Source organism: Schistocerca gregaria, chromosome 5, assembly GCF_023897955.1.
Source record: "Schistocerca gregaria isolate iqSchGreg1 chromosome 5, iqSchGreg1.2, whole genome shotgun sequence".
Classification (NCBI taxonomy): Eukaryota; Metazoa; Arthropoda; class Insecta; order Orthoptera; family Acrididae; genus Schistocerca; species Schistocerca gregaria.
The window spans coordinates 618,426,662-618,570,840 of NC_064924.1; the positions used below are offsets into that span (position 1 = coordinate 618,426,662).

Genomic DNA, 144,179 nt, shown 5'->3' on the forward strand with positions numbered 1-144,179 from the left:
CCTGCGGTCGTCGCACGGTGGCGCTAGCAGTAGTCCACATACGCAGAGGTGTGTTGGTACATGTCAGAGTACGGTGTAGCGAGTAAGTGTTCAGTCGTTTTCAGATGTGCTAAGGGCAACTGTGTGTTGAAAATGGCTCAAAGAACACATACTGATGATGTTAGGAGGGGTAGAGTACTAGGGCGACTGGAGGCTGGTCAAACAGCAGGTCGTAGCACGGACCCTCCGTGTGCCACGAAGTGTGATCTCAAGATTATGGCAACGATTCCAGCAGACAGGAAACGTGTCCAGGCGCTACAGAATGGGACGTCCACAGTGCACAACACCACAAGAAGGCCGATATCTCACCACCAGTGCCCGCAGACGGCCACAGAATACTGCAGGTAGCCTTGCTCGGGACCTTACCGCAGCCACTAAAACAGTTGTGTCCAAACACGACGACTGAACAGACATGGTTTATTCGCCCGAGACCTGCAATGTGTATTCCACTGGCCCCTGGTCCAGGAGAGCCCGTAAAGCCTGGTGTCAAGAGCACAGTGCATGGTCATTGGAACAGTGATCTCAGGTTATGTTCACGGGCGGGTCCAGGTGTAGTCTGAACAGTGATTCTTGCCGGGTTTTCATCTGGCGTGAACCAGGAACCAGATACCAACCCCTTAGTGTCCTTGAAAGGGACCTGTATGGAGGTCGTGGTTTGACGGTGTGGGGTGGGGTTCTTATTGTGCACATACACCCCTGCATGTTTTTGACAGAGGAACTGTAACAGGTCAAGTGTATCGGGACGTCATTTTGCACCAGTATGTCCGCCTTTTCAGGGGTGCGGTGGGTCCCACATTCCTCCTGATGGATGATAACGCACGGCCCCACCGAGGTGCCATCATGGAGGACTACCTTGAAACAGAAGATATCAGGCGAATTGAGTGGCCTGCCTGTTCTCCAGAACTAGACCCCATCGAGCACGTCTGGAATGCTCTCGGTCGACGTATCGCTGCACGTCTTCAACCCGTAGGACACTTCAGGAGCTGCGACATGCACTCGTGCAAAGGTGGGAGGCTATACCCCGGCAGCTGCTCAACCACCTGATGCAGAGCATGCCAAGCCGTTGTGCGGCCTGTGTACGTGTGCATAGTGATCATAACCCATACTGATGTCGGAGTAGATCCGCAGGACACGGTGGCGTTTTGTAGCACGTGTGTTTCGGGACCGTTTTCTCAACTTATCACCAATACCGTGGACTTACAGGCCTGTGTCGTGTGTGTTCCCTATGTGGCTATGCTATTAGCTCCACTTTTGCGTAGTGCCACGTTGTGTGGCACCACATTCTGCAATTATCCTTCATTTATGAGCATGAGTGTAGTCCGCGTTGTAAGTTAGTGAACTTTTCCAACCGGGTCATTCTGCTCTTACTGCTTGTCTACTGATAACACATGAGTTCCCGCCTCCGTATATACCGGCGGGACGACTTCTCGCGACGTCTTTTAGTGGTCAGTTCCGAATTAGATACGAGTAGCAGAGACCGTGTGTAAAGAAAAATTAAACAGAAGCTTTCTCATTTACAAACAGCGTTTGGTGCGGTGTAACACGATATTCTCACAAACAACCAACATTCAAACGCTGTAAATGAGAAACTTCCGTTTAATCTTTCTTTATACACAGCCTAAAACTCTACCATCTGGTGGGCAAGATGTATGAGACAGGCGAAATACGCTCAGACTTCAAGAAGAATATAATAACTCCAATCCCAAAGAAAGCAGGTGTTGACAGATGTGAAAATTACCGAACTATCAGTTTAATAAGTCACAGCTGCAAAATACTAAAGCGAATTTTTAGAGACGAATGGAAAAACTGATAGAAGTCGACCTCGGAGAAGATCAGTTTGGATTCCGTAGAAATGTTGGAACGCGTGAGGCAATACTGTTCCTACGACTTATCTCAGAAAATAGATTAAGGAAAGGAAAACTTACGTTTCTAGTATTTGTAGACTTAGAGAAAGCTTTTGACAATGTTGACTGGAATACTCTCTTTCAAATTCTAAAGGCGGCAGGGGTAAAATAGAGGGAGCGAAAGGCTATTTACAATTTGTACAGAACGCAGATAGCAGTTATAACAGTCGAGGGACACGAAAGGGTAGCAGTGGTTGGGAAGGGAGTGAGACAGGGTTGTAGCCTCTCCCCGATGTTAACAATCTGTATATTGAGCAAGCAGTAAAGAAAACAAAACAAAAGTTCGGAGTAGGTATTAAAATCCAAGGAGAAGAAATAAAAACTTTGAGGTTCGCCGATGACATTGTAATTCTGTCAGAGACAGCAAAGGACTTGGAAGAGCAGTTGAACGGAATGGATAGTGTCTTGAAAGGAGGATATAAGATGAACATCAACAAAAGTAAAACGAGGATAATGGAATGTAGTCGAATTAAGTCGGGTGATGCTGAGGGAATTAGATTAGGAAATGAGACTTAAAGTAGATTATGAGTTTTGCTATTTGGGGAGCGAAATAACTGGTGATAGTCGAAGTAGAGAGGATATAAAATGTATACTGTGTTTCTGAAGACGAGAAATTTGTTAACATCGAGTATAGATTTAAGTGCCAGGAAGTCGTTTCTGAAAGTATTTGTATGGAGTGTAGCCATGTATGGAAGTGAAACATGGACGATAAATAGTTTGCAGAAGAAGAGAATAGAAGCTTTCGAAATGTGGTGCTACAGAAGAATGCTGAAGATTAGGTGGGTAGATCACGTAACTAATGAGGAGGTATTGAGTAGAATAGGGGAGAAGAGGAGTTTGTGGCACAACTTGACAAGAAGAAAGGACCGGCTGGTAGGGCATGTTCTGAGCTATCAAGGGATCACAAATTTAGCATTGGAGAGCAGAGTGAAGGGTAAAAATCGTAGAGGGAGACCATGAGATGAATACCTAAGCAGAGTCAGAAGGATGTAGGTGGCAGTTAGTACTGGGAGACGAAGAAGCTTGCACAGGATAGAGTAGCATGGAAAGCTGCATCAAACCAGTGTCAGGACTGAAGACCACAACAACAACAACAAAAACAATAACATACACAGCCTCTGAGAGTCCTATCTAATTTGAATTTAAAATCGATCTGTTCAGTTGGACCATATGTAATGCCAAGTAGGATCTAAACGGCGCCATAGGACTAGCGCCTCAGAGGACAGACGTGTTATTCACATGGTCGTGCAGAATCTTACAGCCACGCCCACGTGCGTTTATTCAGGAAATGGATTTGCCTGCAGCAGAGACACTATCCGTACGCACAACGCTACGCAGTCTGGAGCTCGCTGGATAGTCATTACGGTGACCACTGTGTGACTTCTCCTGATGCTGCTGGAGGGAGAGTTGCGTCAACAGCGGTAGTGAAGATGACAAAGCTGGATGCAAGATTTGCGCCACGTCATCCTTTCAGACGAGCTGCGGTTCTGCGTTCAGCGTCGCGGCAAACGAATCCGCGTGTAGAGGCTCCGGCGAGAATGAACGCTGCCAGACTGATTTCATAATCGTCATACACGCGCAGCAACAGGTCTGATAGTGTGGAGTGGCGCTGGGTATACTACAGAAACAGCGCTAGTTCCCATAACCGGTAATTTGGACCGCAGCCTTTTAATTTCTCACGTGGTAACACTGTGGACCGTTCAGTTAGTTAATTATTTTGTTAGTTACATGTTCCACAGATAATTTGAATCATTCTTTTACAGGAATGATGTAGAGCGAGTCAATTTACGGGATCAGTGTTAACATTAATGAGCAAGAATGAAATTTTCACTCTACAGCGGAGTGTGCGCTGATATGAAACTTCCTGGCAGATTAAAACTGCCGCCAGACCGAGACTCGAACTCACGACCTTTGCCTTTCACAGGCAAGTGCTCTACCATCTGAGCTACCCAAGCACGACTCATGCGCCGTCCTCACAGCTTTTCTTCTGCCAGCACCTCGTCTCCTGCCTTCCAAACTTTACAGAAGCTCTCCTGCTGTGGCTGTGGCTAAGCCATGTCTCCGCAGTGTCCTTTCTTTCAGGAGTGCTAGTTCTGCAAGGTTCGCAGGAGAACTTCTGCAAAGTGTGGAAGGTAGGAGACGAGGTACTGGCAGAAGTGAAGCTCTGAGGACGGGGCGTGAGTCGTGCTTGGGTAGCTCAGATGTCAGAGCACTTGCCCGCGAAAGGCAAAGGTCCCCATTTCGAGTCTCGGTCCGGAACACACTTTTAATCTGCCAGGAAGTTTCATTATTGACCAAATTAGTTTTTGTCTTACTCATGGAAATACAGTTACAAATAAATCCTTTCTACTTGTTACCAATCTTTAAATAGAAAGTCGTCTATGAAGTAGGAGGAGTTGTCTAGGAGACATGATTCTGGGTTAGATTTAAAACTAGCTTTGCTAACTGTGAGACATTTTATGTTATGGCGTAAATGATCAAACATTTTTGTAGCTACATAATGAACTCCTTTCTTAGCCACTGACATTTGTAATAATTACTCTTCCCAAATTGTGATGGAATTGCTTATGACGAATTTCTTTAGCCAATATGAGTATTGTGAAGGCACAATTACAATACCAAACTCCTTGAAGAGGTACGTACATGTCGACCGCGTTTGGAAATCGCATGTTATTCTTACGGCTCGCTCTTCTACAGCTGATGAGTTACCCAATAAAATCATTCCGTAGCACTTCCTGAATTCGAATATGCAACATATGTCAGGAGGTTGATTCGTTTCTTTCCAAGACTAGCAATTATACGAAGAGTTGAAGTAACTGAACTTGTTTCAGAAGTTTAGTAATATGCTTCTTCCAGTTCAAGATTTCATCAGCATGCGCACCCATAAAATTTGAGCATTCTACCGTATTTACTGACTCTTGTTCATGCATTATATTAGTTGTTGGTATGACTGTATTTGTTGCGCAGAAGTGAATGTAGTGTGTTTTTTCAAAATTTAGGGAGACTCCATTTTCAGAGAACCGCTTGATAATTCCTTGAAAAACGTCATTAAATATCTGTATTCTTGCTTTGCCGCTAGTGGAATTTATTACAATACTAGTCTGGTCTGCAAAAAGTGCCCTTCTCCTTGTTGAATGTTAAGTGGTAGATCATTCACGTATATAAGTAATAGGAGTGACACCGAAATTGAATCATGTGGAACTCCCTTTGTGATGTTTCCCCTGTCACTAAACTTTTGTACCTTTTCGATATTTTCTGAGTTATTGATGACAACCTTTTGCGTTCTGTTTGTTAACTATGATTGAAGTCAGATGTTCCATTGAGTATAGCTTTTTCTAAGAGAGTAATGTGATCTACAGAATCAGACGGCTTGCAAGGATCATAAAAAATACGAATTGTTGAGATGTTATTTAAGGTTTGTAATATTTGGTCAGTGAATGTATAAATAGCATTCGCAATCGAGCAATCCTTCTGGAATCCCAACTACTATATGCTAAGTAAATTGTTTCTACTTAAATGTGAGACTAATCTTCAGTACACTACTTTTTCGAATACTTTGGAAAAATATGTCAGTAAGAATACTGAACAATAATTAATTAAGTCGTTCTCGTCACTTTTCCTGTGAAGTGGTTTCACACTTGTAAATTTTAACCTGTCTGGAAAAGTTCCATGTGCCGATGATGCATTACACACATGTGCATCATTGAGGGCATTACCTGTTGCATTAGAGCCTCTTTCTAGATATCTGTTTGACATTCCATCAACACAATACGAGCTTTCGGTTTTTAGAATTTTTGTAACTGTCTTAATTTCAGTGAAGGATACTGGTTCTACTTATGGTTGCTTAAAGTTCTGTGGAATGACATTTTTAGTATACTGTACTCTCTCGCTTCTTCAACTGAAACATTTAGTCTTATTTTTGCTGGTACATTTAAAAAGTGCTCCCAACTTGCGAATTATTAGTGACAAGAAAGTCATTTAGTTTACATATTATGGTATATCGTACACTGACTGGCTGTCCTGCCCCCCACTTGAGAGTATCCCTTATAGCTTTGATCTCATAATCTACATTATTTATTTGTATCGCGACAGGCTGGCTTCTGGAAATTTTAATGACTTTCCTTACAATACTTCAGTATTTTTTTGTAGTGTACAACTACCGTTGGATGTTGACTTATTCTGGACCTTATATTTATATTCCCTTTTCCTCTTACAAGAGATTTGAATTCCCTCAGTTACTTATTTTTTTTAATGGATTTTCTGGATAACGTTTTTAGAAAGCTAGTTTAGAATATTCGTATCCCCTGTGGCGCTAAATTTCACCAAGATAACGTAAGACCACTCGTTGCCTGTGCTGTCCTGACCTTCATCCATGCAGAGGCTTTTGGCGTGGCCACGACGTTCTCTAGATCACTTACTCAATGAGAACATCTGGCCACGCGTTGCCATCTCACTGGGAGACCGCTATTCGCCAGCCAGTACAGTTAGTGAAGTCTGTCTACCATGGAGTTGGGGCACCTTGGAGTAATGTATCAGTATCTGCCATCTCATATCAGTTCTACTCAATTCACAACCGAGCTAGAGACTTTGTTCCTCCAGAGGTGGCAGGTGTCCGTACCAAATTTCGCAACCCAAATCACATAGGAATTTAATTCTGTATTGTCCTTTCTGCAGTGTAGACGGCCAATAAATAAACTTTTCTTATTTACCGTTCTTCCTTGTGTTAAAGTTTTAGTGGCAGCAGTATATTTAGATTCCTTCCGTTTCACTCACGAATATAGCATTTGAAGAACTATCTACGAGCTGTTATTTAGCTGATGTCATGTACACGATTCTCGTAGTATACGTACGTAATGAGTTGAAGAATATTCGTCAAGTGGCGGTTGTTGAAGTTTTCTGATCGGGTGACGAAAAGATGAACGTCGTTTTTGTTCGAGTGCGTATTAATTAACATACATGTGTCAGTTTTCTCCTAGACTCTTCCACCAGCCAAATATATCTGGAGCTTCAAATGGTTCAAATGGCTCTGAGCACTATGGGACTCAACTGCTGTGGTCATCAGTCCCCTAGAACTTAGAACTACTTAAACCTAACTAACCTAAGGACATCACACACATCCATGCCCGAGGCAGGATTCGAACCTGCGACCGTAGCAGTCGCACGGTTCCTGACTGGGCGCCTAGAACCGCGAGACCACCGCGGCCGGCTCTGGAGCTTCTCCTCATCCTTCTTTATATGTGCTCGCTGAATCCTGCTAGTCGGGCGTACTACGGATCCCACACAGGAGAGAAGTAAACAGCTTTGAGGTGCATAATTGTTTTGCATGCAATCTCTTCCGTAAACAACCGGTATTTCAGTACCCCGCCAACGAATCGTTCCATTCCATTTGTTTTACCTGCGGCTACGGCTGTAGGGTCGTTGCACTTCGCACGTCTCCATATTGTCGTCCCGAAATGTATGTAAGAGGTGACTAGTTATGAGTGATTACTCTGGCATATTTTATGTTTCGGAAATTTCCTCATAGATAACTTCTTCTTCTACTTCTCCTTAGCCTTTTCGTTAGCTTTCATCCAGTCTAGTAAGGGTTCCGCTGTAGTTTATTTGAATTTTTGGACAACATGGTTGTGGAGAGAAGTAGCGATTAGTAAGATTAATCAATAATTAAAAAACAGTCTTAATCGAATTTATTATTATTATTATACCACCAACCGGTTTCAACCGGACATAGGGGTCATCTTCTGGGCGTTTACACCATTGGACGACTGCTGGTGGTGTAAACGCCCAGAAGATGACCCCTACATCGGGTTGAAACCGGTTGGCGGTATAATAATAATAATAAATTTGATTAAGACTGTTTGTGAATTATTTATTGAACGTTTATTTGAAGTTGGTGTGTGGGTGACCGCCGGGCCCTGTGGCCGAGCGGTTCTAGGCGCTACAGTCTGGAACCGCAGGTTCGAATCCTTGCTCGGGCATGGATGTGTGTGATGTCCTTAGGTTAGTTAGGTTTAAGTAGTTCTAAGTCCTACGGGACTGATGACCTCAGATGTTTAGTATCATAGTGCTCAGAGCCATTTGAACCATATTGTGGATGTCCTTTCTGTCGCTGCAGCCATGAGTAACGTGACATAGGGAAGGCTTGAGCGCCACGTGTCTGTGAACAGTGTGACCTTTGTTCTGTGTGAGCACATACAGGGATAGGCCAAAAATATGCAAAAACCGCGAGAAATGCAAGCTTGAACACAAATGCACGTGCAAGTAGCGCTGATGTATCTGATGGCGAACGGCACCTGCTCAGAGTCCTCAGTAAGATGCGTCAGTTGCGGTAGGAATAGTTTTGTGCAGTTGTGAGTGCGTTATATTGGAGCTACGAGAGTTCGAACGTGGGCGTCCTGTTGGTGCTCCTATGGTGGATATTTCCGTAAACAAGGTCGCCGAAGTGTTTGACGTTTCAAGAAGTACCGTATCGAAGTTTTATACCGCGTACAGTGAAAGCGGGAGAACACCATCGTTTAACTCAAAACGTAGACGAAAGTGCGAGTTGAATGACGTGATAGACGGTCTTGGAAGAGGATTGTGATGAAAAGTAAGACGAAGACACTCGCAAAACTCACTGTAGAACTAAATGTTGCACTCTCGAAATCTGTCAGCACTGTGCAGCAATAAGAGGAAGTCATTGTGTCGAATGAGTCTTGCTTCACACGATTTCCAATTTCAGGCCTAGTTTACGCACCGAGAGTGAGACATTGAGGGGGCTCGGTAATGATTTGGTCAGCCACATCGTGATGCTCCATGAGCCCCATGATTACTCTGCGAGGTCGCATTGCGGACAAGGATTTTGTGACGGTTTTCACTGGGCGCGTACATCCCATGGCAGAATGTTTGTTCCGGAATGGTGATGCTGTGTTCCAAGATAACGGGACTCCTGTTCCCATAGCTCGCATTTCGCAGGACTGGTTGTGAGAGCACTACGATGGACAGTCGCGTTTTCCTGGCCTTCACAGTCACCAGGTCTGCACATTTTTGCGCCTTTATCATCTACTTTGGAGGGAAGGGTGAGTGACTGGGGTCAACCTCCATTATCGTTATCTGACCGTGTCACTATTTTGCAGGAAGAGTGGTTCAAAATTCCCTTGAAAATGAAACAGGACGTGTATTTCTCCATTTAGACACGAATAGCAGCTGTTTTGAATACCGACAGTTTGCTACATCGCATGAGGCATGGTAACATGTGTGTTTGTTTTCGTGTTTCCATATTTTTGTCCATCACCTGAATTTTAACTGTGTGTGTGTGTATCGTATGTTCCGAGGCGAAAGTGGGAACCACCCCAGGATTTGCCTAAATGATGGTGGGAGCCCGCCTTAAAAGTGCACTCAATCTGGTCGGCCCATCAGCCACTATTGTTAATCCACGGCACGGGGTCGATCGCGATTCGGCTCACTCTCCTGCTGCACAAACTAAACGCTGCGTCTTACGATGTAAGAACAGGTATAACTGCATCTAAAGAAACGCTGAATTGAGGTATAACGCTACCCTATAAGAGATTAATGTTCATCATGAAGAGGAACGAACCTGTTTCGCTCCCCTGGGGCACATATTACTTCAGCATCTGTACATGGCTCTCTGTCTAGGACAACGTATTGTATCCTGCCCGTCAGAAAATGTCCCGATCCCGTCAGAAACCTGGTCATATATCCCATACCAACTCATCTCCTCTATGAGAAGACGATATGGGTTCTAAAACGTTTTTCAGTAGTCTAGAAATATCGAACTAACCCGCCACGTTAGCCGAGAGCGCTAATGCGCTGGTTCCTGGACTCATGTAGGCGCGCCGGGTCGGATCCATCCGCTCGGCGGATTAACGACGGTCGGTGTGCCGGCCAGCCTGGATGTGGTTTTTAGGCGGTTTTCACATCCCCCTAGGTGAATACCGGGGTGGTGCCCCTGTCCCGCCTCAGTTACATGGCTTGCAGATATCTGAACACTTTCGCATTATTCCATGGATTACACTAGTCGCAGACAGTTGGAGTACATTAATTCCATCCCGGAGGGTACGGGGTGGCGGCAGGAAGGGCATCCGGCCACCATTTAGTCTAACACTGCCAAATCCGATTAACCATGACGACCCTGCGCAGCTGCGGGAAAAAGGCACAAGCGAAAGAAAGAAAGAGACAAAGAAAGAAATCCCGAACTAACCTCGTTTCCTCCGTAGATCGCACTGAAGATAACGTGTCAGCAGCTCTAACTGAATTTCGAGTGATCTGTGTGTTCGCAACGTAAATTGATTTCAATCAGAAACGTTACTCTGTTGCAGGTAGGTAATAATAGTTGCACTGAGGTTACGTTCTAGTGTTCTTCTGGTAATGGATACGACTGATGTAGTGCGGTACTTTCAGCAGATCACCTCTACTTCGTGCTGTAAGCTATGTTGGTGCATAAGATTGTAGCGTTTTTGTTATGCATGTTGGTATTCTGGTTGCTATGTGTTTATTTATCGATTGTCATTTTTAAATTGTAGTTCACTGTTGCTGTATTCTCAGTAGAAGTTCTCACCATCATTGACGACTGGAAAAGGAAAGTGGGGAAGTACAGTTCGGCAGATAGCATAAGATGGCTTACGGAGTATCTTCAAAGGACACAGCTAGTCAAAACCCTTCTTCCGTCGGTACTTCACTATTGCTCGGCAGTCTGGGATACCTACCAGATAGGATTCACGGAGCAAACAGAAAATATTCACGAAAGAACAATGCGTTTCGTGATAGGTTCGTTTAGTAAACAGGATAGCGTTACAGAGATGCTCATCGAACTCCACTGGCAGACGCTACATGACAGGCATTGGTGTCGCTTATTGTTAAAATTGCGAGAGCGTACTTTCCTTGTACAGGAAACCACTATATCTCGCGGAAAGACTCTGAAGGTAAAATTGGGGGATTCATACCAACAACAGATGTTCGTATACATCTACATGGATACTCTGCAAATCACATTTAAGTTCCTGGCAGAGGGTTCATCGACCCACCCTCACAGTTCTCTATTATTCCAATCTGGTACAGCGAGCGGAAAGAATGAACGCCTATATCTTTCTGTACGAGCTCTGATTTCCCTTATTTTATCGTGGTGATCGTTAATCCCTATGTAGGTCGGTGTCAACAAAATATTTTCGCATTCGGAGGAAAAGTTGGTAATTGGAGTTTCGTGAGAAGATTCCGTCGCAACGATAAACACCTTTCCTTTAATGATTTCCAGCCCAAATCCTGTATCATCTCTGAGACACTCTCTCCCATATATCGCGATAATACAAAACGTGCTGCCTTTCTTTGAACTTTTTCGATGTACTCCGTCAGTCCTATCTGGTAAGGATCCCACACCGCGCAGCAGTTTTCTAAAAGAGGACGGACAAACGTAGTGTAGGCAGTTTCCTTAGTAGGCTTGTTAGATTTTCTAAGTGTCCCGCCAATAAAACGCAGTCTTTGGTTAGATTTCCTCACAACATTTTCTATGTGTTCCTTCCCATTTATGTTGTTCGTAATTGTAATACCTTGGTATTTAGTTGAATTTACGGCTTTTGGATTTGACTGATTTATCGTGAAACCGAAGTTTAACGAGTTCCTTTTAGCATGACATCAAAATTATCGTTATTTAGGGTCAACTGCCACTTTTCGCACCATTAAGATATTTTTTTCTAAATAGTTTTGCAGTTTGTATTGATCTTCTGATGACTTTATTAGTCGATAAACGACAGCGTCATCTGCAAACAACAGAAGATGGCTGCTCAGATTGTCTCCCAAATCGTTTATATAGATACGGAACAGCAAAGGGCCTATAACACTAACTTGGGGAACGCCAGAAATCACTTCTGTTTTACTCGATGACTTTCCATCAGTTACTACGAACTGTGACCTCTCTGACAGGAAATCACTAATCCAGTCACATAACTGAGACGATACTCCATAACCACACAATTTTACTACGAGCTGCTTGTGTGGTACAGTGACTAAAGCCTTCCGGCAATCCAGGAATACGGAGTCGATCTGAAATCCCTTGTCAATAGCACTCAGCACTTCATGTGAATTAAGAGCTAGTTGTGTTTCACAGGAACGACGTTTTCTAAACCCATGTTGACTGTGCGTCAATAGATCGGTTTCTTCGAGGTAATTCATAATGTTCGAACACAATATATGTTCTAAAATGCTGCTGCATATCGACGTTAACGATATGGGCATGTAATTTAGAGGATTACTCCTGCTACCTTTCTTGAATATTGGTGTGACCTGTGCAACTTGCCAGTATTTGGGTGCGGATCTTTCGTCGTGCGAAAAGGAAAATGTGGAAATACTCACCGACAGATACAATGAGGTGGCGTGCGCAGTACTCACTGTCTTATCAAAAGTATCGGGACAGCTATTAGTAGACAGTAACAGGGCGCGTGACCTGACTTCGCCTTTATGACGGCTTGAATTTGAATTCTGCTGAGCACGTTTTCAGTGATATTACTGAATGTCTGTGGAGGAATGGCAGAAACCAGGGAGGTAACGATACTGGACGCTGAGATCTGTAGCGATGTCGGCGTTGTAATTCATCCGAAGGTATTCCGTAGGGTTCAGGTCGGCACTCTGGGCAGGTCAGTCCATTTTAGGAATTTTATTGTCCGCAAACCATGGCGTCTCAGATCCTGTTTTATGAGGTGGAGCATTTTCAGGCTGATACAACCACAGTCTCCGCACAGTTTCTCTACTGCACACAGTACACATACGAGGGGCGTTTCAAAAGTCCGTGAGAAGTCTGACAGATGGCACCACCGGCGCGTATCGAGGTCAAGTTTAGTTAGTACCGTCTTTGTAAAGAACGTACACCAAGTTTCAGCCATATTGGTCAATTTCTTTTGTTTGGCATTCGTGTGAATCAAGGAAGTCGAGTGATTGTCAAAAAATGGACAAAAAAGAATTTATATAACGATTAAACATTAATTTTTTAGACAATTTAGTTGTATGGAGATAAAAGAGTGAGTAATAATGTATAATCAAGTCTTCAAAATGCCGCCAACCGGTTTCAACCCGCGAAGGGGTCATCTTCAGGGCAATTTACACCATTTGGTCGCTCGCTGGAGTCGTTATTCTGCCTGTGTACGGCTGGTGACTATAAAAAAATTAAAAAATGCGATTGTGGCTGTCATTTTGAATAATTGATTAAATATTACTTTATGAAAGGCAAAACGCCTCAGAAGACTAAAGAGAAGCCTGATAAATATTACGATGTCTCTGCACCTTCGATTAGAATTGTTTATAAGTGGTTTCAAAATTTTCGGAGAGGCCATATGGGCACAAGTGACGCTGAATGTTCTGGACGCCCTGTGGCGGTTATATCTCCAGAAATCATTGAGTTGTGTTTCATAAGAATGAAATTTTCTGAAACCGTGCTGACTATGTGTCAATAAATTGTTTTCTTCGAGGTACCTCATAATGTTCGAAGACAGTTTAGGTTCCTAAACCCTACTGCAAATCGTCGTTAGGAAATAGGCCTGTAATTCAGCAAATTACTCCTACTTCCCTTTTTGGGTATTGGTGTGACTTGAGCAATTTTACAGTCTTTAAAAAATGGCTCAAATGGCTCTGAGCACTATGGGACTTAACATCTGAGGTCATCAGTCCCTTAGAACTTAGAACTACTTAAGCCTAACTAACTTAAGGACATCACACACATCCATGCCCGAGGCAGGATTCGAACCTGCGACCGTAGCGGTCGCGCGGTTCCAGACTGAAGCGCCTCCAGTCTTTAGGTACGGATCTTTCTGTGGCCGAGTGGTTATATATAATTGCTAAATATGGAGCTATTGCATCCACATACTCTGATAGGAAGCTGACTGGTATACAATCTGGACCGGAGGCCTTGTCTTTATTAAGTGAATTAAGATGTTTCGTTACTCCGAGGATATCCACTTCTATGTTTCTCATCTTGGCAGTTATTCTTGTATGCAATTCAGGAGTATTTACTTCATCTCCTTTGGTGAAGGAGTTTCGGAAAACCGTATTTAATAACTCTGCTTTAGTGGCACTGCAATCAGTGACTTCACCGTTGTTATCGCGCAATGAAGATACTGATTGCGTCTTGCCATTGGTTGGTTTATGTATGACAATAATACCTCCTAGTAGCATATTGGACAGACGTACTGCAGCATCTGGACATGGCATGGACTCAATAAGTCGTTGGAAGTCCCCTACAGAAATAGCCGTCCATAATTACGAAAGTTTGCCGGTGCACGATTTCATGCGCGAACTGACCTCTCGATGACGTCTCGTAAATGTTTGATGGGATTCATGGCGGGAGATATGGGTGACCAAATCAGTTGCTCGAATTGTCCAGAAAGTTCTTCAAACCAGTCGGGAACGATTGTGGCCCGGTGACATGGTGCGTAGTTGTTTGGATACACGAAGTCCGTGAATGGCTGCAAACGGTCTCCCAACAGTCGAACATAACCATTTCCAGTCAACGAACCAGTCAGTTGGGCCAGAGGACCCAATCGATTCCGTGTAAACACAGCCGACACTGTTATGGAGCCACTACCACCTTCTAAGCAGCTTCTCGGCCCAGTACAGGTGCTGCAAGCGACGTCGTGCTGTTTGCACAGATACTCGCGTCGGTCGTCTGCTCTTATAGCCCATTAACGCTAAATTTCCCCGCTCTGGCCTAACGGTTTCTTTCGTCGTTCGTTTTTGTGCCACTTTCACACAGTGTTGCTTTTTTGATAGCACTGACAACTAAACGCGAATTCCGCTGCTCTCGGTCGGCTACTACGTTCTCCTTGGTGGGAAGTAGTGCCCAGAATTTGGAAATCCCGGCACACTGTTGACTCTGTAGATCTCTGAATACCGAACTCCCTAACGATTCACGAGATGGAATGTCCCATCCGTCTAACTCCATCTACCATTCCGTGTTCAAAGTCTGTTGATTCCCGATGTGCGGCCATAATCACGTCGAAATCCTTTTCACACGAATGGCCTGAGTACAAATGACAGCTCCGCCAACGCACTGTATGCGTTATTACCCCATCTATACAGGGTGGTCCACTGATCGTGACCAGGCCAAATATCTCGCGAAATAAGCGTCAAACGAAAAAACTACAAAGAACGAAACTTGTCTAGCTTAAAGGGGGAAACCAGATGACGCTATGGTTGGCCCGCTAGGTGGTGCTGCCGTAGGTCAAACGGACATTAATTGCGTTTTTTTTAAATAGGTACTCCCATTTTTATTACATATTCGTGTAGTACGTAAAGAAATATGAATGTTTTAGTTGGACCACTTTCTTCGCTTTGTGATAGATGGCGCTGTAATAGTAACAAACATATGGCTCACAAAATTAGACGAGCAGTTGGTAACAGGTAGGTTTTTTAAATTAAAATACAGAATGTAGGTACGTTTGAACGTTTTATTTCGGTTGTTCCAATGTGATATATGTACCTTTGTGAAATTATCATTTCTGAGAATGTATGCTGTTACAGCGTGATTACCTGTAAATACCACATTAATGCAATAAATGCTCAAAATGATGTCCGTCAACCTCAATGCATTTGGCTATATTTGTAACGACATTCCTCTCAACAGCGAGCAGTTCGCACATGCACTGACAACGCGCTGACGGATGTTGTCAGGCGTTGTCGGTGGATCACGACAGCTAATATCCTTCAACTTTCCCCACAGAAAGAAATCCGGGGACGTCAGATTCGGTGAACTTGCGGGCCATGGTATCGTGCTTTCACGACCAATTCACCTGTCATAAAATATGCTGTTCAATACCGCTTCAACAGCACGCGAGCTATCAGCCGGACATCCATCATGTTGCAAGCACATCGCCATTCTGTCATGCAGTGAAACATCTTGTAGTAACATCGGTAGAACATTACGTGGGAAATCAGCACACATTGCACCATTTAGATTGCCATCGATAAAATGGGGGCCAGTTATCCCTCTATTCATTAATCAGCCAATGTAGCTGATGTTCCATATGTCGCAGCCATCCTCGATTTTCGGTTGCCCGATAGTGCATATTATTCCGGTTTACTTTACAGCTGTTGGTGAATGACGCTTCGTCGCTAAATACAACGCGTGCAAAAAATCTGTCATCGTACCGTAATTTTTCTTGTGTCCAGTGGCAGAACTGTATACGACGTTCAAAGTCGTCGCCACGCACTTCCTGGTGCATAGAAATGTGGTACGGGTGCACTCGATGTTGACGTAGCATTCTCAACACCGACGTTTTTGAGATTCCCGATTCTCGAGCAATTTGTCTGTCACTGATGTGCTGATTAGCCGCGACAGCAGCTAAAACACCTACTTGGGCATTATCATTTGTTGCAGGTCATGTTTGACGTTTCACATGTGGCTTAACACTTCCTGTTTCCTTAAATAACGTAACTATCCGGCGAATGGCCCGGACACTTGGATGATGTCGTCCAGGATACCGAGCAGCATACATAGCACACGCCCGTTGGGCATTTTGATCACAATAGCCATACATCAACACGATATCGACCTTTTCCGCAATTGGTAAACGGTCCATTTTAACACGGGTAATGTAATACGAAGCAAATACCGTTCGCACTGGCGGACATGAGACCCAGAAAATATTAGATACAGGCTCCCAGGTAGATGCTATTTTCCTTGACTTCCGGAAGGCGTTCGATACAGTTCCTCACTGTCGCCTGATAAAGTAAGAGCCTACGGAAAATCAGACCAGCTGGGTGACTGGATTGAAGAGTTTTTAGCAAACAGAACACAGCATGCTGTTCTCAATGGAGAGACATATACAGACGTTAAAGTAACCTCTGGCGTGCCACAGAGGAGTGTTATGGGACCATTGCTTTTGACAATATATGTAAATGGCCTAGTAGATAGTGTCGGAAGTTCCATGCGGCTTTTCGCGGATGATGCTGTAGTATACAGAGAAGTTGCAGCATTAGAAAATTGTAGTGAAATGCAGGAAGATGTGCAGCGGATAGGCATTTGGTGTAGGGAGTGGCCAGTGACCCTTAACATAGACAAATGTAATGTATTGCGAATACATAGAAAGAAGGATCCTTTATTGTATGATTATATGATAGCGGAACGAACACTGGTAGCAGTTACTTCTGTAAAATATCTGGGAGTATGAGTACGGAACGATTTGAAGTGGAATGATCATGTAAAATTAATTGTTGGTAAGGCGGGTACCAGGTTGAGATTCATTGGGAGAGTCCTTAGAAAATGTAGTCTATCAACAAAGGAGGTGGCTTACAAAACACTCGTTCGACCTATACTTGAGTATTGCTCATCAGTGTGGGATCCGTACCAGATCGGGTTGACGGAGGAGATAGAGAAGATCCAAAGAAGAGTAGCGCGTTTCGTCACAGGTTTAGTTGGTAAGCGTGAGAGCGTTATGGAGTTGTTTAGCAAACTCTAGTGGCAGACTCTGCAAGAGAGGCGCTCTGCATCGCGGTGTAGCTTGCTGTCCAGGTTTCGAGAGGGTGCGTTTCTGGATGAGGTATCGAATATATTGCTTTCCCCTGCTTATACCTCCCGACGAGATCACGAATGTAAAATTAGAGAGATTTGAGCGCGCACGGAGGCTTTCCGACTGTCGTTCTTCCCGCGAGCCATATGCGACTGGAACAGAAAAGGGAGGTAGTGACAGTGGCACGTAAAGTGCCCTCCGCCACACACCGTTGGGGGGCTTGCGGAGTATAAATGTAGATGTAGAATGTTACGTGATACCACGTACTTACACGTTTGTGACTATTACAGCGCCATCTATCACAAAGTGAAAGAAGTGGTCCAGCTAAAACATTCATATTTCTTTACGTACTACACGAATATGTAATAAAAATGGTGGTTCCTAAACGCAATTAATATCCTTTTGACCTGTGGCAGCGCCATCTAGCGGGACAACCATAGCGACATCTGGTTTCCCCCTTCAAGCTAGACAAGTTTCGTTCTTTGTAGTTTTTTCGTTTGACGCTTATTTCGTGAGATATTTGGTCCGGTCACGATCTATGGACCATCCTATATACAGGGTGTTACAAAAAGGTACGGCCAAGCTTTCAGGAAACATTCCTCACAGACATAGAAAGAAAAAATATTATGTGGATATGTGTCCCGAAACGCTTACTTTCTATGTTAGAGCTCATTTTATTACTTCTCTTCAAATCACATTAATCATGGAATGGAAACACCCAGCAACAGAACGTACCAGCGTGACTTTGTTACACAAAATGTTCAAAATGCCCTCCGTTAGCGAGAATGCATCCACCCTCCGTCGCATGGAATCCCTGATGCGCTAATGCAGCCCTGGAGAAAGGCGTATTGTATCACAGCCGTCCACAATACGAGCAAGAAGAGTCTCTACATTTGGTACCGGGGTGGCGTAGACAAGAGCTTTCAAATGCCCTCATAAATGGAAGTCAAGAGGGTTGAGGTCGGGAGAGCGTGGAGGCCATGGAATTGGTTCACCTCTACCAACCCATCGGTAACCGAATCTGTTGTTGAGAAGCGTACGAACACTTCGACTGAAATGTGCAGGAGCTCCATCGTGCATGAACCACATGTTGTGTCGTACTTGTAAGGGCACATGTTATAGCAGCACAGGTAGATTATACCGTATGAAATCATGATAACGTGCTCCATTGAGCGTAGGTGGAAGAACGAAACTAAAATGAGCTCTAACATGGAAATTAAGCGTTTCCGGACACATGTCCACATAATATCATTTTTTTATTTGTGTGTAAGGAATGTTTCCTGAAAGTTTGGCAATACCTTTTTGAAACACCCTGTATACGTGAATTTTGCTATCGTAAGACTTTTGTTCACCTCAGTGATACTAACGGTGGTGATAAAATTAGTTGGGGGATTCAGGTGAGTGTTTAGGTGACTAGTGGAGAGGATCGTTTGTCGGGTGACATGTCGCCGGCTCGAGCGGCGAAAACAGAGCGCCATCAGCGGGAGAAATATTCCAGGCGGCAGATAGCGCGCGCCCTGCCGCCGGGTCGTCGGCCGTGTCGTCACCGCGGCGCCTAATGGCCCGGCAGGGCTCGCGGCCGTTTATATAGGGTGGCCGCGCGGCAGCGGCGCCACTAGCAGACATGGCTGCGACTCCCCGGGCGGCGCCGCTGCCCCAGCTGCTGCTGCTGGCGCTAGTGCTGCTGGCGCCAGCGGTCCGCGCCGCCGCCGCCGCCGCGCCCCTCAGGACGCCGCTGGACAGGGTGGACGTGGACAAGCTGCTGGCGAGCGCCCGCCTCGTCGAGGCGCACCTGCGCTGCGTGCTGGAGAACAGGGACTGCAACGCCGACGGCCGCGCCCTTCGCGGTGAGTTCCCCGTTCTGGTCCGCGGCTGCTGTCTCTCTGTCCACTCACAAGGGAACCTCCCCGTCGCACCCCCCCTCAGATTTAGTTATAAGTTGCGCAGTAGATAGGCCTTGAAAAACTGATCACAGATCAATCGAGAAAACAGGAAGAAGTTGTGTGGAACTAAGAAAAAAAATGAGCAAAATATACAAACTGAGTAATCCATGCGCAAGATAGGCAAGATTAAGTACAGAATGAGCTCAGGACCGCCGTGGTCCCGTGGTTAGCGTGAGCAGCTGCGAATTTTATTATTTTCTGACAATTATTATCTCCCTGACAGCTATAGAGGACATAAGGATCAGGCATTGTACAATTTTAGTGTGGGAGTAGACGTGATTACCATTCCCCCAGGTTGTACACCTCTTGTGCAACCGTTGGATGTGTTTGGTTTTCCGCAAGTGAAATACTTCGTGAAAACATTCTATGCTTTTGCGAAGCTGCACAGGCCGGCCGCGGTGGTCTAGCGGTTCTAGGCGCGCAGTCAGGAACCGCGCGAGTGCTACGGTCGCAGGTTCGAATCCTGCCTCGGGCATGGATGTGTGTGATGTCCTTGGGTTAGTTAGGTTTAAGTAGTTCTAAGTTCTAGGGGACTGATGACCAGAGTAGTTAAGTCCCATAGTGCTCAGAGCCATTTGAACCATTTTTGAAGCTGCACAGGTACACAGAGCAGTATTGTTTACGTGATCGTGTGTCAATTAGCAAAGTTCAGGCACTTACACATAATCAAATTCGCTCTCCAATGTTCCAGGACATGTTCAGATTTGCGTGGAAATATGCAGGATTTGACGGAAAAATTTAAAACGTTAAAAACGTATGTTTTGACAGAGCACAGGGAAAACTGTGGGACTGTGAAACTGGTGCATTCATTTGTTGCAGTTTATGTGACAAACTCTTATGTTTTCATCGCTTTTTTGGGAGTGATTATCACATCCACAAGAAAACCTAAATCGGGCAGGGTAGAAGAATCCTTTTGCGCATTCGCCAAGTGTACAAGTTAGGTGGGTCGACAACATATTCCTGTCATGTGACGCACATGCCGTCAATAGTCTCGTACAGAATATATCAGACGTGTTTTCCCGTGGAAAAATCGGTTGACCTATGAACTTGCGATTAAATGTTTTCGATTCCCATTGGAGAGGCACGTTTTTTCGTCTACTAATCGCAAGGTTTTGCGGTGCTGTCGCAAAACACAGACACTAAACTTATTACAGTGAACAGAGACGTCAATGAACGAACTGAAATAAAGAAAGTAAACAGTTCACTCGAGGGAAGATTTGAACCAAGGACCTGTCGTGCCGCAGATGCTCCCGCTAACCACAGGACCACGGAGCTTCTGAGCTAACACTCTCCCTGATGTTGCTTATGTTGCGCATGGACTACTCAGTTTGTATATTTTGCTTATTTTTTCATAGTTCCACACAACTTTTTCCTGTTTTCTCGATTGATCTGTGTTCAGTTTTTAAGGCCTATCCACTATGCCAACTTATAACTAAATCTGAGGGAGGTGCGATGGGGAGGTTCCCTTGTCAAGTTCTTGTGGTATCCACACTATACTGCGTACATCATAACACTAAACCCGATGTAAACATTACACCATGTATTCTTCCGCGTTAGCTTGAATCTCATTCGATTTCGTTTCACGCGGAGTGGAAGCCAAGCTGTGTCAAGTACAATCAAGTACGATCTACATCTACATCTACATCTACATCCATACTCCGCAAGCTACCTGACGGTATGTGGCGTAGGGTACCTTGAGTACCTCTATCGGTCCTTCCTTCTATTCCAGTCTCGCATTGTTCGTCGAAAGGAAGATTGTCAGTATGCCTCTGTGTGGGCTCTAATCTCTGATTTTATCCTCATGGCCTCTTCGCGAGATATACGCAGGAGGGAGCAATATACTGCTTGAATCCTCGGTGAAGGTATGTTCTCGAAACTTCAACAAAAGCCCGTACCGAGCTACTGAGCGTGTCTCCTGCAGAGTCTTCCACTGGCGTTTATCTATCATCTCCGTAACGCTTTCGCGATTACTAAATGATCATGTAACGAAGCGGGCTGCTCTCCGTTGGATCTTCTCTATCTCTTCTATCAACCCTATCTGGTACGGATCCCATACCGGTGAGCAGTATTGAAGCAGTGAGCGAACAAGTGTACTGTAACCTCCTTCCTTTGTTTTCGGACTGCATTTCCTTAGGATTCTTCCAATGAATCTCAGTCTGGCATCTGCTTTACCGACGATTAATTTTAAATGATCATTCCATTTTAAATCACTCCTAATGCTTACACCCAGATAATTTATCGAATTAGCTGCTTCCAGTTGCTGACCTGCTATACTGTAGCTAAATTATAAAGGATCTTTCTTTCAGTGTATTCGCAGCACATTTCACTTGTCTTCATTGAGATTCAATTGCCATTCCCAGCACAATGCGTCAATTCGCTGCAGATCCTCCTGCATTTCAGTACATTTTCCATTGTTACAACCTCACGATATGCCACAGTATCATCCGCAAAAAGCCTCAGTGAACTTCCGATGTTATCCACAAGGTCATTTATATATATTGTGAATAGCAACGGTCCTACGACACTCCTCTTCGGCACACCTTAAATCACTCTTACTTTGGAAGAATTCTCTCCATTGAGAATGACATGCTGCGTTTTGTTATCTAGGAACTCTTCAATCCAATCACACAATTGGTCCGATAGTCCATATGCTCTTACTTTGTTCATTAAACTACTGTGGGGAACTGCATCAAACGCCTTGCGGAAGTCAAGAAACACGGCATCTACCTGGGAACCCGTGTCTATGGCCCTCTGAGTCACGTGGTCGAATAGCGCGAGCTAGGTTTCACACGATTGTCTTTTTCGAAACCCATGCTGATTCCTACAGAGTAGATGTCTAGTCTCCAGAAAAGTCATTATACTCGAATACGTGTTCCAAAACTCTAAAACTGATCGACGTTAGAAATATAGGTCTATAGTTCTGCACATCTGTTCGACGTCCCTTCTTGAAAACGGGTATGACCTGTGGCCTTCTCCAAACTTTTGGAACGCTACACTCTTCTAGAGACCTACGGTACACCGCTGCAAGAAGGGGGGGGGGGGGGCAAGTTCCTTCGCGTACTCTGTGCAAGGATACGTTTTATACTGTGTTACACACACATGGACTGAGCAATAATGCTTTATCGGCACATTTAGCTTGGACAGCGCTGGCTAGCCAGCTAACCTGCAATGAAGAGACCAGTTGCAATTCAGACGTAAAAAGAGACGAGCTAACAAACGATATAGCTTCTAATGTCATTTAATTTTAAAAGAGATTGAATTAATATTCGGCAAAGCACTACCGCATGGTTCTTAGGTGACGAGACGGAAAGCATAAAATACTCTTATTCTCACCTAACATAATATTCTAATTACAAACAAGAGTGATGAAAGTTATTAAATGAAATAACAAGTTTATTGTTACCATCACTGTTTATTTATCTCAACGACGCGTTTCAAATGTTTAAACCTTTAAACACACACACATATGCCATACTAACAAATGTAAATACAGCTGATGATGGAGGTTTAAACGTTTTATACGCTTCATGGAGATAAATAAACAGTGACCGGTAACAGTAAACTTGTTGTTTCATTTAATGTCATTAACAGTCACGTTGAAGACTAACGTAAAATGTTCGCATTTGAAGTGATGTAAGTAATATACAGGGTAATTTTTCTGAGCGAGGTACGTATGATGCAAAAGCCTACTGCATGGATTTCACCGTATTGTTCGATACTGAAGCCACTGAAGGTATTAATTACAGCCAGTCGTGTGATAATCTCTTAGGTCCTTCCTTATCCGAATCCGAAAAATACATTTCAGTTCTGAGACGTTGATAACGAGTCGATTAACAATAGTATCCACGAGACCACCCAGGCGCAACATTCTCTCTTCTTCTCTTACGACGTGCCGTTATGTATCCCGTCAGCGTTCGGCAGTGACATGCGAAAAAGCTGCGTATTTTAATTCCAGTACGTCAGGCAGCTTAAAAGTCTTCTTATTTCTCGCGACAGATCCCTTAACTTGGCCGCAGACGAGTGCTGTTGGGCTCATATTGTAATGATACAGTGGAAAATGCAAAAAATGGAGCATTCGTATGGCGTGCTCGATGCTGTGAAAATGTTGTTTCTCATATTTCTACGATGCTCATCACTCTGGTTCGTGAGAGACTACATTTGTGGTATAAAACAATGGACATTTGGTTTTTCATTTTTGTCCTAAAAAATTAAATTGTTGTGTTTCCTTAATTTAAGAAACCTTTATTAACAATCGTTGATAAAGTATCGAAATTAAGAATTTATATTTGAAATGTAAACAGGAATTTCGCGTGTAATTTGTCACTAGAAACAAGAAGACATGCATCATTCATAAAAAATTATGATGAATTTTACAAATATGAGATGTAGGTATATCAAATTCAACGGAAAAAAGGATGACTAAGGCGAGACTTGATCTATAAACTACACCAGAGTTTTCAGTTTACTATGCTACCTACTGCGCTGCACCTTCAGTGTGGACGTGTAGCAAGTACAGTCACTCGAAAAACTCCAGAGCCAATTTTTTCTGTAAATTTACCAAAATCATTAAGAATAACCTATTTTCGGCAGATTTTAACCGTGTTCCACACGCATATTTCACTACTAAGCAGGAAGCAGCCTCAGACATTTTCATATTGCGTATTATCAGGGAGACAATCATAGGATAACAGTACGGAGACTGTGACTCCACACGATTTTTTAAATAAAAACTACATAGTTAAAGCGTGTTTAGGAAAAATATTTATGACTGTTAATTCATTAGAATATCTTGAAGTTTCATTTAACGTAACTTGGTAATAAGATATCTAATACATAAGTAGGACGTACTTCCAAGAGCGTAACAACACCAATCTATGTGTGCTACGTCTTCTGACCAATCATCGCGTTCGTGTTTGTTTACATTAGGTTTCTTCTTATGATGAACAGAGTATAGAGGTATACTCGGCTAGCCACTTCATCTCTGCGTAACTACTGCAGCCTACAACTTGAAACGTCCCCTTCGAACAATTATACAAGACTGTGCTTAAACTGACACACAATATTTTAACCGCAACGCAATCTGACTTTCACAAATCCCTACAAAAGAATGGCCCTGACTAACATTAACCTATACCTTTCACAAATCACTTACCTCGCCAAAAATCTTCGTTACTCGAACTACTGCAATACAGCGAGCGCCACTACTGCCAGATAAATAAAAGATTCAAACTACGGAAGGCACTAACTACTGATAGGCATAGTAGCGAATGAAAGATTTTAATAGAAAACAAACAATGTATTTACCTTAATAGTCATTATATATATATATATATCACAGACTGCACTCAGCACAGCCAGTGATTTTCATCCAGAGCGCTACGTGGCGTTACCAATATAAAAACCAAAACAGCCTACTTACAAACTACATAAACTTGCTTACTCTAGCCTGACCCTCGTCTCCTCCTACAATTCCCTCCCCCCACGACCCTCCCCTTTACTGTGCCCCAATACGGAACTAAAAATTAGTGTATTTCTCGGGATATTTGCTAATATACAGGGTATTTCAGAAAGAATATATGTATATCTCAAATAGAGCTGGAGGTTGTCGCTACAACAACCTGTTTTCGGTTATACAGGTTTTTCCTGCGCCACTTTAATCTCATTTTTGAAACCGTTGAAAATAACTTGTTTCAGAAATGCCCGATTTCTATTTTTTTATTCCTGTTATTTCCTCTAATAAACTTAGAAATCGAATAAAGACAGAATAAAATCTAGTCTGTCAGTTTCAAGATGCGCAGAATCAAAATTTACCAGGCAAATAATCCCCCTCTACTGCTTTTTCAGAAAACTAATAAGTTCTTGAATACTAGCAAAAAAAATCACCATCATTCGCCTACAGATTCTAATTTGTTGAAACTATGCTCAAAAATCATGTTGTAATCGGGGATCGTACACCTATTTTGACTTTACCAATTTTCAGTGATAAAGGGTGAAAAATGACTTGGAAGAAGTCTGTTATTCATGTTAATCTGTCCGTTTTGAAGAGCTGCAAGCAAATAAAGACTCGTTATATAGGCAAAAGGTGCAGATCAGCTACTTTCAATTTTTACTGAATATTTTGAATGGGTTGTTGTTAATCTTTTAAACTATTGCTCATATCATAATTTTTTCCTCTTTTATTACTTCATAGGAGTGGCAGACAAATCTTTAATCTTTTAAAGAAATGAAGCATTGTACGTCATTGCGACATCACTTATTAAAACATCTCTAAACTAGGGTCGGTGCCATTCTATGATACAACGGACGTGCGGCGACGACAAACTACGGGGGACAAGTTTTGCACACTACAGATACACAAGTACCGTAATCCATGATACACAGCGAGAGAGGCACTGTCTCAACAATGCTGTACCAGTTTTATGCCATTTGTTTGTTGCTAGATTCTGTTGGCATTTTTATTAGAATACCACTGATCGCTTTTTCCGTTTTCTATGACAACGCAAAATTTCAAAGAAAGATTTATTTAAAAATATAAAATTTCAGGACTACTTCTGTGCCTAATTGATATGCCGGTTTTTTACTTGGTTATTAGTAATAAATAAAAAAACACCTGTTATCACCGAGACTAAGCAAATACCGAAAAATACCGGTTATTAAGAACGTAATTACTGGTATCGGTTTTAGCTGGTTGGTTTTCCCCACCCCTAATTTCGAACACATATACTTATCTAACTGTAAGACGTACGACTATGAAACCTGGAACACATACGTGTTTACAAGTTTCTCAACTTTAGATTGCAGACGTTCATTGTGGCCTCCACCATCGACACGAAGAACATCACATCGATACTCGAATTCCTCCCATAAGCAAGTCCCTCGTCACTGATGTTGTGGCTGTACAAACCCGGTTCTTCTTCAGCTCTTATAGGTTCTGTGGTAGTGTTTCTGCATAATCAATGTCCTTATGAAAGCTCAGCAGAAGAAGTAAAATGGTGTCAATTGCGGTGACCGTGGAGGCCAGCTGAGAAGTGCTAACTTGCCGGCTTTTTGACTACTAATGCAACGGCTCGGTAGAAATGCAGTATATACGCACTTGGCAACTCCAGTGAAGGGGTGCCCCGTCTTGTCCAAAAATAAACTTTTTCTCGTTCAGCCTCGAAAACAACCAGTTTCGTAACGTAGTAAGATGCTACTGACCGGTAACCATGTTTCTATCAAAGAAGAATCGACCGTAAACTTATGGGTAGGGTACCGCACAAAACTGATTGACTTTGGATGAATCTCGTACGTGTTCAGTGCGTGAATGTGGGTGCTGTAGGTTCCAAATATTGCATTTCTTTACTTTCCTACTAAGGCAGGAAGTCGCTTCACCATAGAACTCGATTTGTTGAGCGAAAATGTTATCGTCAGAAATATTCTAAAACAGGTCAAATAATGCCACACGTTTGCGTTTGTCGTCGTGACGTAGAGCCTGTAAAGCTTCATAGCCAGCCGACGTCTCAAAACACACCAAATTGTAGCTGTAGGTAGCTGTGAATCTGGACTGGCACGACGAATTAATTTTCTAAGTCTACCTTGGAAAGCGGTTTTAATTCGTGTGACATTTTCGTTGGAAACACGAGGGTGGCCAGGACTCTTCCCTAAACATACACAACCTATTCCTACAGACTGTCGTTTCCACCTGAAAATGTTCCGACCTTTCAGAGGATGAATTTGGTACCTCAACTTGAAAATTCTTTGGAATGACGCTTCACAAACTGGGGAACATAAAATTTCTGCTGCGAGTAGCCGTTAAGAACAGCTGACGTTAACCAAGCAAACAGAAGACAACAGACATCTAGCGGAAATGGATATAACCTAGATGATGTATTCATTCCTCCAATAACCGGGCTGTGGCCCAGCGATCGATAGTTTTGGGAACGTAATACTTTGTAATGCGTACATTATTTTTGAAACACCGTATACTTCGCAAATCTCTGTGCAGCTCGTGGAGAAAGGGGAGAGGGATGTACCAATGTAGACAATTTTCCGTCCTATTCCATTATCGTACGGAGCGAGAGAAAACAGACTATCTGTGATCTTCTGTATACGCTCCAGTCTCTCTTACCTTACTCTCTCAAACCCTTGCGATAAATTTATGACTGTGGCAGCAGGACTGTCGAACCGGATGTGATGCTGTTGTACGCTCACAGTGGTATGAACCATTCACATGCAGAACTATTAGTCTTACCAAGAGAGACAGTTGAGTGATCATCAAATGTTCAAATCTGTGTGAATTCCTAAGGGACCAAAGTGCTGAGGTCACTAGACTTACAAACTACTTTAACTAACTTGTACTAAGAACAACACACACACCCATGCCCGAGGGAGGATCCGAATCTCGGGCGGGATGGCCGCGCAATGCGCGACATGGTGCCTCTAATCGCGCTAACTCCTCGCGGCAATGATCATCTGTTATATTACTAAATGGCTAACCCATGGCGCAATCCCAGTTACAGATTGCCTATCGAAAGCCTACCATGGGCAACAGAAGCTTGAATTTCAGTATTTTGGTTAGTTATCCGCCTAAATTAAAATTTTAAAATAGTGCCGTAACGCACTCATATAGACAAATGGTTCAAATGTCTCTGAGCACAATGGGACTTAACTTCTGAGATCATCAGTCCCCTAGAACTTAGAACTACTTAAACCTAATTAACCTAAGGACATCACACACAGCCATGCCGAGGCAGGATTCGAACCTGCGACCGTAGCGGTCATATAGACACATCAAAAAAAGTTTTGTATCACCCCGGTTTCCAGAACTGTAGATAGACGTTGACTGCGGATATTGTACCACAGACATAGTCCGTTTGATTGGTCAGGGATGTCACCAAACCCGCCCAAATATGTAAATAACCATGCATAAGCAGCGTTTATTAGACGGAGGGGTCCGACAGCCGATCAGTTCCAGTCATTCCACCAGGAAGGAGGTACACGGCTCGTGTTGTCTGTAGTTCAGCCATGCCTAGACGGTCTACACCGCGGGTGGATCGCGTCCTCATTGTTGGCAGGAAGGGCTCTCAAAGAAGGGAAGTGTCCAGGCGTCTCGGAGTGAACCGAAGCGAAGTTTTTTGGACATAGACGAGATACAGAGAGACAGGAACAGTCGATGAAGTGCCTCGCCTAGGCCGCCAGGGCTACTAATGAAGTGGATGACCGCTATCTACAGATTATGGCTCGGAGGAACCGTTACAGCAGTGACACCATGTTGAATAATGCTTTTCGTGCAGCCATAGGACGTCGTGTTGTGGCTCAAACTGTGCGCAATAGGCGGCATTATGGGCAACTTCATTCCCGACGTCCATGGCGAGGTCCATTTTTGCGATCAGGACACCATGTAGTGCGGTACGGATGGGCCCAACGACAAGCCGAATGGACCGCTCAGGATTGGCATCACGTTCTCTTCACCGACTAGTGTCGCATATGCCTTCAACCAGACAATCCTCGTAAACGTGTTTGGAGGCAACCCGGTCGGGCTGGATGTCTTAGACACAAGGTCCAGCGAGTGCAGCAAGGTGGAGGTTCACTGCTGTTCTGGGGTGGCATAAGTGGGGCCGACATATGCCGCTAGTGGTCATGGAAAGCGCTGTAACGGCTGTACGATACGTGAACACTATCCTCCGACCGATAGTCCAACCATATCGGCAGCATATTGGCTAGGCATTCGTCTTCATGGACGCCAATTCGCGCCCCCATCGTGCACATCTTGTAAATGACTTCCTCCATGAAATGACATCGCTCAAATAGAGTGGCCAGCATGTTCTCCAGACATGAACCCTATTGAACATGCCTGGTATGGGTTGAAAAGGGCTTCATGGACGACGTGACCCACCAACCACTCTGAGGAATCCGTGCCGAATCGCCGTTGAGGAGCTACAATCTGGACCAACAGTGCCTTGATGAACATGTGGACAGTATGCCACGACGAATACAGGCATGCATCAATGCAAGAGGACGTGGTACTGGGTTTCAGAGGTACTGGTGTGCAGAGCAATCTGGACCACCACCACTGAAGGCCTGATGATGATACAACGTGCAATGTGTTGTTTTCATGAGCAATAAAAAGGGCGGAAGTGTTGTTCATGTTGGTCTCTATTCCAATTTTCTGTACAGGTTCCGGAACTTTTGGAACGGAGGTGCAGTGCGGATAGAAATGGGTTCCTAGCGCCCCACTTCCAAATCGGCAGCGTTCTGGCTCGCAGCACACCGCCGGTCCCCTCACATTACTCTACGAAGGTGATGTGACGTCGGTCGTCAAATACGAGGCTTACGAAGAAGACAGGCTGTGGTGCGTACGTCACGGCACGTGACACTGCATGTCTTACGAGTGCCAGCGTCCGTCTCTGACAGGGGGCGAGTAACTATTTCAGACGAATTTCGTAATTCTTGACAGTGTGTTTAAATGCGTGCAAGTTCTAGATAGCACACAATAAAATTAAGGCCTTAAGTGGGTACCTTTTCAATGAAATATTGATTTGCCGTGGGCCCTGCAGGGAGCTGAGCGTTCGCTGAATGTGGCGGACAAGCCGACTAGTGTGACGTCACTCGTCCATTGCAGAGCCTGTACATCTTGTTGGCCATGGTCAAATACTTGTTGTCTCATGTTGCGGCTTGAACGTGTGGAAACATGGTATCTGCCGCGTGTAAGATTCACTCTTATCTCGGAAATCACAAATCAGTCTAATCTCCAAAATGCTTCTTGCACCGGGTTACTATTGCAAATTCAAAGTCGCTTAACTCATACCGTACTGCCACATTTGCTACACGCCACTGTGTAATAGAATACTCGAATATCGTGTCAACACTCGCGCCATACATCACGCGTAGCCTCAAAATTCGCTGGGTATTCACGACATATCTTCAGGCTGCACAATCCTTCCCGCCGGCCGGTGTAACCGAGCGGTTCTATGCGCTTCAGCCCGGAACGGCGCGACTGCTACGTTCTTAGGTTCGAATCCTGCCACGGGCATAGATGCGTGTGATACCCTTAGGTTAAAGCACTCCGGCTTCAGGCCACGAGTGGCCTACCGGGTCATCCGACCGCCGTGTCATCCTCCAGGAGGATGGGGGTAGGAGGGGTGTGAGGTCCGCGCGACTGCTACGTTCGAAGGTTCGAATCCTGCCACGAGCATAGATGCGTGTGATATCCTTAGGTTAAAGCACTCCGGTTTCAGGCCACGAGCGGCCTACCGGGTCATCCGACCGCCGTGTCATCCTCCAGGAGGATGCGGGTAAGAGGGGTGTGAGGTCCGCACACCGCTCTCTCGGTCGTTATGATGGTATTCTTGACCGAAGCCGCTACTATTCGGTCGAGTAGCTCCTCAATTGGCATCACGAGGGTGAGTGCACCCCGAAAAATGGTAACAGCGCATGGCGGCTGGATGGTCACCCATTCAGGTGCCGGCCACGCCCAACAGCGCTTAACTTCGGTGATCTCACGGGAACCGGTGTATCCAATGCGGCAAGGCCGTTGCCCTGAGGTCCTTAGGTTAGTTAGGTTTAAGTAGTTCTAAGTTCTAGGGGACTGATGACCTCAGAAGTTGAGTCCCATAGTGCTCAGAGCCATTTGAACAATCCTTCCCATGATTTTTGGCCATTCAGTTTAGTGCTGGTAATGTCCAGGTCTTACGTTCGTATTTTCATTAAATTTCGTTTATTGATTACCCTGGGGACAGGAGAGCCATAAATACGCGATCACTGAACGAGAAAATATACAGTCCTCCCAAAGATGGTTTAAAACCAAACAGGAAAACAGTAAAAAGTAATAAAAGTACAAGCGAGATTTAACCTAGTACATACAATAAAAATGTATTATTGAGCAACGCTTGAAAGTACTTTGCGTAGTGCCTGCATAGAATAAAATCAATGTTCTACGAGTATGCCATTCAACTTTGATTTGGAAATCCGGAGTTCGTCAATCAGATTTTTGAGTTCTATGTAAACAGATGGTCGAGTTACAGGGGTTGGAGATAAAACATGGAGGAACAGATGAGTTCTTGAACATAAATGCAGATTCTAGCTCAGCTTGCTAGTTGCTCTGTTGTATTTGACTACCAGCGGCAGCCGTGCAATGTCCTCCACAGAGTGAAAGTGTCTGTCGAGGTTAGAGCAATGTTCTGTGTAGTTGTGAATGCATTATATTGGAGATAAGGGAATTCGAGAGTTGTTGGTGCCCGTACAATGGTTGTTTCCGTAAACAACACAGCCGAAGTGTTTGGTGTTTCAGGACGCACCGTGTCGAACATTTATACTACAGACAGTTAAATCGGAAAACATCATCCGCTAAGTCACAACCCGCACTAAAGTTTGTGTTGGGTGAAGGTAACGGGCAGTCATTGAATAGGGCTGTGAACAAAAATAAGAGAACAACTGCAAAAATCGCTGCGAGACTGAAGGTACTACTCGCGAAACGTGTCAGCACCAAAACAACGCGAAGAGAGCTCCAGAAGCGGGGAGTAGTAGGGTAAGTTGGGATTTCAAAACCACTCATCGGTGGTGCGAACGCACGTAACAGGAAAACGTGGTGTGGAAGCCATAAAACCTGGGCTGTGGAGCACTGGAAGAATGTCATTTGGTTGGATGACTCTTGTTTCACGCTGTTTGCAATTTGCGGCCGAGTTTACAAGAGTGGAACATTGCCGAGGTTCGGTGATTATTTGGCCAGCCATAACCTGGTATTCCATAGGCCTCATGGTTACTCTGCAAGGTAACATTACTGACAAGTATTATGTGACCATTCCGGCTGATCTCATGATACAACGTTTGTTCCCCAGTGGTGATGCTGTGTTCTAAGACGGCAGCGCCATTTTCACACAACTTGCACCGTCGAGGACTGGTTTTGACCTTAGGAGGATGATCGCCGTATGTCCCCTGGCCACCATAGTCACCATATCTTAATATTATTCAGCCTTTTTGGTGTAGTTTTGAGGGAAGGGTGTGCGATAGGTATTCACCTCTATCATCATTACCTGAATTTTCCCCCCTCCCTTTCTTTTTAACTTAAACACTTGTATTATGAGTATTATTATTATTGTCGTGTGACTAGGGCCTCCCGTCGTGCAGATCGTTCGCCGAATGCAAGTCTTTCTATTTGACGCCACTTCGGTGACTTGCGCTTCGATGGGGATGAAATGATGATGATTAGGACAACACAACACCCAGTCCCTCAGCGGAGAATATTTCCGACCCAGCAGGAAATCGAACCCTGTCCCTTACGATTATCATTCTGTCATACTGACCACTCCACCAGCAGGGACGGACATGACTAATTCAGCTACAGTGATCATTAGAATAACTTTATTCCCATACACGTTCTCGAATTTACTGAAACGATGACGCATTCGTGGTCCTAGAGCTGTTTCCTAGTGTCAGTTGCAATTCAAAACTATTTTTCCAACTAGATAGAACTAAAAATAAGAGTTTAAACAATATTACAGGAGAACTCTCAGTATTTGGTATTGTATAAAATTGTTCGATTTTCTCCACAAGACGGAAACTACGCTTCGCATCACCCGTAAATATTTCAACACTTATTAAAGAAAACCGAAATGAAATTATTTAAATTAATCACGTCGACTCACTAATCATCAGGAATAACTCTACAAACTAAATCTGCTTCAGTCATGAACGACCCAAGTCAATCTGAGTTGCATAAGCTTTCGAAAAGCTTTCGTCCCATTGTACGTTCTTTTATCAGCAGCCCAGAAAGTGCATGATACTGGGAAACTAATTTTCAGCTCTCACCGGTATAACAGAGGATTCAACGTGGACGAATATTTTCCTGTTCTTCTTGCTGCTTAAATTAATTTTCCATTATTTTACACAATAAAGTTACGCACTCGCTTTTTTTACTATAAATTTATGTTATCGTTCCGGATGGCTGGGTCATATGTATGCTCTTTAAAGCGATAAACGACCATGTTATCTGTATCACATATTTAATCGTCGTGTTAGTGATTTTTGTATTCAGAGTGTGTCACAGATGTTTCTGATATCTATTCGAAATGTTTGCCGGTCTAACGTGTGTGCTAAGAAATTACACTTCGAGAATATGATCTCTTTCATGTAGAGAAATATTTAATTCGGCGTGGCCTAAAATATGTGAGAACTTTGCCCCTCCAAAGATATTAATGTAACTAAACAGATAATCCTAAAGTGATAACACGAAGGATATGTTATCTGATAGGTATGACTGTTGCCTAGGCCACGATTTTTCCGTTTGACTTTTGTTTGCGGTCGAGGCCCAGCAGCACAATGTCATTCATGTTTAAATTTCTGTACGTCTGGAATTCGACTGCTGATTTGAACTGTATCAATAAAACTCTTCTTCGTATCTTTTATTAATAACTACCACTCGAAAACTAACACAACTGCATCAAAATGGTTCAAATGGCTCTGAGCACTATGGGACTTAACTTCTAGCGTCATCAGTCCCCTAGAACTTGGAACTACTTAAACCTAACTAACCTAAGGACATCACACACATCCATGCCCGAGGCAGGATTCGAACCTGCGACCGTAGCGCACAACTGCATCGATGAATATGATTACAATAATATAGAAAATGTGTCCTCTTAAATACAGACACCGCCCGAGCTTTCAAATAGTCCTTTGTTTCCGTGAACTCAAGAACGTCCTGCAAAGACAGCGTTCAAAGGACTTGAGATACTAACTGTTGTTTTCCAATATCTATACTTATCCCTTAATAAAAGTTCTCGAAAATAATGTATCTAATTTTCCAACCACCAGCTCAATTGATGGAATAATGTACATAAAGATTAAAAGATTCCAACTTTGGTTCAGAGTGACACCTATTATTCAACAATACATATTTTAAATAGCTTTCCAGCAGCCGTAAAAGTTTAGTTACTAGTAGTTTTTTCACTTTAGGAGGAGCATAAAACAATTACTGGTAGTCAGATGGTCCTATTCCATCAAAGTATACAGTGTGTATACTATTAACGTCAGTGTTAGGTGAAATCTGATTTCCGACCATCTTTAGCGTAGCGATGCGAACAGTAACTACAACAGCCTAAGAATTACCTTATACTCCTCGGTAGAATATGCTTTGTGTCACTCAAGACATAACCCAGTTTTTATATCGCGAACTATTTTTGACATCGAAACCTAATTTTCTGCAAATGGTAGCACGCAAACGGGCACGAAATGTTTTTGAGTGATGAATATTCTTAACTTTTGTATTAAGTGAGAAATTTAGTATTATTTTTTAAAATTTAACGATATGTTACTCTTAGCGGCATTTGAAAAGACAAGTATAGTGATGAAACCCTTGTTAATGTTGGCTTTGAAGTTTTTCGTAAAACTATATGAGATATGTGCTGAAATTGGAAAGCGAGGCAGCCGGAGTAGGCTACTGAGATGCAGACACCGACAATTAGGGTATTCATGGCAGACTACACCATAATGTGCAGAAAGAATATAAGCCTACGCTACTAAGGTGAAACATATCATTCCTCTTGGCCGCAGTTTATGCGACATAGGTGCAGGGTCAGCTACAGCTATGTAAATGCTAACTTCTAGAGTATCACAGAAGGCTTAGGAAAACTATTTAAAGTGTGTGTACTTTCTGACGTCTAAAGTAAACAGTTTTTGTGGAGACCAGCAAACAGTCGAAAGGATTGATACAGAGATGAGGCCCCCGAAGGCGTCGTTTCACGTTTTTTTGCACCGTAATATTCCGTATACCGTTGAGAAATGTTTCAGTCACAAAATTTACAAATACTGTACGACTCTACTCGTCTCCTCAAGAGCTTTCGCATGCCGTTTACAAAAGCATTCTTGCGTCACTATGAGAGTTAAAAGGATTAAACACGAAAAAACTCTGTGTGTCCCTCTGAATGCTGTAATTTTCCGAAGGCTCGCTTCGACATCTCGACTCGCTCACAAAATAGAAGGGATGTATGTTACATCTTACATGGCTCAGCCTGCAAGTGTCGCGTTGAAAAGTTTTGGTATTACCTCTTAAATGCAAAAAAGGATCAGATTATATGACTTGACCCACAGCAGCGCGGAATCATTTCACTGAGGATCACCAGGAGCAACATGATTTTACTCCTTTTCTTATATAAAAACGTATTATGAATACTTATTTCACAATATCTTTCACATCCTTGAGGATCTCCTCAGCATGGAGGAACAAATAGCACATCTAATCTAATCTAAAATCCCGGCGGCAACATAGACACTGCGTTAGTAGTCACGTGTACTAACGACATCTCCTGCCGTTTATCTTCCTCCGGTAACTCAGGCGGACGACAGCGTCGTACAGTGTGTGTGGCAACGTGTTTGTGTCGCGGTACCGTCATTCGACCTCTGCGCTGCTCCGCTATTAATAGTCATTGGAACTCTGAAACACTCTGAGCGAGTCGTAGTGCTTACGCACAACGGACGCAGAGAAACTATGCGACCTCACGGTATTCAAACCTGGTTCGCTTCATTCCCACTCTAAAAAATGTCGCAGAGCATGAACCACTGTGTCGGAAGATTCAAAGAAACGCTGGCCATGTTTAAAGTAGGCTAGCGGCAAGAAACCATCAATACATTCAATGCGTGATAGCAGTGGTAATGGTACTGACAACAGAGCAACTAAAGCGGAGCTATTAAGCACAGTGATTCGATATTTTTCCACCAAAGAAGATGCAGAATTCTAATCAACAACAGCTGTTATCATGAGTAAATTGCAAGTAGATACTCTCGGTGAAGCGAAGAAACTTGCGTCACTTAAAAAAGAAAAGTTTTCCTGTCCAGCCATATATGCCAGTTGGCTTCCTTTCAGCGAATGTTGATGGAACAGTTCCATTATTAGCAGTCATATACAGCTGCTCGCTCGATGAAAAATCCGTACCTATAAACTGGGAAATCGCACAATAATACACAAGAAAGGAAACGGATGTAATAGTCTAAATTATAAACATGTACTATTCACAACGATTTATAGTAGGATTTTGGAACATGTAATATGTTCAAAAATTATGAAATGTTTCGAAGAAAATGTTCTGTTGGTAGATAACGAGCATGGATTCAAAATACATCGTTCGCTTGTGAAACACAACCGGTTCTTTATTTTCACGAAGTAGTGCGTGCTATCGATAGGGCATCTCGATTTGATTCCATAGCCGGCTGGAGAGGCCGAGCTGTTCTAGGCACTTCAGTCTGGAGCCGCGCGACCGCTACGGTCGCAGGTTCGAATCCTGCCTCGGGCATGGATGTGTGTGATGTCCTTACGTTAGTTAGGTTTAAGTAGTTCTAAGTTCTAGGGGACTGATGACCTCAGATGTTAAGTCCCATAGTGCTCAGAGCCATTTGAACCACTTTTGATTCCATATCTCTAGGGTTTAAGAAGGATCTTGACACAGTTCCTCAGAAGCGGCTTGTGATCGGATTGCATGCCTATGGAATATCGTCTCAGATATGCGTGTGGATTTGTGTGTGGATTTACTGTAAAAAAAAGGTCACAGTTCGTTGTAACTGATGGTAAATGAAACCAAAGTTTTATCTGAAGTTCCCCAAGGAAGCGTTATAGACCCTCTTTTGTTCTACACATATCAACAATAGTTTGTACATCACCCGGTATGTTGTGGAGGCATGTTGCTATTGTGACTTGTTTCGCCACCGATCTGAAGGTCACCCCCTGTCATGGATATAAGGTTGTGGTTCACGAAACTCTTCTGTTCCTAGCATTTCGTCCAGAGCTGCGCTGGACATCTTCAGAGGCGCTGCTCCTCCGTTAAGTCTTGTCGACTGACTGGTCCGACACCTAAGAGCGACGTACATGCTGTAGAAAAAGGGGCGTGGCCGGAGGTTTACATGATATGCAGAGCTGATCCTTGTGAAAGATAAAATGTAACTCGATTGTCGTCTCCTCTGTCAGCATGCGGCGTATATAAAATTTCCTGTACGTGTGCAAGACTTTTATTGGAACAGAAAGAGAAGCGTAAACACACAGCTAAAGGAACGGAAAAGTCTTTGGCGACTAGGGAAAATAGACAAATAGGCTCTTCAGCCAGAAAGTCACGAAAATTTTATCTATGACGACAAACTATTATCCACGACTACGTACAGAAGCCACTTAAATATATAAACATAGGGATAATTGTAATAGGAAAAATGAGACCATGAAACTCAGCGACATCTGGACAGCAGCTCTGCAGAATCGCTAGACAGTTTTTTTATCTTTGAGAAGAAGACAATCTATAGTCAAATTTTATCTTTGACAAGGATCATCTCTGCTCAAGACTCAACGGAAGAACAACGTCTCCTCTTAAAATGTCAGCACAGTTCTGAACGAAACGTTAGGAACAAAAGAATTTCGTGTTCCACGACCTTATATCCCGAAAGGTTCACCAGCAGCGATGTCATCCAGTCATGACAGCCTTAATTCCACCCCCTGAGACTGTTTGTAAACTTACACAGTTACCATGAGCGCTACCTACGAGTACAATGTCGCACTTGAATGGATTGCAGCACTTCAGTTGAAAGTAAAACACCAGCAGGAATGCATTAGAATCGTCTATGGAACAGTACAGCGAGCATCCATCATTCCACGAAGGACAATCGCGAACAGTGATTGGATCCTGGCCATCGAGTTTCGCGCAGTAGGCTTGTCAACCAGGGGAGCTGAAATGTCCCCTTCGAAAAATTATACACGACTGTGCTTAAACTGACACACAATATTATTAGCGCAACGCAATCTGACTTCCAAAAATCCCTACGAAAGAATGGCCCTGACTAACATTAACCTATACGTTTCACAAATCACTTACCTCACAAAAATCTTCGTTACTCAAGCTACTGCAATACAGCGAGCGCCACTACTGCCAGCTAAATAAAAGATTCAAACTACGGAAGGCACTAACTACTGATAGGTATAGTTAGCAAATGAAAGATTTTAATAGAGAACAAACAATGTATTTACCTTAGTAGTCATAATATATATATCACTTCATGACACCAATTCTTACAAATTTCAAAACTCCGCCATCTCTCTCCCCACGTCCACCACTGCTGGCGGCTCACGTCCAACTGCCAACGCTACGCGCTGTTAGCATCCAACTGCCGCTGCCCAACACTACAATGGCAGACAACAATGCAAACTACCCACAGACTGCGCACAGCACAGCCAGTGATTTTTCATACAGAGCGCTATGTGGCGTTACCAATAAGAAAACCTAAACAGCCTACTTACAGAGTTGCTCGACGTATGCGCCGGAATCAAAATAATGTGGTTCAAATGGCTCTGAGCGCTATGGGACCTAACATCTGAGGTCATCAGTCCCTTGACTTAGAACTACTTAAACCGAAGTAGCCTAAGGACAGCACACACATTCATGCCCGAGGCAGGATTAGAACCTGCGACCATAGCAGCGACGCGGTTCCTGACTGAAGCGCCTAGAACCGCTCAATAATGTGTTGTGGACATGTAATTGGTTACAGCCGACAGGTATTGTTGAGGATTTACATCGCTAAAGTCGTTCATGTTAGACAGGTGCAGTGGATGATCAATATGTGCGAGTTCTGATCCAAAGGTACCGTGGTCTGAGTGGTTCGGAACTGAATTCGGGGTTCGAAGAGGTTGTAGGACGTCAGGTATCGCATGAGACTGTGAGGAGACGCTCCGAAAATATAAAATTATTCGTAAAAACACTTAAAACAGAGAGTGTTTTTTACTTTTGGAGCGTTGCTGCAGCAGGCCACAATGGAGTGGAGTGATACGTTAGGTGACGACTGAATGTTGCGAATCTCCATTCCCGACGTAAGCACAAGACCGTACACCACAGCACCATGGGCTCCGTTACAGGTGGGCAAGATATCATGCAGAATGGATGGGGCCGTTTGTTTTTTACGGGTGAAACTCCGCTCTGTGTGTACCCCAATAATCACAGACAACATGTCTGGAGACAACCTGGTAACAGCGAACGTCTCGAAGACTGTGTCCCACATGTGCAACAAAGTGGTGGTTTAGTTACATTCTGGGGCCGCATTACATGGGACCACCGTACACTTCCCGTGGTTGTTTGGAGCAGTTTCACTGCCCTGCGGTACAAGGACGAGATTCTGTAACGAATTCTGGTATGGAAATGCCGTGTGGCTAGGGCCTCCCGTCGGGTAGTCCGTTCGCCTGGTGCAAGTCTTTCGAGTTGACGCAACTTCGGCGACTTGCGTGTCGATGGGGATCAAATGATGACGATAAGGACAACACAACACTCAGTCCCTGAGAGGAGAAAATCTCCGACCCAGCAGGGAACTGCCGGCCGGAGTGGCCCAGCAGTTCTAGACACTTCAGTCTGGAACCATGTGACCACTACGGTCGCAGGTTCAAATCCTGCCTCGGGCACTGATGTGTGTGATGTCCTTAGGTTAGTTAGGTTTAAGTAGTTCCAAGCTCCAGGGGACTGATGATCTCAGATGTTAAGTCCCATAGTGCCCAGAGCCATTTGAACCAGCCTGGAATCGAACCTGGGACATTAGGCATAACATACTGTCACGCTGACCACTCAGCTACCGGGGGCGGACAATGAGTGCTGGTGCCCATCGACAATATTCTGGTGACAGGTCGTCTTAATGGCTGATAATTCGCCTGCTGATTAGGCTGTTATTGTGAACAACTTCCTTCAGCGTGCTAGGATCACCAGAATTGAATGGCCTAACTGTTTCCCGAACATGAACCAAATCGAACGCGAGATTGTTCTCGGAAGTCGACAAAGTGCATGCGCCACTTCCGCAGAATCGCCATTGAAGATTGGGGCAATCTGGACTTGAAGTTCCCATCGATGGTATGCCTCGACTGATTCAAGCCTGCACAAGAACAGGAGGAAGTTCCACCACGCACTTACGTTGCTCCGATGTGCTGTGAAAATCTCATTACGGGAAACAGAAGACTTTGTCGTTACAGAATTTTATTTTATTTGGTGATGTGGAAACTTTGCAAATGAACATAATCCCCTGCCTCACGCCCAGTTATTGTTTCCTGTGCCAAGAATTTCGAAATAAAGGACTGACGCAAAACTTCTGTTCATGTGTCCACCGAAAGACTTCAGAAGACTCTCTGAGCAGCCCTCTTAGATTGCTTGTAGACAATGCTGTATTTTCCCCCTTAGTAAAGTAATCAGAAGACCAAAACGAATTATAAAATGACTTAGACAAAATACTTGCATTGTGCGAAAAGTGGCAGTTGACCCTGAACAATAATAACAGTGAGGTTGTTCACATAAAAGCACTCCGTCTTCAGGCCACGAGTGGCCTACCGGGACCATCCGACTGCCGTGTCATCCTCAGAGGAGGATGCGGATAGGAAGGGCGTGGGGTCAGTACACCGCTCTCTCGGTCGTTATGATGGTATTCTTGACCGAAGCCGCTACAGTTCGGTCGAGTAGCTTCTCAATTGGCATCACGAGGCTGAGTGCACCCCGAAAAATGAGCTTAAGTTCGGCGATCTCATGGGAACCGGTGTATCCACTGCGGCAAGGCTGTTACCCGAGGTTGTTCACATGAGTAATGAAAAAATTTTCGTAAATTTCGGTTACGCGATAAATCACATTACTCTAAAGGCTGTCGATTCAATTCTTAGGGATTACTGCTATGACAACTTCAACTGGAACCGTCCCAGAGACAATGTTGTGGAGAAGGAGAACCAAAGAATCGGTTTCATTAGCAGAACACTTAGAAGGTGCGACAATTAAACTAAGGATAGTGCCTACACTACGCTCGCCCATCATTTTCAGGATTACTGCTTCACGGTTTGGCATCGTTACTAAATAGGACCGATGAAGGAGATCGAAAAAGACCAAAGAAGGGCAGTTCGTTTTATATTATCTCGAAACAAGGGAGAGAGTGCCATATATAAGTGAGTTGGGGAAGCAACCATTAAACCAAAAGCGTTATTTGTTGCTGCGAGCTCTCTTCACGAAATTACCATCACCAACTTTCTCCTCCGAATTTCCGAACAAATTGTTCATTTCTACCGACACAGAGAGAAATAATCATCGTTATACAGTAAGAGAAATTAAGTCTCGGACAGAAAGACTGATATGTTCATTTTTCCCAAGTGCTGTTCTAGAGTGGAACGACAGAAAAATAAACTAAAAGTTGTTCACTGAATCTCTGCAAATCACTTAAGTGTGAACTGCAGAGTAAATGAAAGCGGTCAATGGTACGAAAGGTGCTAATAGCTACAGTAACTCAACTATAAATCAGCGAAAAGAAAGGCGAAATAAATATTTTGTACGCAAAGAACTCTTCATGTACGATAGCTTGCAAAGAAACTTCTCTCAGCTATGTTTAAATACTTTTATTACTCGGCCACTGTGCGAATTGAACTCATCATCAGCAAATCTGACCTAAGATAATAATGCAGAATAACGGTTATTTAGTTACGAAAAGTTCTCAACAATGTGAATCGAAGACATGTCGAAACAGCCATAAGAAAAAAGAAATACAAAATATGTCACTCGTAATTTACATTCAGTCTGTGTTATTTCGTTACATCACCTGGGTGAGATACACAAGAGACTGTGACAGAGGCGAAAATTCCATAATGTACGATGCTTTTTTTGCAGTAGGTTAGAGTAAGAACGGAAAAACTACAACTTAGTATAAAGAAACAACTCGAAGCAACTGTGTCTAAGAATTCTGGTTGCCTTAACCTCATGCTTTCGTGTCGCCTTTTTACCGCGGATGGTCTATCTTTGCTCGTAGGCCGACATATGGCTGCAGTTCGCGTTTACCGGTTACGTAGAGTGAGGTGGACATCGGTGTGCACAACCGGTCAGAGATCATGTTACCAAAACTTACTACGTACTTCGCACGTGTTTCTAATACGCAATTTATAAATAATGTATGACCTTTGTGTACGTCGTACTTGTTGCGCATGAAGGTAATACTAGTTGTTGCTCTTATTCATATAGAAAAAAAAGCGCATCTTACTTTGCGATGTTTCCACTCTGCCCATGGCTTTTACGTAGCTCATTCGATCAGAGCTATGTTATGAAATAATCTAAACAGGAGTAAATAACACATTGTAGGGCTCTCTTCTTTCCTATGGTTGCTTTCAACACGTTCTGAGTTAATGTCGTTGGTCAAAGGTTTCGTAACAGAATAATTGTTTCCGTACATTTTAATCCTCTGTTAAACTGCCCGCCATCTCACAGCAGAAGTTAGATTCCATGTGTATTCATTCCGTTTTTTATTGTTGTATCTTAAGCTGAGCATGGTTGTCTTAAGACAGAATTTCCTTGCATGTAGCAAAATTACTGATGTACCGAGACGATTGATTTTCCAGTTTTCTGCTTTCCTTTGCACTACGAAGCACTGATCTGTCGATCAGTTTGGCACAAAGGAATCATCATTTTGATGTGGTTTTGCATAATATGAATAGCAACTGCAGACAGGAAGCCACCATATATTCCAGTGACTGCTGGTATTATGAGTACTGATTCATGTTCCACTAGTTTCCTTACTACAGTAATTTCGATCCTGTGATCTAAGGAAATAGTGCTACCTGAGTCGGGATGTTCTTCTCTCCTTAAGACACCTGTCTGAAACTAGTGGAGTGTGACGATGGCAGCACTGATCCACTGCCACTACTCTTTTTGAAGTGCGAATGTTGTCAGATATAGGGGATATAAAATAAAAAAGCTGACAAACTATGCTACTTTCATTCCATAATGTCCTATCGGATTATTTTTTGGGGTAATTCATGAAGCCAAGCAAGTTTTACAGGTACAAAAATGTGTAATAAGAATTATTTGTAATGTGAACTCAAGAACATTCTGGAGACTCCTGTTTACGAATGTAGGGAAATTAACTACTGCTTCCTAATATATTTAGCCTTTAATGAAATTTGTCATTAAAACATCTCTTTTCCAAACCAACAACTCAGTCAATGGAATCAGTATTAGATATAAGAAAAATCTTCACAAAGATTTGAAGTCAGTTAATGTGGTCCAAAAAAGTGTCCACTTTTCAGAAACATACATTTTCAATAACTTGCCAGCAACCATAAAAGTTAAATTATTAATAAAGTTCAGCTTAATAGGAGCGCAAAGGATTTGTTGGTGGCCAACTCCTTCTACTTCAATGATACATTTCTTAGAAGAAACAACTGATGTGTGTGTGTGTGTTTTACTGATAATGTAAAACTGACTTCTGTACAAATTCAGTGCAGTAACGCGGTCATTGTAAATAAGTGTTCTAAAATGATTCCTACATTCAGTGTTTATTACCTCATAGATGAAAATTCGTTTAAAATTTTTTTGATTCCTTCCACATCCACGAAGATCATTCCATTTGGGATTTGTGGAAGGCACATCAACAAATTTGTTTTTCATTGCAAATATTTATTGTGTATTATTATTCTTCTGAGATGTTCTATATCCTGGAGCATCGCGTCACGTGCGTCAATTGAACGAAAAGTACATCTAATCTTATCTCAGCTTCCACAGTCGCATTTCCGGGATGCAGCATAATCACCTTAAAAAGTTAGAGAAAGAGCTGCGGCCAAACTGGGATTGCATAAAAAATAAGTCTCTGCCTCACACATGAAAAAGAAAGTCTTTCACTGATACGCTGTGGTCCTTACACTTTAGCCCCTAAGTCTGATGCCAGGATGTCTTGTCGGCGCTGTACAGAGAGATATGAACTTCCGCGTCATTTAGCAGCCGTACCGCTGTTAAGTTGAGGTACATAGTACAGAATTGTCGAGAGAATTAGTTCTTCATTTGACAATTATTGCCGGCCGTGGTGGTCTCGCGGTTCTAGGCGCGCAGTCCGGAACCGTGCGACTGCTACGGTCGCAGGTTCGAATCCTGCCTCGGGCATGGATGTGTGTGATGTCCGTAGGTTAGTTAGGTTTAAGTAGTTCTAAGTTCTAGGGGACTGATTACCACAGCAGTTGAGTGCCATAGTGCTCAGAGCCATTTGAACCATTTTTGACAATTATCTATCGCGCAACTCTTGGGCAGGTATAAGCGCCACGAGAATGGGAAACAGCAGCGGTCACATCCGTCTCTTCCATAAATTTTACCACAATTCTAGAATTGATTATGGTTTCCCAGAGATCCTTCCTCGACTTCTGTCAATTTGTCAATCCTCTGGGTGTAAATGATGATGAATTGGGAGATTGCACTGGTTTGCTATTTTCTTCCATTCATTTTTCATTGCAACTTGGCGTCTGATGTTTGTCGGTTGGATATAGAGTTCGCCAGGTTTTGGGTTGGGGTTCAGTAAGGCACTTGTGATCCTCATCAATTCACTGAGCTTCAAACCAACTTCTTTGTGGGGGCGCTGACTGCCCATACTGTGGCGCAGTATTCTGTAGTATTCCAGTACCGAAGCTGATGTGCCCAGTGTGCATAGCTTGTCAATTACGTGCCTGCTAGTTTAGCCAGTGGAGAGTGTTTGGATTTCAATCTTTGCTTCACATTTTCCAGGTGGTACCGGTTGGAAGCCAGGATGATTTAGTGTTTGTACACTTCCGGAAAGGTTTTTTATTCAGTGGCACATCGACGCCTTCTGGAGAAACTACGTAATTATGAGTTGTCCAACAAAGATTGTGCCGCGCGGGATAGCCGTTCGGTCTAGGCCGCCTCGCCAACGTTCGCGCGGCGCTCCCCTTCCGAGGTTCGAGTCCTTCCTTGGGCATGGTTGTGTGTATTGTCCTTAGTGTAAGTTAGTTTAAGTTAGGTTAATTAGTGTGTAAGCCTAGGGACCGATGACCTCAGCAGTTTGGTCACATAGAACTTACCACAAATTTCCAATTTTCCAACAAAGTTTGTAACTAGGCAGAAAATTTCCTGACAGGCATAACACAGCACTTTAGGTGGAATGCTATCTACAGGCACTGATGTAATGTCTTGTGTGGCACAAGGGAGCGTAGTGGGACCGTCGCTGTTCAATCTATACGTTAATGGTTTAGGGGATAGTGAAATCTTCAACCTCGGGCTTTTTGCAGATGAAGCAGTGTTGACTGAGGAAATTCCATCTGGTAAAAATTGCAGTAATATCCAGTTACACGTCGACAATATATCAGCCTTATTCAAAGACTGGCAACGAGTATTCAATGCAAAGAAACTCAAAGATGTGTACTTGACATTCTCTGCCTCGTGATGGCTGGGTGTTGTGTGTTGTCCTTAGGTTAGTTAGGTTTAAGTAGTTCTAAGTTCTAGGGGCTGATGACCATAGATGTTAAGTCCCATAGTGCTCAGAGCCATTTTTTGTGTACTTGACAAAACGTAAAAGCTGAATATTCTTTGACGACAGGCTTCATGTGTCATAACTAGAATCAGTCGGGTCAAGTAGATATCGGAGAGTTACAATTTGTGCAGATATTGGGGGGAAAGACTAATCGATAAGCCCAAAAAGTTCCGAGATTGGCTTAACAAAAAGTCGTGTAAAGTTAATTTCAGATAAAACTTCCGGGCTGAGAGGCCGTGGTCGATGTATCAAATTTTCACCAAACGTTTCTTCTCCATCTATGTGCAGGAGACACCTTCTGAGGAAGTCCGACTACTGACAATGAATAGTGTAAAGTTAAGATGGTAATTTTAACGTTTCAGATATTCTACATAGTCTGCCCCCCCCCCCTTACTTCCTCCGCCACTTCAATTTAACGCATAGAACGCTCATGCAACAATGTGAAACGGTTAGAAAAGTCCTTCTTTTAGATGTTGTTCAAACTGAGCATGATATTGGTTTTAATATCGTTTATAGCATAGGGTTATAGATACAAAATCAAATAACGGCAGTGCAGGAGTAGGTTTAATATTGAATAAAAAAATAGTAACGCTGATAAGCTACTACGAATAGCATAGCGAATGCATTATCGTAGCCAAGATAGACACGAAACCCACACCTACCACAGTACTACAAGCTTATATGCCTACCAGCTCCGCCGATGATGAGCAGATTGGACAAATGTATGATGCAATAAAAGAAATTATTCAGATAATTAAGGGCGATGAAAATGTAATAGTCATGGGGTGACTGGATTTCGATAATAGGAAAAGGAAGAGAAGGAAAAGGAATTGTTGAAAATGGACTGGGGGTAAGGAATGAGAGAGGAAGCCGCCTGGTAGAATTTTGCACAGAGCATAACTTAATCATAGCTACACTTGGTTTACGAATCATAAAAGAAGGTTGTATACGTGGAGGAGGTGTGGAGACACTGGAAGGTTTCAGATAGATCATATAATGGTAAGACACAGATTTAGGAACCAGGTTTTAAATTGTGAGACAGCTCCAGGGGCAGATGTGGACTCTGACCACAATCTATTGTTTATGAACTGTAAATTAAAACTGACGAAACTGCAAAAAGGTGGGAATTTAAGGAGATGAGACCTGGATAAACAGGTAGAACAAGAGGTTGTGGAGAGTTTCAGGGAGAGCATTAGGGAATGATTGACAAGAATGGGGGAAAGAAATACAGTAGAAGAAGAATGTGTAGCTTTGAGAGATGAAACAGTGAAGGCAGCAGAGGATCAAGTAGGTAAAAAGACGAGGGCTAATAGAAATCCTTGGATAACAGAAGACATAATGAATTTAACTGACGACAGGAGAAAATATAAAAATGCAGTAAATGAAGCAGGGAGAAAGGAATACAAACGTCTCAAAAATGAGATCGACAGGGAGTGCAAAATGGCTAAGCAGGAATGACTTACAAATGTGAGGATGTAGAGCCATATATCATTAAGGTAAGGTAGGTACTGTTACAGGAAAATTAAAAAGACCTTTGGAGAAAAGAGAAAGACTTGTATGAATATCAAGAGCTCAGATGTAAACCCAGTTCTAAGCAAAGAAGGGAAAGCAGAAAGGAGGAAGAAGTATATAGAAGGTATCTACAAGGGCAATGTACTTGAGAGCAATATTATTGAAATGGAAGAGGACGCAGATGAAGATGAAATGGGAAGTACGATACTGCGTGAAGAATGTGACAGAGCACTGAAAGACCTAAGTGGAAACAAGGCCCCGGGAGTAGACAACATTCCATTTGAACTACTAATAGCCTTGGGAGAGCCAGCTATGACAAAACTCTTCCATCCGGTGAGCAAGATGTATGAGACAGGTGGAATACCTTCAGCCTTCAAGAAGAATATAATAATTCCAATCCCAAAGAGAGCAGGTGTTGACAGATTTGAAAATTACCGAGCTATCAGTTTAATAAGTCATAGTTGCAAAATACTAACGCGAATTCTTTAGAAACGAATGGAAAAGCTGGTAGAAGCCGACCTCGGGGACTATCAGTTAGGATTCCGTAGAAATGTTGGAACACACGAAGCAATACTGACCCTACGAGTTATCTTAGAAGACAGGATAAGGAAAGCAAACCTACGTTTCTAGCATTTGTAGACTTAGAGAAAGCTTTTGACAGTCGTTGACTGGAATACTCTCTTTCAAATTCTGAAGGTGGCAGGTGTAAAAGATAGGGAGCGAAAGGCTATTTGCAATTCGTATGGAAACCAGATGGCAGTTATAAGAGTCGAGGGGCATGAAAGGGAGCAATGGTTGAGAAGGGGTGTAGCCTATCCCTGATGTTATTCAATCTGTATATTGCAAAAGCAGTAAAGGAAACAAAAGAAAAATTTGGAGTAGGTATTAAAATCCATGGCCAGCCGGAGTGACCGAGCGATTCTAGGCGCTACAGTCTGGAATCGCTCTACAGTCTGGAATCGCGCGACCGCTACGGTCGCAGGTTCGAATCCTGCCTCGGGCATGGATTTGTGTGATGTCCTTAGATTAGTTAGGTTTAAGTAGTTCTAAGTTCTAGGTGTCTGATGACCTCAGCAGTTAAGTCCCATAGTGCTCAGAGCCATTTGAGCCTTTAAAATCCATGGAGAAGAAACAAATACTACGAGGTTTGTCTAAGACATTGTAATTCTGTCAGTGACAGCAAAGGACCTGGAAGAGCAGCTTAACAGAATGGGCAGTGTCTTGAAAGGAGGATATAAGATGAACATCAACAATAGCAAAACGAGGATAATGGAATGCAGTCGAATTAAATCAGACGATTCTGAGGGAATTAGATTAGGATATGAGACACTTAAAGTAGTAAATGAGTTTTGCTATTTGGGGAGTAAAATAACTGATAATGGTCGAAAAAGGTAGGTTATAAAAAGTAGACTGGCTATGGCAAGGAGAGCTTTTCTGAAGAAAAGAAATTTGTCAACACAGACTATAGATTTTAGTGTCAGGAAGCCTTTTCTAAAAGTATTTGTATGGAGTGTACCCATGTATAGAAATGAAACATGGACGATAAACAGCGTAGACAAGAAGACAATAGAAGCTTTCGAAATGTGGTGCTGCCAAGAATGCTGAAGATTAGATGGATAGATAACGTAACTAACGAAGAGGTACTAAATAGAATTGGGGAGACGAGAAATTTATGGCACAACTTGAATGGGAGAAGGGATAGGTTGGTAGGACATGTTCTGAGGCATCAAGGAATTACCAGTTGCTATTGGAGGGGAGCGTGGAGGGTAAAAATCGTAGAAGGGGAGCAAGAGATGAATACTCCAAGCAGATTCAGAAGGATGATGTTTGCAGTAGTTATTCAGAGACGAAGAAGCTTGCACAGGATAGAGTAACATGAAGAGCTGCATCAAATCAGTCTCTGGAGTGAAGACTACAACTATCATTCGTTGACTACAATCATACTTTGACTCTCGATGTGAATTTTTACATTTTGTCGTTTTTTGGTAGATTCGTATTGATAACGCAAGACTTGTAACCCGTGATAATGTTTTTCAGAAACGGAGTGTCCACGTTCTTTGTTTCACTGAAGTCGCGGCAGAGGTCCACGAGTAGCTGTTCCTGCTAGGGAGTCTAGGTGTGCGGGATAAGCTTTGCACACACATTTCTCTTTTTCAAAACATTCTGGAGAATGTTATGAACACTTGATTTAAAAATGTTTCTCCATTGCGATACGTGCTACAAAAACTTTGACACATTACGGCTCAAAGTCCGCCACTTAACAATGCCTGTTCACAACTGACTGGTGGAATGCTCATCTATTCTTTTTTTTTTACAGCTGTTAGTTCACGCTGCCACCGTTGTTACTGCACTGACGTACTTAACACTTCAGGAACAGCATCAGCCTTGGAACCTTTCGGCCGGCTGTGATTCGTCGCTTCGAACCAGTCGTCTCCAGTCTTCCAGTTTCCAGTAGCATCGCTCTTTACACCATTTCAAGCGTCACTTAACATTAACTGCAGATATGTGTGGCTTATGAGAAATTGCTCGCCCATTGTATCCCATTCTTTTAACTCCCTACGCACAGTCATTGTAAAAGCTGGTTTTCTGGTAGCATATTGGTACTCAGGAGTGATTGCTTCCGCTGCGTTCATGGTATTTTTTAACATCACCTTCCGTAATGCTCGACGGTCCCCTCTGTCACTAGATGAGGCTTGCCTGGTTTTAATTTAACTGTGATTGTTCCTTTGCGTTTATACATCTCGGTCACGTTACCCACAGTCGAGTTGGAATTTCCGTGATGTATTTGTTACTAAAGTGATACCCAACGTCTACTCCACGTTCGAAGTCATTGAGCTCTCGTGACTGACCCCTTCTTTTATTACTGCTCCTCTACTGACAACACAAGGCTGCCCGTCTCCTTTCTACCAGCGGGTCAACAGCGCCCGATATCTTGTGGTGAACTGCGCATTATATTGTTCACTCAAACAATGAGTGAGACATGCGCCTACGTGTAAATTCGCCGTAGCATCTCAACAAGAAACGCATAATTACACTGTTTATCTTCTCGGGCTTTCTGGAGGCGGCATCTGCATGATAGCTATGTTTTCTTGTACTTTGCACTCAGTCAAAATGGTCATTCTCTCTGATCGCAACCTCTCTGAGTTTGAACTGGATCCCAGAAAACTCGCCGGCCAGGATGGCCGAGCGGTTCTAGGTGCATCAGTTTGGATCCGCGCGAACGCTACGGTCGCAGGTTCGAATTCTGCCTTGGGCATGGATATGTGTATGTCCATAGGGTAGTTAGGTTTAAGTAGTTCTAAGTTCTAGGGGACTGATGACCTCAGAAGTTAAGTCCCATAGTGCTCAGAGCCATCTGAACCATTTTTTGAACTATGAAACGAACTACTAGTATTGCAATCGTCAGATCGTTAAGCGGAAATATTTTTGAGCAAACTCGCATAAATACCCACATACAAGCGACTAGCGTTAACTTGTTGGCCTTGACGAAACATGTCTACCATTACTGTAACGCAGTTAATAACAGTAGTAAAGCCGCTTCATAACAAGTGAGAAAGGGGTAATGTAGACAATTTTAGACCTATTTCTATGCCACCAGTGTTTGCTAAATTTATTGAAAAGGCTATGTATGTAAGGATAATTAATCATTTTATACCATATAATTTGCTATCAGATTTACATTTCGGATTTAGAAGTGGTTTAACAACTGAAAATGCTATATTCTCTTTTCTCTGTGAGGTACTGGATGGATTAAACAAAAGGTTTCGAACGCTGCGCACCTTTTTTGGTTTAACTAGGGCGTTTGATTGTGTTGATCAGAAAATATTGCTGCAGAAGTTGGAGCATTATGGAATACGTGGAGTAGCTCACAACTGGTTCACTTCTTACTTCAATAACGGACAGAAAAAGGTCATTATTCACAGTATTGAAAATGGCTGTGATGTGGGGTCTGAGTGGGACACAGTCAAATGAGGGTTGCCCCAGGGATCAGTGTTGGGACCGCTCCTTTTTCTTATTTACATAAATGATATGCCCTCTAATTTTACGGGTAATTCTAAAATATTAATGTTTTCTGATGACACTAGCTTGGTAGTAAAGGATGTTGTGTGCAACATTGGCTCTGTTTCAAATAATTCACTTCATGACATAAGTTCTCGCTTGTAGAAAATAAACTAACACTGAATCACAATAAGACTCAGTTTTTAGAGTTTATAACACATAATTCAACAAAAGCCGACGTTTTAATTTCACAGAATGATTAGTGAAACTGAACAGTTCAAATTTCCAGCTGTTCAGATAGACAGTAAACTGTAGTGGAAAGCCCACGTTCAGGATCTTGTTCAAAGACTTAATGCTGCCATTTTTACTATTTGAAATGTATCTGAAGTGACTGGTCGTTCGACATGAAAATTAGTCTACTTTGCTTTTTTTATTCGGTTATGTCGTATAGTATTATTATTTTGGGGTAACTCTTCCCGGTCTAAAACGATATTCTTGGCTCAGAAACGGGCAATTCGGGCAATAAGTGATGTAAGTTCGAGAAACTTTTCGTCGACCCCTGGTCAGTAGTCTGAGTTTTCTGACATTGGACTCTCAGTATATATATATTCTTTACTGTTGTTTCTTGTTAACAGTATCAGCTGATTCCCAAAAATTTGCAGCTTTGACTCAGTTAATATTAGGTAGAAGACCAGTCTGCATTTGTATCGCACTTCCTTGACTCTTATACAGAAATGTGCGCAGTATGCTGCTGCATCCATTTTCAATAAGCTGCCACAAGAAATCAAAAATCTTAGCAGTAATTCACGTGCTTTCAAATTTTCCTCATGGGTCACTCTTTCCATTCTGTTGAGGAGTTCCTTGAAAAATTAAGCTGATTCCTATGTTATATTGTTGATTGCTTTTACTTAAACTTATGGCTTGACTTTTTTGGGTTTATTAACATTTTATTTTATCTGTTGTTACTTTTTTGTTGTAATTTCATGTACTGACACGTTCCATGACCTTGGAGATTTGCTCCTTAATTTGGTCCTATAGAACTAGACGTGTAAAGGAATAAATAAATGAATAATTGTAGCTACAAGAAAATGCACGTGAAATTTGGAATTTAGAGGGACACTGCAATTCAGTGTAAGGAAACCAATAACTTGCTGTACGCTACTTAACGGATACCTTTGTGTCAACTCGAATGGCCATGCCGTGTACCTGGCTTATAAGGAACAACCTTGCGACTTTCGTAACACCGGTTTCCGCACGATCGCTGAAATTAAGCAACATTGGGTTCAAGAAGAAATTGGATGGGTAACCGTCCGGGGAAGACCGGGTCTCGTTGGGCTAAAGGACATGTAAGTCGCCGAAGCTGCGTCAGATTGAAATACTTGCACCAGGCCGTGGTGCCTGACGTCATTATTATTATTATTATTACACCTGGCTTATAAGTCACGTGGTATTAAGGCACGTGCACGTATCGGAGAAACGTTACGTAACTTATCGCTCAAGTAACTCCCATTACGACATGAGAACTGAATAAAAATTTTGGAGTTTCACAGCCTCCTCAAATTCTACATGTATAGCCACAGCTATACTGTAGCACGGTAGGAAACGAAGCTGACTTCCTACTGGAGACGAAACGTAAAGTTGGCTTGGGAAGCACTTGACGTTATGTTTGTATCCCGAATCCACAGGAAAATGGTGCATTAATCTGACGTATATTCCCGCTTCGTGTTTTGCTCTTTGCTCCTAATCCTCCATTACGGTGGAATGCCGACAGAAAAAGTGTTCCTCTAGTATAAGGAAATCCCTAATGGACACCGCGTGTTGCTCCTCGTGTCACATGCTCATCTGGCACAACTGACGAAAAATATGTTATCAGAGGGCACAGATGCTTAAGTCAGCTCCTGGTTCATCGCGTTTTATACTTGATTTTTGGAAAAGAGTGGCAAGCAAACGAACAGTGAATACATTAATACGCAACACATGAAGTTTATGGCAATCGCATTTGACAAAGAGTCGCCAGTGCGTAAAAGATGTGTATCCTGTTTGCAAGAGTTTCCATCGAGAAGATAATGTAAATATGATAGACTAAGGAGGGGGGATGGGAGAATGCTGTTTAGCGGCCTGTTGACGGAAGAGACCATTAGGGTGAAATAACAACCGAATTCGTCAAGGAGTGCGAGATAACATAAGTAAGCACTGCTACAAATCCACAACACAATTTCTAAATAGCGTATCAAACCACGAAGTTTTTCAAAACAAAAACTCACGAAAATTTACTCGCGCCCTCAAGGTAGCTTTAAACATGAAACTAACAAGGACAGCTTATTTAGCAGCCACGTACTAATCAAGTGCAGCTCAGGACAGAACAATTGTAGCAATGGTTAGTGTCTAATGAGGCATACGTCAGTACATTTTTATCTGATAAATCGGCCTGAGGTTACATTCTAGGAAAATAATTCGATACAGACGTTTCCTTAACATTTGCTTGTTGCAAATGAAGTCTGTGTTAACACAGGCTTCTCACACCCACAAGGCATACATAATGTAATGGTAAACAGATATTTGAAACCTAAACGATGGAAAAAAACCCGATGTCATATTTCCACGTTCCTAACATACAAAATTTTGTGGATATTATTTAAAAGTTCTGCTCACTGTAAGCCAGAATTGAAGAAAATAATTTGATTTATGAACTACCTTTACAGGCCTTCAATGCAATCTCCATTCTTGCTTATGACAGATTCCCAACGTTTTGAAAACTTCTGTATTCCGGATAGGGCACCCTCATTGTTGAGCTGTTTGATCACGCTCACTGAAAACTTCAGTAGTTGTATCAAACGTTTTGCACGGAGTGGTTCCTTCAATCTGAAAACAAATCAAAGTCTGGTGTACTCATATCAGGACTGTATGGTGGATGAAGGAGAACTTCTCATCTATATTTGTGGAGCGTTTCTCTGACTGCCAGGGCAATATGCGGTCTTGCATTATCGTGCAAAATGAAGATACCAGCTGCAAGCGTCTCAAGCCTTCGTTCACAGATTTTCTGGCGCAAAACATTTTGCAGAAACAGTTGTATTACGTGCCTGTCACAGATGCCTCCTGTGGCAGTCAATTTGAAGCTATGACTCCATTCATGTCATTCGCAAAGATCATCATCAGTTTCACTTTTGATTGTTGGCGGCCGAATTGTTTCGGTTGTAGAGAGTCGGAACTTTGCCATTGTGGCGACTGAGACTTCAGTTATGGCTCAGAATTTCGCATACAGTTTTCATCAAGTGCAAAAGCCCTTCTAAGAAAAAAGTTCTCCATCTGTTCGATAACGTTGAAGCAATTGCTCTGCGATTCCTTAGCGATCTGCTTTCTGCTCTTCACTCAGATGATGCGAAACCCATCTGGTACGAACTTTTCTGGTATTCAACTCTTCATTTACGATTCTGTAAACTGAAGTGATAGAAATTCTGGTTTCATATGCAACTTCCTCATATGTCAAAATTTTGTACATGGCTGCACGTTCAGAGACCGTGAATAGTTACAATTGAAAGAAACCAGCTCTCGGTCTCTATTTTTAACGAATTAACAGGGTTTCGACACTGCTAGGAGTGTCTTCCTCAGAATTTAAATCAAAGAATGGTCTGTTTTCTTTCAATTGTTCCTCATATGTCTTTGGTCGCCGCTCTATCAAAATGGCATTAAAAACAATATGAGAGCTGAGGTCTGTTACAGTTGGTCGCCTCCCACTTCTTCGGCTGTCCCCAGTGCTTAGCCGACCTGCATGGAAACGAACAGACTACCGTGATACTTTGCTACTGTCCACTACATTATTCAACAAACACCTCTCTCAAAGCGTTGTAAATTTTCGTTTTAGTTCCTTCCTCGTAGGATTCGGTTTTGATGTGGGAACGAAGGTCGCTACGCGTAACTCGACCTGACTCGGTTTCAGATACCATTTTAAAACTGAATTATTCACAACACAGACACGCGAGCTATCAAACACGTATAGGACAGTCACGCCCAATGTCTCGCTCACAACTGACATGAATTTCAACTTGATCACGCCACCGTAACGCTTGCACATGCGCAGCGTTCAGGACTTTTGAAATGTCCCTCCTATATCTTCAATAAGCAATAAAAGGAAAACCCACTGAAGATGTAAAATTGTGCTCTTGCAAGAAGGTGATCCCTTTTAATTCATTATTACCCATCTTTATTTTACTATAAATTAATGAACTTGTGGTATCGAACTCTTGTATGTTACATTATCACTAGACCACGGATTTTTAGGTCGTAAAAAAGAGTGTTTTAGGCACCTAAAACAGGCTCCTTCAGTAGTTCATTTAGGCTATATAAAACCTAAAATAGGCTCTAATAAAAATGATGCAGAGAAAATAAAAATAAATTAAAATACACAGTGTTGACTGTATGAACATCTTATTAGTCATTAAAACAAGGAGAATGAATATTTACACAGTTACAGAGCACAGCAACTACAACATTAATGTTGAACATAACTCCAAATATTTTTGAGTTCATGCAAGATAAAGATCTCCGCAAAAAAGATGTGGCAATGGTTTAATTAATACATTCGTAGTTTCATATATTCCGACGATAGTTGGCTTCACAATAAATAACCGACATCTTTTCTCGATTTTCTAGTGAAAAACTGTGGCGCTTGTCTGTCAGAATCAATTTATACGCTGAAAAAGAACGTTCTACATCAACAGACGTGACAGGGGGCGTACTTCATTTTCGGCACATGTTGGACAGGAATGCTGCAGTCAGGAGTGCTGGAGTTTCCGATAAGTATGTCGGGAGCTGCACCCAACTCCTTCAGGCTAGTGTTCTTCTGCAAAAACGTTTGCATTTTTGTCCGCACTTTTTCCCCTACTGCACCTGGCGCTTCATTAATTTTCATTTTGACTTCTTCAAGCAAAGAAATATTGTCGTAGATAGGTCTCCCCGAGCCTTCTAATTGTGAAATTATTCTGGGAAAAAGTGAACGATGACCTGTTTTTTTTTTTTTTTCTTGTACGCGGTGCATGGGAGTGGTAGGGGAATTGCCGTACTCATTGCTGGACATATGGCATCTGACAGATGGCCGCCCCTTCTGAACAAGCGAATGGAATCCACCGGTGCTTCAGATGAAAACATCTCACTAGTGACAAATTATTTTTAGAGCCGGAAAATTCACGTATGATACCTTTCACGAAACAGAGTAGTTTGGTAGGACTACCTGTAGAAAGCAGCGAGAAAATGCGCGAAGGGCAGTAATTTACCTACAGAGGGCATCTACGATTAACATTGTGATTTTTTAATCGGTGCTCAGCTTAAGGCCTTTGAAACCGTTTCTTTGCGAAAATACACAGCTGGCCAGAATCCTACGAACGAAATATTTTCAAATATAACATTTAGTACTGCCACGTTCGATTCTAATGTGTAACTCAAATCTTTGACCGGTTCCCAATCGCTTGGTCTTGCGGCGGCGCGGTTCTTTCCGTCCCTTTTACGACGAACCTGCACCTACCTATGAACATTGTCTCAACAGATCGTTAGTAGGAAATCCGAGTGAAACCTACAGTACTTCGACGTGAACAAGGCTGCAATTTAAGTAACTAATCTACGTTTTGGGAGAAAGTTTTCACACAAATGAAAGGTTGGAAATTTTGTCCTCAATTAATATATTCTGAAACTTAGGTGAACAAATATCACTGCCAAGCCCGTGCTAGTCTTAACGCACTCATAATCCCTCTCATTCACGTTAGCAAGTTTATTGTGTTGCATTTCCCGAAAGCGTAATAGCTACCACAATACTGACTGTTTTTGATTGATAATGCTCGCCAAATATTAAGTCTGTCGGTACCAAATGCAGTCACAATTTTTAGCCACCGACCTGCTCAATTCGCCACGCGGAATATGTCTTTTCTCGTCACAAAATTCACTTGAAAATTCCAAAATTTCTACACACCCATCGGAATTATTATGCCGTCACTTTCCAACACTTTTGATGTATGGAACACTGCTAGATCCGGCAACTTATCATTTCCATCGGAACTACTACTACACACGTCCGAACTGTTTCATGGCTAGACTCCGACTCCTTTCTAGAATACTCTGTCTTCTCTACCAGCAGAGCAAGGCGCGCGAAGAATATTACTTTACCATTGGTCAATTTACTCAACAGCCAATAGCAAAACAACATTCTCCCGCGTCACTGCGCGCATCAATAACCAATTGCAAAATGGTAAACCTAACGACTGCACTTTTTACCGATGTAATTATCTAATATGCTGAAGTTTTGTTTATGTATAAAGTTATTTATTATTTTAATTTATACCTAAATTAACTTTCCCTTTACCATAAACTTAGTTTACAAATCTATTCTACAAAAAATCCCCTTCGTCCACATCCATACGTCTTTGAAAAGTTCCCACACTAAATCCTACTACATAACTCGTTAAACAATTATCTTCATATTAACCTTAAACCACATTCACGCATTATTCATACTGCTAAAACACATTTATAACATTTTACATACACCAAAGAGACATAACAACACTTTATGAAAATACTACAACAGTTTATGAAAAACATTCTATTACTTTAGTGCACTCTAGCGGGCACAATCGAAACTAAAATCACAGTCCCCCTATCCAATATTGTCCTCTATCGGCTGATACATAAACTACGTGCGCGTCCAGTCTCGCGTCACCATCTGTCACTATCCAGCTCTGAGACACATCTCCCACTAAACCGCCTCCAAGGGAGGATCGTCATACGGCGCTACGCCTCAGTTTCCCCATTGATCAACTACTCTCTGACTTAGCAGATAGCATCTACTTTGGTACTCGCTGTTCTTCCTTTACCTGCACTTCTCCCAAACACTGTTATCTTCGTGCCTTTACATCTACGGTGGCTGGTTGATTCGTATAGAGTTCTGCATTGATCCTAATTCTCTAAGCACTTTACGTCCCCGCGTATCCAAAGCATTTCTTGCTTGTTGTGTTACTGTCCATGTTTTGCACCCACGCATACCAACAGGTTTTATAATCGTTTCGTAAACTGTCAGCCTCAACTGCTCTGAGATGTTGAAGGATCGCCGCAAGTAAAGGAAGCCCCTATTACCTGTACCTGTTTTTGTCTCTATATCTCGTGGCACCATATTGTCTTTCATAAGGATTCCTTCCATTGCTTAAACACTAATTTACTTTGTCAAACCCTTCACATTGTTTTGTCGCTAATGTTGATTATAAGTTTCGTTTATTCCTTTATTATGGCCAAGTCATGGCATCGCATGCCAAAACTACACACAATGAAGCGCCAAAGAAACTGGTCTAGGCAAGCGAATTCAAATACAAAGATATGTAAAAAATTTGGAAATTTGTGGTAAGTTCCTACAGCTAAGGTAATCGTTCCCTAGGCTTACACTCTACTTAATCTAACTTCAAGTAATTTAGGCTAGGGAAACACACACACACACACACACACACACACACACACACACACACACACACATGCCCGAAGGAGGATTCGAACCTCCGACAGGGGTACAAAGATATGTAAACAGGAAGAATACGGCGCTGCAGTCGGCAACGCCTACGTAAGACAAGTGTCTGCTGCAGTTGTTTGATCGGTTAGTGCTGCTACAATGACAGAATATCAAGATTTAAGTGAGTTTGAACATGGTGTTACAGTCGGGGCATGAGCGATGGGACACAGTATCGCCGAGATAACGTTGAAGTGGTTATTTTCCCGTACGGACCATGTCATCAGTGTACCGTGAATATCAGGAACCCGGTAAAACATCAAATCTCCAACATCGCTGCTACCGGAAAAAGATCTTGTAAAAACTTAACCAACGACGAGTGAAGAGAATCACTCAAACTGACAGATGTGCAACCGTTCCGCAAATTGCTGCAGATTTCAGTGCTGGGCCACCAACAATTGTTAGCGTGCGAATCATTCAACGGAACATCATCGAATGAGCTCTCGGAGCTGAAGACCCACTCTTGTACCCTTGACGACTGCACGACACAAAGCTTTACATCTTGCATTGGACTGTTGATGACTGGAAACATGTTGCCTAGTCGGGCGAGTCTCGTTTCAAATTGTATCGAGCGAATGGACATTTAAGGGTACAGAGCCTATCTCATGAATCCATGGTCCCTGCATGTCTACAAGGGACAGGATGTCCTTGTTTATGTTCTTGAAATGTCGGAAATTTTTTCGAATGCTTGTTATTAGCTTTCATTTTGCAGGTGGTGTCGCCTAAACATATTGTCACGAGTAATAATAGGTTTGGTTGTATTCCGAAGTCCCGTCATGCCTTGAACAGACTGATCCTGTTGACACTATCATACGTTGCCTTGAAGTCGACTTACAGTTGATGTACCATCATACTGAACTCGTAACAACTTCCACCATTGGTCGAAGGGGGAACATGTGATGTGTTAGTTTTGTTTTCTTCCCGAATCGACACTGGCATTGGCCAATTGTGGCTTCTGCATACGCACGCAATTTCTTGCTGAGTGTAGTAGGCTTATGTTGTAAGCTGCATTCACCAGTGCTACTCCTCTACGTTATTGCAAATTTTTCTGTCGCGCTTCTTATGTCTTTCTGTAGTAATGGATGTTTTCCACTTCGTTGGAATTTTATCACTTCTCCGTATTTTCGAAACAGTCCATGCATTTCCTTTAATTACTGTATACCACCATACTTGAACATTTTACTTGGTTTTTTACATTCCTCCACAGTTCCTCATCTCCTTAAAAGCTAGACGCTGTGATCTTGTCTTTAGCATTTGTTCATGGTACACATGTGTACAGTAGCACTGACGTTGAAACTAGTATCAGCTGTTTCCCGCGGATTTATTATTACGTACGGCCAGTTTCGTGTCTTGCTAGTGGTTTTGATTTTGTTAAGAGAATACAATAATGGTTTGTGCTGTTGCTGGTAATATTGAGAAATATATGTAGCACAGTGTGATTTAAACTTACAAATTCAATTCGCCTTAGAGACATAGAAAAAGAACGCAAAATCTTAGTCTGGACCGATGCTGATCTCAAACAACCCCTTGGAACACAGCATCACCTCGATCGGTGTTTAAGGAAGTAAGATATTAGACAGTAAAAGATTGTACTCCTTCTATGTTGCAAGAATTTTAAAATGAAGTGGCAGTGTTAACTAATTAAATAAAGTCTTAGACGCGACAAGTAGCATTTATTACATTTCGAGGCGTCTTTAAAGCTATAGATGTTGTCGTAAACGAAATGGAGAGTCTGTGAACAAATCTGAGTTGGTATAAATGTCTTTCGACACTTATTTTTCAGCCTTCTCTATTCCAAGACACGAATCGGGGTTTCATCCATTTTAAATGAAAGTAATAGTTACATGTCTGTCATCAGTAAGTGTGTGTCGGTTGTAATTTAAATACCGCAACTGTCTTTCATTCTATGTTTTGTAGCTCCTCACCCCTCAGATCGCTAACCAAAACAATAAGTCCGTTGCATTATCTGCCACTTTTCAGTCGCATTGTAGTACATGGCAAACGTTGTGCTACAATTTTGTATCAGCGTGTGCAGAAGTCTGTGTGGTATATGGATGAAATAGAAACAAGAGGCTGCAGGATATAAAATGAATGACATCTGCAGCAGCCGCGCGGTCTCAAGCGTCTTGTCACGGTCCGCGCGGCTGCCCCCTGTCGGAAGTTCGAGTCCTCCGTCGGGAATGGGTGTGAGTGTCGTCCTTAGTGTAAGTTAGTTTAAGTTAGAGTAAATAGTGTGTAAGCTTACGGACCGATGACCTCAGCAATTTGGTCCCATAGGACCTTATCACAAATATCAAATTTTTATAGCTGCAGTACTTAAAATGCAGTCGATATAAAAATACTGATGGCAAATATATAATTGTATTATGGCAATTTGAAGTGGGTGAAAACCAGAAATGCTTCTTGGTATGGGCAAAGTTTAACAAATTTTCCTGCTATATTTCTTAAAATAATTTGTTCCACACTCATAACGCTCATCCACCATCATCGCGTATAAAATAAAACGCAGCAGTTGGACAACCTGCGGATTGACGTACGCTGACAAGCCAGAACATAACGACCGCCGACCTCCTATCGATATAAACCCGTCAAGGTGATAACAGCGTCTCCTGGCGAGGAATGGATGCTAGTCAGACACATGCACAGAGCGAGTAGTATCGGTCAGCATGCTGTCCGTGTGTATAATGGGGGAGGAGCGCGATCTGTCTGAGTTTGATCGATGGCCAGATTGTGATGGCCCGGAGGCCATTTCAGAAACTGCACGACTTGTTGGGTGTTGGAGGAGTGCTGTGTCTTCAACATGTGGTGAAACAAATTGAAACCACGTTTAGACGTCGTGGGGTTGGGAGGCTACCACTCATTACATATGTCGAACGTTGTAGGTTCAGATCAAGTGATTCTGAGCACTATGGGATTTAACTTCTAAGGTCATCATCTCCTAGAACGCAGAACTACTTAATCCTAACTAACCTAAGGACATCACACACACATCCATGCCCGAGGCAGGATTCTAACGTGGGACCCTAGCGGTCGCGCGGTTCCAGACTGTAGCGCCTAGAATCGCTCGGCCACCCTGGCCGCCGAACGTTGTAGACTGGGCTCTCTGGTAAAACAGGACAGGTGGCGAACTGTGGCGAAACTGACATCAGACTTCAATGCTGGGCACGGTACAAGCGTGTCTCAAGACACAGTGCACGAAACACTCCTAACGAAGGGCCACTGCAGCCGATGACCCAAGTGTGTGCCAATGTTCACACCACGACATCGTCAACTACGACTGAAATGAGCGCGTGACCATCGGCACTGAACGTTGGCGCCGTGACAGAGCTTTGCATTGTCTGATGAAACCCGATAGCTTCTTCATTATGCGGACGGGAGGGCGCGAATCCGTCGTCTTCCAGGGGAACAGCTCCTTGACACCTGTACTATGGTACGGAGACATTATGGCGTCATCTCCACTGTGCCCTGGGGAGCACTCACGTGCGTGACCATGGGTCCAGTGGAGTTCGTGCATGGGACTATGACGGCCAAGAAGTATCATACACTAGTTGCACACCACGTACATGCTTTCATGACGATCATGTTTCCCGACGACAGTGAAACTTTTCAGCAAGATAATGCGTCAGAATTAATTTTTCACTCTGCAGCGGAGTGTGCGCTGATATGAAACTTCGTGGCCGATTAAAACTGTGTGCCGCATCTAGACTCGAACTCGGGACCTTTGCCTTTCGCGGACAAGTGCTACAAATGGCTCTGAGCACTATGGGACTTAACATCTGTGATCATGAGTCCCCTAAAACTTAGAACTACTTAAACCTAACTAATCTTAGGACATCACACACATCCATGCCCGAGGCAGGATTCGATCCTGCGACCGTAGCAGTCGCGTGGTTCCGGACTGAGCGCCTTAAGGACAAGTGCTATGCCACCTGAGCTACCCAATCACGACTCGCGACTCGTCCTCACAGGTTTGATTGTGCCAGTACCTGCCTCCTACCTTCCAAACTTCTCAGAAGCTCTCCTGCGAAACTTGCAGAACTACCACTCCTGGAAGAACGGACATTGCCGAGTTAGAGTTCGAGTCTCGGTCCGGCACACAGTTTTAATCTGCCAGGAAGATTCAAGATAATACGCGATGTCACAAGGCAGGGATTGTGATGGAGTGGTTCGAGGAACAAAGTGGCGAGTTCCAATTGACGTGCTGGCCCATAGCTCGCCAGATCTGAAGCCGATCAAACACATGTGGGATGTGACTGAACGTGGCTACAGAGCTCATCGTCCGTCTCCCCGAAATGTACGGGAATTAGATGACTTGTGTATGCAGGTGTGGTGCCAGCTCTCCCCAAAGACCTATCACGACGTCATTGCTTCCATGCCGCCCCGCGGCACATTGTATCCGTGCCATAGATGGACATACCGGCTATTAGGTAGATAGTCGTAATGTTGTGGCTGATCACTGTATGTACGTAGAGACGTCAGAAAGTAAGTTACAGATTGCTATGATTCTCGTCGTCAGTTGTCATGATAACAGGTGGGAAATGCTAAATAGAAACTTATATTGCAGGTTTGGCAGAAAAGTCGGTAAGGAGCTGGCTGCATAGTCTGTATCTGCACCGACTGAAATAATTAGAAGTTGGTAAAAAATTATATATATTGCACTTAACTTGTGTTACAGGCTTCTTGATATGCTGCATACTCATAATCACCAACAGATATCTAGAGAGGCATTAGATATGCCATACTTGACAAAGCGCCTTGTTAGAGGTTGCATCCTATCAGCTGAAGGCTATGTATGCTACATTCGTAGTTGACGTCCCGAGCAAGAGAGGACGAGAGCTCGCTAGATACTTGTCACAAGCCACGCAGTGGTGCTAGTCGCGACTCGCGGGTCCAGCGATATCGATTAGGGACCGCAGTCGATATCTGCAATCCCTAACAAGTGTGGTATCGAACGTTGATACCACACAGATGATGTCCGACGCTAAGACCACTGCACGTAAAGAATGGCGCATTGTCAGATGAAAGGACATGTTCAGCGTTTCCTGCAGACACAGTTTCGCTGCAGTACGGATAACAGGTGCACCACAGCGTGGGAGAGAATTAGAGCGGCGACTGGAGACGTACTTCAGTGTCGCAGTGCGCGTTACACTGCGATTCTTATGAGAAAAACGTCTAAATCGCACACAGATTCAGCGTGAAATTCGCGTGGTACGTGGAAGAAATGTAATGTAGCATCCAACTGTAGGGAAACGCTGCCAGCAATTTGATCAAGGCTGCACAGACGTGGGTGATACTGTTCGGTAAGGAAGGCCATCAGTGTTGACCACCATGGACGATGTCCATGCAATCGAGGAAACGATTGGCAGCAGTCGCTGGGAAAGAGATCTACATCTACATCTACGTACGTAGTCCGCAATCCACCATTTGGTGCGTGGCGGAGGGTACCTCGTAGCACAACTAGCATCTTCTCTCCCTGTTCCACTCCCAAACAGAACGAAGGAAAAGTGAATGCCTATATGCCTCTGCACGAGACCTAATCTCTCTTATCTTATCTTTGTGGTCTTTCCGCGAAATATAAGTTGGCGGCAGTAAAATTGTACTGCAGTCAGCCTCAGATGCTGATTCTCTAAATTTCCTCAGTAGCGATTCACGAAAAGAACGCCTCCTTTCCTCCAGAGACTGCCACTCGAGTTCCTGAAGCATTTCCGTAACACTCGCGTGATGATCAAACCTACCAGTATCAAATCTAGCAGCCCGCCTCTGAATTGCTTCTATGTCCTTCCTCAATCCGACCTGATAGAGGTCCCAAACGCTCGAGCAGTACTCAAGAATAGGTCGTATTAGTGTTTTATAAGCGGTCTCCTTTACAGATAAACCACATCTTCCCAAAATTCTACCAATGAACCGAAGACGACTATCCGCCTTCCTCACAACTGCCATTATATGCTGCCATTCTTCACACCAATCACAAATCCTGTCCAAGTCATCTTGTATCCTCCTACAGTCACTCAACGACGACACCTTCCCGTACACCACAGCATCATCAGCAAACAGCCGCACATTGCTGTCCACCATATCTATAAGATCATTTCTGTAGATAGAAAACAACAGCAGACCACACTTCCCTGGGTCACTCCAGATGATACCCTCACCATCGATGAACACTCACCATCGAGGACAACGTGCTGAACATTTGCCAATGATGGGAACCTTCACGCAGCGGTTCTCGAATATCTCCGTGACCGAGGAGAGGATTTCTATCACAGAGATAGTGAACAACTAGTAGAATGTTCCGGCCGTTGTTTATAGAGACTTGGTGACTAGGTTGAAAAATGAAAAATAGTGTCACGTACCTGCGTCAGTTTGACGTATAGTGCAGCATTCAGTGGAAGTTACCTGGCCTGCCATAATAAGATGTGTCTTACTTTTTGAATTACGCTCAAACTTGCCTAACGAAAACATTCGAAACGCAGTTGAATGAAATTCTACAATCAGTGTACTCCTTCGTCTGAACACTGAACATTTCTGCCTGAGGTGTGGTCTCATTCACTTTCTTGTTCAGTGCCAGAGAATACTAACAAACAGGAAGAAATAAGTGCCTAATGACTCAGTCAAATACTTGACGACGTGTCGCCGTCACTCATTTTCTCGTTCAGGGTTGGAGACCTCAACAAACCGAAGTAGATGAATGCCTGATGACTCTTTCAGACGCTTAAACGCTGCGTCGCGCTCAGGTCCAGCTGTAGGGAAGGATGCGCTCCCCATACCACTGCCAGCGACAGGTCCTTCAGAGCGCAGTTACTCGGCTTACGCAGCTCTTCTGGCCTACAAGACACCTGTTTAACTTCGAGGTCGCGTCGCCAGCGCTCGCTGATGTTGACGCTCTTCGCTGCGTCGCGCGAGGTCTTCAAACCAGTGGGTAACGGTAGCCGAGAACGAGACTAAACACACACGAATCCGTGCTTCGAAACACGCTCTAACGGCAAATCAGAGCGTACCCACGATTGTCTTATCATGCTGACAATGTTGACGTCGAAACGAAACAGTGGCAGCTCCAATAATAGTAAAAACTACTCTATACTCTACATAGATTGTAACACAAGCCATCTGGATGGCACAAAATTGTGTCGAATTTTCGTATTTCAAGTGCAACCTTTATGCAAATTATGCAATAAACTGCAGAGGAACGTCCACGTTGCAATATTAATTTTCTTTGCCACATGGTGACTAGTTTGATGCCTAAGCTCATTATCAGATCATCCAAAAAACAAATAGTAAGTACTCTGTACGTTACAAAAACAGTGCCACAGCACAAAGATAATTGATGACAATTAGTACGTACCACTAAGCTATGCAACGACGTCAATTACGACAGCCACATGCCTATACATCTTGTAAATTAGCGCACCTCTGAGCTTCATTAACCTAACTGAGACATCTCTTTTTTCACTTTCTTATGAAGAGACTAACCGCACATGCGGTAACAAGCATTACAAAATACGTATTTGAAGTACAACGAAAAGCTTTGTAAAAAGACATTTAAGTTACAATACATAACATAAACAAAAAGGTGTCTCTACGTCATCACGCCAAGGATGTACAATACATAATATAAAGAAAAAGGTGCTTCTGCATCATCACGTCAGCGGCATCTTTGGCACGCCGATAAAACAAATTTTCAGCTCCTTAACGACGCTAGTAATACGGCAGCAAGTTTTTAAAACACCAGCAAATAAATCCATAGACAAATGTCTTTTACAGACAATTTAGTATGACATATCAAGATGAGAAACTTCAACAGAAATGAAACCACACATTTAGTTAGAAAACAATTACATAAAGTCAGACAACACTGATAAAACAGCATCGTCAAGCACAAAACATTACATACAGTCGGAAATAAAAGACAACTAAGAAACAAATGGCAGCATAAGAAAGTTCAACATGAATAAAATCTCACAGTCAGGCGGAAAACAATTACAAATGGTTCAAATGCCTCTAAGCACTCTGGGACTTAACATCTGAGGTCATCAGTCCCCTAGAACTTAGAACTACTTAAACCTAACTAACCTAAGGACATCACAGACATCCATGCCCGAGGCAGGATTCGAACCTGCGACCGTAGCGGTCGCGCGGTTCCAGACTGAAGCGCCTAGAACCGTTCGGCCACACCTGGCCGGCCAAAACAATTACATGAAAGTCAGACTACATAGTGGTAAAATATCACAGTCAGGTATAAAAACATTACATAGAATCGGACATAAAGGTAACCAGTAAATGTTACTGGTACATATGCCTTTGAACTCATGGTAACAAACCCCTATACTCAAAACAAAGAAATGGTATAAATAATCGTACGTAAACATACAGTTGTTTCTTTCTTTCTCATTATGGAACGCCATTCTTTTACATCTCGAAGTACGAGTGCAGAGCAGACGTTAGTAATAAAACATTAAGATGTTAATGCAACAGAATGTTTCTGACAGAATTTCAAAATAGTGCTTCATGAGTTCGTCATTTTTCATTTTAGTTTTGCTTTGTCTTATAGACCACGCAGCCATCTCTCGGTATTTTGGGATTTTCCAGTACATTAATTGTAGGTTACATTTATTACAAGACTTCGTTATTACGTTTAAAAATTGATTTATTATTTCGCTAATGGAGGAGTGCCATGTTGGTGGTTAACTGTAGATTATATGTGATTAGTACAAATAATTTCGTATATTGGTTTGCATAGAGCCTACATGCGAAAAAAATGTGATTTGTATCTGCCATATATACCCCGTACTTCGCCTCCACAGCTCAGAGGTCAGCGAAGAAGGCTGCTAGTGGAAGAACCTGGGCTCGATTCCCGGTACTACCAAGGGTTTCTCCTCGGAAGGAGGACTGTCATGGACTGAATTGAGCATCGTGACGTCAGCTGAGGAGCTGCATGAGTGAGGAGTAATAACTTGCGTCCCCCAAGGAAGTGTTGTCGGTCCTCTGCTGTTCCTGATCTACATAAACGACATAGGATACGATCTGAGCAGTGCTCTTAGATTGTCTGCAGGCAGATGGTGCTGTCATTTACCGTCCTGTAAGTTATCAGATGGTAAAAAGAAATTGCCAAATGATTTAGAGAAGATATATGTATGGTGAGAAAAGTGTCAATTGACTCTAAATAATGAAAACACTAACAGCAGTGTTGCGTATGTTTCCATTCGTAATGTGTAAATTATTCTACCCAGAACCGAAGGAACAGTCAATCAGTGCGCTAAATTTCGGTTACTCGCTAAATCACACACATGTAAAGACTGTAAACTCAGCTAAATACTTAGGGATTACAATTACGAATGACTTAAGCTGGAACGATAACATAGATAATGCTGTGGGGGAAGCAGGCCAAAGACTGCTATTAATTAGCAGAACACTGCGAAAATGAACAGGCCTGCTAAATAGGCTACTTACACTAAACTTGGCCATTATTACTGAGCCGTGTGGGATCCGCATCAGATAGGATTGGCTGAGTACATCAAAGAAGTTCAAAGAAGGGCAACTTGTTTCGTATTATCCCAGAAAGGGGAGGGAGTACCACAGATATCATACACGAATTGGGGTGGCAGTCATTAAAACAAAGTAAATTTTCTCTAAGGCAGGGTGTTATCATGTAATTTCAATCAGTAACATTCTCCTCAGAGTGTGAAAATATTTTACTGACGCCCACCTGCATATGGAGAAATCATCATCATAATAAAATAAGAGAAGTCAGAATTTGCACTGCAAGTTTTAAGTGGTCGCTTTTTCCGCGCGCTGTTCGGAAGTGGAACGGTGGAAACGTAGCGTAAAGGTGATTCCATGAGCCTTCTGCCAGGCGCTTCATTGTGATTTGCAGATTAATCAAGTAGATGTAGGTGTAGAAGTAGCGTCTCCACTGCATTGGAGGTCGGCAAAACGGCGAGGAGAGCGGTGTGCTGGCCACTTTCATTGCTTCATCCGCATGACGCCGCGAGGCACAGGATGACACGGCGGCCGATCGACATGCCTTGACCATTCAAGGCCTGGACGAGGAGCTCGCTGTATTTACTCCGTCATATTCACACTAATGTTACTTCACATACGTGCTCGGTATAGTTGAGTGGAAAATGTTTCACGGTAAAATCTTACACTTATTTTGGAACTTATAAACTTTTTATGCACTTTCTGAGGAGGCTGCATATTTTGGAGTCAGCGACTGCAAATCCATTTCGATTGGAGTAATTTTTGCTTATCATTCCGTGTACTGTAAAGCTGCTACGACAGCTGCGCTTTTGCAGGAAAACTAGAAGACTCACTAAGAAGCAAAATCGGTTCTCCGTAATCATAGCTTTTAAACAGGAACGGGCATAGCGCGCTACCTGTGCTTTTGTAACAGTCCTCGTAGATCTCTAAATACTCTGGAAGTCAACAGGAATGCAGATTTCCTTTAATTCCTGTGTTTCGTTGAATATTTTTGCTGGAGAGTAGAAAACGTCGGCCGCTACAGTGCTTTCGTTAAACTGGTAATCGTAATTAGGATACTTTCGCATTCGCCGGAGAAAAGGTGCGACCAGTTCAGTGTCGATGAACGTGGAGCTGTCACCTGGAGGCTGGTCGGCACTGCCAGGCCTCTGTCATTGGAACCTCTGATTCTCGCTTCCCGCACCCGGGTTCGATTCCCGGCGGGGTCAGGGATTTTCTCTGCCTCTTGGTGACTGGGTGTTGTGTGATGTCCTTAGGTTAGTTAGGTTTAAGTAGTTCTAAGTTATAGGGGACTAATGACCATGGATGTTAAGTCCCATAGTGCTCAGAGCCATTTGAACCATTTTGCAACCTGTGTGCGTGACGCAGCGAGCACCGTTACACCCGTCTTGCATGGTTGTTTGCTACGGGGCGGTTATAATTAAAGTGCAACTACTTAGAGAGGTCCAGTGTGGGCTGTAACTAATGTATGGCAGCGAAACATGGTAGATATTCTAATGCGTTAATACGAAACCAATTTACACTGGAAAAAAATTAGTTCCTGTTTTGGCTACCTGGTGCAAATGTGGCACTGTGAGAGCGCGAACGACATATAGAAGTGTTTCCACAGTAATGGATTAGGAACGGGACGTCGGCAGAGAAGGGCATAATGTTGATTTCATTACACACATCAAAAAACGTTTTGCATCACCCCGGTTTCCAGCATTCCTGAAGATAGACGTTGACTGTGGATATTGTATGATAGGCGCAGTCCCTTTGAGTATTCAGAGATGTCACTAAAGCCTCCCACAAATTTAAACAACCGTGCATGAGCAACTCCTATTAGACGGAACGGGTCAGACAGCCGATCAGTTCTAGTCATTCCACCATGAGGGAGGTACACGACTCGTGTTGTCTGTTGTTCAACCATGCCTAGACGGTCAATACCGCGGTTGGATCGCGTCCGCATAGTTACTTTGTCCCAGGAACGGCTCTCAAAAAGGGAAGTGTCCAGGCGTCGCGGAGTGAACCAACGCGATGTTGTTCGGACATGGAGGACACACAGAGAGACAGGAACTTTCGATGACATGCCTCACTCAGGCTAATCAAGGGCTACTACTGCAGTGGATGACCGCTACCTACGGATCACGGCTCGGAAGAACACTGACAACAACGCCACGATGTTGAATAATGCTTTTCGTGCAGCCACAGTACGTCGTGTTACGACTCAAACGGTGCGCAATAGGCTGCATGATGCGCAACTCCACTCCCGACGTCCACAGCGAGATCCATCTTTGCAACCACGACACCATGCAGCGCGGTATGGATGGGCCCAACAACATGCCGAATGGACCGCTCAGGATTGGCATCACGTTCTCTTCACCGATGAGTGCCACATGTGCCTTCAACCAGACAATCGTCGGAGATGTGTTTGGAGGCAGCCTAGTCGGGCTGAACGCCCTGGACACACTGTCCAGCGAGTGCAGCAAGGTGGAGTTTCCCTGATGTTTTGGGGTGGCATTATCTGGGGCCGACGTACGCCACTACTGGTCATGGAAGGCTCCGTAACGACTGTACGATTCGTGAATGCCATCCTCTGACCGATAGTGCAACCATATCGGCAGCATACTGGCGGGGCATTCATGTGCATGGACGACAGTTCACGTTCCCATCGTGCACATCTTGTGAATGATCTCCTTTAGGATAACGACATCGCTTGACTAGAGTGGCCAGCATGTTCTCCAGACGGAAACCGCATCGAACATGGATGAGCGACATGAGATATTGTTCCACCTTGCCCGTAAACAGTCGTTTCGACACAGTTGTGCTCTCTCTAAGCAGGAATCACGTGTTGTACAGGAGGTCTCGATAACGTGCTGACGTCACGGTATACGACAGGCTCTCTGGGCGTTTTCCCTTCAAAGAAGAACGGACCGAGAATAAAGATGCTTGTGAATGCACATCACAGAGTCACATACGCCGAATGCAAAGGCTAACAGTGCACAACACTCGGCTTAACAGTACCACAAACTCGACAGTTCTGCGTATTCACTTTAAACTGTCGTGTAAAATGTTCCTTGTCACTACATAGAATGCTGCCTGGCCACATGTCATCAACTTCGAACCGTGTCAAAAACCGACGATAAAATTCAGAACATTGCTGCGTATCATGAAGTTTCAGTTTTGCCTGTCTGGATGTTGTACGGGTACCATTTTCATAGGAACCGCAAAACTTAATGAACTTTGACACTACATGAGCACTAGCGTTACCCGAGGCTCAAGCAGCCGGCCGGAGTGGCCGAGTGGTTCTAGGCGCTACAGTCTGGAACCGCGCGACCGCTGCGGTTCGAATCCTGCCTCGGGCATGGATGTGTGTGATGTCCTTAGGTTACTTAGGTTTAAGTAGTTCTAAGTTCTAGGGGACTAATGACCACAGCAGTTAAGTCCCTTAGTGCCCAGAGCCATTTGAACCAAATTTTTTCTGGGCGCGAGCAGCATGGCCCGTTACAGCAACAGCAACCTCGTCAATGACTCCCAAAAGCCACACCAACTTCACCCGTGTTTTCGAATTTCATAACCATCTTCTTCAAACCATTTAATTACGTCAGACCGCTCCTCAGCTTATTTAGTCGACGACGTTCTGTCAGTGCAGCTCTTTAAACACTGCCGTTCATATCAAACAGTTCGACTAACAGCGCACTGTCTTTCTTCTCGATAGCCGTACTGTTCAATTATGTTACGGATTGTTAAATGAGAGAGTGGACGTCGTGCCGTCATAAAGTGTACAGCGCTAGGTTTCCTCCTGGTGGCCAAAACTGCAACGAAGTTTTCTACAGTCTAACTCGGTTCTTCATGAATGCATTAACATATCCACCAAGTTTCACTACCATACGATATTACAGCCCACATTGTACCTACCCGGTACATACATCAAGGATCTCGACAGCAGTGTTGGTTGCGAGGTACAAAATAAATCCATCACGACCTTAATGTCGGCAAAGAGATGCTGAGGTGAGCAATGTTTGAAAAGAAATAAACTATTCTGGTTCAACAATCGGTCGACAAGGGGGTCTATGACACGGAGCAAAACTGGGATGGGACGAGGACAGCGAGCCAAACGGACCGTTTCCTTCTAAACAGAGCCGTCCGACATTGGCCTTAAGTGGTTTACAGAAAGCAACGATAATTTGGGTGGCATGCTGGCGACCGGATCTCCATTTCTCCCGAATCCGAGTCTGGTGCCTTGTTTCCTGCGCTATCTCTCTCAGTGCTCGTATTCCAGTTAACGTCATATCTGCTTTTTATCAGGCTTGTTAAAGTTCATGCGACTATTTTCTGGAAGGAACGAATATATCTACTGATCTTGTGCGTGGAAACGTAGATTTAATGATCAAGAGATGGAATCACTTCCGCGTAATCTTTTTTTTTCCCCTGCTGCAGTGCGGGGGTTGGCGTTGTTACTATTGATTTGGCAGTGTTAGTTGCAGAGGGTGGTCGGATGCCCGTCCTACCGCCACCCCGAACCCCCCGGGACGGAAGGTGTTAATGTGTTAATCATGAAATTGACATAGCGACTGTGTCAGGTGCATTTAACAAAAAAATTACTGAGCAACTCATTATGTTGTGACGACTGCAATGACTTGTGTACTGCCAGTATCTCAGGACTCGATGCGGCGTTGCTGGCACTCTAATGTATTCTGCGTCGCTTGCATGTACAGGTTGTCCGAATGAAACACCGAGAGACTAGGGACAGGTTCCTTACACGGAAATAAGTAAAAAATGTCGAGTAAACATATGCTCTAAAATGCGTACCTTAAGAGGTATGAGCACTTGTCCATTGTTGATACTATTGAACAGATCTCTTATGCTGCAAAGTCTTTGCTTTCCATATTTTTGGAGGAGGAGATAATGACCAAAACGAGAAAAAGTTAATAGTAAACATGGGGTCTAAGATGCATACCTTAAGAGCTATGAACAGATGTTTATCTTTACTAGTGTAAAACACATCTCTTCTACTCAACTAGTAAATATGCATTTTAGACACAATGTCTACTACACGTCTCTTTCTTGTTTGGATCCTCCAAAAATATGAAAGCCAAAGAGCTGGCAGTAGAAGAGATGTATTTCATAGTATTTAACGTGGACAAGTTCTCATATCTCTTAAACTATGCGCTTTAGAACCCTTGTTTCCTACACATGCTTTTTCTTGTTTTGGTGTAAGGAACCTATCTCTAAGGGTTGTCGGTGATTTTTCGGGACACCCTGTACACACCGCCAAGGAAAAAAAAAATGGAACACCCACAAGGACGAGGTCATTTTATTAACAAGCGACCTGACAGGTATTTTATCACTATAGGAGTTTATGTGAAAAAATTCAGTACAAATGAAGCACACGTGTAACATTAAAGGGTGCCCAAAGAGTCGTACTGGCACACATTGTACGCTCCTTTGACGAAAATACAGGTGTGTATTCTCCGCTTGAAATGATAATGAAGGTGCCGAATGACATCCTGCAATAGACTGTCCCAAGCATCTTGCACTCTTCGTTGCAGTTCGGCGATGGTCCTTGCAGGCTCTGGAGGACGAGTAAGTTCCCATTTCACCGTGTCCCATATGTGTTCAATTGAGAAGAGGTCCCGTGTTTTTCTGGCCAGGGTAGTTGCTGTAGACCGCGAAGAGCTTATTGCTTAGCAGCGGCACCCTTATGTAGACGTGCATTGCCACGTTCACGGGAATAGCAAGACATACAGCGTAGCAGGCACATAAACCCGAAATGCAACACCGAGTTGTAACTGATGGCTCCCCACACCGTGAGGCCTGGGTGGGACATGTGTGTCGTTGGTGCGTGCAATTCGGAACAGGCTGCTCACCAGGTCTACGGCGTACACCTTTACGTCCATCAGTCGTAGATAGGCGCAACCTGCTCTCATCACTGAAGATGGCAGATGCCATTCCAACCCCAGTCAACCCCTTAACGACACCAGAGTAGCCGTCTTTGGTCGTGTTGTGATGTCAGTGGTAACCATTTCGTCCTGCTGCTAACAGACGGTTCCCATTGTACCCTGGTGACGCAGCAGGGCCAACACGTGACCAAATTTCCTCCCTGGATGATGTTCGATCAGCCAATGCTGCTGGAAGAATGCGGGGATTTTGACGTGCGTCTGTACTATCCTGACGTCCAGAACCTGGTCTACAGGTGTGAGAATGTTCCAAAAAAAAAAGCAGAAGAAAGCAGAGACAGGCGATCGATACATCGTGCCCCACATGTGCAGCAGTCCGTCCATACGTCCATCCAGCCTCTCGCCAACATCTACATCTACATCGATACTCTGCAAATCACATTTTAGTGTCTGGCAGAGGGTTCACCGAACCACATTCACAACTCTCTATTGTTTCAATCTCGTATAGCGCGCGGAAAGAACGAACACCTATATCTCTCCGTACGAACTCTAATTTCCGTTATTTTACTACGGTGTTTGTTTCTCCCTATGTAGGTCGGCGTCAAAAAAATATTTTCTAATTCGGACGAGAAAGCTGCTGATCGCAATTTCGTGAGAAGATTCATCCGCAGCGAAAAACGCCTTTGTTTCAATTATGTCCATTCCAAATCCTGTATCATTTCAATGGCACCCTCTCCCCTATTTCGCGATACTACAAAACGTGCTGCTCTTCTTTGAACTTTTTCGATGTACTCCATCAGTCCTATCTGGTAAGGATCCCACACCGCGCAGCAGTATTCTAAAAGAGAACGGACTAGCGTAGTATAGGCAGTCTCATTAGTAGATCTCTTACATTTTCTAAGTGTCCTGGAAATAAAACGCAGTCCTTGGTTGGCCTCCCCCACAACATTTTCTACCTGTTCCTTCTAATTTAAGTTGTTGGTAATTGTTATTGCTAGGTATTTATCTGAATTTACGGCCCTTAGATATGACTGATTTATCGTGTGGATGACCTCACACTTTGTTATTTAGGGTCAATTGCCAATTTTTCTAAATCGTTTTGCAATTTCTTTTGATCTTCTGATGGCTTTCCTAGTCATCTACAAACAACCTAAGACGGCTGCTCAGATTGTCTCCCTAAACGTCTCTGTACATAAGGAACAGCAAAGGGGCTATAACACTACCTTGGGGGACGCCAGAAATCTCTTCTGTTTTACTACTGACTGTGACCTATCTAACAGGAAATCACGAATCCAGTCACATACCTGTCACGATATTCATAAGCACGCAATTTTATTACAAGCCGCTTGTGTGGTGCAGTGTCAAAAGCCTTCCGGAAGTCCAGGAATACGGAACCAATTTGAAATCCCTTGTCGATAGCACTCAACACTTCACGTGAATAAAGACCTAGGTGTGTTTCACAAGAACGATGTTTTCTAAATCTGTGTTGAGTGTGTGTCAGTAGACCGTTTTCTTCGAGATAATTCATAATTTTCGAACACAATATATCTTCCAAAATCGTGCTGCATATCGACGTTAACGATATGGTCTGTAATTTAGTGGATTACTCCTACCACCTTTCTTGAATATTGGTGTGACCTGTGCAACTTTCCAGTCTTTGGGGACGGATCTTTCTTAGAGCGAACGGTTGTATATGATTATTAAATATGGAGTTAATGAATTAGCATACTCCGAAAGGAACCTAACTGGTATACAGTCTGGACCAGAAGACTTGCTTTTATTAATTTATTTAAGTTGCTTCACTACTCCGAGGATATCTACTTCTACGTTACTCATGTTGGCAGCAGTTATTGATTAGAATTCTGGAATATTTGCTTTGTCTTCTGTGGTGAAGGAATTTCGGAAGTCTGTGTTTAGTATCTTTGATTTGGCAGCACTGTCTTCGATAGGATCTCCATTGCTATCGCGCAATGAAGGCATTGATTGTGTCTTGCCGCTAACATACTCCACATACGACCAGTATCTCCTTGGATTTTCTGCCAGGTTTGGAGACAAAGTTTCGTTGTGGAAACTAATATAAGCATCTCGCATTCAAGGCCGCGCTGAATTTCGAGATTCTGTAAAATACCGGTATTCTTAGAAATTTTGCGTCTGTTTAAATGTGGCATGTTTTTCGTTGTTTCTGTAACAGTGTTCTGACCAGTCTCGTGTACCAAGGAGGATCAGATACGCCGTTTGTTAATTTTTTTGTTTTAAATCTCTCAGTTGCTGCCGATACTATTTCTTTGAATTCAAGCTACATCTGGTCTAGACTCAAATTGTTAATTTGGAAGGAGTGGAGATTGTCTCTCAGGAAGGCGTCAAGTGATTTCTTTTTCGGATTTTTTGAATAGGTAAATTTTTGCTTATTTTTCGATGATTTGTGGGTTACAACATTCAGTCTCGCTACGACAACCCCCTATTCACTAATCCCTATATCCGGTTTAATGCTCGTTATTAAGTCAAGATTATTTGTTACTAATAGAATTGTTCAACGGGAGTATGTGCTCGTCTGTGGGCGATGGTTGTACAATAGAATGAACAGAAATTCAGCGCAGCTACTGTCTGCAGAAAAAAGCCAGATGACAGACAGACAAGCTTCCTGAGCGTCATCTGATCGCCTATGACCGTGACAAACGCATACCAGCACTACAGCCCCTCAGTAGGCACAGTTTATTCTCTGGTGCCATTGTACACAGTCGCTGAAGCATTTTTTTCCCGCCAATGTGCAACGTTCCAGTTTCAAAACGCTGTAGAAAGGCAATGGATGACGTAAGATTTGAACAGCATATTATTGACGCAGGGGGCAGACGTCGCGAAAAAAAAAAAAAAACGGCAACTGGATGATAGATAGCGCTGTAAGCGTCAGAATGTGCACTCCAACAGACGAGTGGCACACTGCTGTACCTGAATTTACGCCCAAAATGCCCAACATGACTGTCAGCATGTAGGATCGCGCGCTGCTAGTAAAACCCTTTTAGAAGAACGGTGACTGTGCGCCAGAAACATTGTAGAATATCCGGACACTCAAGGGTATGGAAAAAGGCATTGATCCGATGTCTGCTAAGGAGTTGGAGAGAATGATCACAGAATTCGAAAAGATAGGTTCTTCTGAAGTGCAGTGTAGCAGAGGGAGGAAAGTAGTTGATCCGACGCCTGCCGAAGATGTGGCCACACCACTGCAGGAGGGGTCGAGCGATGGAGGTGTGCAAATAAGCAGTGCACGGGGAACTGCCCGAATGTTGGACACGCCTGGGAGAGCGGACATAATACCCTGCGAAACATCCTGCGTAGTTATCCATCCAAAACTAGGAGCTCCTTCCTAATGATCTGCCAGCGAGGCAAATGTTCCCACTGGAATTTCTTGCTCACACAGAAATGGACAATGGATTGCCATGGAACATTCAGTGGACAGACGAAGCACATTTCCTTCCCCTAGGACGTGCCAATACTCAGAGTTGCACAATATGGGAAACGGAAAACATCCACGCGCGTCAACCGTTACGACTTCACTCAGCAAAGCTACTGTGTGTTGCGGATTGACGGTATCGTTTACTAGGGCCACATTTTTCATAGATGAGTGTTGTTACCTGTACCGTCGCTGGTAAACGCTATGAGGGTCTTTTTTGCACCAAAGTCAGTCCAACCCTCCAACAGCACGGATGTGTGGGTAGGGTCATTTTTACGCACGATAGCGCTCCTCCGTACATTGCACAGCCAGTGAAGCGATTGCTGGACAGGAATTTCGGAAATGCTGGAATTGTCAACCGTCATTTCCCTACGGCCTGGCCGTCCTGATCACCTGATCTTAATCCGTGTGACTTGCGGCTGTGTGGTTATCTGAAATATGTTGTGTTTTGCGCTCCAATTACGAAAGTAACTAATTTGAAGGCACGCACTGCGCAACGCTTTCGGAACGTGACCTCCGAGACAATCCGATCTGTTGTGGAACATGCTGTTTCTCGGTTTCAAGTTGTGGCTGAAAACGGCGGAGAGAATACTGAACAAGTCATCCGCTGGTGTCACCACACTTAGGAACCGATGTCATTTTTTTTATTTTTGTTGATTTTTGATTCAATGAGAATTAAAAACCAATGTCATTTTGCATATTATGCGGGTTTTGGCCTCAGGACAAACAAAAAATAATTTTTCCCATCCCATGAGGTATGCCGTTTCCGTAGTGGATGAACTTACGTAACTAACAATGCTTCGACAGTTGAGTGCCAAACTCGTGTGGCCATGCACAGTGAACGTGAGGGATGGTGTAATGTGCAACCCAAATCATCACCGCCGTACTGCAATTCATCTGTCACCTGTAGTTGATCCCATTTACGTTTAAACGCTTGCAACGCCATCTACTGGTCTAATTTTCATTAATTTTTTTCCCGAGACGTTTTCCCCCTGCGTCAGTAATATTCTACTCAGTTTTGACTTCATTCTGAGGCGTGGTTCTCTTCCTTCAATGTTTTGAAATTTGGTGTGTCTAGCGGCGCCAGGAATTTTCGAGAGCGTGCGGTACTCGTTCGTTCGACGGAGCTAACTTTGTAGCGATGCTGGAGGCTAGCATTTCGACCATTTGCTGTAAAAAATATGATTTGGGAAAGAAGAGTGTTCATTATTTAATTTCTGCTTTCTTTCTCACCTCACTTTCTTTCTCACCCTTCTATGATCAGCTGTACTTGTTAAAATAAAAGCTGATTAATGTACTCTGTACATTAATGTTTAATGCAGCGATGTTTCGTGCAGTATATCGTATTAACCTTATAAATTAATGGCGTTACGGTACTTTCAGAGAAGTCGGCTTAATAGTCAAGCTATACCGTAGTGACGGTAACAGAAAAGTTTGGTCTAACGTAACCAGCCATGGATGAAGAGGAACTGAAAGTTTACGTAGCTTTGACAGTTCGTCTGAAACCGTTATCTTCAGATAATTTAGTTCGCAAATGCCCTATTTAGAGAAATCGGGAATTATCTGGTGCAAGTCAGTTTAAATGAATCAGCTTGCAGCTGGTTGGGTGTCATTGTACGACCGTAGTTCCGTAGTGAAGCATTTCGGCACCCTGTTACCTTGAAAAGGTTGCTCGGACAGACGTCCCTTACCGTGTTGTGACCTTAAATATCAAATTATTCTTCTCCGGCTCTATTTGGTCGCGGTGGAACTTGGACAACGGAAATTTTAACGTTTGTAAGATTTTAACGTTTATAGGTAAGAGAACGATATTTGGAGAGACGATAGTACAAGAAGGCGCAAACAGTTTGCTGTAATTGTAACACTTGCATCTTTTTCTCTCTTCAGATGCTGAAGCAATTTCAAGCAACCATATTTTTTTAGTGGCACAATACATATTTTCATGGGGATTCGATACCTGTTGGAAAGGGAAACTGACTGACAACGTTTTTTAATGCATTCACTGATTTTAATGAAAAATTTGTTATGTAAAATATTGAAATACAAGTGGCAAGACGGGCGGCAAGACGTTGACTGTAGTTCGCTGAATGTGAGAATGTTGCTGAAAAGGGCTCGGGCAGATGCCGGAAGCGGTGTGTCGTTCGGGGCAGACAACGTCCTGTCATGTGCCGTGGCATTTTTATTTACGTGCTTTGCGAAAATGTTTTAAAAAATTTCACTGATAACCATATCAAATGTGATGACATTGAACTCATTCTAAGAGGTCTTGAATACCTGTAATGTTGTTTATTGCGCTATATAAAAAAGCCACAATTGCTTCAACATCTCAATACGTAAGACAAATAAATATGCTACAAAAATAACAAACTACTTTCGCCTTTGCGTACTCACATTTGCCGGAAACTTGCTTTAGACGCATCGAATCTCCCACGAAAACTTGGGGATGTGGACGTATACGTTCCGCCTGTATATATTGTTTTACCTCCACAACCCACTATCTTCTCCCACCCATGAGTTTGTGTGTATGTAGCCCTTTATGTTACACTGTGCACAATGTAGTTTGGTTTGGGTGTTTTCTTAAAGATGATGTAATTATTGAGGTGCGAAATGATTGAAGTCACAGGTATCTTCTTCTTTCTTACGGTATTGAAATAGTGGGAAATTATTTTCCAGTGTGAAGCAAATCGCAATTATATTTATTGCATTCGCAAATTCCCTTCACATTTCTGGATTGCCCTAGAATAATATGCAAATTTCAGAACTTTTCTCGGATATCTTTTATAAATTATAGGATTTTTTTCGAATGTTCAGATAATTTCCTCAGTGCTCCACAATATCCAGGAATCGACAATGATGACATTTTGGGGTGATTTGGAACGATTTTGATTGATTGTCACGTTCTGGAACTGAAAACATTCAGTGTTATAAGTTTCGGTGATCACATAAGACGAATTTTGCCGTCATTACGCTACTACTGAACAAGTAATAATAACTCAAGCTCTATGAAAAGCAAAAGGTGGCATAACCAAAAGAATCAGGATAATGCTACGTTATACAAGCTTCTGTTTCGTTAATAATAAGTGAAAGCTGAAAGTGAAAACGGAAACGAGAATTATAGAAGTGGTATTTAGCGAGTTAGTTATTTTCAGTGTCTGTTGCCTAAACGTAAGAGCTAACTTACGCAATATCGAGTGAGACCATACAGAAACTAAGCGATACCAAAAAATGAAAAAAAGAAAGTAACAAAGACGACCAAGTCAGATTAGGTTAGTTAGTCAGTTACATATTTCATAGATCGTTTGAACGAAAATTTTATCGACATAATGTTGAACGAGTCAGTTCACAGGATATGTATACATGATTAGTAGTAACGTAGTGATCAAATTATTCTTTACTCCTTCTCATGCAAACTTTCTTAAAAATAAGTTTTTTTCCTGGTTACCAGTTTTTAAAGAGGGGGTAGTCCCTGGAATAGAAGGAGTTCTGTATATAGGTTAGATTAGAAACTTGCTTTGCTACCTGTCAGACATTTTATGTTGTTGGGTATTTGACTGAAAAAAATTTGTTGTTACGTATTCACCTCCATTCTGAGGCACTGGCAGTTTTAATGATGGGTAATGTGAGCATGGGCATCAATGTTCTTCTCACATTGTGATGAATTGTTTATGACGAAGCTCATTATCGAATATATGTATTGTGACTGTGCAGTGAAAATGACTAACTCCTTGTAGAGAAATCTACATGTGACCGCGAGTGAACACCAGATGCTATTCTTAGTGCTCGCTTTTGTGCAATCAATACTTTTTTTCTAAGGAAATTATTCCTTAAGACATTATTCCTTAAGACAGTATTGAGTGGGAATATGAAAAAAAAATGACAGAAGGTTGATTGGTTTGTTTCCAAGACTAGCAATTATACGAAGATCAAAAGTAACTGATTTAACTGTTTGGAAAGCTCAGTAATATGCTTCTTCCAGTTCAAGTATTCATGAATATGCACATCCAAAAATTTGGAGCATGCTACCCTATTTACCGACTCCATTTCATGTGCCACATTAATTATTGGTATGACTATTTGTTGTGCTAATCTGCATATAGGCTGTATTCTCATGTTCAGATGACCACTTAATAATACTCTAAAAAAATCATTAACAATCTCTTCTGCTGATTTCTCTTTAATGGTATTTATTATAACACTAATATCGTCTGCAGCAAATAGCAGTTCTGGTTGTTGAATATTAAGTGGGAAGTCATTCACATGTGTAGAGTCCAGAGGAAAATCCTGCTAAGTCCAAAATTGAACATTTTCTGATTTTTTGTAGTAAATGGAGTAGTTTTAGATGGTTTCGCAGAACTAGCCCGTACTTAATCTAACAAGTCGAGAAATATTTCAGTATCATGAAACCGTTGGCAGGTGAAAAATCTTAAAAGTTCTTGGAAAATAGGGGAATAATCTGTCAACTCCAAGAGATGTAATGGTAATATTAAATGATGTAATGATTCCTAGCCTATGTAGGTCTGTTAGAGCTAGTATTATCTTTGTTGTCACAGTCAGTGTTGTGTTTAATATGAACACTTTAGTCTTTTGTGGAGTTTATGAAGAATGTTGGATCTAACATTGTGTATAACAATATGAATAAAGAAAGTGGGAATGCTCCTGTTGTGGAAGAAAAACATGGTATGTGTTCAGAGGAGCTTATTACAAAAAAGGTAGAAGTTTGGTGGCATTAATGACGCTTAAATACATTTAAGAACGCAGGCCCATGAAACAGGAGAACCACGTCAGCATAAAAATAATTATTTTAATATAGCCAGCGATGAAAATAAAAGCGATCCTATTAATGAGACGAACCAGTTTGAAAATCATGATGAAATAGACCTCCTATTTAAGTGGCTTAATCAAACTGGTACCTGTAGAGCTCAAGTGTCCCAGAAGAACGAGCAGCAGGCACAGTTTCGTGATGCATCTTATAAATTCAGTGTTTGTATTACCCTTCATAAAACTGGCCAAGAAACACATGTGTGAAAGCATGCATTGACGTCATTACATGGAGAAAAGTAGGCAAGATAGATCACTTACAAAATAAAGTTAAATCTGGTGACCAATCTCTGTGAGACGGCTGAAGAAAACACAGAACCTGCCCACAGGCTTCAAGAGATGAAAGGCGTGCGGTAATAAGAGAGCACATTAGTTCATTTAAACGTTGCAGCGGCCGTGAAAATTTCTCTAGTCCAAATGTAAAGACAAGTGAAGTTCACTGTAAACGACAGTCGTCTGTATTTATTTTCTGTCTTCATGTCTTGGCAACAGGGTGTAGTTATTTTTATGTGTCTCTAGAGAGGACGGGCCGAAAATGAGCAGACGTAGTTCTAAATTCAAAAGTCAGATAACTGGAAGTCCTTTGTGTGTTCTGCGGAGGGCAAAACAAGAAGGCCGTTGTGGTTAGATTCCTTCAACATCTAGTCCATACAGAGAAATGATTGGGCTTTGTGAAGATGACATTCACCATAAAAGCTGATTTGTACCTAGACTGTGACAAAAAACATTGGTATGATTGACCAAGCTCGAGAATGTCAAATGGGAAGGAGTGGTGTCAAGTTTCCCGAATCCACGCATGCACACTTCCCCACTGGTTGTCACTGATGTTGAAGACGAGCCAGAAACAATCAAAGGATGGGCCGCGCCTTAGCAGCCGTCTAGAAGCAACTGATACAGAGCCTACGGGCAAAATTCGTTACTTCTTCCTGGAAAGAAAGACTAGTTAGCAACTTGAACTTATTTTCATTTTAGGAAGTGAGTTTCTGTTCTTTTAAGTATGATAGCGATTTGAGATTCTGGCAACGTTGCAGTTGATCTTAAAATTTCTACTGAGAAATACAGAGATTTTAAGGACTTGAAAAGATTTCGCCCTTAGTGAAGTGCATGTAGATTTGTCTTCTTTCACATTAGTCTCACCCTTTGAAAAACGACAGAATAATATTTTATAATGTATTGCTGCAAGATTACATTAGAAAGTTTATTGCAATGGTAATGTAAATAAGTGATAAGTGTTTGAAATCTAGTAGCTATTTGCATTATGTTACGAATTTTCATATTTGGCCCCTGTGTAAGCTGCATGCGTGATAAAAATGCATCGTATTCTTGTACACCTTAATCAAATGTATATAATTTCAGCAGTAATGTTTCTCTGGAATTATATTATCACCTTCAACAAAGATAAAGAAAATAAATTGAGAAACTGAGTTATTATGAATTCTGAAACTTCATATTTTGTCTCCTGGAAAACAAAGAATTGTGGCGTATCATCTTGTTCCACTGGAGTTTTCATATATAAGGAATAGGGTGGACTTAAAATTGAAGCTTGTGGGACTCTCTTTAAGACTTAAGATTTTATTAGAATGTGGCATGCTCTGTATAGTCAGACGCCTTGGAAAGGCGATGTTTTGTTATTTAAGGCTTGTAACATTGGACGAGTGAATGTACAAATAGGATTCTCAGTTGAGCAACCAATGTTGGATCCAGACTGTGATTTGCTAAGTAAATTCCTCCTATTTAAACGCAAGAGTGCTCTTGAGTACATTACTTATTCGAATATCTTGTAAAAAAGTGTCAGTAAGGAAACTGGACAGGAATTATGTAAGGCTTCCTTGTCATCTTTCACACGAAGAGGTTTAACAATTTTAATCCGTGTGGAAAATTCGCTGTGCCAATGATGTATTACATATGGTCGCTAAGGAAAATTATTTTCTAGTGAGGACGAATCAAGCATAAAGCGAAAAGTTCTTATAATTACGAAGAGTGACGACAGATTCGAAAAAAACTGACTGCGAAGCTGGTAAACACTAGCTAGCAAATAGTAAGACCTCCGTGGTTCGTAAACTAACAGTGAAGTGTGGTCCACTGCGTGCTGCAAGCCTTTACGGTTGATCCCACCTGGGCGGATTCGATTTCTTGGGTCTGAAGTGTAATTGTGTCTTGTGGGTGACTGCGATCAGTGCGCGTATACAGTAGTGCCGTAGATAAGAGAGATTGAGTGAAACCTGGTGCTTGCACACAGCCTAATCATCTAGAATAGTATCGACGAGGGAGCGACCATAGGGCACGATGCGAGAGACAGATCACGATTAACAGCGTGATTCGCCTTCATTCCATAAGACACTGCGGATATTGATTGGCTGGTTGGTTGGTGATGGAGGGGGTTAAGGGTCTAAACAGCGAGGTCATCAGTCTCTCGTTCAAGAAAGAGTCCGTCTGAAGTTAGTTACGTCAGCCTGAAATGTGACCGAATTTTGATAGACTGTAAGAGTGGTAAAATCGATGCCCTGAAAGCAATATTGATGCCAGGGGTAAGGAGTCATCAGTCTTCTAACTGCTTTGATGCGGTCCGCCACGAACTCCTCTCCTGTGCCAACCTCTTCATTGCAGAGTAGCCCTTGCAACCTATAGGTATGTTCTCAGTTATTTGCTGGATGTATTCCTGTCTCTGTCTTCCTCTACAGTTTTTACCCTCTACAGCTCCTTCTGGTACCATGGAACTCATTCCCTGATGTCTTTACAGATGTCCTGTCACCCTGTCCCTTCCTCTTGTCATTGTTTTCCACATATCCCTTTCCTCACCGATTCTGTGCAGAACCTCCTCATTGCTAACGTTATCATTCCACATAATTTTCAATATTATTCTGTAGTACCACGTCTCAGATGCTTCGATTCTCTTCTGTTCTGGTTTCCCAACAGCCTATATTCACAATGCTCTGCTCAAAAGCTACATTCTCAGAAATGTATTTCTCAAATTAAGGACTATTTTTCATACTAGTAGAGTTGTCTTGCCCAGGAATGTCCAGAAATTGCCAGTGTTAGTTTGCTTTTGATGTCATCCATGCTCCGTCTGTCATTGGTTATTTTTCTGCCTGGGTAGTAGGATGGCTCTGAGCACTATGGGACTTAACATCTATGGTCATCAGTCCCCTAGAACTTAGAACTACTTAAACCTAACCAACCTAAGGACATCACACAACACCCAGTCATCACGAGGCAGAGAAAATCTCTGACCCCGCCGGGAATCGAACCCGGGAACCCGGGCGCGCGAAGCGAGAACGCTACGGCACGGCCACGAGATGCGGACGGCCTTAGCTTCATCTAGTCTGTGACCATCAATCCTGATGTTAAGTTTCTCACTGTTCTCATTTCTGCTCCTTCTCATTACTTTCCTCGTTCTTCGAATTACTCTCAGTCCATATTCACTTTCACTCTGGATAGCAATGTCATCATCGATTCGTACAAGTGATATCACTTATAACTTAAAGAGAGGTAAAAGTACACGAGTGCACCGGTTTGAATGCCAGAGAGCAGACGAGGGCTTCCCCAGGACCGTTGGGTGGCGACAGAAAGCTCACCCACATCTGACCCCAAAGAACCCTATGAAGGGCTCAGACAGTAGCGGGATAAATAATGCCTTTAGGTGGGAGATTCATAGTTGTAGAAGTGAGAACGCTAACACCCATAGAACGTTAGTTGAATCGACAAAAAATTCAGAGAAATAGCGAAGTCTGTAGGTGGATGGGTTCAGTTTGTGTACCCTGCAGCACTGCGTGCGACGGAGACCGCCCTTCCCACAGTATTTCCACCCCAAATCGTTGTGGTCGAAGCGTTCTTTTTTTTCTTGTACGTTCGTCCCACAACAATCCAGAGTCATGGATTGAGCAAATTAGTTTAAGAGGTGGTCAGATGCCCTCCCTGTTGCCACCCAATTACTCTCCACCCATTACGGAATACATGTATCCCAACTGTCTGCATGTCCGAAGACCAGTATCAGTTGCAAAGCGGTTTAGAAAAGATTGCTGTATGGTGTGACAGGTGGCAGTTGACGCTAAATAACGAAAAGTGTGAGGTGATCCACATGAGTTCCAAAAGAAATCCGTTGGAATTCGATTACTCGATAAATAGTACAATTCTCAAGGCTTTCAATTCAACTAAGTACCTGGGTGTTAAAATTACGAACAACTTCAGTTGGAAAGACCACATAGATAATATTGTGGGGAAGGCGAGCCAAACGTTGCGTTTCATTGGCAGGACACTTAGAAGATGCAACAAGTCCACTAAAGAGACAGCTTACACTACACTCGTTCGTCCTCTTTCAGAATATTGCTGGGCGCTGTGGGATCCTTACCAGGTGGGATTGACGGAGGACATCGAAAGGGTGCAAAAAATGGGAGCTCCTTTTTTGTATTATCACGTAATAGGGGAGAGAGTGTGGCAGATATGATACGCGAATTGGGATGGAAGTCATTACAGCAAAGACGCTTTTCGTCGCGGCGAGATCTATTTACGAAATTTCAGTCACCAACTTTGTCTTCCGAATGCGAAAATATTTTTTTGAGCCCAACCTACATAGGTGGGGATGATCATCAAAATAAAATAAGAGAAATCAGGGCTCGAACAGAAAGGTTTAGGTGTTCGTTTTCCCCGCGCGCTGTTCGGGAGTGGAATGGTAGGGAGATAGTATGATTGCGGTTCGATGAACCCTCTGCCAAGCACTTAAATGTGAATTGCAGAGTAATCATGTAAATGTAGATGTGGATGTGCTCTTTAAACTTGATATGTCCAACCAAGTAAATTTCCTACCATTTAATACAATTTGCGTATAGTTAATACACATAGGGATGGCATCTACATAATGCTTAGTTTGCTTACAATTACGGTTATCGGATCCCTATACCTGATGTACAGCCAGCCAGCCTTGACTCTCCGCATTCGCACGTGCACGAGTTGCTATGTGCTCAGTGCAACTCCGCGTGCAGCGGCCAGTGCCAACGTAGCAAACCGACTGCGCGGTGAAGTGATGCCGGGGCTGGGCTTCAGTTTTGTACTTTTAATCCGACATGGTACCACGGTACTATAGGTTTTAATTTTTAATGTTGACTGTGCCTTACTCTGGCATGTTATAGTAATTTTATGCTTCTGAAGAAGGCTAGATTATTCTAGCTGAAACCTGGGTAAAGACCAGAAAATTTGCGTAACTGAGGCGTATCTTGCAATATCTTAGTCCATCACAGTTGCTAACGGGGTTGCAATATGCTAAAAATTATTAGGCGTACAGTCAGTTGAAATGATTCTTCGTGCTTGATTAGAAGTATCTTTACGACTTTATGCACATATGGTCATCGTGTAAAGTATCCACACCGAACGTGACTAATAGCGAGCACCTTACTTGTCTCACTTATTTAAAACCTTAATCATTATCTATAGTCTAATTACGGTGTAACTGGCCGTACAACGCCCCTATACTACTGACCGACATAGGTAGCGCATATTAATTAAAGTGTGGGGGAGGGTACAACGTCTCCGTCATCACGCTTACGTGCTATTGACCAGCATAAGTCAAGTATACTAAAATATAGTCTACGATGTCCGTGAGGCGGTAAATATTTTCTGTAGGTAACATTGTAAGTAACGTGATACACGTGTAACGTTATCGTTACCATTAAAAGGGGAAATATTTAGAGCAGCTAAGTTCTACTTTACTTTGCTGCATAATTGTTAAATTCACCTATGCTATTGACCGACATAGGTCACATATATTAATTAAAGTGTGGCTGAGGGTACAACATCTCCGTCATCACGCTTATGTACTACTGGTCGACATAGGTCAAGTGTACTAACATATAATCTACAATGTACTTTTTAGAGGAATAGTCTTCCACAGGTAGCATTGTAAGTACCGCGATATGCGTGTAACGTTATCGTTATCATTGAAAGGGGAAGTATTTAAAGCAGATAAGTTTTACATTGCTGTGCTGCATAATTGTTAAATTCAATTACAATGGCGTCCAAAGTCTCGTGAGAGAGTAGTGGGCAAGACTTAAATTTGAAGGGAAGTGCGAGGCTTGATGTCTGACCTTGGTATGCGGCGACCAAGAGAGAAATATGGTGGTCGATGTAACAGGGATAAATTAAACCAAACGTAACAAAGATTGGAAACCTTCGAAAAAGTTTTTATTTCTCAGCAGCAGCTGATCGTTCGGAAAGTTTTCTTTATCTGATAGCAAGTTTTTAAAAATCTGCATCTCCTCTACAATATCTAGCCTTGTTCCTTTTAACTAACAGTGCAACAGCTCAGTATTGGTTGGAGGATTGGGTGCATGGGCCATTTGGACGAGGTGCTCGGTGAAAGCCGCACCCCTTGTGCCGTCACCACTTCTTGTTGAAATTATGCTCTTTATATATTTCTGACAACGCTCTCCCTGTTTGGACGACGCAAAAGCTAGAGCACTCACCGCATGTGATTTTATATACCCCAGAGAGAGACAGTTTGTCCTTAGCAATTTTTAAAGAGTGGATTAAATTTTTCTTAAGCTGTCATTGGTGGAATATGTTGCCTTATTACAATGGTTCTTTAGAATTCGCCCTATTCTATATGGAGCTTTTCTATAAAAGGAATCGAGATTACGTTCGCATGGTTATCATATGATGTGGTACCTAATGTAGATGAAGTCGTGCTTCTCTTGTTATTTACTCTCTTGTTATACAGTTTTCTTACAATTTCTGGTTTATACCCATTTTCAGCAATCACTTCGAGTGTTAATAATCTTTGACTGTACGTCACCAGTCAACATTAGTGACAAAGAAATCGGTAGATCATGCTTGGCGTGGAGAGCCGGAAGGAGGGGCATTCCACAAGCATACGGACAACTGTCTGTAAGGCTCAACAACCTCAACGTGGGGTTGGCTAGTACATAAGACAGAACTACGGCCAATTTGGTGTGACCGACGCAGAGGCGACATAGGTCGCTGGATTTCTTCCGGGAAGAGCAGAAGAAGGTGCGTCATACTGCAGCAGTGTTCTTAATGGTTTTGGTTTTAGTAGAGATGGCAGTAGCTCGCCACATGTTGTTCTATCCTTGAGTGAGATACACCCATAAATTCGTACCCGAGACCGCCAAAACGAATGTTGGGAGAATGGTCTCTTCTTTAGCTGCATGGTGGGCCAGTTCTCTCCCCAACCACTTGGCGTTCAGAGAAACACAACGACAAAAGTCAGCGAGAGGACCGTGAATAGCAGATATCACAGATGACAAAAGTGACATCAATCAATAGCCTAGAGTTTGCTCATTGAGACCAATACAAATTAAAACGCGTTAGAGGGAGAACTGTTTAATAAAACGTAGATTCTTAATGAACAACTATCATTCCGCTGTAAAAACACTACATGGCTCTGGTAATGGACGTTGTTTTTGACCGGCTGAATATGTAGAAGCATACCCTATCCTTGCGATCGTTTTAGAGCCGCTAGTGCAAATGACGGCTGCATCTTGATACAGACGAAGAATTGAGAGAAACCGAAGTTGAAACATAATGGGGGCTATTGAAACATTAGTCCCTTGAAATAGAACTGTCGTAATTCGTGGTCGACGTACTCACCCTGGAGGAGAGTGCGGGAATGCACGACGGGGAGCATATTGAATGGCGGCATGCAGAGGTCGCGGTAGAGGGTCTCGAGGTGCAGAGCAGGTGCGCAAGAGTCAGCGGGCCGATGCCTACTGTATGGAAAAACAGTTTGATGAGTCAGATTATTAAGAAATTGTCGTATGATGATTGTGTAAGTGAGGAGGAGTTGCTGCTGTCAGAACTGGAGAGGAAATACCCCCAGTTGGGCGAGAAGTCTGTCTACATGTCAAGTCCAGAAAGTACCAGTGGACAGTCTTATTAATCCACGATGACGTGCTGCGTAGACTGCTGATAGGTTTGCAAGTTAACCAGATATGTTAATGCGAAGTCTACATCTACATCTACATTTATATTCCGCAAGCCACCCAACGGTGTGTGGCGGAGGGCACTTTACGTGCCACTGTCATTACCTCCCTTTCCTGTTCCAGTCGCGTATGGTTCGCGGAAAGAACGACTGCCGGAAAGCCTGCGTGCGCGCTCGAATCTCTCTGATTTTACATTTGTGATCTCCTCTGGAGGTATAAGTAGGGGGAAGCAATATATTCGATACCTCATCGAGAAACGCACCCTCTTGAAACCTGGACAGCAAGCTACAACGCGGTGCAGAGCGCCTCTCTTGCAGAGTCTGCCACTTGATGGTGGTGGTGGTTAGTGTTTAACGTCCCGTCGACAACGAGGTCATTAGAGACGGAGCGCTAGCTCGGGTGAGGGAAGGATGGGGAAGGAAATCGGCCTTGCCCTTTCAAAGGAACCATCCCGGCATTTGCCTGAAACGATTTAGGGAAATCACAGAAAACCTAAATCAGGATGGCCGGAGACGGAATTGAACCGTCGTCCTCCCGAATGCGAGTCCAGTCTGCTACTGCCACTTGAGTTTGCTAAACATCTCCGTAACGCTGTCACGCTTACCAAATAACCTTGTGACGAAACGCGCCTCTCTTAATTGGATGTTCTTTATCTCCTCTGTCAAACCGACCTGGTACGGATCCCACACTGATGAGCAGTACTCAAGTATTGGTCGAACGAGTGTTTTGTAAGGCACCTCGTTTGTTGATGGACTACATTTTCTAAGGACTCTCCTAATGAACCTCAACCTGGCACCCGACTTACCAACAATTACTTTTATATGATCATTCCAGTTCAAATCGTTCCGTACTCATACTGCCAGATATTTTACAGAAGTAACTGGTATCACGATTAACAAGCTTGCACAGGATAGAGTAGCATGGAGAGCTGCATCAAACCAGTCTCAGGACTGAAGGACAACAACAACAAACTGCTAGCAGTGTTTGTTCAGCTATCATATAATCATACAATAAAGGATCCTTCTTTCTATGAATTCGCAATACATTACATTTGTCTATGTTAAGGGTCAGTTGCCACTCCCTGCACCAAGTGCCTGCCCGCTGCAAATCTTCCTACATTTCACTGCAATTTTCTAATGCTGCCACTTCTCTCTATACTACAGCATCATCCTTGAAAAGCCGCGTGGAACTTCAGACACTATCTACTAGGTCATTTATATATATTGCGAAATGCAATGGTCCCATAACACTCCCCTGTGGCACGCTAGAGGTTACTTTAACGTCTGTAGAGTCTCTCCATTGAGAACAACATGCTGTTTTCTGTTTGCTAAAAACTCTTCAATCCAGCCACACAGCTGGTCTGATATCCCGTAGGCTCTTACTTTGTTTATCAGGCGACAGTGCGGAACTGTATCGAACGCCTTCCGGAAGTCAAGGAAAATGGTATCTATCTGGGAGCCTGTATCTAATATTTTCTGTGTCTCATGAACAAATAAAGCGAGTTGGGTCTCACACGATCGCTGTTTCCGGAATCCATGTTGATCCCTACAGAGTAGATTCTGGGTTTCCAGAAATGACATGATACGCGAGCGAAAAAACATGTTCTAAAATTCTACGACAGATCGATATCAGAGATATAGGACTATAGTTTTGCGCATCTGCTCGACGACCCTTCTTGAAAACTGGAACTATCTGTGCTCTTTTCCAATCATTTGTAACCTTCTGTTCCTCGAGAGACTTGCGGTACACGGCTGTTAGGAGGGGGGCAAGTTCCTTCGGGTATCTATGTGGAATCGAACTGGTATCCCGTCAGGTCCAGTGGCTTTCCTCTGTTGAGTGATTTCAGTTGCTTTTCTATTCCTTGGACACTTATTTCGATGTCAGCCATTTTTTCGTTCGTGCGAGGATTTAGAGAAGGAACTGAAGTGCGGTCTTCCTCTGTTGGTAATGAATTTTACGCCTTCAGTTCTTCTCTTGTGGGCATAATAATGGGAATGGAAATTGTTTTTCCGCCATTTACACAGGCAACACAATTAAAGGAATGCATTTTAGATACCGCGTAATTATTTTCCGTTGCGATATGTAAGTTTGAAATTTGGCTCAAAGGTGTCGACTATCTTCGTCTGTAATGGTGCAAGATCATAGTGCCCAGCAAAGTCGCCCTCTGGCTTAGCGACGCTTCAAACAACAGGGTGTCAACACATGCGAAAAAAAGGCCAGAAATCGTAAGTTCATGTAAGGTGGAAGGCGGGTTAATGATGCCATATTGGAGCCAAATTTCGCCACAATTCTGCCCAATGCCATCGTGGACGTCTCGAGCGATTAAAAGGTCGTCGTAGTCCTTCTTATCAAAATTTCACCACTTCTGTTGATCCCTCTGTGATGGAGGTCAGAACCGTGATGCCCAGCGTTTAAACCACGCTGTTTTTTAAGAGTGTCTGAGGAAAACATTTTAGACACACCGCTGCTCTGATTCGACACGAAAAGGCCTCAGGGGGTAGCTTAAAGAGCGCCAATAAAACCACACCTTCCCTTGGCGTTTTGATTCCCACAGATTTCGCGGTCGAAAACGACAGTTCGCAGTGCAGTGAACAGGAGACGTTCTTGGCAACGTTCGGCACTTCTGTGACACCAAAGAATGTGACGTCTTTGGAATGTAACGCGACCGCAATTCTGCTCTTGTACACAGCATGGAACCACTGAGGACCGTTCAAAACGATTCAACGAAATTTGAAGGCGGTTAACAGCAGCAAAGGGTATTTAATGTTTTCAGTCCTCATTTCCCACGCCCTCCTCTGACGTGATCGTGGGGTTTTGCGGGGGGGGGGGGGGGCGGGGGGAGTTCTACGTGAGTAAGATTTCATAGTTCGCAACACCGTCGGTGCACTTTATTGCTCACTTTAAAAGTATGCGCCTGTACAATAACTTCGACATCCGTGCACCTGAGTGGCACACACTGCTGCTGCTCTGGGGCCTGAGGGCAACTCCTTCGACATCCTTTCGTACTGTGACGAACAGGACGACGTTCTTGATAATCGGTAGGATGCGTCGATGATGATGATGATGATAATGATCCTGCAAAATCAGTATACACACGTGACCAGGGTTCTGCTGCCTGTGGCAACGGAAAATATTGTCAAGGTGGAGGTGACCGGAATTTTTGACATAAGTAACATTAGGCAACATTATTTCAGTGTCTTTGTCCATATTGTTCAAGTAACATAGGTCTCTGGGAGTGTGTTTGCTAGGAACTATGCCTCAATGGCAATGATATAGCGTTTGTAGTACCTTAGATTTAAGCACTGCAGGAATAGTCTGTCGTGTCTTGCCTGATTCTACATGCTCCAGAAATGACGCCTCTTTACACTGTAAGTGCATGTCTCATATTTCAATAAGATTTAATCTCTGGCTGAGTAAGTAATTTTTTATTATTAGGCCACTTCGTTTGAACAGACTGTTCGGTCTTAGACGAATTGGTATCTTTAGGCACAAGTTTGGCTATTAAGTTTGAGTTTACTGGGACATTTGCCGTAGTGTTTTATCTGTTGAAAAACAATCAGCTGATGAGTCGTCGTATTGGCGGACGTGAAAACAAATCTGCTTTCGCATGTTCTGCTGTGAACACTGTGAACCTGAAGATAATTTCATTGCCGTAATTCGACAGAAGAAGCACCCAGAGCTTCAAACGTTGCGGTGTCGGTGTAGGAACAATATTGTTCGGTCCAAACATACCCACTAAAGGTTTCTGGTCTGTGAGCAGGATAAATTTACGTCCATACATGTAATCACGTAGACTTCAAATATAATTACGGGAGCAACCTTCTCGAGTTGACGGTAATTTCTTTGTGCACTGTCAGTCTCTGAAGCGAACGCATCTGCTCGTTTACAACCATCATGTCTATACACAGAATGGCACCTATGCCGTTGTCTGAAGCATCCACAACATTTGCAAGTATTGTGTTCGGATCATATGTTGTAATAGATTTGGGGGCAAACAAGCATGGTTTTAATTTGTTAAATGCTCATTGCCATTTACTGTTCCGGTTAGATCTGGTATTTTTTTCCTAACGACTTGTACAATGGTTCGCTAATGCAGACTGCTTGAGGGAGAAACTTCAGCTAATAATTTATTTGTCCTAACAGAGAGCGTAATTATTCGACGTCCTTGGCAGCTTCAATATTTTTTAATGGAGTCAGTACCTTGCAGCATCGGCTTGTGTGCCTTGTAACCTTTTATACTGCTTGTTGCTTTCGGAAAACATCATAATATTTTTGCAACAGCTGATTTTATGTTCCAATTCGTCATTTTACTGGAATCTCCTGATTGCTGTAATTGACCAGTGAACTTCGAAAGTCTGTTAACTTTGACACTCCTAACTTTCGGTTAACGATTGAAACTTACGATCGTGTGTCAATTTGAACACTGATTAGCACTTTGTTGATTTGAAGGGTTAAGGATAATAATTTGTTACTTCCAGAAAACATAGCATTCACGTGACATTTCTTCGGTGAAAGTTTTTGAACTTGGAAGTGCTCGTTAAGAACACCGCCTGGCGTTTGATTGTTAACCATCGCAGTACGTTTGAGTGTCTGCTTGTTTTTTTTTTTTTTGGCTGTTTTGCACACCTCATAACGGTATCCGGTCGTTTTATGACAATTACAACGTGTGTTGCGATAGATACAATCGTCTCATATGTGATTTACGCCACAGGGTGAACGAGATTGTAATTTACAATTTCTAAACTCGTTTTCTAACTGTTTCAGTAGAGTAACGTGCGGATCCTGTGTTTCTTGGGTCTAGCCTTGCAGGCTGATCGGCTGTGCCAGGTTATTTACTCGTGCCGTAGTGAGTATGGCAGTCTTTGCACTATGTTGCTTCCGAAGATACGTGCGTATGTTCGTATGCTGAAATCAATGTCAGACAGTTGTGTGAAGACGGAATTGTTGGACTACGAAGGTCCTTCTATAGTTTATTGTCAGTGGAGTGCATCATTAACATGTCGCGAATTAGTAAATCTGCCTTTATTGATCATTGTCAACAATGAAATTTGTATTTGCAAGGTAGGTCCTGTAGCTGAGTAACCCACGCTTTACAGGATGTAATAAGGAAACGTGGTTCGGCCTTGAACAAACACAATTATTCTGGTTTTACTGCGCATACTTGTTTCGGAGATGTTTATCTTCAGTGGGTTTTATTTATTATCTTATAGGTTCAAATGGTTCAAATGGCTCTGAGCACTATGGGACTTAACATATGAGGTCATCAGTCCCCTAGAACTACTTAAACCTAACTAACCTAAGGACATCACACACATCCATGACCGAGGCAGGATTCGAACCTGCGACCGTAGCAGTCTCGCGGTTCCGTACTGAAGCGCCTAGAACCGCACGGCCACCACGACCGACTATTATCTTATTATTACATACTGGTTCAAATGGCTCTGAGCACTATGGGACTAAACATCTTAGGTCATAAGTCCCCTAGAACTTAGAACTACTTGAACCTAACTAACCTAAGGACATCACACACACTCATGCCCGAGGCAGGATTCGAACCTACGACCGTAGCAGCCCCGCGGTTCCGGACTGCAGCGCCAGAACCGCACGGCCACCGCGGCCGGCTTACATAGTGGTGTTCACATGTTTGAATATGGGGAAACTTCTCCGAAAGATGTATGGGTAATAAAACAAGAATAACTGTGTTTACGCAAGGCAGAACCTCACATCCTTACGACATATTAGGTAGCAAGCGCGTACGAGGAAAGAACTTTGACCGCAAAATGACGCACTTCGTAGCTCTGATTTGCACTTCTTGAAACATTGAAGAAATCTATGTGTGGTAGCAGCAACATGAACTTGGGAGTAAAAATATTTCGCACGCATTTCTTTAACGTCAGATTAAGAGAAAGCCACAGGCTCGCAGGTAAGCGACAATTTCTGAAAAAGCTGAAATACAGAGGGCGGGCATGTGCTAGTAAAAATTATTTCGTTCCACACTACGTGATGTCTGATACGTGCCACGTGGGGTAGCTTCGCGGTTTGAGGCACATTGCCATAGTTCGCACGGTTCCCTCCGTCCGAGGTTCGAGTGCTCCCTCGGGCATGGGTATGTGTGTTGTCCTTAGCGTAAGTTAATTTAAGTTAGATTAAATAGTGTGTAAGCCTAGGGACCGATGACCTCAGCAGTTTGGTCCCATAGACCTTTACCACAAATTTCCAAATTTTTCTGATACGTAGTGTAGTGTTGCTCCAGACGCTGGACATAGTTGTCCCAATATTCCACTTTTCAATCGAATACTGGAAAATGTGGTGGCTGCACCCTAATTTGCAGTGGTCGTTTTTGTCCGTCGGTACTGCTTGTTCCAAGTCGGGCCAAGTGCTGCGCCACCATGAGCTCCTGGGTATCTGACTGTTGCTGCAGTAAATTGAGCATGGGTGGAGGATGGAGTTCCGATTCGGACATTTCCGAAAAATACGCTAAGAAAATTTTGCAATATTCACAAAAGTATTTCCGAAAAAGAAACGGATCAGCAGTCCTAGAGTCTAACAGCGTTGCCAAAAATCGAAGTAAGGAATCATGCACAGTAAAGTAAATAAAAATATGTTCCGCCTAGTTTTTTCCCTCTTTTTCTCCGATATTGTTTCTTTTTACTCGTCGCTCAACTGTAAGGAGAATGCTGTGAGTTTTCATTGAAGAATTCGGTATCAACAATTTCCAGTTTTTCTCATCGCTAAATGTTGAGTATTGGTTAAAAATTGCCAGCAATACTCAAAGTTTGTTCACAGCGCCAAAGTATTGCGACTTGGCGAAAAGGTGTGAACAATCATGACAGCTTTTCCTCGGTGCCAAAATGTCGTGAATGTTGGTATTAATTCAACCCAAATATCCCCCGTAGCAGAACTGCTATAGTTAATTAAAGGTGACAATTGTACGCTATGATTATTAAGTGGCTCTGAGCACTATGGGACTTAACATCTGAGGTCATCAGTTCCCTAGAACTTAGAACTACTTAAACCTAACTAACCTAAGGACATCACAGACATCCACGCCCGAGGCAGGATTCGAACCTGCGACCGTAGCGGTCACACGGTTCCAGACTGAAGCACTTAGAACCGCTCGGCCACACCGGCCGGCGATTATTAAGTAAACACTTTCGTTGACAGGGCGGTACTAGAACAGAAATGTAGCAACACAACATGAACTGCTGAACAACATTTATTGAGAGTCTGTTACGAAATGGTGCTTAACTTTGGTACAGTTTGATGCATGGCACTTGATGTCCTACACCTAATACAAAGAAATCTAAAAAAAGTTTGCTCTCTCTTGGCAGTCTATGATATTACATGGTACATCACTGTAAGTGATATACAGGGGATAGACAAAATAATGAGAACATATGGTTTATTACCAAGGGGTTGGTTCATCATTTTCCCGTAATAGAGCTGCGGTTCTTCTTGGAATACTGGCATATAATAATACTATAGTCTGCATCGCAATGTTATGCCACTCTTCGATGAGACCCTCTTTAAATTCCTGTAGTGACGAGGGAGGCGGAAATCTGCTGCTGCGTCTGCGCTCCAATACCGGCCACAAGGACTTTACAACGTACAAGTCCGGGAAGTGTGCTGGCCAGGGAAGACGCTACAGTTCAGTTACATGCTCCTCATATCACGATTGTACTGTCCTGGCTGTGTGAATGGGTGCATTATCGTCCTGAAATATGGCGTCATTGTTGAGGAACAACATCTGAATCGTGAGGTGCACCTGATCACTTAAAATGTTCACATAATCGTTGGCTGTTACACGGCCTTTGAGAGTACTGATGGGACCAGCAGAATACCATGATGCGGCTGCCCCCATCACACTTCCACCTCTATGCTTCACCGTTGGAATCAAACAATCAGGTTTGTAGGCTTCTATTGACGTTCTCCAGACGTAAACCTGGCCCGATGTTGGAAATAACAAAAACGTCGACTGATCGGACCATATGACGTTCTTCCACTGATCACCTGTCCATGATTCATGCTCCTCACATCATGTTTTACGCTTCTTTGCGTTGGTTGCCACTAATGATTTAGGAATGGCAGCTCGTCCACGAATATTCGCTTTATGGAGTTGTCAGCGGACAGTGTCGATAGATGCGGGTTTTCGAAGATGGCTATTGAGCTCAGAAGTCACTTTACCCGCCGTACTTTTGTGTTGTTTTGACGGAATTCGTGTACGTGTATAACGATTTCTATCATTTACGTTTGATTTGCGTCCACTATTACGTTAGCACGATGATGTCTTTCCATGTTCTGTGTAGGCTGTCATGACAGTTGGAACAATTGCTCTTGAAACATTCGATAAGTTGCCTGTCCTCGTTACCGGTGCTCCAGATAACCGGGTCCCCACAACCTGCCCTCTTTGAAACTCTGTTAGGTCTTCCATTGTAAGTTGACCTCGGCCTCTGAATGCAAATACGAAGTGTGCACTACTCGTAAAGAACAGGCACTGGTGTCTGGTCCGTACTGAACACGCACAGTCCAGCTCGACACGGGCCTTAGCTGCGTTGTTGATCGTGAAACACAACCATCCCATTACTACCACTGTTCACATTATTTTGTCTATCCCCTGTATATGATATTGTCACGTTAAGTGATAGTAATATCGCAGACACTCTTGTTGTCCTACTACTGCGTAAATAGCGATTCTAAGGCAGAGAGCAGTCTTCAGAGGGCTGCGCTAAGCTGGCTGCACACAATGAACTGAACTATCTGGCGGCTGGATCGTAACTGTGGGAGAAACAAGGGGCGTCGGCGAAAGATTGGCACGTCCGCCAGTACGAGGCGGAAGCAATGTGTCCACCCCTGGCAGCGCTCCCCTCGGCGGTTGTCCATGCTATCGGCCGACACGTGCGACGTGCAGATGGACGTGGCGCGAAAGCAGAAAATGCTCCAAATTTGTGAGCGCCAACTGGAGACTGCTCCTCTGAAGTGAGAGGCGCCAGGCGAGTGGTTGCGCTGTGTGGTGGCGGCCTCTCCCGGTATTTGTTGTGCACCTCTTAAGTCTCCTACACGACAGCAGACATTTAGAATAAGAACTGTGTGAGTCTGTGTACTTATCTTCCCTCCTGTTCAGTTTTTATCATATTTAAAGAACAGCGTGAACTACTTTACTCTTTCATCAATATTTTTCGCACTTTATAATTTAACTACTGTCGTTTGGAAGACTTAACTCAGTTCAAAATTTATAGTTAAACCAGATCGGGATACCGTTGGAGGGAAAACGTGCTTCTGGCCGCACATGGTGTCTGGACCCCTCCACCATCCTCCATACCTGTAAATCCCTCTTCCGCCCTATCCTCTGCTAAGCCCATCCCACCTGGATGGCCGCCCCTCCTACCTTCTACAAATCCCTTCAAATCCTGGAGCGCCATGCGCTCCGCCTCGCCTATCGCATCCGCCTCCCCTCGCCTCCCCTCCCCCACACGGATCCTGTGTGACCTAATCCGGTTCCCACACCTCCTCCTTTTCCTCGAACGGATACGGATCCTTTACACCTCCCACAAACTTGATCCCCCTCATATGCTTGTCTCTCCCATCCTTTTCCACCCCTATCCCCTACCGCGCCTGTACTCCCATACCTCACACGCTCTCCATCTCTCCACACTCCATACCCTTGCCTAAGGTGGCTTCCGCCAACTCCCCCTCCCTGATGATGCCCTCATCCCCTTCATCTACCCCTCCTACCAACTTAGATCCTCCCCTTCCTCTGCCTGTGTTTTTCCTCCAGGGCACCCTCTCTCCCTTCTCTCTTCCTCCCTCCGTCCCCTCCCCACGGGGTTCCACAACCCCCATACCCTCTCCCCTCCCCTCCCTTCTCCTCTCCAATTGGCATCAATCAACACCCTCCCCCTCTCCCTCCTACCCGCACCTCTTCCCTTTGGCAGGTCCCCGGCTTTGTGCGTGAAAAGTACATGTTCGTGCGCTAGAGATCGTCGCCAGTGCTCGTGTGTGTCTCCGCGTCAGTGCTTCAGTGTCTCTCCGTTTGTGCTCCTCCGTTCACGTGTGTAAACCCGTTCTTCTCCGTTGTGTTAGTGCTGAACGTTTTTTTTAATTCAAACAGTGCGCCCATGAACGGCTTCATTTATTTTACTATGTCTGTCTCCCGTTTTTTGTCCACCATATTCGTTTGTTTTCCTGCCTTTCTGTTTCCTTTATGTGTTCATTGTGGCCGAAGAGCGGTATACATAGGCCGCTGCCTACCTTTCTTGTAAATGTGTTAAAATAACAATAAAGAAAAAAAGAAAATGTGCGGCAATCTAAAGATGAAATAAGTTTTTATAGTACACTTTAATATAAGAAAAAGATGTACCTTGAAGGAATTATCCGAATGGATCAATGGATATGATGCACATCTACATACATAGAAATGATTAAAATTTCAGAAAAAATTTTTATGAAGTATTCAAGAGATTGAACTTAAAATATCGAGCAAATTAATAACGCTTTGGTTCACCTCTGGCGCTTTTGCAAGCAGTTATTGCCTTAGCACTGAAAGATAGAGTTTTTGGACATGCTATTGAGGAATATCGTGCCGAATTCTATCCAATTGTCGAGCTGGATCAGTAAAATCCAGAGCCCATTGGAGGATCCTGCACAAAATGCTCCAGACATTCTGAATTGGAGAGAGGTCCAGCAATCTTGCTTGCCATGCTAGGGTTTGGCAAACACGAAGACAGGCAGTAGGAACTCTCGCCATGTGCAGGATGGCATTATCTTGCTGAAATGTAAGCCAAGGGTGACTTGCCACGAAGGGAAATAAACAGGACGTAGGATATCATCGACGTACCTTGCATGACAGCCAAAGGGTTCCCGCCATGACGTGAAATGGCACCCCAGGCCATGAATCCGGGTGAATGTCAGGTTGGTATACCACCGCTGTCTGGGTGCAGGTCTTCAGTGGCCATCGGGGCTCAGTTCGATGGGACACTCATCACTGGAGACAGTTTACTCCAGTAAGATTCCAGGTGAATGTACCCGACACCACTGCAAACGGGCTTGCGGTATACAGAGGTCAAGGTAGTCAGCGCAAAGGACGTCGTGAGATATGCCCCGTTTCTGTGAGTGCCTGTTAACGGTCCTTGTGCGCACTGAAGCTCCAGCTGTACGTCGGATCGATGATAATGATGAATCTGGGGCTCGTAGTGCACCTCGGTCCTCACGTTCTGTCTTCTCTGTAGGTCGACCACTTCCTACTTAACGCTCAGTTTGGTCGTGGTTCACCGATGCCTGTCAATCGTCTGACAGTATAGTCGCTCCTATTCAAATGTCGAGGGGTTCGCCGACTACCCCGACCGGCTTCTTTGGGCCCAACTGCACTTCCTCTTTCAAATGCTGTGTAGATGTTCACAGTTTTGCATTTTCCGTCGGTACCTGTATGAATATCAGTTTGTGAGAAATGTGCATAACATTTTCGTGGTGGGTCTGTTTTTATTTATATATTTATTTATTTTTTAAGTGGATCTGTTTATGAACACATTGCTGCTCATATAATCCTATTCATGAGATTTAGCTCTGTTTGCATTTCTTTTATATCCATTAATGTCTCTCGATGTCTAACTAACGTTTCAGACGCAAAAATAAGTTGCATAGGACTAGGATTAGGAACACACACTGTTCTTGCGGCGAGTGCTATCTGAAGAGATGGCCAGATTTCTCGCCGCTTGGGGCGCGTCTGTTAATCCAGCTGTCGGATGGCAACAGCTTTCAAGTTGTGAGTGCCGCAACTGTATGTTTCAGACTGTGCTGTAAATCTATCAGTGCGTTTGGTTTCAGACAACCATCAACTGATATTCACAATGAGGTTTGTGTGTGATTCTCAAAGACGGTGCGCCTACACGTCGGCGCTTATGCAACCCGCTGGACATTCCTATTATGTTGGTGGGCTAAGTGCCCGCTACAGCAATGTGGGCCACTGTTTCTGGTGTGGTGTGTGTTAATATGATGTGTATTTCCATTTTCCGTATAACTGAACTCAAATCACGATATACTTCGAAACTGAAACATAATGAAATGTAACCAAGGTTTTTAAGGTACTTGATCGGAACTAGAGAAGAGAAGGATATCTGCCACCGCCGGAGGTCATCCTCACCCATCTGCCAACAACATCATTATCATCATCATCATCCACATTTGATAAATGCTGTTGGATAAACGGCTCTTGCAGACTTCTCCACGGATATGGTTTTCTAATATATTCATCCATATTGCTCCTGTACGCTTTCTGATATCGATAAAAACAAATCCTCCTCTTCTGTAATGTCGTTTCAGAAAAGCTACCAGTTTTCGTATGATTAGTTTTTCTTTTTCGGGCATTTAAATGTGTATCACCCTGAATATGGAAAAATAAATATACGAAACTGGTAGAATTTAGTGAAGGACATTGTGGCAAAGAAAAACTTTGCTTACTGTAAATAATAACTGTCATGTGCAAGTAACAAGTCGATAATTTTTCTAATGTTGTCTGCCTGCTCTTTGCTTATCTCCTGCAAGTGAGGCAATTCCTTGGTCTACCGACCAACCATTCGCTTTTAATTTGTCTAGCCTTCTTTATTTTATTTTAATTGCAATGATAATTATTTCTTTCCTCAAATACCGTCCCTCATTCATTTGTTTGTTTACCTGTCTCTCGAAATTCTAAATTTTTTGTACTAAAAGACGATGTCTCTGAATCATACATCAGGACTGTTAATGCACACCGACCGTTCACTTACTGTTTCTCACAGGTCGGACACCACGAAGCTGTTGAGATAAGGAATCTAACACATTTCGGCTGGAAAGGGTTACATTAGCCACGCGAGTAAATGAGAAGAATAAGACGCAGCTATGACTCAGCCAGATCTACAGCTTCCTATGAAATGTCTTGTCTATGATCATCATCATCGTCAACAACACCATCATCATTATCATGTAGCATTGGACATCTACTGCCGAATTAACTTCGCCTCTACAATTTCCCATGCATTAGAGCCTTCAGTTGTGTGTATTTCCACTGAAGCACTAAAGAAACTGTGTATAGGCATGCGTATTCAAATGCACAGGTATGTAAACAGGCAGAATACGACTCTTCAGTCAGCGACGCCTATACAAGATAACACGTGTCTGGCGCAATTGTAGATCGGTTACTGCTACTACAATTGAACGTTATCAAGATTTAACTGAGTTTGAATGTAGTGTTGTAGTTGGCGCACAAGCGATGGGACACAGCGTCTCCGAGGTAGCGACGCAATGGGGATTTTCCCATACGACCATTTCACGAGTGTACCGTAAATATCAGGAATCCGGTAAAACATCAAATCTCCGAGACCGTAGCGGCCGGAAAAAAATCCTGCAAGAACGGGACCAACGACGACTGAAGAGAATCGTTGAACGTGGCAGAAGTGCAACTGTTTCGCAAATATCTGCAGATTTCAATGCTGGGCCATCAATAAGTGTCAGCGGGCGAACCATTCAACGAAATATCATCGATATGGGCTTTCGGAGCCGAAGGCCGACTAGTATACGCTTGATGACTGCACGACACAGAGCTTTACGCCTCGCCTGGGCCCGTCAGCATCGACATTGGACTGTTGATGACTGGAAACATGTTGACTGGTCGCACGAATCTAGTTTCAAGTTCTAGCGAGCGGATGGATATGTACGGCTATGGAGATAACCTCATGAATCCATGAACCTGTATGTCAGCAGGGGAATGTTCGAACTGTGGAGGCTCTGTAATGGTGTGGGCGTGTGCAGATGAAGTGATATGGGACCCCTGATACGTCAAGCTACGACTCTGACAGGTGACACGTACGTAAGCCTCCTCTCTGATCACCTGCAGAATTTCATGTCCATTGTGTATTCCGACGGACTTGGGAAATTCCAGTAGGACAATGCGACATCCCACACGTCCAGAATTGCTACAGAGTGGCTCCAGGAACAGTCTTCTGAGTTTAAGCACTTCCGCTGGCCACCAAAGTCCCCAGACATGAACATTATTGAGGCTATCTGGGATGCGTTCCAGTGTGTTGTTCAGAAGAGACCTCCACCCCCTCCTACCCTTACGGATTTATGGACAGCCCTGCAGCATTCGTGGTGTCAGTTCCCTCGAGCACTAATTCAGACATTAGTCGAGCCCATGCCGCGTCGTGTGACGGTACTTCTGCGAACTCACGGGGGCTCAAAAATGGCTCAAATGGCTCTGAGCACTATGGGATTTAACATCTGAGGTCATCAGTCTCCTAGAACTTAGAACTAATTAAACCTAACTAACCTAAGGACATCACACACATCCATGCCCGAGGCAGGACTCGAACCTGCGAAGTTGCAACGACTCGTTGAAAATTAGAACCGGCAGTGCTACTAAATTGCGGGCATCGTGATTGCTGCGCTTCATCCATTGTTCCGAGTAGCCCCAGCCATTTTATTTTGGAGTGAGATCAGGTGATCCAGCAGACCAGTCGAAGTGCGACAGGACTCCTGAGTGTTCTTCAGCCTAGGAACCAGCGCTTGCAGCCAAGTGCATAGGCTTTTGTCAAACTGAACGACACAGGGTACTCTCTTCATAATGATGCAGAAGAAAAAGCAGAAATAGGTCACTGGGAACGATGAAATAAGTCTTGAAATTCACGTGTTCGGTAACCTGAATGAGCAGGCCAAAATAATGGTACGAAAAAATATCCCTAAAACGTCAAAGGTTCAGCTCTGACGTCAACAGCATAGACTCCATGTTAAATGCCTCATTGCGTTGATAGTGCAACTTTTGAAAAGAGGCAAAATCGCGACTCGTAATACCCCTGTATCCTCCACCAGTCTGATACTGTGCAGTTTCTGGGTTTTTTCGCCCAGGGAACATGTGAAGCTTTATGTACCGCTGAGAGCACTAGCCTTTCGCCAGGTACCTCGCTCAAAATAAGCATTGTATGCAGTTCGCATCGCATTATTCGGACGGTAAGTGGTTGAGATGGACTTGGATTCATTGACAGCTGCAATTCGTGTGGGTTTAATAGCGATGGTCAATGATAGTGCGTGACACTAACTTTCCATCCTTGTCATTTAGGATCTTTTTAAGACCACTGTTCTGAAACCATGTGGCCGACGCATAATACAAGATTCCTTGTAGACTGGTTGAACAGTACGCATTGAAATACCAACAAACCAGGAAATTTCGCCCAGGGTGCGATGATCGGCACGTCGAAACATACCTCGATTCTGTCATTCTGTCCTTCGCTTCCCACCTTACTGCGCGATTCGTTAAAGGTGACTATCACGTGACCGGCGTATACAGGAATTGGACAGAAATATGGAACCTCAATACGTTGCAAGTGTGTCAGTAGCGGTCACTATTGAGTTCTGTGTGGTTATCAGTGCATTATGTCGGAGGAAAGTGAATTCGAAAAAGGCAAATAGTTTTCCTTTTATTGATGTACGTCTTATATCCTCCTTTCAAGACACTGTCGATTCCGTTCAGCTGCTCTTCCAAGTCCTTTGCTGTCTCAGGGAGTTACAATGTCGTCAGCAAACTCCAAGTTTTTATTTCTTCTCCGTGGATTTTAATTGCTACTACAAATTTTTCTTTTGTTTCCTTTACCGCTTTCTCAATATACAGAATGGATAACATCGGAGATATGGTACAACCCTGTCTCACTCCCTTCTCAACCACTGCTTCCCTTTCATGCCCTCCACCCTTACCCTGCCATCTGGTTTCTGTACAATTCTAAATAGTCTTTCGCTCCCTGTATTTTACACCTGCCACGCTCAGAATCTGAAAGAGAGTATTCCAGTCAACACTGTCAAAAGCTTTCTCTAGGTCTACAATTGCCAGACATGTAGGTTTGTCTGTCTTTAATCTATCTTCTAAGGTAAGTCGAAGGTTCAGTATTGCCTCGCATGTTCTAGCGTTTGTACGGAATCTGAACTAATCTTTGCCGAGGTCGGCTTCTACCAGATTTTCTATTCGTCTGTAAGGAATTCGCGTTAGTATTTTGCATCCGTGACTTATTAAACTGAAAGTTCTGTGATTTCCACACCTGTCAACACTTGCTTTCTTTGGGATTGGAATTCTTAGATTCTTCTTGAATTCAGAAGGTATCTCGCCTGTTTCATACGTCTTGCTCACCAGATGGAAGAGTTCTACATCTACCTACATTTATACTCTGCAAGCCACCCAACGGTGTGTGGCGGAGGGCACTTTACCTGACACTGTCATTACCTCCCTTTCCTATTCCAGTCGAGTATGATTCGCGGAAAGAACGACTGCCTCCGTGCGCGCTTGAATCTCTCTAATTTTACATTCGTGATCTCCTCGGGAGGTATAAGAAGGGGGAAGCAATATATTCGATACCTCATCCAGAAACGCACCCTCTCGAAACCTGGACAGCAAACTACATCTACATCTACATGATTACTCTGCAATTCACATTTAAGTGCTTGGCAGAGGGTTTATCGAAACACAATCATACTATCTCTCTACCATTCCACTCCTTAAACAGCGCGCGGGAAAAACGAACACCTAAACCTTTCTGTTCGAGCTCAGATTTCTCGTATTTTATTTTGATGATCATTCCTACCTATGTAGGTTGGGCTCAACAAAATATTTTCGCATTCGGAGGAGAAAGTTGGTGTCTGAAATTTCGTAAAAAGATCTCGCCGCGACGAAAAGCGTCTTTGCTGTAATGACTTCCATCCCAATTCGCGTATCATATCTGCCACACTCTCTCCCCTATTACGTGATAATACAAAAAATGAGCTCCCATTTTTTGCACTCTTTCGATGTCCTCCGTCATTCCCACCTGGTAAGGATCCCACACCGCGCAGCAATATTCTAACAGAGGACGAACGAGTGTAGTGTAAGCTGTCTCTTTAGTGGACTTGTTGCATCTTCTAAGTGTCCTGCCAATGAAACGCAACCTTTGGCTCGCCTTCCCCACAATATTATCTATGTGGTCTTTCCAACTGAAGTTGATCGTAATTTTAACACCCAGGTACTTAGTTGAATTGACAGCCTTGAGAATTGTACTATTTATCGAGTAATCGAATTTCAACGGATTTCTTTTGGAACTCAAGTGGATCACCTCACACTTTTCGTTATTTAGCGTCAACTGCCACCTGCCACACCATACAGCAATATTTTCTAACTCGCTTTGCAGCTGATACTGGTCTTCGGATGACCTTACTAGACGGTAAATTACAGCATCATCTGCGAACAACCTAAGAGAACTGCTCAGATTGTCACCCAGGTCATTTATATAGATCAAGAAGAGCAGAGGTCCCAGGACGCTTCCCTGGGGAACACCTGATATCACTTCAGTGTTACTCGATGACTTGCCGTCTATTACTACGAACTCCGACCTTCCCGACAGGAAATCACGAATCGAGTCGCACAACTGAGACGATACCCCATAGGACCGCAGCTTGATTAGAAGTCGCTTGTGGGGAACGTTGTCAAAAGCTTTCCGGAAATCTAGAAATACGGTATCAACTTGAAATCCCCTGTCGATAGCGGTCATTACTTCATGCGAATAAAGAACTAGCTGCGTTGCACAAGAGCGATCTTTTCTGAAATCATGCTGATTACGTATCAATAGATCGTTTCCTTCGAGGTGATTCATAATGTTTGAATACAGTATATGCTCCAAAACCCTACTGCAAACCGACGTCAATGATATAGGTCTGTAGTTAGATGGATTACTCCTACTACCCTTCTTAAACACTGGTGCGACCTGCACAACTTTCCATTCTGTAGGTACAGATCTATCGGTGAGCGAGCGGTTGTATATGAGTGCTAAGTAGGGAGCCATTGTATCAGCGTAACTGAAAGGAACCTAATCGGTGTACAATCTGGACCTGAAGACTTGCCCGTATCAAGCGATTTGAGTTGCTTCGCAACCCCTAAGGTACGTACTTCTAAGAAACTCATGCTAGCAGCTGCTCGTGTTTCAAATTCTGGAATATTCCATTCGTCTTCCTTGGTGAAGGAATTTCGGAAAACTGCGTTCAATAACTCCGCTTTAACGGCACAGTCGTCGGTAACAGTACCATCGGCTCTGCGCAGCGAAGGTATTGACTGCGTCTTGCCGCTTGTGTACTTTACATACGACCAGAATTTCTTCGGATTTTCTACCAAATTTCGAGACAATGTTTCGTTGTGAAACCTATTAAAGGCATCTCGCATTGAAGTCCTTGCCAAATTTCGCGCGTCTGTAAATTTTAGCCAATCTTCGGGATTTCGCGTTCTTCTGAACTTCGCATGCTTTTTCCGTTGTCTCTGCAACAGCATTCGGACCTGTTTTGTGTACCACGGGGGATCCGTTCCATCTCTTACCAATATATGAGGTATGAATCTCTCAATTGCTGCTGCTACTGTATCTTTGAATTTGAGCCACATCTCGTCTACATTTGCATAGTCAGTTCGGAAGGAATGGAGATTGTCTCTTAGGAAGGTTTCTAGTGACACTTTATCCGCTTTTTTAAATAAAATTATTTTGCGTTTGTTTCTGGTGGATTTGGAAGAAACGGTATTGAGCCTAGCTACAACGACCTTGTGATCACTAATCCCTGTATCAATCATGATTCTCTCTATCAGCTCTGGATTGTTTGTGGCTAAGAGGTCAAGTATGTTTTTGCAACCATTTACAATTCGCGTGGGTTCGTGGACTAACTGCTCGAAATAATTTTCGGAGAAAGCATTTAGGACAATCTCGGAAGATGTTTTCTGCCTACCACCTGTTATGAACAAGTATTTTTGCCAACATATCGAGGGAAGGTTGAAGTCCCCACCAACTATAGCCGTATGAGTGGGGTATTTATTTGTTACGAGACTCAAATTTTCTCTGAACTGTTCCGCAACTATATCATCGGAGTCTGGGGGTCGGTAGAAGGAGCCAATTATTAACTTAGTTCGGCTGTTAAGTATAACCTTCATCTATACCAATTCGCAAAGAGTATCTACTTCTACTTCACTACAAGATAAACCACTACTGACAGACACAAACACTCCACCACAAATTCTGCCTAATCTGTCTTTCCTGAACACCGTCTGAGACTTCGCAAAAATTTCTGCAGAACTCATTTCAGGCTTTAGCCAGCTTTCTGTACCTATAACGATTTCAGCTTCTGTGCTTTCTATTAGCGCTTGAAGCTCAGGGACTTTCCCAGCACAACTACAACAATTTACAACCACAATTCCGACTGTTCCTTGATCCAAGCACGTCCTGTATTTACCATGCACCCTTTGAGATTGCAGCCCACCCCGTACTCTCCCGAGGCCTTCTAACCTAAAAAACCGCTCATTCCACGCCACACAGCCTCCGCTGCCCGTGTAGCCGCCAGCTGAGTGTAGTGAACTCCTGATCTGTTCAGCGGAACCCTAAACCCCACCACCCTATGGCGCAAGTCAAGGAATCTGCAGCCAACACGGTCGCAAAACCGTCTGAGCCTCTGATCAGACCCTCCACCCGGCTCTGCACCAAAGGTCTGCAGTCGGTTCTGTCGACGATGCTGCAGATGGTGAGCTCTGCCTTCATCTCGTAAGCAAGGCCGGCAGCATTCACCAGATCAGATAGCCGCTGGAATCCAGAGAGAATTTCCTCAGATCCAAAGCGACACACGTCATTAGTGCCGACATGTGCTACCACCTGCAGCTGGCTGCACCCTGTGCTCTTCAAGGCATCCGGAAGGACCCTTTCCACATCAGGAATGACTCCTCCTGGAATGCCCACAGAGTCCACACTGGATTTCTTCCCCTCCTTAGCCGCCATATCCCTAAGGGGCCCCATTACGCGCCTAACATTGGAGCTCCCAACTACCAATAAGCCCACCCTCTGCGATTGCCCGGACCTTGAAGGCTGAGAATGATCTTCTGAAACAGGGCAGGCAGCTGCATCTGGCTCAGCCAGAGACAGTGCCTGAAACCTGTTTGTCAGACGCACCGGGGAGGCTTTCTGATCAGCGTCCGGGGACGTCTTTCGCTGCCTGCCACGCCTTGGAACGACCTCCCAATCAACCACAGGCGAGGGCTCAGCCCCACAGCGGGCAGCAACAGGGGCAACCACAGCGGCAGACCGGTCTGGGAACAGACGGGACGAGGTTGACATCCCCGTGATACCCAAGTCCGGCTCCCCACAGTGGTGCCCATTGGCAACAGCCTCCAGCTGCGCGACCGAAGTCAGCGCCGCTTGCAGCTGTGGGCGAAGAGATGCCAACTCAGCCCTCATCCGAGCACAGCAATCGCAGTCCCTGTCCATTCTAATCGATGTTGAACAACAGTTAATGAAACACGAGTCTGTGCCTAGATAACGCAAGCGAAACACGCAAAGAATGTATTAACTAACCTGTACAAATGCCTAACGACTGCGCTACAATCTGCCTGAATTTACGATTACAGTAACTAAAACTCGAAATTACACCTCCTATACGAAACTCACATGCAATTTAAGTAAGAATCTACGAAGTAAACACTAAAGCGCGATGCTACAACTCTCAAATACTAAAATACGCCCGAAATTTATGAATTAAACAATGCAAGTACCAAAAACACGCAAATAAATTAAGAATTAAACTATGTAACAAATAAGTAAGCTAGGGGTATACGACTTGCTGCTTCAGCTGCTTATCCAATGGCGGTAGGGAGCACACTGCGATGCAGAGCGCCTCTCTTGCAGAGTCTGCCATTCGAGTTTGCTAAACATCTCCGTAACGCTGTCACGCTTACCAAATAACCCTGTGACGAAACGCGCCGCTCTTCTTTGGATTTCCTCTATCTCCTCCGTCAACCCGACCTGGTACGGATCCCACACTGATGTGTAATACATAAGTATAGGTCGAACTAGTGTTTTGTAAGCCATCTCCTTTGTTGATGGACAACATTTTGTAAGGACTCTCCCAATGAATCTCAACCTGGCACCCGCCTTACTAACAATTAATTTTACATGATCATTCCACTTCCTAGACAACAGAACGCAGGATGTCATTCTCAGTGGAGAGAAGTCTTCCGAAGTAAGAGTGATTTCAGGTGTGCCGCAGGGGAGTGTCATAGGACCGTTGCTATTCACAATATACATAAATGACCTGGTGGACGACATCGGAAGTTCACTGAGGCTTTTTGCAGATGATGCTGTGGTGTATCGAGAGGTTGTAACAATGGAAAATTGTACTGAAATGCAGGAGGATCTGCAGCGAATTGACGCATGGTGCAGGGAATGGCAATTGAATCTCAATGTAGACAAGTGTAATGTGCTGCGATTACATAGAAAGATAGATCCCTTATCATTTAGCTACAAAATAGCAGGTCAGCAACTGGAAGTAGTTAATTCCGTATTTATCTTGGAGTACGCATTAGGAGTGATTTAAAATGGAATGATCATATAAAGTTGATCGTCTGTAAAGCAGGTGCCAGACTGAGGTTCATTGGAAGAATCCTAAGGAAATGCAATCCGAAAACAAAGGAAGTAGGTTACAGTACGCTTGTTCGCCCACTGCTTGAATTCTGCTCACCAGTGTGGGATCCGTAACAGATAGGGTTGATAGAAGTAATAGAGAAGATCCAACGGAGAGCAGTGGGCTTTGTTACAGGATCATTTAGTAATTGCGAGAGCGTTACGAAGATCATAGATAAACTCCAGTGGAAGACTCTGCAGAAGAGACGCTCAGTAGCTCGGGTATGGGCTTTTGTTAAAGTTTCGAGAACATACCTTCACCGAAGAGTCAAGCAGTATATTGCTCCCTCCCACGTATATCTCGCGAAGAGACCATGAGGATAAAATCAGAGAGATTAGAGCCCACACAGAAGCATACCGACAATCCTTTTTTCCACGAACAATACGAGACTGGAATAGAAGGGAGAACTGATAGAGGTACTCAGGGTACCCTCCGCCACACACCGTCAGGTGGCTTGTGGAGTTGGATGAAGATGTAGAAATCATTCCGTACGCATACTCCCATGGCTGGCTCTCCCAAGGCTACCAGTAGATCTAATGGAATGTTATCTACTCCCGGGCCCTTGTTTCGACTTAGGTCAAATTCTTCGCGCAGTATCGTATCTCCCCCGAACGTATGAACTGTAAATGTCCAGCTTCCTCTGCCACTCTGACAACATTTGGGCTGTCCATGCCGTTCGACCGACAGAGACCGGGTGTTCACTTCGTCCGCCCCGCTGTTTGTTCCCAGACGTCATCCCGCGGGTGCTGAAGACGGGCTGCAACGACTGCACGGAGCGCCAGCGGCACAACGCGACGCGCGTCATCTGCTTCCTGATCAAGTCGCGCCCGCGCGACTGGGCGCGCCTGGTGGCGCACTACGACGATCACGGCGTCTACCGCAAGAAGTACCAGCACCTGCTGGAGGAGGCGCGCTGCATCCCCAGGGAGGACATCCCGGCCGCGCTGGGACACGCGGGGCGCTAGCGCGGCCCGGCCGCTCCGGACTTCTTGCCGCGCGCAGCCGCCTAGTTCTCACTACTCTACTGTGCGTCATGGCAACACTGTACTGTTACACGTTAGAAGATACCACACTAAGAAGCACTTGTCTTTATTTCCAATGGAGTTACAGGCGTTGGACAGACGCTCTGAACACCCATGTGATACACAGCCTAGAGCACCTGTGACAACAAAAACAGCCTACTCATACCTCATGATTGTAGTGTGTAAACTGTTAATGGTGTTCAATGAATTTTACTGCTCCCCCCTAAGACACTGTGTGATTTATTCATAGACATTAATTGAGGCTAAACGGCCATTACTTGTTTTTGCAATGAGAGAGCGTTATCGTACTGGAATATTCCAGTCATCTTCTGAAAACCATAGGACTTATCTGCGGGCCACAATATTATTGCTAAAACTATTGGCCGTCACGGTCACAGAACTCTGCCCCTTTAGGGGGAGGAGGAGGCTGTTAAATATAAATTGTTTTTCGTTTTAGTCCTAATATTGTCCACCAATGCAATAGGGGTCTGTAAACTACCAAGGTGGTTACCCTGAAAATAGTCCTATGCGAGGCACCAGCAGTCTGCATTTCACTTGCAAGCGTTTCCAGTTCTCCGTAGCTGAAAGAAAACTCTCACTTGATACTGCGAGGTAGCGAGGTATCAGCTACTGGAATCACGTAACCAAGAAATGCTTAAAAAAATCCATATATTCGAATTTTCTTTGTATCACAGTCACAAAACAATAACATTTTAGGTACCGGTGACTTACTTTCTTTCCCCAGCACCTGGCACACAGTTCAGACCAAAAATCTTATTCGAAGTTCTGTTAAATACACACTCTGTTTGTATTACACACAGGTCGGGTTAGTGAAAGATAGTTCAGCTCGCCTAAAATTGGAAAGTGTAATGTTTCCACTTGCAAAGCGTATTCAGAATGTGGATGGCGTACAAAAGCGAGCTAAGCTGGAACGGATGAGACAAACTCCTGTCTAATGTTCATACGAAGGTTCAATGGTGTACAGTATGAATCAAGTACGACCATAGCAACTTGACCCGTTCGAGCCTAGTGGGTAGGACTGTAGCTACCATCGTATGTGAACACACGCAAACTCCCTCACCGACTACGACTCACTGATACCGAATGCTATAATGGCGTTGCTTGTATGCCCTTGGTACGGAGGGCAAACGAAACCATTCTCTTTCTGACCATCAGCGCACCCTACTATGTGCTTGTAAAGCACCTTCCTTGTCGCATTAAATTTGTAATAACTCTCCCAACCTACTGTTTGTGCGATAAACAATTATTTAAAGGACATACCATTCAAATTCTGTTTGCTTCAGTAAATATTGCTTTTACGATTTTTAAATAGAACTTCAAGAAGTCATAGTCCTCCGATCTGTGCTTTCTGTCCTCGCTGTACTATTAAATAAAGTATCAATGCCCGTAAAATTTGGTATCATTTTAAAACCAAAACAAGGTGCTGTAATATCTAGACCCTCACTTACATCTAAAGAGTAGATAGTCTGCTACGTTTACCATATTCTAGGCCAAAATTGGCAATAATTTTAAAAACTTGTAAAATATAGAACATAACGCTACGGAAACTTTCATACCATGTCTTTGTACTAAATCACATTTATTATTAAAATGTCAACACAGTACCTTCAAATTTCAGTGGGTGTAACATTTCTTAAAAACATCTATAATTTGCAAAATATTTATCTTAACTCCACAGAAACGTTCACACAATGTTTCTGTACTAAAATACAAACACTATCAAAAATTTAATCTTCTCTCTTCAAACTTCACAAGATTTGTAAAACTTCTATTTCTGCGCAAATTATTGATCTTGTGAGGTGCAGGGCACTTTTTCAAAGGAATTTGAAGTTAACCAAGGATTGTGACAGGGTGATGTGCTCTCCACTATTCTGTTTAATGTTGTCTTGGAGAATGTAATGCGAAAGACTCAAAGTGGAAACCCTGGGGGAACACTGTTTAATAAAGTGACGCAGAATCTTCCATATGCAAATGATATTGATTTGTTATCCAGGAGGTAACAGGACCTGGAAGAAAAGCTTGAAAAATTAGAAAAATTTGGATCTGAGATGTGGCTTACAATCTGTCAAAGACCAAGTATATGTTAACGTCTAGGAAAAGGTATAGTGAAGGAGAAAGAAGCATGGCTTTGAATGGGAAAGAATTTGAACGCTGTGAGAGCTTTAAGTATCTTGGGTCACTGGTAACTGAGAATAAAGATATGAAAGAAGAAATACATGGAGGGATTACAGCTGGTAACATAAGCTACTTCGCACTGATTAAGTACTTAAACGAAGAAGCCTTATTAGGAATCTGAAGCTGACAGAGTATCGTACACTAGTGAGACCTGTGCTGGGTGTATGGCAGGAGATTGGACAGTGACGCTAAATGATGACGAGTTGTTGCAGAGATGGGAAAGGAAGATACTTAGGAAAATCTTCGGGCCAGTGTATGATAGGGGTTTTTGGCGAATCAGAAATAATAAGAAGATCAGAGAGTTGTGCAACAAACTAGATTTCATGGCAGAAATAAAGAGTAAAAGATTACGTCAGTTGGGACATGTAAAAAGAATGGTGGAGAGCAGCACAGTCAAGAAAGTTTTCAAAGAAAAACCAGGTGGGCACCATATAAGGATAAGACCAAGGACCAGATGGCCAGACAACGTGGAGGAGGACTTGAGAAGAATGGGAGTTAGAATATGGAGAGTCAAGGCAGCCAGCAGGGAAGAGTGGGCGGAAATGGCCGAGGAGGCCAAGGCCCTATATTGGCTGTAGCGCCAAGGAGTGAGTAAGTAAGTAAGTATGAGGTGCAGACTCAGTATCAGTTGCATTTACATATTTTCGAGCTATTTTGGTAGCACATGGACTCGCCACCCTCTCCCTCCTAGTACCGCGGCGAATGAAAGGCTACAAACACACTGCTTGCGTTGATAACCAAAAGCGCGTTCACGGGTTGAGTGCCACAGATTTTACCTTGTATACAATGCTTCACTGTTAAAAATGTTGGTTCTACACTTTTCCAGTTGTACTTAAAGAGGAAACACGTCCAGAGACCGAGATTAATAGGCTTGTTATGTAAAACTGCGTGTTTCCATTGGACGGAAATTCATCATTACATCCGCTTATGCGAATCAAGGCTTCCCTTTTAGTTTACAAAATGTTTGCAAACAGAAGCTGCAATATGAATGTTTTAGTTATGCTGTTCTCGTTGCATTGACTCTTTTGATCTTTTACACCCATACTAAACTCAGCACTCATGTTTATGCTTTACCTTTCTCTTTATCCCCCCACTCTTCTCAACACTTCTTCAGTTCTCACTTTGTCTATCCATTTTATCCCGTGACCCTCCTCCAAATCAACATCTCAAATGCTTCTTTCACCCTCTTTCCTCAGTGTCCATATCTCAGCTCCATATAATACCGTGTTTCATATGAAGCACTTCGCCAGTCTCTTCCTCAGGTCCCTGCCTTGCATCTACATAGAACCCTCCTCTGCTTGCAAAATGCCTGCTTGACCATTGCTATACGTATTTTCCCCTCCTTATTACATTTCATGTCGTTCGTAATAATTCTTCTCAGATATTTGAAAGCACTAACTTGTTCTATATCTTCCTGTCCTAATTTCATAGTTGTCCTTACTTTTCTTGCACTTATCACCACACATTTGGTCTGTCTCTTATTAATTCTAATTCCTCAAAGGTCTTATTTAATTCTTTTAACATTCCATTCATGGTTCTTTCGCTCTCCGCCAATAACACCATGTCATTCGCAAATATATCATACTACCATCGCTCAGTCCTCTATGTTGCTTCAAACATTTCTGAATAATATGCTCCAAATATATGTTATACAGTGTTGGGGGAAGACAGCAGCCTTGCCTCACTCCCCTTCCAACTGTGCTTTCCCCTGTCATCTCACTCCCAGTCTCTAATCGTATTTTCTGTTGTAGGTATAGGTTTTTAATGAGCATTCCACACCTCCAGTCGATACCATTCTTGCTCAGACTGTCCATTAATTTATTCCACAGTACTCCATCAAAGGCTTTCTCCAGTCAATGAACACAGTATAAACTTCTGTTCCTCTTTCAATGTATCTACCATCTGTTATTCAAAAATATGTGTGGAACATGTCATGGAACTCGGCAATATAAAACCGAAAAGAAAATTAAGCTGAAGCTTTATAAAACGATAGCGTTACCGGTAGTATCATATGGAAGTGAGACGTGGGTACTCTCGAAGAAACACAGAAGGAAAATTACGTCAGCTGAGATGAAATTTCGCAGGGCAGTCAAATGAACAAAATATGAAACATAGAAGTACGACAACAGCTAAAGACCTTCGATTTAGAAAGCAAAATTAAAGATATATAAAAGTAGCTGGTGTAATCTGGCAGGAAGAATGCAGCTAGGTCGTCTGCCGAGAGTCGCCAAGAACTGCGAGTCCAACGGACGGTGAAGTGTCGGACGTCCGAGGACATCATGTTTCCAGAACATGCAGCATGAGGTGAATGATGATAATGATGATTTTATTTGACGCAATTTCCACATTTTACAATTCTATCGTAAGTGTATCTGTTTTTTATAAGTTGCGTGTTAATATAATTTTCACCGTGTGTAAATACGTTGTGGTTATGACATCCCTCCGTCTCTATCTGGGGGGCTTTCTGTCCCCTGTTCCACTCCCCTCCATTCAACTGTCTTCCACTTACCCTTCCCCACTCTTTCTACAATACCTCCCCAGCCCTCCCCTTTCCCTGTCTCCGGCAGTTACCCATTTATACCAGAGTCCATACTTGCAAGCCACAGTATTCTGATGTGTACTTCTAAACGGACATGTCGGGTTGCTTAGGCAACTACATAGGTAAATGCAATAGCTGTCTGTTATACTTTCATACCTATTGTGAAGTAATGGAAAGTAAGTACTTCGTTTTTTCATTTGCTTTTATTTTTACATTTGGAGATGACGAATATTGAAGCTAGTCGTCATAAAATACTGAGACGGTAAAATAAAGCATAAATTTTAAATTTCAACACAGTTTCAGTATCTCCAAGATGTCGATAATAGTGCTGTAATGGACATTTATTAAATTTGAAGCTGCTGTTTTGGTCGAATCAGCTACGTGAGTGCCAACATTTTGTATACAACGGAAGTCATTAAGGACAGTCATGAAGGTACACCAACGCCACGATCAGAGAGACATGCTATATGCTCTTAATCTCCCCAGAGACGGTACAATACAAACAGAAAACAGAAGGAAACATCAGGGCCGGTACTCTACGGGTATGTAAGTAGAGAAACTGCAGGAACGAGGAGCTTAAACGAGGTTGTTCTCATTTGTTTGTCCACCTCCTGTGTATCTCTCTGTAATAACATACTTCCTTCAACCCTTCCTCCAGTCTATTATCCTGTTTACGTAATAGTTGTCCACATTTCTTGGTATCCTTTTCAGTAAACTGTATTTAATAATTATTACCAACCCGTTGCGATGCTGTATTACGTTAATTTATGCAGGCACCGTTGCCATGAATATCGTTTAATTATCATGCAACTACTTTTTTTGTAGTAGTGACATGTTCTACAGTTCGATATTTAAAAATATGGCAGGTTTCAGGGAACTGTTAAAAAGTTTCGGATAGAGTGATGTCGTAGTGAGGAAAAGTTTTTAGAATAGAGTTTCCTCTAGGAGGAGTCGAGTGATTAATATTTTCTCTGACATTAATGTTAAACCCAAAATTGTAATAAATTTGATCTAATCAACCTTATCTATTCTAGTAAATTGAGTTACTTTCTCAGAAACTGCTGCACGTTTAAGCGTTAAGCTAGGGAAAGGTATTGTTGCTAAAGAACGACCAGGAAAACAACTACCGGAAAATTGTTTACATATGATTAAGAAAATTGTGACGCGTTAGGAGAATGACAACTGCAGGCGACAAATATTATGAAACTTTGAAATTGCAGTCTGCAAGAAACAAGCACCATATTCTGTGTCAGTTACTTCTACTCATTTGTCGCTGTCGGTTTTCGTAACGGTAAATGAATTTTTGGGAATGATTTTTCTTGCAGTTATCATACTTTTTCTTTTAGAAGGCTGATGCAGTTTAGCAGCTGCTTTTCTTTTACGAACAGAAACTGACAGACCAACGTGTTTCTCCGTATAAAAGGAAAGATAAATATTATTTCAAATTTCGTTACATAAATAGCATGAATGCTTGATATGTTTTCATTAATAAAAGAGCTGAAAAGGACGTCCATTACCAGTTGACCTAATTATATCGTAAGAAGACGTACAGCAGATTTTACGCTGAATACTGTCAATGGTCCTCCAGTAAACTTATGAGCTACACAAAATGCTATATTGCAAAAAGTGAAGCCACTACTTCTTTTGTAACTGTCCACATGCTGCTAATGATTGTTCAGAAAGGTCTCAAAGTTTTTAACTTGCTTAATGTTTAAAGTTCAGTCGAATCTCGTATAACATTACTTTCTTTTACCCTCAAAATTAATTTACTTTCGAATTCCGGCAGTGTCATGGCTGATCGTTCTGTGACTTTCATTGTCATTTCATTTGTCTATTTTATGAATAAATTTTCATTTTCTTATTACTTTTATAGGTTAACGTTAGATATAGTGGGAATTAGTGAGGTTCGGTGGCAGGAGGAACAAGGCTTTTGGTAAGGTGAATACAAGATTATAAATACAAATGCAAATAGGGGTAATGCAGGAGTAGGTTTAATAATGAATAAAAAAATAGGAGTGCGGGTAAGCTACTACAAACGGCATAGTGAAGGCATTATTGTGGCCAAGAGAGAGACGAAGCCCACGCATACTACAGTAGTACAAGTTTATATGCCAACTAGCTCTGCAGATGACGAAGAAATTGAAGAAATGTAGGATGAAATAAAAGATATCATTCAGGTAGTGAAGGGAGATGAAACTTTAATAGTCATGGGTGACTGGAATTCGGTAGTAGGAAAAGGAAAAGGGAGAGAAGAAAACATAGTACGTGAATATGGATTGTGGGGGGGGGGGGGGGGGGGGAGGGGGGTGGAGAAATGAAAGAGGAAGCCGCCTGGTAGAATTTTGCACAGAGCACAACTTAATCATAGCTAACACTTGGTTCAAGACTCATAAAAGAAGGTTGTATACATGGAAGAAGCCTGAAGAAGCCTGCAGATACTGACAGGTTTCAGATAGATTATATAACGGTAAGACAGAGGTTTAGGAACCAGGTTTTAAATTGTAAGACATTTTCAGAGGCAGATGTGGACTCTGACCACAATCTGTTGTTTATCAACTGTAAATTAAAACTGACGAAACTGCAAAAAGGTGGGAATTTAAGGAGATGAGACCTGGATGAACAGACAGAACAAGTGGTTGTGGAGAGTTTCAGGGAGAGCATTAGGGAATGATTGACAAGAATGGGGGAAAGAAATACAGTAGGAGAAGAATGGGTAGCTTTGAGAGATGAAATAGTGAAGTCAACAGATGATAAAGCAGGTAAAAAGGCGAGGGCTAGTAGAAATCCTTGGGTAACAGAAGAAATATTGAACTTAATTGATGAAAGGAGAAAATATAAAAATGCAGTAAATGAAATAGGCAAAAACCCAGTTCTAAGCAAACAAGGGAAAGCAGAAAGGTGGAAGGAGTATATAGAGGGTCTATACAAGGGCGATGTTCTTGAGGACAGTATTATGGAAATGGAAGAGGATGTAGATGAAGTTGAAATGGGAGATATGATACTGCGTGAAGAGTTTGATAGAGCACTGTAAGACCTGAGTCGAAACAAGGCCTCGGGAGTAGACAACATTCCATTAGAACTATTGACAGCCTTGGGAGAGCCAGTCCTGACAAAACTCTACCATCTGGTGAGCAAAATAATGTGACAGGCTAAATACCCTCAGACTTAAAGAAGAGTATAATAATTCCAATTCCAAAGAAAGCAGGTGTTGACAGATGCGAAAATTACCGAACTATCAGTTTAATAAGTCACGGCTGCAAAATACTAACGCGAATTTTATACAGACGGTTGGAAAAACTAGTAGAAGCCGACCTCGGGGAAGATCAGTTTGGATTACGTAGAAATATTGGAACACGTGAGGCAATACTGACCCTACGACTAATCTTAGAAGCTAGATTAAGGGAAGGCAAACCTACGTTTCTAGTATTTGTAGACTTAGAGAAAGCGTTTGACAATGATGACCGGAATACTCTCGTTCAAATTCTGAAGGTGGCAGGGGTAAAATACAGAGAGCGAAAGGCTATTTACAAGTTGTACAGAAAACAGCTGGCAGTTATAAGAGTCGAGGGATACGAAAGGGAAGCAGTGGTTGGGAAGGGAGTTAGACAGGGCTGTAGCCTCTCTCCGATGTTATTCACTCTGTATATTGAGCAAGCAGTAAAGGAAACAAAAGAAAGATTTGGAGTAGGTATTAAAATTCATGGAGAATAAGTAAAAACTTTGAGGTTTGCCGACAACATTGTAATTCTGTCAGAGACAGCAAAGGACTTGGAAGAGCAGTTGATCGGAATGGATAGTGTCTTGAAAGGAAGATATAAGATGAAGATCAAAAAAAGCAAAACGGGGATAATGGAATGTAGTCGAATTAAGTCGGTTGATGCGAGGGAATTAGATTAGGAAATGAGACACTTAAAGTAGTAAAGGAGTTTTGCTATTTAGGAAGTAAAATAACTGATGATGGTCGAAGTAGAGAGGATATAAAGTGTAGAGTGGCAAAGGGAAGGAAAGAGTTTCTGCAGAAGAGAAATTTGTTAACATCGAGTATATATTTAAAGGTGAGGAAGTCGTTTCTGAAAGTATTTGTATGGAGTGTAGCCATGTATGGAAGTGAAACATGGACGATAAATAGTTTGGACAAGAAGAGAATAGAAGTTTTTGAAATGTGGTGCTACAGAAGAATGCTGAAGATTAGATGGGTAGATCACATAACTAATGAGGAAGTATTGAATAGAATTGGGGAGAAGAGAATTTTGTGGCACAACTTGACTAGAAGAAGGGATCGGTTTGTAGAACATGTTCTGAGGCATCAAGGTATCACCAATTTAGTATTGGAGGGCAGCGTGGAGGGTAAAAATCGTAGAGGGAGACCAAGAGATGAATACACTAAGCAGATTTAGAAGGATGTTTGTTGCAGTAGTTACTGGGAGATGAAGCAGCTTGCACAGGATAGAGTAGCATGGAGAGCTGCATCAAACCAGTCTCAGGACTGAAGACTACAACAACAACATTACTTTGAATCAGAATTTGTAACTTGGAAAATCAAAAGGATTCCTTTTTTCCCTTTGCAACCTACTGAACGTTTTGCTAAGAAGAATGAGAAGTACAATATCTCATCAGAAGTATCCTGACACCCCATAGTGGACGTTAATGTGGCGTGTGTCCACCCTTCAGCTTTATGTCATTCTAAATTGTTATGAAGCGTAAATTTCGTTAAAAGATGACAGCTGCCCATATTTTTATAGAGTACAAATTTGATCTCCACTATGCGCTATCTTTTGAGACAATGCGGCGTTAATACACAAAGCATACGAGGCAATTTATGAACTCGGATCTCCAACTCATTCGTATGAGGTAAATCATAACCGCAGAACGACTTAAGTGGGGTATTTTTCGTGAAGCTAGTCTGAAAGTCTCCGATATGCTAAGTTTTCGAACTCTTTCCATACTTTGTTCGTGAGTTATTAACATGCTATATGGAATGCGTAATTAAACAAGGAACCTATATCAAGCCACAGACTACATAAATTATGATTTCACCAAATTAGTTGCATACCTTCAAGCCCACAGCCTGCCTCTGTAATTTGTTAATACTAATTGCACGTAGCACTTCGTGAAATAATTGTTGAGCAGTTTCTTTATTGTTTACTTTTCTGTTTGTTGCTTGTCAACCGTTAAGAAGAAATTAGCGTTTAACGGTGTCAAAAGACTGTCAAATCGTAGAAGCAGATTTCGCAGTGGTTTTCTGTGCTATACCACTCCAGACAGTCTCTCTGAAGCAAGGTGTCGGCGAATGAGAACATTTCATTCCTCCAGTTACATGAGAGACATCGATTGTGACGACACTCCTGAAGCTGACACTGGCAACCGTATTAGTCTGTACATGCTGACGGCTAATTCTCAGGACATTCACGTGAATATTTTCTCTCTTTTATTAGAAATGCCTCTACATCCCGACCAAGTAAAGTGTGTGTGTGTAGATGGATAGGCAAACGTTTTAAAATTACGTAATGGTTAGCTTGCCTTTGTTCCATCTCTTTCTTGAAAGATTGTATTTTGTTGCATGCACAATAAAGATAACAAAAAACGGATTTACACATTCGTTCACTGTCATACGACTGGCCGTTTTCTCGTGCGACCACAAATAATGTTAAATTTATTACTATTTCGCTTAAAATTCACTAAGCTCTAATACAAAATATTTTCAATTTCTCCGTACAAAGTCCAAGGGCGAGTAGAGGGTACTGAGTAGGTAAGAACTTGAGTGCGATGCCATGTATCCTTGCTGAAGGACCAAACATGGAAAATCATGACTTCAGTTATTCAAGGTTTTGCTGTCACTTTGGTAATTACTGCATTTGTAGCTAGTTAATTACGTGATAACAATGTCTGTTATTACAGAGAAACCGAATGTGACTAACAGGGGACCAGTGGATAGAAGAGAATTTGAATGCGTAATTTGACGCATGAGTATCGTACTATTCAAAATATACAAGTACATCTACACTCCGCAGTCCACTTAAAAATGCCACTTATATTGCGATGTTTTCGGAGGAATTCTTAAGTCACTTAATTCCGATGCCTGGATGGTTCCCTTAGAACGATTCCGGCCGATTTGCTTCTTCACACTTCCTCAATCCGGATTTCGATTCCGTCCCTAATGATCTCGACCTCAATGAGACGTTACACCCTATTCTTCTTTCCTTCGAAGGTTTCTTTACGACTCAAGATTCCTCTCCGTTAACAACGTCCCATGTGCTAAGAGTTCTGCAGTCTACTAAACAAGTTGGCCTCATAGTCCGCGCGCACGTATTTTACTCATCAGGCGATAGCACGGAACTAAGAGTGGGAGTCAAATGAAAAAATGGACAGACGAAAAAGTAAGCCGGCCGCCGTGGTCTCGCGGTTCTAGGCGCTCAGTCCGGAACCGAGCGACTGCTACCGTCTCGGGCATGGATGTGTGTGATGTTCTTAGGTTAGTTAGGTTTAATTAGTTCTAAGTTCTAGGCGACTGATGACCACAGATGTTTAGTCGCATAGTGCTCAGAGCCATTTTTTTTTTTTTTGAAAAAGTAAGTAAACTGTTTATTATTTCATTATTCGCCATAACTGTTAACACATTCATCCTAATGTGAGAGAAGACAATCAATGCCTTCAAGAAAAAGTGTTTGCGGTTGTCTAAGGAACCAAGGGGAGGGATCGGTAGTGTAGGGAAACATCTGCAGCGTACTCCACGGTCTCACAAGTTGCCAAGGGTGTTTCGAGTGCGTTGCAAAAGTTTCACTGGGAAGCCTTTACACATACCCCATACACTCCCGATCTCTCCCCATGCGATTTCCATGTTTTTAGAGCCCTTAAGAAATTCGTGACCTCGATTTGCCTCGGGCGTAGAATTGTACGCCTGGATACAATCAGTGCAAAATTTTCCATGAAGGTATTGACCGTCTTGTCTCACACTGGGATGAATGTACTGACAGTTATGGCGATTACTTTTGAAATAATAAACAGTTTGCTTACTTTTTTCCACCTGTCTCGTTTTATTTGGCCGCCCTTCGTATATTGAGCGCCTTACGATAGGCTGTAGGCTACTAATTGTTGTCGTGCTTATCGCACCAGATACGGGAGACTGGATCATTTCAAGTTAGTAGTAATCTTCCGCTTATTCGTATAAGTCATTGTGTAAAACAAAATAAGAACTACAGAACAAGACAGTACCTTACAACGTTCTTATTTAGTTTTGCTGAAGCACGCAGCCTTTGGAGCAAAAGTGTTTGGGTAACACTGACGCTAGATTTCGAAGTTTTTTTATACATGTTTGTTCTTGCATCGTGGTAATGCTATGTTACCGTGGATGCGTTTCTTTTTAGATCATTAGTTACTCTACTCCCTCCTCAACTGCTGCTCCTCTGAAGCAAGAATTTTTAAAAACAACCTTTATGGTTTATACCAGATATAATTATGAATGTGTTACATGTTCGCCTAATTGTGTTGTATGAAGAGTCAGTTATAAACCATTAAATCTGAAGGAAAAAGAGCTTAGCGTAACTCCCTGTCGACGTAGAGGCTATTCCCCTTGCTGTCAGAGTTATCCCAGCTTCCAGAAGAAATTATTTATGGAAAGTGGGTATAATCTGAGGCAGCACATACGCACGTCGATCTGCCCTCCAAAACCCCTTAAATTGAGTGTCTTATACGCTGCGCCAACTCGCTTGACGGACACCAATTTCGGAATTTCAGAAGAGATCGAGGAAGAGTCCAATACCCTCTCCCCTTCCCCCTTTCCCTCCGCCGCCCTTAGGCCATTTTCACAACTTGCCCCTGAGGTGGAAAAGCACATGTGGGTACATACGCCTGGTTTGCGCACTCGAGTCTTTAGCTCTTAGGAATGCGAGACATGTCTGCGGCAGTTCTCATTCTCGTTTTCTGTTTAATCTGCTCTCTCTCTCTCTCTCTCTCTGTAACATTTACGTTTGTTTAAGTAATTTGTGACGTGTATAATCATACACTAAGATTCGTCTCCGTTTCTGGTTTCGTAACAAAAGCTAACAAGCAGACCAAAGAAGTATAGGTATTTGTGCAGAACATAATTGTTCTGTGGCAATACTTTGAACTGCACAGACGGTATTTACTGCAGTTTGTTTCGAACAAAGCTTAAACGTTGGCGTTAGAATAAAAAAAAACTTACGAATGTACTTGATATTACACACTAAAGTGCCAAAGAAACCGGTATAGGCATGCGTATTCCAATGCAGAGATATGCAAACAGGCAAAATACGGCGCTGCAGTCGGCAGCGCCTATATAAAACAAGTGTCTGGTGCAGTGGTTAGATCGGTTACTGCTGCTAGAATGGCAGGTTATCAGGATTTGAGTTTGAACATGGTGTTACAGTCGGCACACGAGCAATGGGACACAGCATCTCTGAGGTAGAGATGAAGTGGCGATTTTCCAGTACGACCATTTCACGAGTGTACCGTGAACATCAGGAATCCGGTAAGACATCAAATCTCCGACACCGCTGCGGGTGGAAAAATATCCTGCAAGAACGGGACTACTGGCAATTCCAGTAGGACAACGCGACACTCGACACGTCCAGTATTGCTACAGAGTGGCTCTTGAAACACTCTTTTAAGTTTAAACACTTCCGATGGCCCCCAAAGTCCCCAGACATGAACATTATTGAGCATATATGGGATGCCTTGCAACGTGCTGTTCCGAAAAATCTCCACCCCTTCGTACTCTTAGGGATTTATGGACAACCCTGCAAGATTCATGGTGTCAATTCCCTCCAACACTACTTCAGACATTAGTCGAGTTCATGCCACGTCGTGTTGCGGCACTGCTGCGTGATCGCCCAACTCGATATTAGGCAGGTATACCAGAGTTTCTCTGGCTCTTCAGATGTATATAATGCTCTGCAAAGCGTAAGAACGAGATAGATAAAGTACTGTAACATATTAATAGATCTATTGAAATATATGAAAGTGCGGGATCATGTTGCTAGAGGTCTCTCAGTCGTGCACAGAAAGCTTGACGTGACATGGCGTGGCTTCAGAGCCAAATGGGGCTGGCCCTACAGCACTAGGCTATTGAAGGAACGGAAGATGTCATTTATGTGCCACTCAGCGAGCAGCTACGGTGCACTGTGGTGGTGTTCATTACAAAATGGTCCGGGAAAAACATATGGAGGCCTTCACACTGCTAGGAATCACTGGAACTGGAACACGGACAAAGTGTGACGGTTGTAGCGCATCAGCTGGGTATTGCTCACAGCATCCCTAGGTATTTCGAACTACAGACAGTGCTGCCCGAAAGAGAGGAGACGGTAGACCACAGTAAATTACAGCAGCAGATGACTGCTGCATTATGCACAATGAAGAAGGGACCTCGTCAAACAGCTGGTGCTATTGCAGCCACATTTAACAGGATCACAAGGCATGCTACCTCATGCTCCATAATGGCACGGCGACTGCAAGACATTAGTCTCTCTGCCCGAGTACCAGTACTCGGTGTTACGTTGGCTCAAATGGTTCAAATGGCTCTGAGCACTATGGGACTTAACATCTGAGGTGATCAGTCCCCTAGACATAGAACTACTTAAACCTAACTAACCTAAGGACATCACACACATCCATGCCCGAGGCAGGATTCGAACCTGCTACCGTAGTAGCAGCAGCGCCGTTCCGGACTGAAGCGCCTAGAACCGCTCGATCACATCGGCCGGCTGTTACGTTGGCACCCGCACATCGGCGGCATGTGCATGGATACTCTGCACATCAGACTTAAGTGGCTGGCAGAGGGTTCATCGAAACATTTTCACAATATTTCTCTATTATGCCACTCTCGAACAGCGCGCGTAAAAAACGAACAGCTATATCTTTCCCTGGAAGCTCAGATTTCCATAATTTTACTGTGATGATCGTTTCCCATGTGTAGGTCTCGGTATTAACAAAATATATTCGCATTCGGAGGAGAAAGTTGGTAACAGAAATTTCGTGGGAAGATTCTGCCGCAACGATGAACAACTTTGTTTTAATGGTTCCCACCCCAAATCCTGTATCATGTCCGTGACACTGTCTCCCTTATTTCGCGGTAATACAAAACTTTCTCGATGTACTCGGTTAATCCTATCTGGTAAGAATCTCAGACCGCACAGCAGTATTCCAGAAGGGACGGACAAGCGTAGAGAATTCAGTCTCATTAGTACACCTGTTACATTTTCTAAGCGTCCTGCCAATAAAACACTGTCTTTGGTTCGCCTTCCCAACAACATTTTCTATGTGCTGTTTCCAGTTTAATTTGTTCGTCATTATAATCCCTAGGTATTTAGAGGAATTTACGGCCTGAGGATAGACTAATTTGTTGTCTACCTGAAGTTTAATGGATTCATTGGAGCACTCTTGCGGATGACCTCACACTTTTCTTTATTTAACGTCAATTGCCAATCTTAGCACCATACAGATATCTGTTCTATATAGTTTTGCAATTTATTTTGGTATTGTGATGACTTTACTAGACGATAAACGAGAACATAATTTGCAAACAACATAAGACGGCTGCTCAGATGGTCTCCTAAATGGTTTATATAGATAAGGAACAGAAGATGGCCTATAACACTACCTTGCGAAAGGCCAGAAATCAGTACCGTTTAACTCGATGACTCTCCGTCGATTACTACCAACTGTGACCTCTCTGACAGGAAATCACGAATCGGTCACATAACTGAGATGACATTCCATAAGCACACAATTTCACTACAAGCCACTTGTGTGGTACCAATAGCATAGGTTACGGACCGACGAGGAGTGTGGTCGCGTGATCTTTTCGGAGGAGAACAGATTCAGTATGAGCTGTGATACTGAACGTAGTCTCACATGGTTACACGTAACGTACACAGGAACTTTGAAGAAAATAATCCTTTTGGTGGTCACAGTGTTATGATGTGCAGAGGTATAATGTTGCATGGTAGTACTGTCATCCAAATACTGACACGGTACTCTAAGCGGCCGACGTTATTGTTACACTGCTTTCCTTCCCCGTGTGCGATATGCCTCTTTTCAGGGATATATTGGACCCTGGCAACGAGAGAATATTCGGCGAACAGACTCGCCTGTCCGTTCCACCGACTTATATGCCAGAGAGCACCTGTGGGATGCGTTGGAGAGACGTATCGCAGCTAGTCCACGTGCAGCGGTTGTCAAATGCGCTGGTGGAGGCGTGGGACACTCTACTGCAACAATTCCTTACCAGCATTTGACCAGGATGACAGCACATTGCAGAGAATCCACTGGCGTGCAAGGTCACCGCACATCCTATTAAGAACCCTGTCCTGACTTTTGTAAAGCGCAGGGGACCATCACAAATCGCGATGAATTCAGTGTAATTGTTGACTTTGAATAAAAGTGTTGTTTCTGTTGTCTCATTGCCGATTTCTCTTAGTTGCCTCCTGTACTGTACTGTGGCAGTTCCATGGGTGGCTACTTGGGCAACGGCACAGCATGCTAAACTTACATTCGTGCTTCGGTCTTGCACGCCAAAGTTCGTTCTTTTCTTTAAACACCTTTTCGCCATCATTCTATTAGTCAGAGTGTTTAAAATAATAATTTACAATTTCTTTAAATTTTGTAATAAATATGTAATAGTACTCTTTAGATTAGCGTTGCTACAGTCCTATAATATGGCTTACTGACGTGCTCTCGGGAGTAAAAAATTGACAATCATTGATCTACTACTAGTTACGGATTTGTGTACTGGGCGTAAGTGCAGTTTTGGACAAGTTGCGCAGCTCGTGTTGCGAGCTAACATCCCATAGATGTTCGGGCTCACATGCTGTTCCTCTTTGTCGTGTAGGGGTTGAACCGCACGTGTCACATTACACGCCCTAAATTAGACACTTGCGACCCTTTGGTTAAATTGTCTGGCTGATAGCAAGTATGCGAAATTGTATGAACATACAACGTCAATATAGCACATAACAACAGTAATAATAACATCGGGAAATAAATTAACGACCCATAAATGATGTAGGCCACACACTTGCAGAATAATGTTCATTCAGGAAGCAAAGTAATAGCGAAAGTGGTCGTATTTAGAATTACTATTACACTAGAGCGCATACCCATTTGATACAGTTCGATCATTCACAAACTCATCGCGAATTACGAGTCCAATACTCCACCTCGCTAACAACGCGAAAAGTTTAAGTCCACACCAGGCGAGCGGCTGCTTACCGCTCTGAGAGTAAATCCCGCGACACCACACAACGTGAACTTTTCTAAGTCGTTTCACTTCGTAGCTGCCTAAAGACCGAGTGTCCACTTTAACGCCTCAGTCCGAACTGTTGTACCCTTTGGTGTCCCCAGCCAAACTGTCCGCTTTGGCGCCTCCACCAGCACTGTCCTTCACCCCGTCCCAGGCCGCGGTTCCGCGCGCCGAATATCGCTCAACTGACTAGGGCAGTTCCTTCTCCTGAAGGTGTCCATTTCATTGGCTACGGCTTGTTATACATTATTTTACATTTTAACATATTTAAATAATCAAAGCCTCACCAATCTCACGTTTAAATAAAGTAAAAATAAGATCCATTACACAATAAACGTTAAATTCTTTTACGTAAAACCAATATAATTTCCTTCTTAACTTTGAATGTCACGGCCAGCAGCCTTGCACCAAAGTACTTTCTGATAAATAAATATGGAACAAAAGTAACTATTTTGCACTAAACTTTACAACAAATATTCTATTACCTAATTATTCAATGAGGTCTCATGCTGTCATCGTTCAGTGTGTTTTGTGTGGAGGAAATGATGATCTGATGCTTAACTGAAAATACTGATAATTTGAATTTACTACACACATCAAAAAAAGTTTTGCACCGCCCCGGTTCCCAGAACTCCTGAAGATAGACGTTGACTGTGAATATTGAATAATAGATGTCACTAAACCCGCCCAAAGATGTAAACAACCATGAATGAGAAGCGCCTATTATACGGAGGGTTTCCGACAGCCTATCAGTCCCACGAGGAAGGAAATACACAACTCGTGTTGTCTATAGTTCAACCATGCCTAGACGGTCAACACCGCAGTTCGATCGCGTTCCCACTGTTATTTTGTGCCAGGAAGGGCTCTCAACAAGGGAAGTGTCCAGGCGTTTCGGAGTGAAAGAAAGCGATGTTTTTCGGACATGGAGGAGATACAAATAGACAGGAATTGTCGAGGACATGCCTCTCTCACGCCGCCCAAGGGCTAAGAAATGGCTACTACTGCAGTGGATGACCACTGCCTACGGATTATTGCTCATAGGAACCCTGACAGCAACACCACCATGTTGAATAATGCTTTTCGTGCAGCCACAGAACCTAGTGTTACGACTCAAACTGTGCGCAGTAGGCTTCATGATGCGCAATTTCACTCCCGACGTCCATGGCGAGGTGTATCTTTGCAATCACGACACCATGCAGTGCGGTACAGATGGGCCCAACAACATGCCGAATGGACCGCTTAGGATTTGCAACCACGACAGCATGCAGCGCGGTAGAGATGGGCCCAACAACATGCCGAATGGACCGCTCAGGACTAGCATCACGTTCTCTTCAACGATCAGTTTCGCATATGCCGTCAACCAAGCAATCGTCGGAGACGTGTCTGGAGGCAACCCGGTCAGGCTGAACGCCTTAGAGACACCATCCAGCGAGTGCTGTTTTGGAGTGGCATCATGTGGGGCCGACGTACGCCGCTGGTGGTCATGGGAGGCGCCGTAAAGGCTGTACGACACGTGAGTGCCATCCTCCGACCGATAGCGCAACCATATCGGCAGCATATTGGCGAGGCATTCGTCTTGATGGACGACAATTCGCAACCCCATCGCACACGTCTTCTGAATGACTTCCTTCAGGATAACGACATCGTTCGACTAGGGTGGCCAACATGCTCTCTAGATATGAACCCTATCGCACATCCCTGGAATAGATTGAAAAGGGCGGTTTGTTGGACGACGTGACACACAAACCAGTCTGAGGGATCTACGCCGAATCGGCGTTGAGGAGTGGGACAATCTGGGCCAACAGGCCTTGATGAACTTGTGGATAGTATGCTACGAAGAATACAAGCATGCGTCAATGCAGGAGGACGTGCTACTGGGTATTAGAGGTACCGATGTCTACAGCAATCTGGACCACCACCTCTGCAGGTCTCGTTGTACGGTGGTACAGCATGCAACGTGTGGATTTCATGAGCAATAAAAAGGGCGGAAATGATTTTTATGTTGATCTGTAATCCAATTTTCTGTACAGCTTCTGGAACTCTCGGAACCGAGGTGATGCAAAACGTTTTTTGACGTGTGTTTGTCTTTTAAACAAATAAAGTTAATGAGTTGATATTTACAACATTTGTCATTTTAATGATGCCCTTCTATTTGAAATGTCGAGCGTTAAGATCGACCAAAGCGTTTAGATTTTAGCACTCAGGTTTTTGTTTAAAAACTTGTTAATTTCGCTTTGACAGTAAATGTTAAACTATTACAGATATGATCAATATTCAAGTTGTATTGGGATCACCACGAAAATTCATGAAGGACAGTAAATTAAAATAACTATTACATCATTCCCTGAATTATAAATAGTTTTAAGAAATGTTTCCCTTTATGGCCGATATTAGGTCCGCCATATTTAACACTGCAACGTCGTCTTGGCCATAAACAGCTTCTACGGGGTTTCTCTATGACGTAGGTTCTCGTCTGTGTCACTCGCTCACTACAGCGCTTTGGCCTCATTCCGCACAGCAAACGCCAGTGAATTTCCCCATCTCGTGGCAAAGCTGCGCTCTTTGTGACACACGGTCCTGGACGACAAGGTTCGTTCCTAAATTCGGGAAGGCTGACTCTTTCGTCCATAAACTTAAATGAGAGTGAAATTCTCGTTAACTCACAGTGTGAACCGACCTAGCTTGGTGTAAATGGTCAGGTAGTCTCCATGTGACAACTACAGCGTTACTTTCTTCGAAAATGAGGATATCGGTAGTTAGTATGCGCAAATGTTAAAATTACTGCTCTTGAGAGTGTAAAACAAATGATAATCACATGTTCTATCGTATCAAGAGGGGAAGCGAAACGTCCGAATTAATTTAGTTCCACTAGTAACTTCTACGACCACTGCTGTTCAAGGCAAACCACATAAGGGACATGAGACACTGTTTTCTGTTAACAAACATCAATTCAATGTATACAGGATGTCTAAAATGTGTCATGTGCTCCTACAGTATGTAGCATTGGTAAAGCTAGAAGAAAAGTTCTTGATATTTCCGGCAACTAGTACCGGCTGAAGTACGGGGCCAATCTCTCCTCTCATTCCCATCCGTTTGTTACGTAGAAGAGTACCTGATTGTCTGTAACCGAGGATCTTCATCTAGAGTTCGTTACTGAAGTCCCGATGTTGCGTCGCTTACAGTAACATCATTTGTCCCGATAATTACTGTGTCCTCGATCACAATCAGATCATACAAGTATTTTATTTGTCTTCCTGTGGTCGTAATTTGATACAAAGAATAGAGAGATCATCTTTATTCGACATTTTCATTGCTTCACTGATATAAACGTTTCATTGCCTTGGGTAGCAATTTTACACGAAAGATATAATTATCTATTAGTCCTTAAAGTAAGTGTAGTTTCTCGCTATAGGAGCTGCAGTATTTTCTACCGGCTGCGAGTCTTTAATCTCAAATAACTCCCTTAGTTTTCTTTATATAAATTGTAATGAAACAGAGTAATGGGAAAGAAAGGGAAAACGAAGGACGGGAAACTAGTGGCTTCCAATCCCACAAGACATTGTGGAAATGCAGTAGTGAAAGTCGAAGATTTGTGCCGGACCACGACTCCAAATCGGATTTGCCGCTTCTGATGAGCGTTTGCCGTAACAGCTTCGCCCATCCGGACACGGTCTCTGATCGACCCAAATTTCCAACCTAAGGCACGCTGCAGTGCAGAGTCCATCGTCCATTAACAGCCTACTCGCAAATTACACATTTCCGTATGAGTTCGGACGATATTAGTGACCGAGCGAGGTGGCGCAGTGGCCAGCACACTGGACTTGCATTCGGGAGGACGACGGTTCAATCCCGCGTCCCCCTTCCTGATTTATGTTATCCTTGATTTTCCTAAATCACTACAGGCAAATGCCAGGATGGTTCCTTTGAAAGAGCACGGCCGACATCCGAGCCCGTCCTTTCCTAATCCGATGAGACCGATGACCTCGCTGTCTGGTCTCCTCCACCAAAAACACACAACCAACAATCAACGATACTAATAAACCCGCACTGAGGTAAATGTCGTGGAGCCGTCACGCAATCAAACAAATGTATATAATTTCACATTGCAGACACCATATTTAGAACAGTACTCTCACTGCTGTCTTAACAAGAATTCATAATTGAAGTCAGTTATGGAAGACCATTTTTCATTGCATTCGGCGTGTAGAGCTCATTACATAGGGTCGGTACTACGGTGCCAGTGTTCTCTCGAACAGGATCACAGCTGAAGACGACGCAAGCGCCTAAAGCCGCATTCACGCATTAACCTTGTTGTGTAAAGGACAAGTTTTTCCGCGGCCTTGGGAACTTAATAGCTGGCTCGATCAGCTGTCGTTGAAACGCCGTCCGCTTAATCACCACCATTAAAGGACGGAGAGGGAGATAACTAACAATAGATTACGTGTTTTTCCATGAAGCCCAGGCAACACGAATTCTCCATCGGTGGCTTAGTTCTACATTATCTCGGCACTAATTGGGACTGTTGAGGCCTGAATTATGCTCGTCTTCTCAACGTACCACATCTCTATCAATCGAAAATTAAGGCCTTGTAATTAGCTTTGCTCATAATTTCGACATGGGAGTGAGATATAATCAGGGATCTATAGTACGTATGGTGACTGTTAGCAAGTAGACGCAAGAGTTATGAACGTATTTCCTTCTGTACGTGTTTGTTGTCATAATACGTTGACACTAAGAATTCAGGGGTTCCACCACATTACATATTGTGCTACACATACGCTGATGTCGTCTGTAGCTGTACGTTGGAAAAAAGAGTTACATAATTTGAAATACGGGTAATAAACACAAAAAATCATCATGGAGTCGTTCAATCATTTCATCCTACCATAGTTCAACAGACAGCAGGTTAAACACCTGGTGTACAGTGTACAAAAACAACGCTCGACACAAATGTAGTTTGTAGGAGCCGAATACGTTTTGCCATCGTACTCATTCATTCTTAATGGTCTGACTCTGGATGAAAAACATGTTTCTCAAGGTTAATTACTCTTTGCACTGGGTTTGGATGACAAAGGTAAATTTACACATTCAGGACGAACACAACGAGTGTTATGTGAACAGGATTATATGGACGATATTAGCAAGCTTTTTATCCTCGATAAGGTATTACGGATGTTTCCACAGCACCTTTCTGTTCGTGACCATGAAATTTTCTCGCAGTTTCTTTGTTTGAACGGCGACTATTTGTACTAAGTTCAAGACACAATACGATTCTAAATGGAAACTATTATGGCGATGAGTCCGAATGTTTTGATAGGTAACTCATGGATGAAAAGCCCGTAAGGTAATTAATCGCGTCTGGTTGCTGTTTCTTCCTGAAGCTTTACTAAGCGTTTCGAACAGAACTAATTTTCATAGAATTCAGCTATTAGAAATTATGAATTTAATTCTATGGGGAATATTCGCATGCATGATCCCTCCGTTACGTGGTAGGGAAAGCTACAAATTACGCTAGTTTATGAACTGTAATTGCCTACGCTTTAAATATGTTTCGGTTTTTTCTATTAAATGCTGTTTACTAAGTACACAATCTATAGTGATGTGTATCATTTGGAAGGAGAAACCCGCCTAACTTATGTTCTTATCCACCACTATTTGTTCATCATGTCACCTCGTCTCCTGTCCTTGTGTTTTCTGGCCTTCCTTTAACATTACTGTGAAACCTACATAAATGACTGTCAGAAGTTTTGAAAATAGTAGAAATCTCTACCTCATACTTACATCTTATAAAACGTATGTATGTAAGAGGGTGGTTTGATAAGCCTGGTAAAAAAGAAAGAAAAAATATTTGTTTCGTGAACAACTCACTTTACTTCTCGGCGTAGTCTCCTTTGAGGGATATACACTTGGTCCAGCGATCCTCCAGATTTTTCATCCCATCGGAAAAATAGGTTCCGTCAAACTGTGCAAATTTTCAACTTTTGTAGTCCTATCTTCCTCAGCTGCTTGTAATATTGCGGTTTATTGATAATTTTTACTTATGGACCGTCTGACAGCAACTGAATAAAACACAATTTTAGTGCCATACGCATTTCGCCTTCATTTCCTTCAAGCACTAATACAAAACAAACACAACGTTTCCAGTATACAAGGGAACTCACAAGCTGAAAACTTACAAACACACACACAATGACAAAACCACACAGAAAAGAACCAGATGGTACACCATGACCTACACACATAAACTAACACACAGAGTTTCAAACATCATAAAGAGACAGGGAATCCAAATAGCAGAGTCAGGGAAAACCCTCCAATCACACCTAAGCCAACCAGCTACCAAGAGGGACAAATTCCAACAATCAGGAATATACAAACTTGAATGTCACAGTTGTGATGCAGTGTACATAGGCATGACACGAAGGAATTTTAAAACACCGTACAAAGAACATACTAGGTGTTGGAAGTACGAAACAAACCATTCCACATTTGCAGAACATTTAGAACACCATAACCACCATCCTACAAACATGGAACAAGAAATGAAAATAATGAGAATAAGCAACCATGACAAACATCTTATGCAAACGCAAGAAAACTTCCACATTCAGAAATCCATCGCAGAAAACAAACGTGATAAACGAACACACACACATCAGCACAGGCTCCTTACTACATTTAATAAAAGAAATGGTAAGAAAATAATAAAAAATAAAATAAAAAATAAATAAATCTCTTCCCCCTTCGCTTTCTGAACACACCCACACCCATACACCCACACATACAAACACACACAAACACAGCCAAAAAAATCACGCACCAAAGCACACACACACACACACACACACACACACACACACACACACACACACACACGCACAAATGCATACACGAGCAGAGCACAGATACTTCAATAATTACACTCGAAAGGCTGGCAATAACATTAGATCTTTGGCAATAACATCTAACAGTCGGTACCAGAAACCAAAACATTGCATCGAAATAAGTGTTCAGCTCATGGTGCTGTGAAATGTGGGAAGAAAACCACGAATTGGCATTTATAAGAAGAAGAACAACACCAAAAAGGCAACAGGAGCGTGAATTGTAGGAAATCGTCCACGCAACTTATAAGTACAGTTCAAAACATTACTACTTAATAGGAAATAACAACCACCAGAACTGTTTATAACCTATAGGTACAGTGACCAAAATGTAAATTAAATAGGAAAATATATACATATTCCCGGCCACTGATAATGCTTTGCAGAAAATAAAGGCGAAAGGAGTATGGAACTAAAATTGTGTTTTATTCACTTGCTGTTAGACGGTTCATAAGTAATAATTATCAATATATCGTAATATCTGTAAATTTTCGTTGACTTAACTGTCACATCCTCATTTTATGGGAATCTCGACCCATGAAACTAAAGTTTTAAGTTAGGGAACAGGAACAAGTCACTTGCGGCTAAGTCTGGTGAATAGGATGGATGAGAAACCAATTAGAAGCCTAATTCATGCACTTTAGCCAGTGTTATCGCTGATGCCATATATCACTCGTGAAAGTGCACTTCCCTAGCGTGGCAACCTTAGTCTTTTTTTTTCAGCCAATGCAAAATTCAAACGCTCCAAGAGTGAAACTTGTACAGTTATGGTTCTACCTACGTCCAACTAATCTCTGAAGGTTATTCCTCGGGAATCCTCGAAAACAGCGGCCATTGCCCGAACAGCTGACAGAATGGTCTTGGTATTCTTCGGTACACTTTCAGCAGACTTGAGCCATTGTTTGTCTGCTGTTTTGCCTCTCGTATGCAATGATGGATCCAGGTTTCATAAACCGTCACTAATGGACGCAAAAATTCTTTCGGACTGCTATTGAACGTCGCCTGACATTATGCTGAAATGCTGTGTTGCAAGCGCTTTTGATCGGCTATGAACAATCGCAGCTCCCACTTTGTACACAGCTGCTTCACAGCCAATTCTCCGTGCAGGACATTACGCATTGAGATGCCTTCAGTCCCAGCAATCTCACGAATTTTTATTCGGCGGCCTTGCATTAACATATGATGGATTTTGTCAATGGTTTTCCTTTGGAGTGATCAAGTTCGACGGCCGGAGAGTACTTCCGTCTTCTTTGCTTGTCCCACCACGTTTCAATTCATTAAGCCAAAAATAAATGGTCTTCAATGATGATGCAGAGTCTGTTTCGATTTGTGCAGAAATCCTGTCCTTAAAACGAAAATGTTTTTGATAACAGCACGAAACTCGGTTTTCTCCATTTGCAGTCGCAGTCGACACACTGACCAATTCAGACTATTGTCGACAATGGAACTGTATGCTGTACAGTGTTGAAACTGTTCATAGGATCCTTGGAATAATCAAGCATACCAACCATGAAGGCAAGACAAAAACGTTTCACTCTTTCATCGAAATTTATCAGAGCTATCAAACTACCTTCGTATGTCTGCTCAAAATCATCTTCTAAACAATTGGATCGATTTCAATGCTACTTGGTACACATATCACTTGAGATCTGGAAACAAACACTGTAGTGCTAAGAGCCACGTCCCTCTCAGACGGGTGTAAGTGGGGGTGGAAAAGAAGTGTAAAGCGCCGCGCGCAAATACCCAGACTATCCAGTATTCAAGAGTGAGAGCACTTAGCGACTACAAGAAAACAGTTTCTAATACTTACGAAACTTCTTCTTGCTGCCCCCCCCCCCTCCCCGCTTCCCCCCACAAAATGATAAAAGGAAAGATGTTTATCGCTTACCACAAGGCAGCTGTTCATACAGTAAAATTCCCGCATCGAACATATCGTTTAAATGTATTACACCGTTACTACTGACCCTATGCACAACACATTTCCCAGACGGTATCCACATACGCCATTAAACAAGCCTTCAATGTTATATCATTATGCGGGACATGGTTAAGGAGATATGACGCCGTAAACACTGAGATGCATGAAAAACTAGGTTTTCTTGAAATGCAGCACACATTACTCTGACTAAATTCGTCCATAGCTTGGTAATGAGAGCACTTACCGATCTATAACAAATATTAAACATAATTTCAATTGTTTTGTGAGCTTTCCTCGTTTGAATGTTTAACGTATAATATTTAACATATTAACTCGTTTGTGAATAAAAAAAAATTTTAAGCTGCTTCATACGGGGGAGCACGAATCTTTAAAAAAATCGGCAGTTTACTGGTTACTTACCATGTAGAAATAAGCTGTGTGGAGATAAGAACCATCTTCATACTGTAGGGGTACGACGGAAAAGATTATGACTACAGTATTTCACAGGATTTCCTGGAGCAGTTAGAAACAAATTTGTTAGGTACAGGGCTTATCATTCGTTTAAGAATATTGCGGAAGTTAAATTCCCCACTAGCACTAACAGAGGCGGGTCAGGATTAGAAGGGATGAGTAAAAATGTTCGAAAGCGACCTGTTGGCGTTCATTTCTTGTCATGTAGTCAATAATTTTATCGGCGTGTTTCGGAACGTATGGTCAGGCCACATGGCTGAACACCACTGTTCAGTTTAACATCCTCTTTGGAGTCCTATGATGTGAAACAGCACAGAATCAGACATATGTGTCCAATATACACAGATGGGTAAAAATATGGTGTGAGGTGCTGAGGTTGAGAGGTGGACATGTCACACAAATTCATTAAAGATATCCATATTACTTAGGGTAGTACACTCACCCCCCAATTAACTACCACATTTCCTATCAAGCAACAGCCATTTCATGGATGAAACTATGATATGGCCATGTTTGAGATCAGTTTAAGAACTGTACATTCGTATCTGGCAAAGGGCGCTGGTAATAAAGGTGAAATTCAACTATTAAAGAACACAAAGATTTTGGTATCACAAATAATTTATTAGGAGAATTCCTACAGTATTTCAAGAAATAAATACTCAAATGGGTAATGTAATAAGATGTTGGTTGAATCCGAGTACAGGAGCGGGATCAGCTATCATGTTATGGAACAAACTTTGTGAATGAGAGTACGCCAGAGTATTACGAACAATGAGACCCCTTGATACAGGTCACACATGCAAACCGTGATTGTGTATGGAAACAAGGCGACAACACAAGCTCGGATAAAGACCCGACCGAAATGGTGCATGCGTGAAACGACAAACAATAATCACTTTATAATGACATTTTCACTGTGCAGCGGAGTGTGCGCTGATATGAAACTTCCTGGCAGATTAAAACTGTATCCCAAACCGAGACTCGAACTCGGGACCTTTGCCTTTGCAGGTAAGTGCTCTACCAACTAAGCTACCCAATCACAACTCACGCCCCGTCCTCATAGCTTCACTTCTGCCTGTACCTCGCCCCCCTACCTTCCAAACCAGTCGTGCTAGGGTAGATCAGTTGGTAGATCACTTGCCCGCGAAAGGCCAGGAAGTTTCATATCAGCACACACTCCGCTGCAGAGTGAAAATATCATTCTGGAAATATCCCCCAGACTGTGGCTAAGCCATGTCTCCGCAATATTCTTTCTTTCAGGAGTGCTAGTTCTGTTAAGGTTCGCAGGAGAGCTTCTGTAAAGTTTGAAAGGTAGGAGGCGAGATACTGGCATGAGTAAAGCTGTGAGGACGAGGCGTGAGTCGTAGCTCAATTGGTAGACCACTTGCCCGCGAAAGGCAAAGGTTCCGAATTCCAGTCTCGGTCCGGCACACAGTTTTAATCTGCCAGGAAGTTTCATACCAACGCACACTCCGCTGCAGAGTGAAAATCTCATTCTGAAAATTCAGTTCTGTTACTTAAAAAAAGAAATGTAAATAAATCTTTGATAGGACTACTATTTTGTTAAGATGCACATAAAGAAAAAGTAAAAAGGGCGGATCACTCGACTTTGACCTGTGAATTCGAAGCAGTGAATTCCAAAGCGTGAGTTCTTGATAACGGAAGAGTAAGAAAGTGTGCAAGGCGCTGTGATTGGGTAGAGATAACTATCGTCTGCACAAGAATACTGAACCAGCAGTACTACCGTTCATGCCGTGACTGTTAGTGCAGAAGATGGAAAAAAAATGATACCGAACGAAACCCATAAGTAGCGGTGCTAATAACGTTCTAATACCACCAAACGTATGAAAAATGAATGACAAAAATAGAACTATAGTTTGAGTCTTATAAACATCGTGAAATGCAGATGAGTCAACTAATATCACATATACTGTTCATTAGTTGGCATAAAGACCACTGGCTTGTTGTTGTTGTTGTTGTTGTTGTCTTCAGTCCTGAGACTGGTTTTATGCAGCTCTCCATGCTACTCTATCCTGTGCAAGCTTCTTCATCTCCCAGTACCTACATCCTTCTGAATCTGCTTAATGTATTCATCTCTTGGTCTCCCTCTATGATTTTTACCCTCCGCGCTGCCCTCCAATGCTAAATTTGTGATCCTTTGATGCCTCAAAACATGTCCTACCAACCGATCCCTTCTTCTAGTCAAGTTGTGCCACAAACTTCTCTTCTCCCCAATCCTATTCAATACCTCCTCGTTAGTTATGTAATCTACCCATCTAATCTTCAGCATTCTTCTGTAGCACCACATTTCGAAAGCTTCTATTCTCTTCTTGTCCCAACTATTTATCATCCATGTTTCACTTCCATACATGGCTACACTCCAAACAAATACTTTCAGAAACCACTTCCTGATTCATAAATCTATATTCCATGTTAACAAATTTCTCTTCTTCAGAAACGCTTTCCTTGCCATTGCCAGTCTACATTTTAAATCCTCTCTACTTCGACCATCATCAGTTATTTTACTTACTAAATAGCAAAACTCCTTTACTACTTTAAGTGTCGTATTTCCTAATCTAATTCCCTCAGCATCGCCCGATTTAATTTAACTCCATTCCATTATCCTCGTTTTGCTTTTGTTGATGTTCATCTTACATCCTCCTTTCAAGACACTGTCCATTCCGTACAAGTGCTCTGCCAAGTCCTTTGCTGTCTCTGACAGAATTACAATGTCATCGGCGAACCTAAAAGTTTTTACTTATTCTCCATGAATTTTAATACTTACTCCAAATTTTTCTTTTGTTTCCTTTAGTGCTTGCTCAATATACAGATTGAATAACATCGCGGAGAGGCTACAACCCTGTCTCACTCCTTTCCAAACCACTGCTTCCCTTTCATGCCCCTCGACTCTTATCACTGCCATCTGGTTTCTGTACAAATTGTAAATAGCCTTTCGCTCCCTGTATTTTACCCCTGCCACGTTGAGAATTTGAAACAGAGTATTCCAGTCAACATTGTCAAAAGCTTTCTCTAAGTCTACAAATGCTAGAAACGTAGCTTTGCCTTTTTTAAATCTTTCTTCTAAGATAAGTCGTAAGGTGAGTATTGCCTCACGTGTTCCAACATTTCTACGGAATCCAAACTGATCCTTCCCGAGGTCCGCATCTACCAGTTTTTCCATTCGTCTGTAAAGAATTCGCATTAGTATTTTGCAGCTGTGACTTATTAAACTGATAGTTCGGTAATTTTCACATCTGTCAGCACCTGCTTTCTTTGGGATTGGAATTATTATATTCTTCTTGAAGTCTGAGGGTATTTCGCCTGTCTCATACATCGTGCTCACCAGCTGGTAGAGTTTTATCATGACTGGCTCTCCCAAGACCGTCAGTAGTTCTAATGGATTTGGTGTCTACTCCAGGGGCCTTGTTTCGACTCAGGTCTTTCAGTGCTCTGTCAAACTCTTCACGCAGTATCTTATTTCCCATTTCGTCTTCATCTACATCCTCTTCCATTTCCATAGTATTGTCCTCAGGTACATCGCCCTTGTATAGACTCTGTATATACTCCTTCCACCTTTCTGCCTTCCGTTCTTTGCTTAGAACTGGGCTGCCATCTGAGTCTTGATATTCATACACGTGGTTCTTTTCTCTCCAAAGGTCTCTTTAATTTTCCTGTAGGCAGTATCTATCTTACCCCTAGTGAGATAAGCTTCTACATCCCTACATTTGTCCTCTAGCCATCCCTGCTTAACCATTTTGCACTTCCTGTCGATCTCATTTTTGAGACGTTTGTATTCCATTTTGCCTGCTTCATTTACTGCATTTTTATATTTTCTCCTTCTATCAATTAAATTCAATATTCCTTCTGTTACCCAAGGACTTCTAGCAGCCTTCGTCTTTTTACCTACTTTATCCTCCGCTGCCTTCACTACTTCATCCCTCAGAGCTACCCATTCTTCTTCTACTGTATTTCTTTCCCCCATTCCTGTCAGTTGTTCCCTTATGCTCTCCTTGAAACTCTGTACAACCTCTGCTTCTTTCAGTTTATCCAGATCCCATGTCCTTAAATTCCCACCTTTTTGCAGTTTCTTCTGTTTTAACCTACAGGTCATAACCAAAATATTGTGGTCAGAGTCCACATCTGCCCCTGGAAATGTCTTACAATTTAAAACCTGATTCCTAAATCTCTGTCTTACCGTTATGTAATCTATGTGAAACCTGTCAGTATCTCCAGGTTGCTTCCATGTATACAACCTTCATTTATGATTCTTGAACCAAGTGTTCAAGTGTTACCTATGATTAAGTTATGCTCTGTGCAAAATTCTACCACACGGCTTCCTCTTTCATTTCTTAGCCCCAATCGATAATCACCTACTACGTTTCCTTCTCTCCCTTTTCCTACTGACGAATTCCAGTCACCCATGACTATTAAATTTTCGTCTCCCTTCACTACCTGAACCTACTACGTTTCCTTCTCTCCCTTTTCCTACTGACGAATTCCAGTCACCCATGACTATTAAATTTTCGTCTCCCTTCACTACCTGAATAATTTCTTTTATCTCATCATACATTTCATCAATTTCTTCATCATCTGCAGAGCTACACTACCTGAATAATTTCTTTTATCTCATCATACATTTCATTAATTTCTTCATCATCTGCAGAGCTAGTTGGCATATAAACTTGTACTACTGTAGTAGGCATGGGCTTTGTGTCTATCTTGGCCACAATAATGCGTTCACTATGCTGTTTGTAGTAGCTTACCCGCACTCTTATTTTTTATTCATTATTAAACCTACTCCTCCATTACCCCTATTTGATTTTGTATTTATAAAACTGTATTCACCTGACCAAAAGTTTTGTTCCTCCTGCCACCGAAATTCACTAATTCCCACTATATCTAACTTTAACCTATCCATTCCCCTTTTTAAATTTTCTAACCTACCTGCCCGATTAAGGGATCTGACATTCCACGCTCCGATCCGTAGAACGCCAGTTTTCTTTCTCCTGATAACGACGTCCTCCTGAATAGTCCCCGCCCGGAGGTCCGACTGGGGGACTATTTTACCTCTGGAATATTTTACCCAAGAGGACGCCATCATCATTTAACCATACAGTAAAGCTGCATGTCCTCGGAAAAAATTACGGCTGTAGTTTCCCATTGCTTTCAGCCATTTGCAGTACCAGCACAGCACGGCCTTTTTGGGTATTGT

The 144,179-nt window shown here is 43.0% G+C and overlaps 1 protein-coding gene across 1 annotated transcript; it reads left to right on the top strand.

Annotated features, from left to right (window-relative positions):
* Positions 1–18,938: 18,938 nt before the first annotated feature.
* LOC126272041 (ejaculatory bulb-specific protein 3-like) lies at positions 18,939–114,344 on the top strand. Its single transcript, XM_049974555.1, has 2 exons — positions 18,939–19,275; positions 112,414–114,344. The coding sequence occupies exons 1-2, from the start codon at positions 19,053–19,055 to the stop codon at positions 112,647–112,649; spliced, it is 459 nt and encodes a 152-aa protein (XP_049830512.1). The 5' UTR covers positions 18,939–19,052; the 3' UTR covers positions 112,650–114,344.
* Positions 114,345–144,179: the final 29,835 nt, after the last annotated feature.

What these genes read in the sequence shown, in the direction of transcription:
- LOC126272041 (XM_049974555.1), top strand. Translation starts at nt 19,053, where the DNA reads ATGGCTGCGACTCCCCGGGCGGCGCCGCTGCCCCAGCTGCTGCTGCTG. An exon ending in CGACGGCCGCGCCCTTCGCG is followed by an intron (nt 19,276 to 112,413) that starts GTGAGTTCCCCG and finishes GTTTGTTCCCAG; the next exon opens with ACGTCATCCCGCGGGTGCTG.